At 40.8% G+C, this 127,926-nt stretch overlaps 1 protein-coding gene across 7 annotated transcripts; it reads right to left on the bottom strand.

Moving 5' to 3' along the window:
- Positions 1-20,341: 20,341 nt before the first annotated feature.
- On the bottom strand, positions 20,342-120,757 carry suclg2 (succinate-CoA ligase GDP-forming subunit beta). 7 transcript variants are annotated; one of them, XR_014800237.1, is made up of 13 exons: positions 120,631-120,757; positions 101,658-101,799; positions 79,654-79,753; positions 78,498-78,588; positions 76,779-76,931; positions 74,594-74,683; positions 72,613-72,709; positions 68,031-68,192; positions 66,412-66,554; positions 61,417-61,605; positions 58,977-59,037; positions 57,292-57,382; positions 30,444-30,533 (listed from the first exon to the last, which is right to left on the bottom strand). XR_014800237.1 is itself a non-coding variant. In XM_084927768.1 (11 exons), exons 1-11 carry the CDS (start codon positions 120,712-120,714, stop codon positions 21,109-21,111), a joined length of 1,296 nt encoding a protein of 431 aa, XP_084783894.1. In that variant the 5' UTR covers positions 120,715-120,757; the 3' UTR covers positions 20,342-21,108. The 7 variants fall into 7 exon arrangements, 2 of the variants coding, with proteins under 2 accessions (XP_084783894.1, XP_084783895.1); XR_014800240.1 differs by lacking the exon at positions 58,977-59,037; XR_014800241.1 differs by lacking the exon at positions 57,292-57,382 and having other exon boundaries at positions 30,466-30,533.
- Between the last annotated feature and the right edge of the window lie 7,169 nt (positions 120,758-127,926).

Below are 127,926 nucleotides of genomic sequence, written 5' to 3'. Positions count from 1 at the left end.
TAATCACATTCCTTTAAACCAAACAGACGTTTACACTAGCTCTCAGGTGCGTACCTGTTAATTGCCAGCTGCAACTTTGCCCACCTGGTGAGCTGCCACGGGACACAGACAGACTGAAGTAGGAAATGAGGAAGGGGCGGAAAAGAATGAGGGATGTTTTAATGGAACAAACAGACGGTCATAACTGGCTATGAGAAGCGTGGCCAAAGAAAGCCCGATGACTTAACTCAGCCTTCACAGTACAGCACTCTCAACACTCCTAATTCCTTTGTTAATTCACTTTCACTCATCGCTGAGCTTAGTTTGCAGTCCTTCACCCTCCCTGTAAACACTCACTGTTTTGTTGCTCTGCCATCCTGGGCTACTGTGGTGATTGTCATTATGCTGGCTCAGCAGTGCAGTTCCCCCGAAGAGAAGAGCAGTCATGCTGGAGGAGGATTTTAAATTTCACACCCGTACTGTGGGAGGGAATGGGACATGGGGGGCCTTTGGACAAGGTGCTAATTGAGAAGACGATATACCACCTATGTGTGTTCCAAGGCGAGCATTCATCCAAAAAGCTGATGCAGGGGCTTCAGACGGGGCTGTGAAGGGAGGCGTTGGCCCACTGCTTTCCTCGCCTGTAAGGATGCTGAGAAAAGCCATTCTGAATTGGACCCCAGATATGCTACAAAATCTCTCTTAATTGCACTTGAATGTGGAAAACATCCAGCTTAGTGGTATTTCATGTCTGCGTGGGTGTAATACACCACGGCCTTCCAAAAGCACGACTGGTTTTTACTGCACGGGCATTTTAAGCGTAGCTATTCCGCTGTTTTCAAAACGTAGAGCGATACGGGCAGCTTAAGCAGCGAGCTCTGCCAGGGGTTGGGCACTCGATGGCGGAGGGCCCAATTCCAATGTCCGCCTGGCGATTGGTGCTGTCAGATACACTGGTCAGGGGAAATCAGAGCAAAGCCGAAGACTTCTCCTCCAGTCATCAATCACCTGCCTGTAGCCAGCGCGCGAGCCAATCTGCCCAGGCCTCGGGCCAGAGGATTCATCAGAGGGGACAACGCTTGACATCCAGAAAAATGAGCTCAACCCTCCACACGTCAGGACAAATCGGGGCCCAATGTCACTGACTTGCTCAGCACGAGAGGTCTACATTCAAAAGGGATAAAAGAAAGAGAAAGCGTGTGTACGCTCACTATCCTCTTCAATTTGTCTTCAAATTATGACAGCTGGCCCCCAAAGTCTTCATTCTATTTCTACAGCAAGGAAACGTAGCTACACCGCACATGCGAATATAGGTGTGCCCGTCCCTCATTCAGCCTCACACAGGCGCTCCTCCGGGTTGAGGAGATGAAGAGGAGAGTCATCAGGCTGAAAATGATTAATGCTCCTTTTGGTCCCTTCTGGCATCTGGAGCACATCTGCCCCTCTGGGACCATGACAGCTATGGCACCTGCTTCGGGGATTAAATGCCCTTTGCCCCCTCTCTCGAGGCGTGCAGGTAAGGGATCCATCGCACCACCTCATCAACAACGCCGCCCCCCAAATTGCAAAAAAAAGAAAGAAGAAAAAAGCTAAAAACAAAAACGCAGTCTAGGCCCACCCTGGAGCTCAGCACATTAAGCGGGGGTGATATTTATGATGTGGAAATGGCCTGCTATTTATTCCGCATACAGAGGAAGTGGAGATGAATCATTGTAGTCCCTCAGACCACTCTTTCTCTCTCCTTCTCTCTCCCCAACTCTTTTTTCCACAAATCCTGTGAACTTGTCTCCTGCTCCATCTGTTGGGGTTTCGTGTTCTTTCTTTTTTTTTTCCTCCAAATTTGAAATTATTAGCTGTGCATTTAAAATTCTCGAACTCTGTTTTACCATCGCTGCACATTTAGTCTCACAACAGACTGACCTGACTCCCAAATGGCCAAAATAAAAAAAAGGTGGGCTGCCATAGTCCAAATAACACAGTCATGAGGTTAGAAGGAGAAGACATCCACATAAAAGCAAATAAAACTTTTTTATTGTCCAACTTTATCTCATATGTCCAAAAATAATAATTAAAAATTCACAATTTTCACAATTAAAGTCTTTAGATGGGTCGAACATGCCCCCAAAACAACCAAGCATGTCTAAATCTTTCTGCTTCTTTGTACCTACACACAGGGAATCAAACATACTCTGCACAGTTTCACAAAAGGCTTGTGAAATGTTGCCCTAATTAAAGTTCAAGGAATGCAAAAAACAAATTCTAATTAACAATGATGATGATGAATTAACTGCTGGTGTGACCCGCACAGCAGGTTAGCACCAACATGAAGAAATATGAATTTGTCCACTGAAAAGCATAGATATATATCATAAAGTATAATCAACATAAAGTGCACAACTAACTCAACTTTAAAGACCACGACAACAATTTAAAAAAAATGAATTTCTCCTATAATTTCAAACGTTTCTGGGAATAAAAATGAGCAACGTTACTACACAATGCCGGGGCGTAGCTGCACAATAAAAGATCATTTTGCATTAACAGTGTGGTGCCAGTCAAGAAAGGGAAAATGAAAATTGATTTTGATAGAAGCAGAAACAGTAATAACTAATAATGCAGCGCGAGATCACCCTCCACTCTTTTCCAGGAAGTTGAAATCCTGAAATCCTCGTGTAATTTACAACATATGATCATATTTTGCACACATTCACTGCAGGCCATTTGTGGCTATAAATAGATTTAAAAAGAAAAGATGCAAAACATAATGCATAAGCCCACAGGATACACGGGACACCAGTGACACATCAATATCCCAATACCACATCAGGGGGATCTGTGACCACTTTGGAGAGTGTTTTTTAGCCTGGCTGACACACACATAAACACACACACACACACTACCCAGTTGGCTAAGAGAAAAAGAGAAACGCCAAGAGGAGGAGTGTGTGAGAGCGTGACAGCGGATCAATAGTTGTGTTTGTGGCGGCACTCCCACAGGAGTGAAGCAGTATATGAAAAGCCACTGCTGATGGCTGAAGGTCCTCTCAGAACATTCCCTGTGTGTTTAGCCCACAGCCAAGGTTAACCCCAGCACAAAGACACCACAAAACCTCAGCCTGCCTCCCCGGGGCGACATACACTCACACAGGCGAGGGCCCACAGGAGCCTTTCTTCTTTTCCTGTGTGTATGTGTGTGAGAGACAGTGTGTGTGTGCGTGTCATGGCAACAAAACGGCGAATCCTCGAATACAGTGACACAGCCACGGGCACGAATAGAAGCTACTGCGTCATGTATCGCGCATCGCCATTAATTTGTTTTACGACGCAGCTGTAATTAAATTAAAGATGATTTCTTGTTTAATGATATTCTTGCAGTGAAAACAATGCGGAGCGAGATCGCACAAGATGACAGACACATTAGCACATTTCCATACAGGGTTAATATTCCTGTTGTGGATAAAGTAATGAATTTCACTGAAGGCACACAGTAATTGTGAGCTAAAGCAGAGTTAACCTCGGTGATTTATCCAGACTTAATTTCCATCTTAACACCTCTTTATTGCTTTTACTAGCATTAAACAGCCCCTTTGAGAGAGAGGCAATAACTGTGGGGCCATAACACTGCTAAATCATGCATTTAAAGCAGTACAATGTGTATATGGAAGTTTCACTGCACCCTGGGTGACAAGAAAACTACTCATGCTCAGACAAATAAATGTAACATCGCTTTCTCTAGCTGAAGCTAGACAAGGGAAAAAAAAAACCCAGTTCCCTCTCCGAAGGCTCATTTTCCTCCTAAATTATATCTTTCTCACCAGATTTTCCACAGACAAAGGATTCACGTTGTTGTTGATTACAGAGATGGAGGAAAATAGGAAGCTTGTCATGCTCTCTGCAGTAATCATAGGATACTCTGTCAAGCAGCTCTCAAGGTGTCTGCATTCCTTCTCTTCAGCCGGCCTCCTCCCCGTACGGGCCGTAACTAGCTGTGATGAGCCTCGACAGGCCGTCACTGCCACAGAGGACTGATGGAATACTAATTAGCGTGCCACCACTTGAATTATTCATGCATCTTAATTAGGGGAGAGATTTCCCATTAGGCTTTTAGATGTGACTGAAGAGTTTGGCCGCTGTTTTGAGCGAGAGTTGGCGGGTGTGTAAATAGACAAGCGCCCGCAAAACCATAGGGCGCCACGTTTCGTGCATATGTAGGTGTGTGCCTCTTTAATGAAAGACGAACATCCATCACACACACACACACCCCGAAAAAAACATTACAGTTCAAGGTTAGAAAATGTTGTCTAAGAGGTCATTTACAACTAGATAAAAAAAAAAAACTGTTCCCAAAATGCCAAACAGCCACAACTTTTCAAGGAATAATTAATAGCAGCTGCTTCTCTGCGAGGCTGCACAGAAAACACACACGTCCTGATGCCCTGCTTTAGGGTTCACCAACTAACTAATGTTCTAGAGCTAAAACAGCAGAGCAGCAACCAGTGCATGATATTTCTCCTCATCTCTGTGCTTTTCTTTTATGCTGAGGCACCAAGTGCTAGCCGGTTCGAGCCAAAGCCACATCCATCTGCTGCAGTTTAGCAGGGAAATTAGGCACTCAATGTAGCATATTTGTTTAAGTAATTGGAAAGTAATTAATAACCTGAAAATATAATAATGTGCTCAGTGGCAGCTCTTCTCCTGCAAGCCATTCCGGGGGATTGTAGCGTTTGAAGCCAAGTACGTGCGTGCGTGCATCTTGTCAGCATATTACACTGCAGCTGCTTTGTGAGCTTCTACTGAGATAAACAGGAATGACAGTAGAAAAAGGGGAGAGGGGGAGAAATTAAACATTGATTCATAGGTGAGGAACTGACGAGGTGCTCCACAAGACATCACGCTGCAGGGTGCTCACTGGGAGCCCATTTGGTTGTAGACACTGCGGCACTGGCTTCCATGACTGCAAAACGAGCACGGCGGGGAAATCGGAGCCCAAGGATTAGGCCGACATTAAACCCAGTCTCTAATTATGCTGTTCAGAGATTGTTTTTAATAAATATTTGATGAAATGTCATCTGCTGCTCTGAGGTGGTGGGAGGTGGTGGTGGGTTTGCGGAGGTGAGAATAGGGCTCAGCTTTCACATTTGCACACATACAGCGTGCGTATGTGTGTGTGTCTGTGTGCACTTGTTTTCTCAAAGACAGACATTTACCTTTGCTTAACCAGCTGAATAAATGGGACTAATGATTTTAACCTCACCTTGTTAAGAAGCAGCATTATTTAAAGGCACAGCCATTTTTAAGGTAATTTAATAGAAAGAAAAATGTTGTGTTCATAAATATACTTTGATCAGTGTGTAATTACATCATCCAACAAACTGGTGCATTATCCCAAATTTAGAATTAATCTATTAAGAGTCCATTAAAACGACATAGGAGCAGGTGCTGGTTTATGGAAGCTGCCATGTTGTCCCACCAGCTTGAGAAGAAGAAGAGAATATGTGTTGATGCATTTTCAGTCATCCAGGAAAGTAAATCTCCAAAAGTTGATTCTGTTCATCTGGACGTAGCGTTTTGTGGGAGAAACATTTCGTCACTCATCCAAGTGACTTCTTCAGTCTCAGCTGACTGCAGGTTTCTCCAATCTTATAAACAGTACATTTGCATAATGACTGAAACCAGCCCACTGAGGGAATAATGGGCTGGGAGGTCAGTTCCTTAATCTTAATTATGCAAATTCTCATCACCATTGATCAACAACCACTGACCAAAACCCACTGATCAGTGGCCATGAGTACCATTCAAAGAGAGTTGGGGAATGGCTGCAATCACAGCATTGTAAGATGGTGAAAGACGTACCCTTAGACCCCCCTCCTCGATTCAGAGATGGTCTTTCCCTTTTCACGTAAATGGCCTCCTTGACTCCGCACTCAAACCAGCGTTCCTCCCTGTCCAGGATGTGTACATCCTCATCTCTTTCAAGGACTGACGAAACGTTTCTCCCACAAAACGCTACGTCCAGATGAACAGAATCAACTTTTGGAGAAGAGAATATGTAGTCATTTGTGTATTGTGGAGACACATTTTAATTCGTGTCTGCACCTGATGATGAAGCATCACACCTATGTGTCATTATAAGAGAAGGGCAGAGATGAAGGAAAGTGACAACACAACCGCGTCTGGATAAAATGTTACCCTCTTCCTACAAGCCTCATCTCCTGAACTGAAGTCAGGGCTCTAACACATAAAAACGTGGATAAAAGCGCGTAATTATGCTGATATTGTAACAATTACTTACTATTAGCACTTAAGACATGTGACCTTCCCATCTCTGGACAGCTGACAACAAGCAAGCTAAATAACAACAACAGCTGGATAAAAGCTAACATGTATGCCAGCTAACGTCAGGCTCGAGTGTCCTAAAATCATACTTTCCCTGACAAACAATTTGATTACCCTCTCACATTATATGAGAGTTTATTTTCCAAGTCCAGCAATGTTAGACCTCCTTCAAAGATGATTTTACTAACATTAGCTAACACCAGCTAACATAGGCAACTACCATCACCAAAAACAGCAGCAGTTACTAACAACAAGCACTTATGTCATTGGAATATCACAAAGTAGCACAAAAGTGGATATGTTATTTAGCAAATCTATAGTTATGGCTAAAAATGTATATTGCTGTAACCACAGATTTCTATTTTATGTTAAACAGTGTACCTCAAAGAGAGTTGTTTTAGGCTAGCTTGACAATGATTGCAATGACCTGAGTGACAGAAAATCTGCAGCACTGACATGCAGCTGCAGAGAACTTACAGAAATAATGTGATAAAAACATGTAAACACTGAGCAGAACACAAAAGAAATGTTTCCAACATCCATGAACTGAAAAGCTAATGCTCCTTTGAGAGCAAATAGCCTAGCCAGTATTAGCATGGTATTATTGGACGGACTATATAAACACTTTTTCCACTCAATTAGATGCTTCTGTTACTTTTTCCACACATACGCACACACGCCTCTCCCTGAGTGGCGGCCCGAGCAGCTGCTGCGTTGGGCTTTTTGGGGTCGTTGCCTACATTATTGAGCTCCTCCATGGAGTTTGCCAGGTGTCCTTGAAAGTGTGCATCAAGGGCAATGGATCCAGGTGGAGAAAGACAGGAGGGATCTCCCAGCTCACAGCCACTGCTTTGTAGCTCCACCAAGACGGTAAATTGACAGCTGTTTCACTGTTTGAAAGGGCTGTTTTGAAATTCCCATTTTCCATCTCTGTTGAGCCACAGTGAAATGACTCATGAAGAACAGTGGGTGATGCAGAAACATTGAGCCATTGCTATGTGGTCTTGTTGTTTATTGTATCAACCTAATGTTATTATATTAGAATATTTCGATTTTCTATCAGATAATAAAGTTGTGAAATTGACAATCAACTGTTCTGGGTGTTTTATGACACTCACAAAAAAAACGACACCAACAAAACTAGACTACATAATAATATTTCTCCCTCTCTTCTGTCTCCTCCTTTCCCATCCCTTCATTTACTCACCGTCAGTATAAAAAGTTTTGTTTTAAAAGTGTGTGCTGAGCTGCACTCTTTCATTTGTCACACTTAGCACATGAATTCAACTTAAACATCGTATGTAAAAATAACCTTAGACCCTTCTTTTACTGTCTCATAAGGCTTTCCAGTGAATCCCTATGCATGAACCATGAAACAATGAATTAGAGAAATAAAATGAATTGATTTTTTAATGAATGATACATTCAATTATTATGTATTCAAAAAAATATTCCACATATTTCCAATTTTGATTAATACATGACACGTTTAATACATCATTTTATAGTGTATTTATTTGGCACCCTTGGTACTCCATAAAAGGCAGGCAATATTTTTACAGTACAATGGTGTTCAAATCCCGTACACAATGAGTAGTTGGTTGGTTGATAGTCTCTCTGGCTGAGTTTCCCTGACATGAATTTAGTGTAGTCCTCAACTAATTTAATATTTCAGTTCTTCCTGAGTATACAGAGTGTAAAATATGGAACAGTGGTGAACCTTCCCACAAGTGGCCGGTCAACCAAAATTACCCCAAGAGAGCAATGACAACTAACCCAAGAAGTCACAAAAGAACGAAAAACGCCAGAACAACATCCAAAGAACTGCAAGCCTCACTTGCCTCAGTTAAGGTTCATGACTCCACCATAAGAATGAGACAGGGCAAAAATGGCCAGAGGTCCAGGGCGAAAACCACTCCTGAGCAAAAGGAACATAAAGACTCATCTCAGTTTTGCCAGAAAACTTGATGATCCCCAAGACTTTTGGGTTGCTGTGGTAAATGGAACCATAAATTCTGCTGTCTACCAAACATCATGAAGGTGAAAGTCCAGCCATCTGTTTGTGACCTCAAGCTGACTGATCTCACTTGGGTTCTGCAGCAGGACAATGATCCAAAACACGCCAGCAGGTTCACGTCTTTTTCATACAGGGCCATGTAGGTTTGAATTTTCTTTTGTCCTTAATAATAAACACTTTCAATTAGAAACATCATTTTGTGTTTACTTGTGTTACCTTTGTCTAATATTCATGTTTAACGATCTGAAACATTTAAGTTGACAAATATGCAAAAAATAGGAAATCAGGAAGGGGGAAACCACTTTTTCACAGCACTATGTGATGGGATTCATGTGACAGGCTTGCGACCTGTCCAGGATGCTTGTCACCCTCTGACAGCTGGGATAGACTGCAGCCCCCTCTGTGACCCTGAATTGGAAAAGGATAACAAAATAGATGAAATGATTACTAGTAAAATGATTATCCACCACAGTTTACACAAGTATAGCCATAATCGTTTACTGTAATGTTGCCATGTTCTTAAATTTGAATGAATTGAATTTTTCAGTATAACCTACTTGCCACCACACGAGTTGATGCTGTTCACTGGAGCACTGCATCAATGGCACTGGCCACCCCTCATAGTGCACTAAAATCTATTGAGAAACAAATTTCTATCCCAACGATCATCATCATACCTCAGTCAATTTACAAATGACTTGTTTAAATGTTTAAATTATACTTATGAATTGTACCAGTATTTTATCTCATGTTGAAACTGACCATAATAGTCCTATGATATAACGTTTGAACGGAATGCTAATAATCTGCAGCTGCTCCAGTGATATCCTGTTGTAAGAACTGACTGTATGATATATAAAAACTGACAGAATCACTTTATCATTTAAACAAGTTTTCCTGTCAAAGTTTGACTTGAAATCAGAACTGCAGACAGTTGAATGTAATTTGCCTCAAAGTCTCTTCTCCTTAGTGCTGTGGTCCATCAATATCTTCTAACTTGAAAAACACTGTGCACCACTCAGCGCTATTGTAGCGGTGCACCGGCATATAGGTACGCAAGTGAATCTGGTAGATTTAAGACTACTTCAACCAATAACACAAACAACATCTCCAATTCACAAATGGGCTTTAAATTTCAATATCTTTCTGATTCAGTAATAAAGCTAAATGACTTTTTTTTGATGGACCGGATCTGTCTCTCACCCTATGAGGCTAGGATAGGCTTCAGCCACCATGTAACCCTGAACCATAGACAGTAAAAAACATAGATGTGTCTTCCAGGTCAGAACAATTAAGCCACTATTAGTGCCTTAAACCTGCAGAGTCTGAAGGGCACCAGATAGCGATAGCTGTGGCCACAAAAAGTTTTCTGGTCCTATAGAAGTTTAGTGGCTTTCTGTCTTGACCTGTGTAAACACTTGCATGCTGAGCTTATCAGCTCAGTCACTCATTTAGGGTAATATTGAATAAAAAATAAACCACACAAAGTCTTCAGCCAAAGAGTGGGTGGCTTCACAAACACATTGCTTTTCTTTTTTACAACCATGATGGCGACAGTAGAAACCTTCTGGAGGCTTCAAAACCACTGTGTGATGTCTAAATAGCTACATCCATCTTTTAATGCTGTTTATGCCCTGAACTAGATAAGAGGTTAAAAACAATGATAAATGAATGGCTGGATGCCTGTTATTTTTGTTAATCACTTTTGTTAACAGTTAAACACTTTCATAACAGTAACATTTTTACAGAAACTTTTTAAAGCTGTGACTTGCTGGTTTTTAATTTTTATTATTTAAACCGCTATTTAGCTTTTTTCCCCTATTTTTAAAAAAGTACAAGCACATAGATTGTAATAAGTGAACATAATGTCGCACTAATTAGCTTTGTTGCTCATGCTAATTAGTCATGAGAAGCTGTTGTGCTAAAGGATGCTGCAGTGAAAGATGGGATGTTTTAAGAGGCTTTGACGGACCCAGAAAACATTTGATTTGTAGAACTACTACAACCCTAGGTCTTACTGAAACAAATCTTATTTACAAAAAATATATATTCCATGACTCCTAACTGTTCATGCATTCTAGCATTAGCCTCCTCGGGACAGGTACCTGTACAATGACACTCATATCTATAATTCTCTCTAATATTATTTCCCTTGAAAAACAAAAAGTCCAGAAGCTAAAGGGCAGGTTCCAAGGAGCTATCTGATTTGGTGTGAAATCAATCACATCAATCCAAACAAGTTCATCCATGACAGCAGAGCAGATAAATATGCAGACTTTACTATGAAGCCGTACCCTGAGGCTGAAGTGGAGGCAGCGCAGGTAACTGCAGTCTCAGCAAGAGGGAGTTATACCAGCGAAATACAATGTGTGTGTGAGGATGGATGAGTTTCTGTTTATACCGACCTTGGTGGCTTTGTAGCTTGATGTGCGTCCCTACGTACACACACACAAACACACAGAGATGGTGAAATGATCCAGTGCAAACACACAGAGCTAGCACATGAAAAAGAAACGATATTTCCATGTGTCTGTGCCACCTGACCTTGTCGGCTCACCAGGACTCATTACAGAGGAAAGCAGCAGTGGAATGGGTGGCAATGAAAAGCAGACATGACCCTCAGATTGTTGGAGCCAACATGAAAGCACTCCACTCGTAGGAAGAGGGAGGGGGAGGAGAGGAAGGGGTTGGTACTGCAAGAGTGAGCAAAGGGAGCTGTCCACAAACTGGAATGGGAACTGGTCTAGTTTGCATAATTTAAGGTTAATGAGGAAACAACAGCAGATGAAACCACCCTCATTTTCCCCCCCGTTTAGCTTTGCTGGACCTGGGTGATTTTCATTAAAAAGGCATTTGAAGCAGTGCTTTAATCTTCTTCCTCTTTGGGTCGTTCCCTTTAGGAGTCGCTGCAGCGGATCACTTGCCTCCATTTCACACAATCACTAACATCCTCCATCACACCAACCCTGTGCATGTCCTCCTTCACTTCCATGAATTTTCTCTGTGGTCTTCTGTTTTCCTCCTGCCTGGCAGCTCCATATTCAACATCCTTTTCATAAAATATCTGCCTTCGCTCCTGTGCACATGCCCAAACTGTGTCAACCTGCACTATCTGTCTGATGTATTCATTTCTAATCTTGTCCAATGAAAATCTAAGCATCTTCAGCTCTGCCACCTACAGCTAAACCTCCTGTCTTTTTGTCAGTGTCAAGATCTCCAAACATATATCTTAGCATGTCTCACCATCTCGTAAACCTTCCCGTTCACTCTTGTTGCTATCCTGTCAAAAATCACCCCTAAGACTAATCTCCACCCACTCCACCCTGCCTGCACTTTGCCTTGGATGGTTAAACCTTGATATTTAATCGTATCCACCTTCTATCCACCATCCACACATATATTCAGTCTTGCTTCTACTGACTTTCCCTCCTCTTGTCTCCAGTGCATACCTTTACCTGTCCAGGCTCTGTTCCACCTACTTCACATACTCTTTCTTGAAGGTTACCCCTACTCTATTTCTCTTATCTACACCCTGGTAGAACAGGTTGAATCTACCTCTGATGCTGCTGGCTTTGCTTCCCTTCCTCCTGGTCTCCTGCACACAAAATATATTTACCTTATTTTTTCTCCATCACATCAGCCAACTCTCCACCTTTACCAGTCAGTCAATTTTATATTTAATCCCAACAATTTAGTCCCAACTCTCAGTTTCAGATTCTTGCCTTTTCTTCTCTCTCGATACCTGCTAACACACCATCCCCTTTTCTCTTCCTTTGTCTTCAGCCAACAGGAAGAGAAGCATAGATTCCACCTGCACCCTGTTGGCCAACATTACAGGAAGTGGTTGTCAACCCGGGTCCTGACCAATCTGGTATGGAAAACTACACATTTGTGTTTTTTTTGCTGGTTGCCCTTTGCGGTGCCACCCTCTCCATTTATCTGCGATTGGGACTGGCACAAGGAAAATACTGTCTTGTGGCATCTCATGGCTGGGTTGAAGCAGTGCTTTAATGATCTGCATCGTCATCATATTTTTATTTTATTTTATATTTGATCACATACACAAATAAATATGGAAAACATAAATAAAGACAATACGTTTTTGCTTGAAGACATTTCACCTCTCATCTGAGAAGCTTTGGATGAGAGGTGAAACGTCTTCAAGCAACTTAAAGAAGTCCAGACACTTTTCTTTCCAAGCTCCTTAGACTATGATGACCTGGATGAACCTTCACAGACACAATAAGTTTTTATCTACCAGAAAAGATTCAGTGATAGCAGATAAATTAAAAAAAAGTGCCCTCTTAATAAAAAAAAAAAAGGCACAAATGTAACACAAGTAGCCCTTAATATAGCTTAAATACAAAATTAATAAATAGACTAATGATGAAATTATTATGTGCATTACTGGTAATTTACCAAATAGCAAGGATAGTGTGAAGCTGTGTGTTTCTTTGAATCCTGTGCTAACTACACAACCTTGACTCCTAATGAGTGTTTTGAGGCAGAGGCAGCCTTTGGCCCTCTATCTCTCAGTTATCCTTACAGGGGTAATTGAACAGAGGGACACATTGTTCTCCTCATCCCCAGCCACGTCCTCCCTACCCCTCCCATGTGTCTAATCACACCTCCATTTGCATGGAGAACACTGGGTATCAGCCTCAATAACGGCGCACTGCCTTGAAAGATGAGTTTTTAATCTGGGAGAGGAGATGAGTTTTTGACCTGCACCTGTTTGTTTCCGTAGTTTCTTTTTCCCGTCGAACAAAAGTGACCCGCAGGTAAATTTGCAGAGGCAGGATAGCTGCTCGCCTCCCTAAGTACTGTCACTGTGCATTTATTAATATCTCCATATCTGACATGGCGGAGAAAATGGTTCTTGGCGATAAAGGGCACTTGTCGTGGTGGGTGAGACTGCCTAACAGGCAATCAGATGGGCTGACAGCGAGTGTCAGCCGGCGCGTGTGTGCATGTTTGTGTGCAGGCAATGAAGAGGGCTGCAGTCTACGGGAGAGGGGTGGGTATTTATTCTTCTCCCATTGCCCTCTATTGACCCATGTAATAGAGAATTTTACAAGGGGAAGTGTTTGAAAGATTCTTTGGATGTAGGTAATGTGTTCATCTATGGAAAGTAGGCTCCGCTTTCTTTCCTAAACTACGTCTTTTTCTCACACACATTGTTGCACATGATTTGCAGATTCACAGGAGGAAATATCCTGACCTTTTTTCAAAGGTTTTGATTGATTGACAGATGACTAATATACTGAGTAGTATATTGATGTCTTGGCGTTTTAATTTTTGTGGCACAGATGCCAGGTGCTAGAAATATCCCATGGAGATTTCGGTCTGTACTGATGTGATAGCATCGCACAGTTGCTGCAGATTTGTTGGCTGCACATCCATGATGAGAATCTTTCATTCCACCAAAGGTTAAAGCACCTTTTACACAAGGATCTGGTGATTGTAGAGGCAGTTAAAATACAGAGGAATTATTAAGTTAATTAATTATTAAGAGAATTATCAAGTTCAAGAAACCAGTTTGTGATGTGGTGTATTATCCATTGATGGATGGATGGATGGATGGATGGATGGATGGATGGACGCTTGGCCGGATGATTCTGGCCCTTCAATCCAACTGTCTGAAATGAAAACTGATTAGATTCAGTAACGTTTTACGAGTGATACCCAGAGTGGTCTTCTGCTGCTGCAGCCAGTCCACTTCAAGGTTCAATGTGTTGCATGTTCAGAGATGCTCTTCTGCATACCTTGCTTGTAAAGTGATTGTTCGAGTTAATCTTGCCTTCCTATCAGCTCGGAGGCATCTGGCCATTCTCCTCTGGACACTGACAACAAGAAATTATTTTTACCCAGAGAACTGCTTTTCAATTGATATTTTCTCTCTAGAGATAGTTCTTTCCTTTATTACTCTGTCTGTAACTACCATACTTTTAGAACTGCACGTCTTAGTGGAGAGATCGCTTTTGTGCCTTCAGGGCTATTTATATATAAGTTGATACTCCCTGGTGGGCTTAATGGGCGTTTGTGTTTACTGGTTACCCTGGTGAAAAAAAAATCACAAAAATCTAGTTTCTGAAATATATCAACACATTTCAAATCCTTACTTAGTACTTTTCTTAATACTTGTCTTGTCCCATATTATTACCTGTTAAGGTTTGCTTTGTAATAAACAAATAATGCCCTCCTACATAATAAACTTCTGTGTAAAGACAGAACCAAGAGTGTGTACCTCCTGCACAGCTCTAGTAAGCACCATCTTGACCAAATGCCATTAATATGTTTACGATCGAGGCTTTTAATCCCAAACTGCTCCACAGAGGCTGGTAAGCAGTCAAGAAAAGAAGAAGATGGCTGTGCTCTACAGTTTGAGCTCCCACTAATGAATGCGCAGTCCAGCGTGAATGCAGCGAGCCTGTGTACTCAGCAAAACTGCAGCAGGTAAACAAAGGTGAGGCAAAGATTACAATTAGTCAGCGGATTCATATCATGCTAATCGCTACCATATGATTTAAATACTCCAGGCTGACGTGCATTAAACCGTCACGAGTTTACCTTTTTACAGAAAGCAATTCACCCGCAACCCTGAGCACAAACAAACCTTCAAGCACATTTCCCTACACAAATGCCTCATCAAATCTTCCCACAGTGAATAAACACACACACATACAAACACAGGTGCAAATATGCACCAATTTGATGTTCCTGTGGATTTTGACACACATCCACAGAGCAAACATAACAATAAACACAATCAGACCTATTCAGGCTTCCGCTGCATCCTCCACAAGGCACATCTAGCACACTTACTAAACCTCATCACCTTATTTACCGTTTCTCTTCATAGCTGGATTTGTGAGAGCGGCCTTCATTTTGCTGGTACTGCTCTGCTTTATATCGTTGCCAAAATCACAGGTGACGGGCCACTTTTCTTTTCAGCGCGCGTTGTGGGCAGAATCATTTGATGGTGATAACGCTCGACACACACACGAACACACACATTTCATATATTCAGCCTGAGCATGAGACGGCAAAGCTAACGTTACACCTATTAACCGCCAAAGTCACCTTCGCCCTGAGGGGTTTGTGCAAACACACTGCAACCAGCACGATGAACGGAGACAGATCACGTCACTGGGTGTGTACTTAATGTTCATCAGCATACACACCTTCAGCCATATGAAGACAGATAAGGAAAATGCAAGAAGTGCAGTAAAGAACGGCCTCAAAGCATGGCATTGTGGGAAAACTGAGCGCCTGAGAGTGTTAGGTGAGCGCCTGCTTAGCGCTCCACCAGGAGAACTTGGGAGCAATCTGAAACTGTTGCCTCTGTTTTAATTAAGCGGTGGAAGCTTTTTCAGAGTTCAACCAAATGAGCTTTTAACTACACCCACTGCAGGAGTAGATTTATTTTCCACACTGACACACACTTTTCTGATGCTGGCTTGTTGATGACAGCATCGTAGGACGCTTACCAAAAAATGAGGATGCGTTGAGGGGAAGGTTTATAAGTCAGAATAGAGATAAGAAAAAGAAAGCAAGTTTATGTAGCACCGATTCTCTGCCTCCCTTTGTCTGTTCCTCCTGTTTGGATTGCACTCTGTAACTACAGAAGCTTCGAGGACCTTGTTAAGCCATCAGTCAGCACGTAGGTATGATGGTGATGTGGCTTTCCTTCTAGCTTTGCCTGTGTTGACATCTCACCTCAAAGTGCTACAAAATAATGTATTTGGACATCTGTTAACCCACCGTTGTTCTCCATGCTGTCCTTCATGGCACTCTGTGCGTAGCAGCATGGATTCTGCTCAGCACTATTGATTTGATCTGATCACTGTATGCTGCATTGCGAGTGACACAGAAAACACTTTGAAGTCTCATTTGAGATGCCGGAGTTTCCAGACTGAGTGCATCTTTGCAACTCTGATCAGGACTGCAGTTTAAAGCATGTGCAAAAATGGTTGGGAAGGGATTTTATATGTTTTTGAAACAGTGAGATTAACAAATGTAGAGGGAAGGATGAAAGAATGAAGGTGCTGAGGTAGAACCACCTGGAACCGTTTTTTGCACCAACTTCAGTTAATAACTAATTCAATTTTGTAGGCAGTAAAATACAAAATACTGTCAAGCGAGTTCAGTTTTCATGTGCAGCAGCCTGACTGTGCTTGCAGCTGATGCCTTGGACACAGTTATTCACCACACGGTCCCGCCTGCACACATGCTTCTTTTAATATTCTCATCTTTCAGGCCATTGGTGGTGGTGTAATTGTGTGTGGGTTATTTCCTTGACTCATTTTGGGCCTTTTAGTAGCAACTGAACATTGCTTAAATGCCACAGCCTACCTGAGTATTATTACTGACCATGTCAATCCTTCTAGCAGGATAACACATTGAGTCACAAAGCTCAAATCATTTCAAACTGATGTCTTGAACAGTGCAGTGACTTCACTGAACTCAAATGGCCTCCACAGTTACCAGAGCTCAGTCTATCAGAGCACCTTTGGGATCTGGAGGACCCGTGTGATTCCAGGGAGTGTATTTCTAATTACGTAATTCCCCCCCACTGCTCCCCTATATCAGAACTTAGGGTTCAACCACAAGCAGAATTTCATGTCATATGCCCATCCTGAACTGACGTAAAGAGGATGACATACCTCTGGATGGAGAACAAAGCAAAACAAAAAACGATAGATGAAGATGGGAGGAGTAAGAATGAAGGTAAAATTAGAGAGGACAAAGACTGAATAGATAAACAAAGAAGAAGGGAGAGAAGTAATGTTCACCTACAGACAATTTAAAATCTCCTATTAACCTAACCTCAAGTACGTCTTTGGACTGGAGGGAAGCTGGAGCGCCCAGAGAGAACCCACACAGAAAGGCCCCAGCCTGGACTTTGAACCCAGGACTTTCTTGCTGTGTGGGAACAGTGCTAACCACGGCCCCACTGCACTACCTGGAAGTAATAAGGTTGATTAGAAATGTAAAAAAAGAAAAGGGAACCAAAGGAGAAAGTCAACAAAGACAGAGGGCAGTAGGTTTTAAGCAAAACTATTATAAATCAGGTTAGAGGGTCAGATGACAAAAAACTGAGGGAGCAAATTGGTGTTTGATGGATGGAAAGGAAGTTTAAAATGCTTTGGTCCAAATCAACAGGAAACATCCCCCCGAAAATTATCTCGCGTGTTCAAACTTTGGAAACTGAAAGAGATGCAGAAATTGTATTGATTGTGGAAGCAGCTGGGAGACAGGCTGAAAACAAGAGATTGTCATGGAAAGAGGAGTGTTGCTTATTGCAACTTTTTAAATCTGCCTCCTCTTCGCTCAATTTCTCGAGACAGCCAAGGTAATTTAAATCGATTCTAAGTCCTTCCATTACAGACACACTGACAACAGTTTGGAGAGAGGGGAAATGGATTTTTCTGCTCATCTGTGAGCCAAGGCCAAATCTGAGGACTTCTACAGCGGCGCTGTAACAAAGCACGCTGCTGCCAGCCAAGGCTCCTCCTTCACTTGACGTTTTTACCTTGCTGTATTGCTTTTGCTCCATAAAATCTGTCGACAGCTATTTTTTTATGATTTCAGGGTTTTGGTAAGACAATAATGGCCGTGGAGAGGGCGAGGCCCGACCTTCCATCTCACTTGGCATTTCCATGACCGAGAAAAGGAAAACAATGTTTGTGTGTTTGTATGATCCCACAGAGCAGAGCTACCTTGGCGGTTTTTAGAGCTTATGCATAAACATGTGTTCACAGCACTTACAGGAACTGATATAACAATCAATTGACACACACACACACAGGCTCATTGTCCTCATCTATCCACCGCTTGGTCGACAGATTCACAGGCAGAAAATTGTAAATATTGAGCAACCCCTTGTCCCTGAAAAATGAAGTACAATAGCCGGAGGCAATTCATCCCACTATTGCTTTTTTATGAACTAATATGTTCATAGTTGCCGCTTCCAAATTACTCAATAAATATCCAATACTTCCTCAGAGACGGCCTTGACCCTGTTGTCTGAAAGAACGCTTTTCACGAGTGGACGCTTTTCCCCCAACACGCTTAAACACTGAAAGCAGCTTCGGTAAAGTGGCAATTACCATCCTGACATCAATTCAGAAAGCACATAACAAACCTGCCCTGTTTTGAGAAAGCAAACTGGACAATTACAGAGGCAAATAAAGCCAGCCACCGACAGCGGGAAAATAAAACTCCCGCGGCATAATAATTCAGCTTAATTAAAGGAGCAGCCCATCCAAAGGGTCATTTACAACAACACCCCCGTGTCTCCCACCTCCGGAGGTATTAGCAGAGTTAAAAGCAGCGGGCTACACAATAGAAGTCGTCAGACTGACCTCCAAAGCTTCTTTCCCCCCTCATCTATATTTATATGAAGGAGCGGCACTAATTTTGCCCAGTAAATCAGTGTGCACATTCCGTTGTGACCTCCAGCTTGACACTGAATTAAACAATATCAGGGCTCAAGAAGCCCGCTTTAACAAGCCTTAAATTCCTCCGTCCAATCCATCAGCGGGGATATTTCTGACACACGGAGGGAAGAGCATGAAATAAGGCAATTATTGAACCCTTCAGCCCATTTTTACGGCTTGGCTGGCTGGCACGATGCAGCACAGAGCCTCAGAGCTCCAAGTTTGTGCTGTGAGATGACTCTTAGCGATAGGGATGCTAAGAATTAATACAGTGAAAAGAAATTTCAGTAGTTAGGCAACATCTTTTTTTTGTTTCTAAATATAGCCTGTCAATAAACATGTCACAAAGACTTGTAGCTATGGCAGCAGTTTCCAAGAGGCCCTTCTGGAGTCCTCCTGACTTTGCCCAAGAAAAAAAAAAAGCGCTGTAGAGAAAAGCTTCAGTTTGAGTCACACTTGGTGTTCTTCTCCGGTGCAGGCAAGACGAGAAAAGTGCTCTCTGCGTGCGTCTTTCGTGGAGGTGGCAGTCGATCCTGTGAGCCCTCTCAGATTGCCTGACAGATAATCCATCACACAGTCAGTGTGTCTGACAGGAAGAGGTCTCAGTCAACTTTCTGTAGCGCTCACACGGGCCCTATGAAGGACAATCACTCTTTTCAAGTCTCTCCTGGGACGACGTACACTTGAGTTTCATTAGAAGACTGCAGGTGGATGATTTGAGGAGTTTAAGTGTACGTGTACACTGATGTGCAGACAAAAAGCAAGAAAGAAGGCAGGGTTGTTCAAAAAGAAAATGGCAAAGAAACAAAAAAAAGATTTAAATGATATCATGTAGACTATATTTTTGGATACACATGAGGGCGTTTCTAGTGACTTTAGTTTTACAGTTACCATGGAATCAACAGTTTCTGAGCTCTGTCAAAATCCTGATTTATTGAACAACTGAAGAATGGAAAAATAATAAGCGTAACATTTATACATTCTAAACGTAAAATTCTAAACATTTAAGAAAGAAGACCTGAAAACATATGGTAGAAATCTTAAGAAACTAAATATCTTTAGACAACTGACACTTCAACACAAAGATGAGCTTTGGCCTCTGGATAGCTTAACCCCTTAATCCCTACTGTGTCATATTTGATACATGAGTTCTTGAGATGTCTACATCTGTGTCATCCTCCTGAAAAGAAAAAGGGAGCTCTATCACAAGAATGAAAAAACCTGCTTATATTAAAACTTTTCACTATAAATTACATCGAATTCTCTTTTTTTCCCGTTGGAAAAAAAAAAGACTTGCCCATTGAAGAAGCAACTTGATTTACTTGGAAAAACATTTGCACATTTGCAAAATATGTGCTCATGCAGTTAATAGTGTTAAGAAAACTGCAAACTGCTGAGGATCTGCTCTCCCCACTGACATCACATTTATTCTGGGAGTGTACTTCCTTCAGAGATACCTGGGAAATTCAGCAGAATTTCTTTTTCCGCCTTACTTTCCACCTTCTGCCAGTTTTTCCTCCATCAGGATACTCCGATATGGGCCGGACAAATTCAACACACTAAAGTGTAGTTTTTAAAACATTTTTTGTTTAATGTCACAAATTGCATTTTCTCATTGTATTTCAGACATCCTGTCAACATCCATTCATGATTATAAAAAAGTACAATTCTTTGTTTTTAATTATTCATTTTCTCGACACCTGTGATGCCTCATTAGCTTTCACTGGACAGGCACAGATTAGAGCAGATAATGGACGTCTCATAGTAGCACTTTATAAATAAGACATGATGCACAAATTCAGAGTGAGTACACCATCTACTTCATTTGAAACACAGACCAGGCTTGGTAACCAACGTGGACGAAGTAAGAAAGTGTTTACTGCTTCCATTCATCTCCGTTTCAGCAAGTACCACTGAATGATATCACAGCTTATGAATGGTGTGCGATAACATGGCAACAACTCAGTGGATGCCAGGGCTGGATGTGAAGATGGAAAATGTCTTTCCCACTTCATATTTTGCTGAAAAATAAAGACAAGAAAGCTAATGGAATGGACAAAGTGTTGGGTGTCCTTTCAATATGTTAGCCTGAATATGTCAGTGGTTCTTCCTAACTAATGCACATTTTAATGATTAAAGAAACTGCAGCTGATCTGATCTGCAGAGAGGAAACCAGTGTAATGGCAGAATCCTGTAAGTGCTTGTGATCTGGATCTCAGTTGGCAATCAAAGTGAGAAATGCACGCAAAGGCTCAAGGTTTTGGAGGTCTGCATGTGGAAGAAAAGGCTGATGGTGCTGTGCTGAGGCTGGAATGAGACGTCCTGCAGGATTCTCTATTTCTTGATAGCTGCCACCGCTTTCTTGGCGGCATCATCCAGGTCATCTGCTGCCAAGATGGGCAGGCCGCTCTCGGTCAGAATCCTTTTAGCCTCGTGGACGTTGGTCCCTGGAAAGGGGCAAAAAAAGGGAAGAAAAACAGTGTTACAACAGGCGACAACCAACATTACAAAAATGGCTAAACAAGGGTGAACCTGATCTGCCATCTGCACGGATGTTAAAAACCACACTGTGTGAAAGACGAAGAGTTCCTCTGGAGGAATCAATCCACACAGACAGATGGAGTCATGGGTCAATGGTGGCACATGCAACTGCTGATCCGAACGTCGTAGAGTGTGAACAACGGGCAAAAGGGCAATTTGTGTGCGTGTGTGTGTGTGTGTCAGCTCCCCCGGCTGTAGCGAGGTCAGGGGTAGCAGGTGCTGGGTGATACGGTGATGCCTGTGCCCCCAGTAGGCCCACAACCAACCAGAGAGAGAGAAAGAGGAAGACACCCGGAGATACTCTGTGCAACCCCGAGGCTCTACGCACTGAGCTGGCTGCCTCCCAGCACTGCACACCGCTCGGCCAAATGCAAGCCTGACAAGCCTGTCACAACACAGGGCAGGGGGCGCCTCAGCGGACGGAGGGACGCAGGAAGGGGAGTGGATGAGAGCAAGAAAGAGGGAGTGAATGAGGTGGTGGTGCTGGTGGGGCAGCAGAGCAAAAGGTCAAATGAAGCAAAATTGGCCCCTCGCAGCTAAAAACAACAAAAGCCAGCTGTTTATGTGGCATTTACTGTTTCGACACATGAAGAACAAAAACTGAATTTGTCTGATGTGCCATCAAAGACTCAGCACGCTGGTGGAACATTTAATTATCTTCTTTTCCCCCGAACTACTTACATTTGTTTGTTTTTCTTAATCAGATTTCAGATCTCATTTATTACATTTTGAGTGGACGCACCTCTCTGTGTCCGCGCTGAACACTTCAACTGACGATCACTCCCGTCTGATCTTTTCTTACTTCAAATTCAAACCAATGAAAAACTCAAGTTATGCTGTGTTATTCAGACAAACAACACATTTGAAAAAGTCTCTAAAAAAGGTTCTGGAAAAACACTTTATAGTGACTTTACACGTTACGTTTACTGTATATGGACAAAGGGTGTGTTGAGATTCTCTGTATATTAGTGTCTCCCTGTATTCGCTCGGGTGTTAAACGAGTCGCTGTGCGAGTGTTTGTGCATGCTCAGACGCTCACAGGTTGACCTTCGCTCTCGTGGCTGCCGTGTAATTAAGACTGCATGATATGTGAATTCTCCGGAGGCCCGGCCACCCTGATCAATAGACCTTTCATGAGGAATTCTATTACCAGTGCCACTTAACGCCTAATATTTCATCTCTTTTGTCCAGCCGTATAATAAGTCATTCCAAACACATTTCTGCAGGCTCGCACTCCAAACAATCAATTTGGCAATGCAATTAATTAGAATAAGACCAGGAAGAGCTCTTGCTCTGCTGCATAAACAGGGGATCGGATGTCTCAAGTCGTTTTCACATCAAACAGCGGATATTCTCCGTGTGACTGTGTGCGTCTCAATTCGGACACGCAGCGAGAAGAGCGGTGCAGTACTGTATGCTTTACATTCAACAGGCTAATCCGCAAACTTCACTGAGCTTGATGGATCTATGCTTCTGTACTGACAGGTTTATCTGTCACAAGATTAAAACAAAGCTGCAGCACAACAAAGTTCAAATGACACAAGATAAAACTGACGAAAGTGGAAGCAGCCATATGGGCCCCCAGCAAATACATAATGCAGCAGGTATTCTGAAAGACAAATATGCCTATGGAAAGTGTATACAGGAACAAAAAGTAAACATGCATTTTTTTCTCCCCAAGCTGATACATATTCATAACCAGCAGGAGTATTCAGTGTATTATTTAGATTGTGCAGCATCTGTGTGTTACTCAGGTCATGTGTGGTGGAAGAATCACACGTCGTGTTGGAGTCGTCCATTTGTGGGAGTCTTTTTCTGCACAAATATGGGTGAGAGCTGACTGCAGTTCCACTCTGAGCAGTAGGGAGCACTGATAGCTCACGGCAGCAGCATCAGCAAGGGCTGAGCTCAGCTGGATACAGAATTACTAAGGCACGTGTGGAGTATATGTGTGTGAGTGTAGGGTATAACTGGAGAATGGGGATATGTGTGTGTTCACCTGCAGCCACTAGGTGCTGCCAGAGACCTACTCACAGTCTGGAGAGGGCATCAACGCACACAGTCAGCATGCACAAATAACCAAAGCAAGATGATTGTTTTAAATGACTTTCTATATGATTAAATATAAGAAATGAACATTAGAGAAGGCAAAAATATAGATTTCTGCAGAAATTCATCACAACACGTATTCTCCAGACCTCGATCATCAGTCCAACTGACCTGTTAATTACTGAGAAATGTCACAGAATACTAATTTGCTAGTCTGAACTTTTTTCTTTATTAACAATCAACTCCTGAAAATTCAATCAAACTTTAATTCACTTTTCGAAAGTGCTCAATCCAATCAAAAACTGACAAACCCCCCCAAATTTAATTAGGTTCAATTCAACTTTATTTATATAGCACCAAATCATAACCACAGTGGCCTCCAGGCGCTTTATAATGTAATTTAAAGACCTTAGAGTAATACAGAGAAAACCCCAACAACCAGACAACCCCTCAGAGGAAGAAGGTTGTGACAGTGGGAAGGAAAAACTCCCTTTTAACAGGAAGAAACCTGGCAGAACCAGGCTCAGGGAGGGGCGGCCATCTGCCACGACTAGGTTGGGCTAAGGGGAGAAAGACCACACCAATGAGTGCGGAGGAAAGCCTGAGATTAATAATAACTAACGACTAAATACAGAGTAGCTTATGAACACACGCAGTGAAAGGAGGCGAGTGAAGAAAAAAAACCCACACTCATCATGGGAATCCCCCAGCAGCCTAGGCCTATTGCAGAGTAACTTAAGGAGGATTCAGGGTCACCTGATCCAGCCCTCCCTATATGTTTGATCAAAAGGGAAAGTTTTAAGCCTAAAATTAACACTAGAGGCTGTCTGTCTCCATAACCCAAACTGGGAGCTGATTCCACAGAAGAGAGGCCTGAAAACTGAACACTCTGCCTCCCATTCTGCTTGTAAATATCCTAGAAACTGCAAATAAACTTTAGTCTGAGACTAAAGTGCTCTAATGGGGCAAAGTGGTACTGTGAGGTCTTTAATATAAGATGGGACCTGATTATTCAAGACCTTGTACGTGAAGAGAAGGATTTTAAGTTAGATTCAGCATTTAACAAAGAAAACAACATAAGAGCATTCAGCAGGTGGCAAGCATCACAACACAATATTTTCACATCTATATGGCAATTAACTAGCGTACCTGTGACTACTGTGAAAAATGACGCTTTAACATGTGACTTACAGGCCACTAGGCTTCAGTGGGATAATAAGGGTTGGGGCTGTACCAAAGATTTGTGCTGGAGGAGCTTTCTTGATGCTGCAAATCCTACATTTGTGAGCAGCTCTGTCCTAACAAGCTGTGCTTAGCGTTGCTGTCATCTGAGAGAAGGACACGTTGCTGGAGGGTCACACATACAAAGAAAGTCTGAAGCTGTAAAGGTTCCTTATATGTCAAGGACACGATAAAGACTGTTTCCTTAGCAGGAGAAGATAAGGGAACCAAAAAGATGCAGAGCTTGATAAATGAACTCTTTCGCCTGCTGTTGGTAAAATCTTTGCCACAACAAAAAAGGGAAACCCCTTCACCTTCTCTCACAGTCAAGCCAACCGGTTAATTAATCATGTGGTGACTGAGTGATTGTCAGTGTAAGGCTGTGTGTGTCTGGATATTTCTTTTCCCCTTTAAATATCACAATTGTCATTAATACGTGGCAATTAGACGGGCAGCTTCTGCAAGACTGTCCACTGACAGTTTTTCTTCAGGTTTCCTGAGTTGGTGGCTTGTCTGCACTGCTGGTGAGTTATGGTTTGCTTCACACTAGAAAGTGATTAGTTCCCCACGTAATAATCTCCTGGCTGTCAATGAGAGCTTTTGATGTGTCACACTAACATAATTCCCACCATCTGTCAGCTGTCTGAAGGTACTGGGGTACGCTGTGAAAGAAGTTCTTAAAGGACTTATTTATTTATTTAAATTAGACACAAGCTCAGTACAAATAAGACAAATACTTATGTATAGGGATGGGTATTGATAAGATTTTCACGATTCCGATTCCATTTTCGATTCTGTTTAACGATTCGATTCTTTATCGATTCTCTTATCGATTCTTTTTAAAAAAAGGAGAACACTAAGGTCGAACAGCTTAGAACTTTGTTTTATATCTTCTCTTTGAACAAGATAGAAATTTAGGAGTAACATGGCCTTACAAACCCGACAGTGAGATTTTAAGAGATCCAGCCTACGGCTCTTCAATGGGGTGTCACAGGGTCCCCAGGAAAAAAAATTGTAAATGTAAAATAATAAAATAAATATTCTTCTGTAGCAATAACAAAGTATAACATAAATTATTCAGTAGCAATTACACAAGAATATCCAGTAATGTCCCTGCCTACAATTAAACACATTCACTTACCGAAAATCGGGGCATCTGCTGTGGCAAATGGGTTCAAGCCTTTTACCACAAACTTAGTCACTGCTCGGTGACATTCGTCTATCCTGGCCTGAAAGGAGACGCTACCGGTAGACTGCAGCGAGAACTGCCAGCATCTGAGCCAGACTCTGTCTGTCTCTCTCATCATGGTGACCTAAATGCACAGTAATGGCAGGTTTTGTAATAAGGCAGATCGCGCTAACATAATATGCACTGTTGTTGATTGTTTACCTGCCGCATTAACGGGAGAGGACGTGCAAACGTTACCGCTGCTGCTGGGTTGAGATTCATGAGTCCGGAGCGGAATTAAAAACACGACATTCATTTAAGGTTATCGCGTGTCTTTTGCATATTCGTAGTGTTTCCTCCCTTAAATGAAATATCTACTTTGCAAGTAGCCCCGTTGTCATCTGTTCTCGTAAAGTATAACCAAACTTTTGAGCGTTTGAGCCGCTTAGGTACCGTGTTTCCTGCCAGGTAAATGACGCTCCGCAACGTGGTGACGTCATTCGGGACGACTGGAATCGATAAGGGAATCGTTTGCAAAAATGGCAAACAATTCCAAGGAATTGAAACAGTGGGAACCGGTTCTCAACAAGAACCGGGTTTCGATACCCATCCCTACTTATGTATGTAAACTGTATGTATGTAATTGCAGTTGTCAGGAAATCTCATGGCAAACCAAAAGTTAACATTTTAGTCTGTTTTTGTTTCGTGCCACTGTCCTAACGTACATTATAATCTGTATCATTAACTTTTTGTGTTGGGAATCTGCATAAATGTCACAATGCTACAGTCCAGTAACTCACTTAGTAAAAGCAGTTTAAAACAAAGAAGGGCGCTCTGCCTCAAGACCAGCCAGATGAACCACAGGCAGCTGATATATACACCCTCCCCCCAAAAGAAACCTACTTAACTGACTGCATGTTGTCATACTCACTCGACTCTTAACCCAGCCCCAACCAGACAGTCTATATCAGGGGTCGGCAACCCTGGGCACGTGTGCCACAGTTGGCACCTGAAGGGTTAACTGATGGCACAACCATAGCTGGACTGGCCATCGGGCATACCGGGCATTTGCTCGGGACCCGAGGCGGCCGCCGGTCCGAGTGTCAGGTGAACTGAACTTCAGGTAAGAAGTTATGACCTGCAGTCTATCGTTATTTTTTTGCCAGGGGGGCCAGGTGGGGCATTAACAGGGAAAGGGGGGCACAAAGAAATACTTTATTATTCTCATTTAAAATGTCTGGCTGTTATTAAATAATCATCTGAAGCTTACAACCACAGTTTTTATCTGATGTAAAATGTATAGAAATCATACATATACCAACAAGACAGTGTACATCACTGTCACAACAGCGTTTGTTTTCATTCAAAGGCTTTATGGCTTTAATACCTGGTGGGCCGGTCTCTAGTCAAAATGCCCGGGCTGATTTTTTGTCCCAGTCCAGCCGTTGGCATGACACGCAGTGAATTAATCTGAGAAGGTGCATCAAAAAATAAATGGCCGCGCCAGCGGTGCTTTCAGGTGTTTGGACCAATGTTTTATTTTCTGATCAAACCAGAAATCTTTAATGAGCAGCTGGATTTGTCTCACATTAACTGGCTGAGTTGATGCCAGTTAATGCAACATCGAAGTAGCTGGAATCCACAGCTGTGCGTGTTCATGGAGCTGCATTTTCACCTGCCCGACATCACTACCTGACAAGTTTAACTGTCTTCAGAACATTGCAGAGGCCTTATTGACAGTATTTGGCTGTACATATCTGTGTGAGCAGATTTTCTCTCACACGAAGTGTCCTCAGGTAGCCGTCTGAATGCTGGACACTCGGAGACCTGTGTCTCTGAGTGGGAGACCAGAGATCACATTAACGTGTATGTCTCTGTATTAACAGACATGCCATATTGGCTTAGTTTATTTTTCTTATCATTGTTGTGAGGAGACCATAAATAGCATTTGTATTTTCTGTTGTACAGTTCATTTGCTGTTATGGATAAAAAGTGTCTTTTTATTTTTTTTGTTTCAAAATAGCTGATAACTATTCACTGATAGCTGCCAACATCTGTAAACAAATATAATTCTATAAAGTGGTTCTATATATTGTGTAACTGTTCATATAGAGCGTTATTAAATTTATTGCTAATGCAATCATATGGCACACTGACTTCTGAGGAAATTTTAAATGACACTTGCCATCAGAAAGGTTGCCAACCACTGGTCTACATGATTAAAACAAACATAAACACATTACATTTTTTATTCAGTTTTTTTGTATTATCTGTTATTTAAGAGCAGCTTACTGCAGCATCAGATTTCATGTTTTCATCAGTGCTAACTCTAACAGAGAGTATCTTAGTATCTTAACACTGTGTTCCCTATTTGCATACTTGTATAACGTGCATGACATTTATTCTCATGATTTAATCAATTCTTGTCAGATTCTTTGTGAGAGGCAAATAGCGAGATTTACACTATGTGAGGGTAAGTTAATAGCTATTTTTAAAAAGCACTACAAAAATAAAAAAATGTGTAATATATGTGAAATCAAAGACAGAAACCCCCCCAAATCAACCAGTGTGTGAATGTATATTACTCTATATTTATGTATGTGGATATGCATATAGCTGCAGCAGCTATTTTAGCTATAATGATGCTGTCAGGACTGATGTTGAAATCTCATCCATTGACACAGGGCCTCAAATCCTGTTTCAACTATATATGAGGAAAAGCTCAAGCAGAACATGCTCCACTCTTTGACAGAGAGTTGGGGGACACCTCAGAACAGAGTTAAATGAATGTAGTCACCTTTTTTCTGGATGCCAAAGGTTTTTTAAGAGGCAGACAAACCTGCAGAGAAACACAGGATGACCATGCGCACACTGTAGCCAAAGAGGGCAGTACAGCAGCTCCTTAGGTATCGCTTCCTTTCTATACCTTCAATAACGACAGTGTGTCTGCGTGTTCTCTGCTCAGTTTTCACCAGATGAGTCTAAGTGCTAGCGATGATAATTACAGACTGTTTTAGATCAACTCAATCAGCCCACATCAAACACTTCATGCATACTCTATCAACTAACACAACTCTATCAGGAACTAGACCACATGGCCTCTCTTCCCCACATATGGGAGCACATAATTCTCCGCCAGTGCAATCAACCCTGGCTCTTTAGGGCCTTTCCAATTAAAAGTGTGCCTGTTAATCCATTCTGATCCTGTTGAAGAACGCTGGGCCGTTTTCACTGCCCGGCAGACAGCCTAGCAAGCTGAGCTGATTGATTCAGAGCCAATCCTCTCCACAAGACTGCAGCCCAGGATGTAATGACCCACAACTAAGGCTTGGATTAGGCCTCGGTCAGGGTGACGTGTTTGGACCATCCGGCATCCACCAGAAGTGACTTTCTGGACTGTCTGAGAGTCATGTTGAATTATGGCTACTATCAGAAATGTGTGGTGGATAATTAAGGATCCGTGCAGATTGCCAGTCTAGTTCGTTCTGTAGTTGTGTTTTCTAAAGAGACAAATGTGCATCTTGAACTTGGAGTGTTTGAACTTCAGTCAACAATATTATTTTTGGTTCAGACCGAAAGTTTTTTCAGCCATGGGGTAGATTTACATACCTGCATGACATTTTTATTCGACTTTAGGGGAAAGTAGTGGAAATGACAGTTAAGAGTAAAATTCTCACACTACATTGTGCTCTGAACAACCCAGCCCTCACTACTGCACAGCACCTCGACACACAGTTGGCTTCTAGAAACAGCTTACACGCCCTGACCTACAAATAGCAGATTGTGTGCAGACATACAGCATGAAATGCTAAGCGCTAACACACACACACACACACTCTCCTGCTCTGTGCTCTGGACACACCACTCAGCAGGATCTTGACAATTAAGCTAACCACCAACTGGCCCTATGCCTCTGAGTCACCACTGCCATTCCCCACACACACACACACTCGGGCAAACACACACAGCTGAGCAGGTTTTATTAGCATATAGAGGTGAAAGGTGAGACAATCAGTGCCGTCTCTACAGTTATTCTGGCTGCTGCTAATGACAGGTGCAGCAGAATGTGACATCTATGAGAAATGCACTGCTGTTCTTTCTGGGACAGTGGGCCACAATGAAGATGGATATGCTCCTGAGAGTACAGCAGCAATAATACAATGGCTCCAAAGTTTAAAACTAGGTGGGGAATGAGTTTCTTTGTACCTTTGAAATTGAAAATATTCATAAAATGATACTGCAAGCTATATTCTCAGTCCATATAAACTCAAACCAGCTGTACCCTGAGCAAAGGAGACTTTAGGTACAGTTCAAGAAAAATAAAACTTACTGACACATATATGTAAAAGCAAGACAAAAAGAACTTGTGTTTACATGATGATGATGTTACTCATGCGCCAGGTCAAGGTGAACAACTGTGACGAGCGACACAGCTGTGAACCTAGTTGCATGTAATAGCGTATTAACCCCCAATCATTAAATGCTCATTAATGTGAAATTCTTTCGCTGGAGGCTAGATGTGCCTAAGAGAAATGATGCAGTCTGTTTGGTTTAACTGGAAGTGCCAACTGCCGATGACTTACTAAAAGTGTCAGAGAGGCAAAACAAAAACTTTTGTGCATGTGTTCCAGTGTTGGTGAGTGTCAAGTGCTGTTTTACCTTCCAGCCTGACCACCAGCGGCACTTTGAGCTCCAGCTCTCGGCAAGCTTTGGTGATGCCATTGGCAATGATGGCACAATTAACAATGCCCCCAAAGATGTTGACCAGGATGGCTTCAACCTGTGAAAGAAGACAATAGACAAAAAAAGAATTAACCCAACAATAAACAGCAAGTGAAATGAAATAAGATAAAGGCAAGTTTCAGCTGTACCATCTTTGTGCAATAGCAAGAAACAACATTTAAACAAACAGCAGAGCATGTCTTGTTGGGAATCCTAGCAGCTTCATTCAGACATGTACTAAATAAGACATTCAATTATATCATTAAATTATAATTAATTTAATATTAATTTAATATATAATTATAATTTAAATTATAATATCTTACTTATAAAGACAAAATAGAAATAATCTGGTCCTTAGCTGGTTTTAAAATGAGGTAACTCCAACCTCAGATAACAAAACATGACACATTACTGCGTGTGAGTGTTTCTTTATCAAAAACTGAGCTAAAATGCAAAAGCAGTACATGAAAAACCAAGAATTCCCTTATTGCTTCTATAGAAATAAAGAGAGTAAGTAGCTGCCAGGTCCTGCTAATTAAATGCACTTGATTAACTGATAATTAGTGAGTGTGAGCGCCTCTGAACAAGCAGAAGCTTTGGCAGTTTGCTGGTCCAGAGCAGCAAAGGTGTGTACAATGCTGAGGACAAAGAGATGTCAGCTGTGATCTTACAGACCACTGTTGCTGTCCATCAATGGGTTATAAAGGGTTATACAGCCATTTGCGAACAATTTTTAGTCCATCATTCCACACCGAGAAAGATTATTCACAAGTGGAAAACGATCAAGACAGCAGCCAATCTTTCCAGGAGTGGATGTCCCAGCAAATTCACTGCAAGATCAGGCTGTGCAGCGATCAGAGAAAGTGCAACAAAACCCAAGAGCGACATCTCAGACTCTACAAGCTGTTAAATGTTAAAGTTCACGACAGTACAATTAGAAAAAGCCTCTTCTCACAAACCACAAATTTTGGAACAATGAACCTCATTGAAACAATGTGTATGCACAAGTTTATGCACGAACTATGCATACACACATTTCAATGACGAAGGTCTGGCTGTCTTTGAAACTCTAAACAAGTTTTTTTCAAAGCTGAATAAAAATACTGCTAGTGCTGCAATTACTACTTTTACTAATACTAAGCCTGTTGGTTTAACATGACTGTGTTTCACTAACAGATGCACGGTGTAAAGAACACATAAGCTGGTGTGCACATTTCATGAATCTGAAAATAATTTTGCATATGGACTTTTTTGTGCAGGGTAAGAATGTCCATGCAAACACTATTGAAAGAGACTAATGTCCTTTGGATAGATTGTTTGGTGAAACCCAAACATAGCGTATAAGCACAAACACCTCATACCAACTGTCATAACTAGGGGTGGGTTTTGATAATCGATTTATCGATTAAAATCGATTCTGGCTTGGATAACGTGATATCGATTCATTAAAATCCTGAATCGATTTTTTTAATATTAATTTATATTGCCCGAAACGCCAGAATCTCAGGTTAAACCTCACAAAATTTCAAGAACCACCAAACAGCTAAAACAGTAAATGAGAGAAGGTACACGGATTCTGCACAAAGATGTAAACACAAAGCGCGGACCCGCAGATCAGAATCAGTGAGATGTCGCCTTTCTCACCCGACGGCACGGACACGGTCGGGGCTGAAAGCCGACAGCTCGCTGATTCCGATGTTTCGGCGGGTCCGCGCTTTGTGTTTACGCCCTTTTTGCGGTGATTCTAAAGATGTTAGTTTTATCTCTCCAAACATTATTGACTGAACCAGCAGCAAAAGAAGATCCAAACTAAGCTTCACATAAACATCGTCATGAATTCACTCTGACTTTTGCTGTTTTGCTCCCACCACACTTCATGCACAGCTCTCTCTCTCTCTCGTTTTCTCTGTATAATTCAAGAACAGTTTCCCGTCTAAAAATCTGTTTTCTGCATTATTCGCTTGCTTGTTACGCACAAGTGTACCGTTCTTACAGCGCTGTCGGCCGCTGTTTTTTTCCCTTTTACTTACTTCCGAAAAGAAAGCCTCATCTCTGCTGTTCAATAGGCTACTGAACAAATTTCAACTTTTTAAAATTATGCAAAATGCAAAACGCTTAGCTGTGCCTCTAATAAAACCGCTGTAACTTCAGAGGTAATGTTCATATGTTGATTAATGGTTTTCTTTCGTTTTTGATGTACTGCAGAATATTTTTATAAAATCCCAGGCCAGGAAAATCATCTTCATGTTTTTCTGTGTTTTATCTTCAGCTACTTTGACACAAAGGCATCTGCTGTGATGCTCACACCTTTGATAAAGTCTTGCGAGTGTCAGCTTCCTTTTTATAGATACAAAAATATGTAAATGTACTGATCTGAATTATAATATTTCTGACTGTCTGAGGCAAAATTTCCCAGATTTAAATCGAATCGAATCGTGGATCGAATCGATTCGGGACCTTGTGAATCGGAATCGAATCGATTCTAGAAATCAGTGACGATACCCAGCCCTAGTCATAACAATGGTGATGGTTTGGGTTTGATTCACAGCCACAGGGCCTGGGAACCTTGCAGCCTTCGAGTCGACCATGAACTCCTCTGTATACCAAAGTACTCGAGAGTCAAACATGAGACAGTCTGTCTGACAACCATCATTGATCCCAACCACAGCAACAAATCTACAACTGAATAACTAAAACAGGAAAGAATTAAGGAGGTGCGTTGACTCAAAGTTCAGACCTCAACCTGACTGAAAAACTGCAGTGGGACCTTAAGAGAGCTGTGCATAAGCAAACACTCTGAACTGAAGTAATGTTGCAAAGAAGAGGGGATGAAATTCCTCAACAATGATGTGACAAACTGGTAAAGTCTTGCTTTTTGATTAATAAAAATGTCCTACGTGGAGTACACAGTATTGTACGCAACATGGCCAATCCTTTCAGTGTCTCAGGGGTAATTTATCACGATTATTTTTCTTGCTGGTAAGTTTTCATTGGGGTGAAGACTTTACTGTAAAGTTGTAGGGCAAAGTGAAAAAGGCAAACTCACGCAGAGACATACAAAGTGTATCTTTGCACTCTGCTGGGAGTGAAAGGTGGAAGAAGTGTGAAGTTCACACTTTGTCAGGTGTGCATAAAAACACATTTTGTTCCACAAAGGAGCAGCTTTGTCTGTTCTGTTAGCACGGGCAGACTAAGACTGCGAGACAGTGTCAAAAGTGTGTCTCATGACAAAAGGCTGTTCTGTTTGGCTGTTTAGGGCACGATACAGCAGTGTGTGTTTCTGAACTAGGATAATCTTGTTTGAGCCTCTGTGGAAAGTGTTATGTAAATGATATATGGATATATATGTTGTACCTTTATAGAAAAGTGTCCAGTTTGTGCATTACAACACATCAGTGACCTGTCAGGATGCTGTCAGGTTATTGGAAAGTGACTTAACATCCCATCATCTTTACCAGAGCACAGCTGCCCTAAAATATCGATGAAGACACGCTCAACTTTCTTACAAAACAAGCACAAAAGTGATATCACCAAATAGAGAAGCATTGCAGCTTGTATGTGTGTGTGTTTGCATGTGTGTGTGATTACACACTGACAATCTAGCACTTGGTAATTACCCTAGCTAGCTCAGTGGAAAAGTAGACTGAGAGCACACAGGATTAATCCTCCATGTTTGTTTATAATCACTGCTAATCTGTTAGCAGCAATTTGGATGAGCAGCTTCTGGGTGTGTTTGTGTGCTTGTGTGTGCGTGACTGTTGTGCATGTGTATGTTGTCAGTGTGTGGTAATGATGTTTACAGGGAGAGAAGATCAAGGACTTGGATAGCTATCAATCAGAGTGTCGCCATGGCATTGTCCTCTATATGCTATCCAAATGAGCATCTCCGTACGAACAGCGGAGAATGACACAAGACCAGGAGAGCGCTCCCGAACAAACACAAACATAGGCAGGACTATAAAAACTCATTTACCACGCAAAGACACCGAGAAAGAGGCTCGATTAACACCGAGAGCCATTTTGTGCTGATTAAGTGCATCGCACAGGGAATTCGCCCTGAAATGCAAAAACAAACAAACAAGAGGAAGAGGCTGGGAATCGATCGTCTCAAACTTGAAAATAACGGTTTGATGTTTCAATAAAATGCAAAGGTGATCAAATGAAACACGGACTCCTGATTAGAGAGTAATGCTGTATGATGAGGAGCTTTATGGAAAATTATGGATGGGGTAGAGGCAGTTTGAATTATGTGTGCTGCAGTTTTTGACTCCAATGAAGTCACAATCCCAGTCTACGGGAAAGCTGACGATACACTCTAAACAATGATAACTGTGCCACTCAGCAGCTTTAGGTACTTCTAGTACTTCATCTCTCCCTGTTATAATATTCCCATCATTTAAACAGTAACAAACTAAATGCATTTTATTAAGATAATATTTACAAGCACACTTGCTCATCCTTTCCCAGAATTACAAACTGCTCAAAAATGGAAAGCACATTTTCACTTTTATAATCATTTTGTTTTCTCTTTTACTTCTATGAGTCTAATTTCATTATTGTAAATTAATCTTACAATTCTTTTATGTTACCCATATCTGCAAAATGCTGCAAAATAACCTCCAAATGCTAAAAAAGAAAAGACTGCTGCAACAAAGGCTGCGCTTTCTGCTTTAAGGCACGGCTTTGAAAGAAAAAAAATTCTGTAAAAAGGAAAGCTATTATATGTCATTACATATACGTATCCATATTTTTCTCATGTGAAATTGAAACGGAAAAGGAAGGAGAGGAGGGCGTTTTATTTCCGCATTTTTCTGTCTTTTTATTTATTTTATGTTCACTTTGCACCATGAATAGTTTCAAAAGTCAATATAATGTTAAAAAAATTCTACATATTGTAAAACATCTAAAGGAGAAGCTTTGAATTATCCCTGCTGTTCATTACTGTCTATGTTTACGACTGACATCACTGCACAATCATGAATCTGCTCCACCACACATTGTATGACCTGTGTGTTTGCAATAATGGGTCTACAGGGGAAGGACCACATATAGGTCAATGTGGAGGTGAAATACGGGTAAATTTACATACATTTTAAAGGAAACATATGCAATATATTAGCAATAACATTTACTCACTCGTTACCATTAAAGACAAAGACTCACTGGCAGCTGATGTGATGCAGAGTTCACCAAGTCCATGCTTGTCTATATTTTTTCCTCTTTTTTGCCATATACACTACATCCTGCCTTAGGGCACAAGTATGAAAGTGTGTGTTTTTACATTACCCCGTGCAGGTGTGGCAAACAACAGGCAACAACAACAACTGGATATTATCCACAGATAAAACATAATCAGCAGACAGATATAATGCTCGAGTCGATGCACGCACCCAATTTTTATCCTGACCGCCAGCAACGTACAATAGATGAAAAATAAATAAATAAAATGCAGCGCATAAACAGAGCTTTAAAGAAAGATCAAATGTGGAGAGAAAAAATGACCCGCTGAGGGAAGATAATCATTGGAGTTGTTTGTATTACCAGTGAGCAAACAATGCTCGTATCATCGGCCATGACTTCGCATGCACAGTGCAGTGCGTTAACAATGTATCGTATTTAATGTGACAGTTTTGTTGGAGTGCTCCTCGCGTTACACAGCTGACACTGAGCAACAGCAAAATGGGGCACCGATTTACGATAACAGTGCGTTTCTTTATTTCTGGTGGCTCAAGCTGCACATATTGTATCACAGTTGTTTAGTGTCGCAAACACACACACCCTCCATTATATGGAGTCCCACTTGGGGGCAGCAGAGATTTAGACGCCTTTTGGAGCTTCACTAGAGAAGCCTCTATTCTCACCCCATCCACAGCCCATTTTTCAACTCTGTCTCTGTGGGGATGAACCATATTTCTTCCATTCATGCATCTCCTATTGACACCCATGTATATTAATGATATATAAGGCATGATTTATGTTGCTGGCCACAAAAGTAAATGCAGTTTATAGAAATATGGATGTGGCGAGGAATAAGTTGCACTTTGCTGAAAGTTCGTTTTATTTTTTTCCCTTCTTCTCCCATTTCGTTTTATGACAATGTGTACATCCCAAAGGAGCACCTCGTACAAAGAGACAAATAAGCAGACATTTGATATAAATGTTCTTCAGCTGCTATATGTTCCAAGCAGAGATCGCAGATATACGTTAAATACAGAACCGTGCGGCAGGAGGGAACAAGGCAGCGACGGCAGTTCTAACTATTCATTTTTCTAAAGATATTCTGCCCTGGAATGAGTCACTTGGTTCCCAAATGTATAATATGGTGAGGTCAAGTGTACTGTTCCTTTGTGGTGGAATGAAAACGGCACATTAGGTATGAATTACTTTGCTTCTCCGCAGGTTAGTGAGCTGTGGGGTTAAAATGCAACAACAGGGGGAAACAAAAACAATGGGAGCCAAATTTAGTGCCAAGCCCATTTGTTTGATGTCCTGTACAATTAAACGACTAACTCCCCTGCACCACGTATCCTTTCAGCATCTCAGAAATCCAGATTTCAAGGTGTGAAATAGCGCTGTGCCCCTCAATCCACCTCAAACCTTCAACATCACATTTCTGTACTTCTGCAACAGACGGTAAAACGCTACAGTCTCTTTCCTTAAAGGCATTCATTTCAGGTGAGCAAAGTTGGCAGCGGGGTGGATTTCTTTCATCAGAGCTCAGCATAAAGGCATCAGGTATAATGTGCCAGCTCACTCTTTTAGAGGATCTTTGTGTGTTCTTTCAGGCAGAGTTGCAGCATGAGCTGTTGCCTTCTACCTGGGTGCTGCTGAAATGATTCAAATTTTAGAAAATAGGATCATTGCTGCCGGCATTCAGATACTCTGCCAAGGTTTTTTTTGCGTCAAAGTCAAAAAAAGGGGGGCCTTCACAGGAGAAACAGGCTTTTCTGCCTGCTATTATACACCCCACTAACTGCATTTAGGACAAGAAAGCTGTAACCACATGAGCATGGTGAATTGTCTGAGTTTTTTATGAAACATATGTTTAATACATGTCTGGGAAAAACCCCACTGTGTGTAATTATTATGGGCACAGATCTGGATCAGTATATACTGAAACATTCATCTGTACTGACTGAAAAATGAGGACAACTTTAGAAAGCACCATTCCATGTTGGGGATGTCTTGGTGCTCATTTCCATACACTGTTAAGTAGCAAACAAACATGATGTACTTTTCTCCTCCAAATTTTAGCCCAGAAGGGAATAAAGGCATTGTATTCCTTCTCATTCTGCGAGGCTCCTTGTCATGAGTTGTGCGTGCGTTGCTGAATTATCACTCAAATACACATTTTTATGCCCATACTGCTGTTAAGCACCGCTAATCTCTCAGCAGGATAGAAGAGGGAAAGAATCTTGTTCCCTTTGTTAGCAGGAAGCAAGATAGGAGTATAAAAAAAGGCAGGGATGGAGATGGGTGTGTGTCTCTCTGTGGCCTATTAAGGGCTATTGTTCTGTCTTATCTACTGAAGACAGCCTGTACTGTCACCGCCTGCTCTGGCAGGTCTTGTTTATTTGTTTTCGATCCACTGGGGGCCCAGTTCTTGGTCCTGGGGCCACAGGTTAACATGCACGGCTTCCAAATCAAGATAGGTCTGCTGGCTCTAGTAAAACATCTTGGAATGAAAGGAGGAGCAGTTGGCGAGAAACGATTATTCTGTTTCTGCCCGTGTTTGAAGTGGAAAGCATTAAATTGTCTTAGATGGGCACTGAATTGTTTTGGATTTCTTGGTATATGTTTAGTTTCTACACTCAAATAGCTTAAACTTTGTAAAAGAACAACTCAAAGAGAGCTGAAAACTAGATCTAGTTTCAAAAAACTAAAAAACAAAAAAGAAAAAAAAAAGTACCTTACTCAGTGAGGCAGAGCTAAAAAATACCAAATAAAATATTAAATTCTAATTTTGTCACAAAATGTGAATTAATTTTTTCACATATGGTCCATTTGTGCTCACTGGATTTCAGCTTCTCCAACATGATCTGCACATTTTCTTTTGCTTGTTTTTTCAATTTTAACAGAAAGACCATTTGGCATAGATGCAAAGTATTTGCCATTATGCAGTAAGACACATTTACACATTTCGTTAATGAACAGCCTTCACTTGTCTGCACTGTACTCACAACCATTGTACTCAAAAGACCTTCACCATCAGCACAATCAACAAAGTCATCATCCATTTCAAAGAATGTGTTTTCACCATGCCTATAAAAAAGAAAACTTGGTTCCTGGAGCCTGGAGGAGGTTTTCCTCACTGACCGTAAACCCAAGCAACTTCTTTGTAAAAAAATTTGGATCTGCCAAGATAATTTAACTCTGGCCATGTGTATAACTTGTTGGGGGGGGGAGACTCCACATCATCAAAACATCATCAGACTCTGCTGGTGGGGTTTATGTCATCTGAATATGATACAAGTCGCATCACTGATGGCAGGTTGTTGTAGTTTTCGCACCTGCAGTGAAATTTTATGTCTGATGCCAAGGTCTTCATTTCAACCATAATCTCTTTATGCATCTGGATTACTTTGCTCTCCCCCAAATATGCTTGCAATTGGCATTGATTGAGCCATACTGTATCAGCAAGTTGAGTTGAGAAAAACTTTAAAAGTACTGCAGAAGAGCACTTTAAAAATGGAAAGAAAGACCGGCTACTTGGATGCAAAATATAAAGAAATGAGGAGTGACTTGAGCCTGTTCACAGTATTCTAGCATGCTTTCTTTTCCTTCTTTTTAGCCTTGTTTGAGATACTGAGATGGGTAAATTGCTTATAAATTCCATATTAGAGCCTAATCTCACGAATGGCAGCAGGGTCATTTACTTTATTTTGACGTTTAAAGAAAAACATCTGAAAGGTCCAGGTTCAGCAGCTGGGTTCCAAAATGCTGATAAAAAGGTCCAAAAACTAGGAATTAATTCATTCAATACATCCGAATACTGCTATGTATTTCCCTCTTGATGCTATCAGAGTGTTTCATTCATTCAGTGAGTGGTCCAGTGAACAACACCAAGAGGAGCAATGAGCATCCAAACTCCTGACAGCACCTACTGAATTAAATTCAGCATTTTTAAAAATCAAGGAGCTCCATCATGTAATACTGTCATCTCTGGGAAACCCAACTCTTCTACAAGCTTTGCATTAAATGACCACTTCACAGAATCAAACACCCCACACGGCAATTTTATGGAACATTTGCTATTATGACCACTGATTCTGTCAAACGGAGTATCTATTTTACGATGCAAATCTATTCTTAGAGACGATACAGAACAGGAAAGAGAGAATGACATAAAGACAGACTGAGGAAAAAAGAAGGTCTTAAAGTCAGAGAGTGAGGTGAAGTGAAACAGATGGAAGACGGGAGATGGAGAAGAAAAGAGACAGAAAGAACTGATGGGAAGTGGTGCAGGCCCTGACTTCTATTGAAGGCTAGGATTGGCCCTGGCAAGGAGGGATAAGAGGGAAATAATTATCCGGCCTGCTGAAGCATGACAGCCCCTTCTTGGGACTGCAGAGAGACAGACTGAGCATTATGTCAAAGATTGGCCATGTCACTGGCAGAGACACCTTTTGACAGACAGTGGCATCTGAAGTTTCAGCTGATGGTAAAAACCTACTGCAACAGGCAGCTGGATACCTGTCTGATGGATGGGGTTACATCTGGAGGACATAAGGATGTAATCACTAAACTAAGTTTACTAACAACACATACTCCTTTATGTTCCTGTTTCTGTGCCACTTTAAAAGCTGTGCAATGATTACATGCTTTCAGAGTGACTGTATTTAACCCAACTTTAACCATCTACTGAACAGCAGTTTAACAGATAGTCATAGTTTTTATTATTGGCATCAATTCTCTTTTCTGAAAACAAATCATCCTGAGAGCAACGCGACGGAGCACTATTTCAGAGCCTTAACTCGAGTATGCATCGAAATGTCTTGCACGGATTCATCCACATCTTTGAGTCTTCTCACATATGTCCTGGCCAAGAGTCTTTTATGAGCACTCAGCCACCTCCAACCTAGAGCCCCCTGGGATTCCTTTTTTTTTCCTGCAGGCGAAAGAATAGAAACCAATCAAGGAAAAGATGGCTTTGCTTCCAGCCAAAATCAGTTTGTGTGAAGGTATGGGTAGGTACAGAAAGGGAGAGGGAAATGAGGAAAAAACCAAACTGAGGTCTGGCGTAACCTGTGTGACCACAGAATGGATCCTGAAAACGGCCTTTAACATATCTTGTTTCTCATTGCTCTTCTGATCTTATTCTCACAAACTTTTGCACTGCTTTGGAATCAGTCATTGCACTCTGTGGTTTTGTCAAAGTAATGCAATGAGTATGTACACAAAAATCTCTGGCTGAATAAAGAAAAAAAGAGTAGGAGGTGAATATACATTACAATTTCTGGGCCACTAATAGCTATGATTTGGATGTAATGACTGATTGGACCAAGTGGGATCAAATCTGTTCCAGTGTAGGCCAGTTGGTGTCGACAGTCGGGAGATAAAAATCATACAGCATGTGGAGTTTAATGATTGTAATCATTTGCCTTCTGATCCAATCACTGCCAGGCATTCCCATTAAGATTAGTTTAAACATGTTCGACAGGTGTGAGAGGCACAAATAATGCTAATTAACCAAAACTGTCTAATATGCCAAGCAAACACAAAAACTGTGCAATGTGTCGTGACTGAGAGGATTATTTTAGAGGGGCTCCACCGCCCCACAATTAAGGATTTTCTTAGATTTTTCCTCAGCAAAGTAGAAAAAACAAGTAAAGCATTTTTTCATGAAACTCATTTTGTGATTTGCTAACATTTTGTGACAAGTTTCTCTTCTTGTGGGACTTTTGGGGATCCCTGGTGACACGTCTTTACCACTTTTTCTACTCTGTCATTCAGGATGTGATTCTTTCTCTCTTATCTCTCTCTGTTGTTAAATATAAGAATCAAACACATTTAACTGTAGGCCGACCAATGTGAACACCACAGCAGATCTTACTATTAACCATCTCATTTCTTGGGGTTAAATGACTGGATCAACGTACAGTACTGCGCAAAGCTCTTGAGCGGCCCCTAATTTCTTTATATTTTCCTTCCAAGGAACCAGACAGTCTTACACTTTTTAAAAGTTCTCAAAGCTTTATGGAGGTCTCCAAATTCTTTCTTTGCATATTGTACTTGACCATTTTCAGAGGGATGTTTTTTGTTTTTCACCAATCTGTGAACCATTCAAGCATAAAAAATGAATCTAAATCAAGGGAACCGGTGTTTTGTCTACACATACCAGACGATTTAGCAAAGAACCAATCTGAAATTGTATCTTTGGACACTTTGTTACTAAAAGCCTGTTGCAAGAACACGTAATTTGTTCCCTTTTTTTTTTTTTTAGATGAATCTATGACAGACAGCAAAAATAACAGGTATAAAATAGCAATTTTGTACCAATAACATGCTAGCTATTAGACCTGAGAGATGCATCTGGCCATTCAGTTGATCCGTCTACTTTTCAATGAAGCCTCATCAGAAAAGGTCTGAGTTGAACGGTGACTGTAAAGAAGCCATTAAGAAAAGGCTGAGGTATGAGAGGTACAACAGTGAGTGTGAGGGAGTTAGCTGCAAACACTGGTTCATGGCTGCATTTCAGCCAGTGGTGTTGGTGATCCTGTCAAAATCGATGGATTTATGAATACAGAAATACACCGTCAATTTTTCAGCAACCATGCAATACTATCTGGAAAGCTTCCACTTGTACAATTGCTGATATATTAACTTGCTTCTGCCTTACATAATGTATTTATATGTAAGCTTGCACATGTTTTAATAAATGGCTGTACAAGGAACAAGGAATACTGTAAAACTACTAGTGCAACTGTGTACAATCCAAGTACTTCTGGATATACTACTTATGTCCATGTCCTTTTTTGTCTAAGACAGCGGTCCCCAACCTTTTTTGCGCCACGGACCGGTTTATGCCCGACAATATTTTCACGGACCGGCCTTTAAGGTGTCGCGGGTAAATACAACAAAATAAAACGAGTACCGGTACCGAAAAAAAAGAAGATTTATTCATAACACACGTGTAAAGACCCAGGAAAACCGAGTTAACGATAAAAACGATAACAAAATAACGCTGAAAACCGATAAAAACCCTGAAAACCATACATTTCACACCTGAGCCTCAAGTCTCGCGGCCCGGTACCAAACGACTCACGGACCGGTACCGGTCCGAGGCCCGGGGTTGGGGACCGCTGGTCTAAGAGACAGTCAGTTAATAAGTAATAGTGACCAAAGGCCAAGTGTCCACCGAGCTCCAGGAAACATCACTTCAATAAGAAGAGATATTATTCCATAATTTATTTCAATATTTTTGCACTTTACACGACTGAATATTTAAATATAAATATGCTACACATGTAGCTGTTGTTCGTGTCATGTTGCAATTGTCTGTTTGTCTATTCTGTTTCCACTGAGACCAAAGAAAAATTCAAGCCTAATTCCTTGCACATGTACACAAACTTGACCAATACATTCTGATTCTAAAGACAAAAAGCAAAAACAAAGGCTAGATCAAGAGTTTCCTGGATGCAGTTAGGTGATGGTTATCACCTGTACCAACATTTAAGAAGCTTTAAAAAAGATGTCACTGTGTAACTGAAGCTTTATTCTTATTCTTAGCTACTAAACCATCAGAATGATTATATGACCCTTTCACCTCCCCCCAGATTTACAAGCAGAATGAATGTCTAGTATTCATGGAAATCAAATTTCAAATTTAAGAGAGACTCTCACAACTTATCAGACACAAAAAGTTATAAAGAAAAACCCCTGTATTTTCTATGAAATACATCCCAACAACACACTGTCAACTCATTCAGCTGTCATTTACATTATTATGATTCACATACACAAAAATAAGCTTTCATCTTGACACAGTTTGAGTATAAGACCAAACATTTCAGTGCCTTAGGCCAAACAGAATATGTTTGTGAAGTTGTATTTGGTAAAGTATTTAATCTTATCCACGCTGCTGTGTTACAGAGTCAACTCTAGCATTTTATTTGAGTACATGGGTATAATAGAGTGGGGAAAATTATGAATAACTGCTCCCACAACAACACCTATAACTTTGATAATGTACACATTTTATGAATAGTGTCACAGAGTTTATGTGTATTTGTCTTTAAATGAACTTCAAGTACATGAAAACCCAGAAGGTGCCTCTGAAGGTCAGCTTTACAAAATATACTTCCTCTTTGTCATGCAGATAGGAGCAGGGAGCTGATGTTGCTGGCTTAGAGGTGCGGAGGGGGAAAAACTTTGTTGTTGAAAGCTATGAAGGACAGGTTAAGATACTGTGAAAGCACTGGATAGTTCTAATGAAGCAGGAGTTGAGCAATAAGCATGTTACTCCACATTCTTTTACGCTGCCAGTTAATCCTTTTAAACAACCGAGAAGGATGAAAGTCTCACTTATGAATCTCCGGTGCAAAAACCACCACAGCAGACCTTGTAAAGAAGCACATTTTTTTGTAAAAAGCCAGGATAGCATTTTGAAGAACCTTAAAATGTGAACGGACATTAAACATAAGCACAGTTTTAAAATGTTCACGCGTTTAGACGTGACTTTATCTGGAACACATTTTGGGCTAGAGGAGCTTGATTAGACTAGAAATGCATACTTAGTTTCTGAATGCGTTTCAACAAATTCATATGGTGGGCCAATGTTACATTAAAGGGACGAGTACTCAAATCATCACAGCGAACAGACAAATCTGATCCGAGGGGCACTAAGGTCATGCTAGGGTCGTCATGATACTAAAATTTCAAGCTTGATAATGACGACTCAATATTACTTTTGATTCCTCAGAGGCAAAACAATCATTTAAAAAGTTGGAACAATACAAACAAAAGCATCAGTAACAGCACTATTTTTAAGTTGACTGATGTTGAGATCTGGAGGTCTTGGCATTTTGAGACCGCAGGCTGGGTTTGTGGTTATTGGGTAATAGTTAGCACCTATTGAGTGGGTATCACAAATGTTAACCTGGCCAAGTTAACATTTATGATAATTATTCAATACTTCAATCTTGTTTAAACGAAAGCTTTAAGTTATTCTCAGAGACCAGTAAAGTGTTATTTAGTGTTATGAATGTCAGAGGAGGGGCTGTGTGCCTGCAAGTCTGCAGGTGTTGTGTGAAGTTGTGGGTCAGCTGGAGGAGGCAAAAATGGTGTCGTTAGTACTGATACTGCTACAAACGAGTATCTCATCTGATAGTAATTTTTTGCATTGATTGGTGTCAGAGTATCGACTGATTCTGGGTCAGCTGTATAAGTATTTATTTCATTCCACAAAATTTCTCTTCTTCTTAGACCTTGACAACCTCACAGCAGCAGAGGCTGGAGCAGCACTGCATGTAGGCTGAGAGTAGAAATGACCCCATTGGCAGCAAAAGTCATTCACTACAGGCCCTAAAGCTTACTGCGGTGAGTGAAAGCAATCCAGAAGGCATTTTTAACAGCAATGTTTGGGAGACTTTTTAGAGCCATCTATGAAAATATGTCACACTCAGGGGGAGAAAAAAAACATGAATTTGGAAACGATGGTAGACACGAGATTTAATAACAGTAAAATGAAGGGATTTGATAATAAGTTATGAAGGTCCTAAGACCATGTTCCACTTTCTATACAGTTACCATACAAATTGCAAACTCTTCCAGGCTATAGGTTTCAGGACCTTGAACAACCTTTTCATTCCAATCCTAATGTTGACATAATCAGGATTAAAATCCTTTTATATATTTGTGCACACTGAAGGTTACACGGGAAGAGAAAAAGGAAAGAACAGTTACGAGGCAACAGAGATGCCATGCATGACGCAAGGCGAGGAGAGACCGACCTCTGTGGTGAGCGGGAGGTTTGTCAGATGTCAGTGAGGGATGTAGAACTCATCTCCTGCTGTTCACCTCAGGGTATCAGAGAGCCCCCGAACTGACACATGCACACGTACACACTGTAAACCTATCAGCAGGCGCATCAACATGCACACACAAACCATTTTGGTGTGAATTAGACTCAACAATTGGAGCCAGTGTAGGGCAGGCATATTATTCATCCCCGGAGGGTGTCGTGCTACTGCTGACAGGCAGACATAAATATTCCTCAACCCCTTGAACAAGGGTTAATGGCTGTCCATCACGCAGCAACGACACATACAAAGCTACACGGGCCTGATGCACACACACACAGTGTAACCACTTTCACTGGAATAGCAAGGTCATTTGGAGATTTAAAAAAAACAAACCTAAACAACAACTTGGAAGACAAGAAAGCAAATGATGAAAGCAGGAATATTATTCTTATTCTTTGCCAGACACATAGATTGGTATACATCACTGACCTTTACTCGTGAAATATGTATAGAAATTTGCATAAGTGCATAGACATATGGTAGGATGGATACTTTTTTGCAAAGTCAGGCTGAAGCTTTAAAAAGTTGAGTACTGGTGTGTGTCTGTTGTGCTCTACTCTGCTCAGAGCAAGAATTATTTTATTAAACTGAAGAAATGCATAATAGTTTGGGGGAATGGCATACATAATCACCTAAGAGACTGGGTACAACAAACCAGCAGTTGAATATAAAAGAGCCAACATTTCCCGCTTTGTTCCTAATGCTGCACGGCCAATCAGAATTAATTTATTCTAATGTATGCACACAGAAGGTCAATTATCCAAATGATTCCAGTTCAGATAGCACCTGATCTTGGGAGCCAATGAGCCATCGAGAGGGCAGATGGGTGTGCTTTGCAAGGCAAATCATCGCCCAAACTCTCATTTTTAGTCACCTCCCCACCATTTACGTGTCCGACAGAGCAGGCCTGACTGCTCGCTTTCAGTGAAGTGCATTCCACTATAAACAACTTAACAAGAAAGTAACAGAGCAGATGACTTCTAAGTAAACATTGGTGTAAACAAATAGTTAACACTAATGCTCAAAAATGCTCAACAGGTAATCCTGGTGTGGAAGTTAGCCGGACAACTCGGAGGACAGTCAGTTAAACAGAACAAAGGCCTTTATTTAGCGTTAACAGAACAAGACCATACAAGCCACATCTCCACGGCTCTACACTGTTCGTACATACATGTGCCGTGGTCAGGCAGTCGCCGGCGCCAGCCCGTTACAATGGTGCGGTCTCTCTAAACAGATGAACGGAGAGCAGCATGGTCAGCTGTGATGGCTGCCGCTGCACTCACACTAGGAGATTCTCCAACTACTACAATAATAGGACGACATCCCCTAGTGGTGCTATACCATTACATTTTACATATTGAGGATATATTGTGGTGGACCCGAGGAACATCTATGGAGTGTAAAACTACTTTGGAGGGGCTCTCATATTTTGGTTATAAGTTGCTTCTGTTATTAGGGACTCCTGTAGTTAACTGCTCTGCTGTGTAGCTGGGTGGCGCTTACACACACGCACACACACTGAGCACAGGAGAGAAGAGTGATTGTAAATGAGACCAAACACAGAAGAATCTTCAGGTTAAAAGACTGTAAGCTTGGTTTGCTGTAATAATTTCCAAGACTCTGCATAGTTAGAAAATACAGAAACAAATTCTTTTTTTTAAAGTGGAATAACTGCTCTTAAACAAGCTGACAGGGAAGGGAAAAAGATTTTTACAGAACTTCTCTAGTGTTCATTCAGGACTTCACATTCCTCCCCCTCACAATTAAGTGGCACTGCAACTACAATTTTCACCTTAACGCATCTTACAAGTACTACACCAACGCAGCACAAGTTTTCTAAGAATACATAAGCACAAACCGTACCTAAGCTGTGAGAGAATGAAAGGGCAGCCAATTAAGCAAGGGGCAGGTGAATATGGTGTAGAGTGAGAATTTACTATATGAAATCCGCTACATGCACCAAAAGGATGGCATATTAGATCCCTAGAACATACTTAGAGAGAACAGTATAGTAGTTGCACTGACGTCAAAAGTTCATATGTCCTATTATAAATGCCAAAATCGAGAGAAAAGCTTAATGAAAAGCAAGCCTCTGCATACAGTACAGAACTCCTTCCAACAAACCCACTTATTCATTTATCATTCTTGTCAATGACCAAATCACAGCAGCTAATGAATGGAGATGACGATTTCTCTACGGCACTCAGCCCCAGCTAAATGAGTAATTCAGAAATTGATAGAATAGACCCAATTTGCTCTCTATTCCAGCTTTCTCTCCTTCCCAACCCCTGTGGATGCAACAAGGTCTGGGAAAGTGGGTGCTAAATTGCCAGGAACATCCAAACCTGGTCGAAACAGATGGGCACAATCAGGGTTTAATTTACAGGAAGCCAGACACAGATACACACACTGATTGGGCATGTTAGCAACCCCAGCTCATGCCTTTTATTCTCCTGCACTGAGAACTCTTACATAAAAATTTCCCATGTCCTGAAGTCTCATCAAATAGAGATGTGGCCTGTTCACATATGCAAATGCAAAGGATTTCTCGTGTGTCTTAGAGAAAGGGAGGGGGGAGGGGGTGGGGGCAACCAATGGCTTTATGGCTGACATTTTGCCATGCATACTTTGATGGAGTTCAGGAGAACGGTGCAGCATATCAATTAGCCATTAATGGTTTGCTCAGGTATTAAAGGGATCAGAGAAACCAATAAAAGCCTGGGGAGAAAAGGAAGATGCAGAGTAGATTTCAGATCGATGAAAGTCTTGTCTGGGGGCCTTGTGAATAACAGGAAGGCCATATAATGTGACCTTTGAACTTCAAGTGCAAGCTAATGTGTCGCAGGTTTGGGAGCAAACAAGAAATTGATTACAAAGATCTATTTTATTTTCACAGTCATCAACTTCATATATTCATATTTATACACGCAGTATTGTTATGCCTGTGTGTGTTTAAATGCCTTATTAGAGCAGGTAGTTGTACTGCCCTCTACTGGAAGAGAATACAATTGTTCTGCCCGTTACTCGCCCCGATCGCTTAGAGTACTAATCAGGTGGAACCAGATAATCTTCCACTGCACACCTGATCATTTCTCACGGCACACCTGTGTGTGACATGGCACAGTGGTTGGGAAACACTAAACTAGAGCAATGATGCTGGAGAAGACTAGCTGTGACCTGTGCTGTTAGACCAGCAGAAGGAGAATGATCTGAAGAATGAAGCTAGGTCTGATTTCTATTCAGTTTCAATGTTCACCTTATAAAGTGCTTGCAGCTGAAATGATGAGGGACAAAATCCGTGCTGCTTGTTATGTGAAAAATCTGAAAGTTATTTGAAACAAATATGTGGCTGAATGAGACAAACACAGTGAAAATGTTCTGAAGTCTCAGTGTTCCCCTGTGTGTTGACACAGACTGTGTGCACACAAAAGACTCACTACCAGTTATCCATTTATTTATTTATTTTTGTTTTGTTTTTGGCATTTCATTAGATAACATCAAAATAGTGTTGCCATTTTTGTTATTTGTGTGCTGTAATTTTTTATGAAAAAACTAAAAACAAAAAACACCTCTTAATCTTTTGAGTTTGGTATATAGCGGGGCGGTGTGGACACCCAAGTTTGTGAATGCAATAAGTCAAGAACGAGGAAACGCAGAATTTTCAAATCAATGACATGGCTGCATCTACTGAAAATCTCTGTAAATCTCATAATTAATTATACTTGTGGCAAACAAACAAACAAGACAAAACAAAACAAAAAAACAGTTGAAAGTTGATCTCAATACTCTTTCTGCAAAGTGCTCCACTTGTAGGTTGCTTTGCTTTCATCCTTCTGTCCAGTTCATCCTACATAAACTTGTCTGTTTAAATATGGAAACCGTGCCGCTCGTCTATCATTTCAAGACCAACATCTAGTTCTTTCATTTGAATGTTTTGGGCTATCTTGCTGACCTGATATTCTGTCTTCCCTCCTGCAGTGTTGGCCTAATAATGAAACAGAGGTTGTTGTACTATTTGATATTGGGGTAGTTGTGTTTTAACTCTGTGGTATATGCCAACTTATCCTGATTGTATCCTGTCCCCTCACTCAAAGCTGGGAAAGACTCCACAAGCCTGTTTAAAAGCAGTGTAAGAATGACATGTTTAATGTTGTGACCTCTTACCTGGAGGTGCTAACGCTAGTTGATGTGCAATAATCACAAAACAGGGCTGTCACAGACTCAAAATGAAGCTGAATAAAGGAAAGCCTTAATATTATACTGCTGATAAATGATGTTCTAGTTGCATTAGTTGATGGAGATGCTAGACAAGCCATCAACAGGCATTGAAACTGGGAGTTTGAATAGCAATATCAAACTTTCAAGATAATCTATTACAATCTAATAACTAGATTACAATATCTGTTGTTATGTATCTTTTAGGCTTAAAGGAAAAAAAAATCATGCAAGGACTGAAAGTTCCAGAGCACCTGCCTAAATTGTTCTTGTGATGAGAGTGCTTTGTTCAACACACTTTCCACTGACTCAGTCTAGTTCACTGCAATTACTCCATCTCACACTGGTGTGTTTATTTAAATATAAGCCTTATTCATTATAGCTTATAATACTCGGTAAGGATTAACTGTTGGTGTTATGAACAAATGCCAGATAAGCAAAAGTAAACCTGTACCTTTAAGGAAACACAGTTAAGGTGTGATTAGATTTTAGTTACCATCCACTACTCTTAAGCATGTTCACTGCTGTGTCACAGCTTAGTAATGATGGGTTACTCATGTCCTACCATTCACTATGGGCTACTGCAAATACGCTGTGTCCACTTTGACTAGCATTGCAGATCTAGTCACTCCTATAGCAAACACACTAGTAATGGTAAATGGCCTGTATTTGTATAGCGCTTTACTAGTTCCTAAGGACCCCAAAGCGCTTCACACAACCAGTCATCCACCCATGAATGAAATAGTCAAAGTGAGGTTTTTTTTTCTTGGTCCCACATCTCTTTCGTTCTGCCACCCACTCTAGTAAAACTCCATTTAATTCATTTTTTGCCACTCCATAAATCCTACCACCAGCACTATTAAAATCACCAGCGCATTCCCCACTCCTGCCGTCAGCCAACCAGTGCGTGAGGCGCCACGCTCACCTCCTGTCCCCACCGCTGCAGATAGTCTTTCACTTTCTTAAGAATAAACAGGAACACTCCCATCTTACCACTCTATCAACCCACTGTCCCATATACCAGTCAACCACAGATGGTTCCCACTAGCCTGTATGTGTGTGTGTGTATGTGTGGCACAAAGTGAATGGAAGTCTTCTTCGGGAAGATGAGCTCCAGTGATTACAGGCTGCGACAGTTTTCTAATTATTCTGTCAAACATCAATCCTGCGGGCTGATGCAGGCCGTCCTGTGGCCTGATGGACAATGTAATCACTGCTAGAACTCCTCTCCCAGCCCCACTCCTCCACCCATTTTACCACCCTCTACACACTACATACACATTCCCTCCTTTTCTTCTCATCCTTTGCGCTTTCTCACTTTCCATTTGGTTGCTCTTTTCACGCCGACTCGCTTTTACTCATTTTCTCCCAGTACTCCTCACTATGCTTGCTACAATAAATAAACAAAGAATGAGAGTCATACGGCTGTTAAAATGACAATCTGTTGTAGGTAAGGAAACAAGCACACAACAAAAGCCTAATGAAAAAAAAAATATCAGTGGATCAATAGCGAGTGCATCCCTTTGGGATTCAGATAATTATATTTTTCAATGGCATTTGATTCAATTCATTTAAAACCAGGTATGTTAGTGCTTTGTACCCTCTCGTTTAATGCTAACCAAAAATACACAGTACAAGGTCCATTAGTATTTGTACAATGACGCAATTTTTGTAGTTTTCTCTCTGCACACCAGCACAGAGGATTTCAAACAGTCAAGATGTGACTGAAATATAGACTGATTCAAGGGGTTTAACTAACACACTGCATTAACAGTTTATGAATACAATCAGTGTGGTGTAGTGTGCCATTTTCAGAGGCTCAAAAGTATTTGGACAGACTAACCGTTTTAAATATGAGGTATGTTTGTAACAACAAATCATTTGCAGTCATTTTATTTTATTTTAATTACTGTACAGTACTCTGTTTTTGGTAACTACTGTTCATGATGTAAATGTAAAAAACTGTATGTTTCTGTTCTGTGTCCTGTTTGTTTGTGTATGTGTTTTTCTTGCTGCTGTTACAACCAATTTTCCCCTTGTGGGACAATTAAAGGATTATTCTATTCTATTCTATTCTATTCTATTCTATTCTATTCTATTAATGAGCACCTGTAGTCTAGAGCCCATGAACATCACCAAATCCCATTTTTACTCCAGTGAGATGCTCTTCCAGTCTGTTACTGCAGCCACTTTCAGGTGCTGCTTATTTGTGGGTCACTCTGGCTTTAGTTTCCTCTGTAGTAACTGAAATATTTGATCTGTTGGGTTGAGATCAAGTGACTGACTTTGTCATGAAGAACATCACTTTTTTTGTTGCCTTGAGCAGCTCTCTGATTGCTTTTGTGGTATGCTTTTGCTCTTGCTCTTGACGAAGGCGGTCGCACTTTTCTCCTCTCCTCTCCCTTATCTTCCCTGCTTAGCCTCTTATGTCCTTGTCTAGTCTCGTGTTTTTTGTATTACTTTTCCCTGGAACATTCTCTCACAGTCTGTTCTCTAAAACCTAAAAGAGGAATTATGGATTTGATCAACTGGTCCCTAAATGCAATTGACACCCCTTTCTCAACGAGAAGTTTGGGCTCGGGTAAGCCTGAGTGCTGAAGATATCTACCTATTCGGAACCATGGTAACAGGGTTCTTGCTGATCGGAGCTGGCTTGGCCCTGACTTATCGAAGAATTAAGAAAGTGGAACCGGCTGTTCAAACCCCCACAAGGCTGCCCGCTGGGATTGAAACGATGGGACAAGGCGTGAGTTTCTCAAAATGGGCTCATTGAGTGCAGACTGGATTACATCTTGGAGGGGCTCGCTCGGAATAACATCTCTGAGCGCAAATTGGATCACATCTTGGGGAGGCTCACTGCGGCCGTGAGTTCTCAGAATCGGCTCTTTGAGCACAAGAATGACAACATCACAGAGCGCAAGTTTGATAACATCATGGAGAAGCTTGCGGCTCTCCAACGGGAGATTGAGAGACCAGTGTTGGGCTGTTAAAACAGCTTTGAAATTCGTATGAGCTGTTCGCACTAAAGTAAAAAGCACCATCACTTCATGCGGATACCCTTTCGGCGCCAACTGCGGTCGAAAGTCTGGAACCGAACAAAAACACCCTGATAACGACTGTGTTTTGACTGTTCCCTCCCATTCCATGCAAGGCCACCTGGGTTGGCTGGAAGACTGTTTACTTAGCCTAGCAGGGCGAAGGACACTGTCTCAGCTGAACTCTGGACACGCACACACATACATATACACTGATATGCACACACTCATCCCCCCTCCCTTTCCAAACGCCTTCGATGCTTGTTCCCTCCTGGGAACACGGCGGGTCTGAGCCCGCGCTGGAATGGTAGCGCTGGGCAGGATGGCTGCTGTGTTTGCGTCGGATTACTCCTCACCCCCCACCCGACCCTGTGGCTTGTCACGTGTTCCATAATGTTGTGCTGTGGACATTTGTGCTTTTTTGTGCAGAGGAGTTTTTTTGTTTCCCAGGAGCTCAGCATGAGTAGAGGTCTCTTTTTTTCCTCTTGTACTTTCCCATTGTAGTGTATATTTCAGTGTTTTTTTCTGTAACGCTACAGATCTCCGACCTGTATCCCCATGTGATGTCTGTGTTGTGTGTGTAAGGTCGGGTGGGGGTCCTATTTAACTGCAGGGCAACCTGCATGTGGCGAATAAAGCCTTGATTGATTGATTGATTGATTGCTTTAGATCATTATTACGCAGTAAGCAAGCAGTTGGTTCTCCTCATCAATGTCTTGGATGTGTAAATAAAGAAACTCTTTTTGTAATTCATCATCCAACTATGCTGGTATATCAATATAAACAATATACATGATATATTGTAAACTCCTGCCACTACATTTAAATTACAAAGTGAGCTCTGAGTGCAGGCCTACTCCCTGCCGTATGAGCATGCAGTGGCCTGGGTCTCAGTCCGTTGCAACCCTTGCTCCTTGCATCCACTATGACAGCAATGGCAAACATGCTCAGCTTGAGGAACTTTAAAACCCAGTGAGTGAATCAGCAAAGTCACGGAGGAAATTCTATAAAAATGTAGAATCAGCACTTAAAAATGTGTGAATGTGACATCGTATAAGAAATGAAACCCTAGCTGCCAGTAGACTTCACCAGGTGGTAATGGTAAAGTTGAGCCCCGAACACAAACTACAGAAATGAAATTATTTCAAACAATCTCAAAGAAATAAAAACATTTTTTTCCCATGCCTTCACAGTACTTTTCCATTTTCCCTGTGAAAATCTCTTGTCCATCTGTATCTTCCTCTGGCAGTAGCAGATAGTGACTGAGATAATAATGGAGGAGAGCCGTGTTCAACACTGCCTCTGCTGCTTGGTGAACAAGGCAGACTGCCACAGCAGCAGACAGTCATGTCAGCTTGGACAGAGTACCAGGAATTGAACTGGATCATGCAATCTGATAGCAAATTCTTCCAACCAGCTGTCACTTATGGGGAACGCAGGGACAATAAAATCTGGATAAGGGAAATGTGCCGCAGTGCGTACTAGCAAAATAGCGATTAAGGGTTTAATATATGAGATTTTAAACATTAATAAAACCGCACACAACAATTTGCTGTGTAAACATGTAGAAGTGTAATGTCCTCTGAAGAAAATGAAATCTGTCAGAGTTTATCTGATCGGAGTTTTGATAGGCGGGCCGGCCACAAGAATGGAGCGAAATGAAACTGTGAGTGACTTCACATACAGCACTGTGAAATCCAGATAGCAGAGTACCAGTCTGTTTTTAAACAACAACAACAACAACAATAATAATGAAGTATTTTAGTTATAGAAGAGGGAGTAATAAAGTCAAAAGCAAAACAAAAAAACAGCATCACCTGCTGAGCAAATACTAATAGCATCAGTATTGGCCTGACAGTCATTATCATCATTTGGTGGTTACCCAGTTATTGATCTAACTCACATGCACTTGTTTAATTTCATTGGTGAGGGTGATGTACGCTTTTGTTTAGGCCTGATGCTCTCGCTCTTATGCATCAACCAGCGCTTCTAAACAGGGATGGAAATCCAGAACAGAGTTTAAATTATCCTTTAAAATAATATTCCTAGAAACTTTGTGTTATTTGACAGCTGCACAAAGCAAAACAATGACATTAAAGTCCCATATGAGTCAAACTCAGCAAATGTGTGATAAAGAATCAGACCTATAGCAGAATTGTTTAGGTATTGGTATCAAAAACTATTATCCATGTCAATATCCTTTAATGTAACTTTACCTTAAAATTAATACAGGAAGTATAGAAAAAGACCATTTTTCTTCTCATGTGTGCAGATCCAGTACGCCTAATGCTAGTGTGTGCTAGTGTGTGCGCCTCTACGGGTTTTCAGTCTTCACACAGATATAAGGCCATCTATCCTGACCCGGAGCATGGAGACAAAACACGAGAGGCGATTTCTCTGGAGATATGACGAGCCAAGCGTTTTATGGGAGCCTCATCGTCTTTCCATTACGCTTGATAATAAAGAAGTGTGTGGATCAGACAAGAGGCTCGTATCAAATCAGGCCTGGAAAAGCCAATTACTGTGACAATAATCTCTCGCTGTACTGCTGCCGGCATGTCTCGCCATACAAAGCAGCAACTACCTGAAACATGACGAGCAGGGGCGCTGAGAAGAGACAGGACATCTAAACAGATAGTGTATTCAGGAACGGTTTATGAAGCGACAGCATCTGTGAGAAGACGCCGCATTTTAAGCGCAAACGCTTTGGGATTTTCAGAATTTGGGTGGCTTTCTCTTTGAAACAGCAAGCATTAGCACAATCCTACTCTTATTTACTTACAGTGTGGACAAAGAAGCTAAAACAGTTGTCCTTTAATGTTGCTCATTCTGAGGACATTATAGAGGTGCATGGCACAAAGGAGCTAGAGGAAAGGAGATGATGTTTTAACCCGTGACCCTATCAAAGCTCACGAGGCATCAACAGCAGAGAGGGCAGAGGGAGGGGAGGTATTTAGAGCAAGTCTGACTAAAATCAGAAGGTTAATGTGAGTTATTCAGAGCCTAGGGCCTTGTTAGAATAAACGCAATCCCCAAGAATGAAATCTACAGGCAAACACACCACATGCATACACAAAAAGTGGTGCAGATTAAATATGTTCAGATAAATATCACAACAGCAAAAGAAATAACCTAACATATTCTTAAACTAAGCGTTGATATTTCATGCAGTTTCAGTATTTTTAGTCTGCTGTGTATGGAGGTGCTGCCTCAGCCCCAGCCGCAGTGAAAATCCAGCACAGAAAGAAGCAGCGTGACCAGAAAAGACAGTTAAGTTCACATATTTCTGGAAGCTGGCACAATTTTTCGCAGTGTACCAAAACATATTCAAGTTTCAATTTCATGATGAATAAGTGCTTAAAGTGCAGAATCTCAGCTCTCATTCATGCGACTGAACAAAAATATTGTGTGATAATATTGTGTTCAGTTGCAGAATCCTATAACACAGCAGCCTGCAGGAGCTGGAAAATGTAAACTGAATGAAATTTCAGAGTTTGTTCAACAAAGCATCTGCATATACATGCTGCTATTAAAATATTAGCCCTTTTTAAAGTACATGCATCTCCTTGAGTGATGAGTGATGCATCTTACAGTGACTCATACTGCAGTTAATGAGGTGCACTTTGGTCACCTCTAGCCAAAAAGAGCTAGCTAGCTGCCATGTTTACTCGTCAAACTTTCGGCAGCTTTCACTGAAATTAACCTGCGCACCACCGACCTCCACCTTGATAGCATGAGAGGGTACAGTGTTTGTGGTGTCAATACATGGCTCACCGAGCACGATTGATCTCATCGACTGAGTGTTCGAGTGGCCACATATAATCCACCCCCTCCCGCGCCCGTGTGCACACATACGCGCCAGAGGAGCATGAAATGAGGGAGTCGCATTTCTGCAGCAATGTCTCTCAGAGCTGCACAGGGAAAAGTCTGTGATGGTCATACTCTCTCAAGTCTTGGAACATGGACAGATGGAAGGATGGGAACTGGAGGCAAAGGGTGGAGTGATGACAGCAGATGGTTTGGATGGAAGAAATCTTCATTTACTCAACACTCAGAAGAGGAGAACACTGGCTAGCAACAGCATGCCACATTTAATTTGAGGCATTACCATGGGTGACTATGTTGAAACCCTGTGTGGTGTGTAAACACAACTAAACTGCTGCATTCACGCTGTGATATGCAGGGATAAAAAGCATCAGGGTTTAAACTGGCACGACAACAGGTTTAAGTTTGAAGCCTTTTAATTATTCTCTGAGTTTTTTGTAGCCAATAGTTAGATGTAAAATACATGCAGATAGATGCAATGACCAATACGATACAGAGTTCTAACAAGGATCTGCCCAATCGTGATAATCACTGTCGAAATGATTAAACTTTACAAAACTAAAAATGTATTTCCACTTCCTTTATCATCAGGTGAAAAGGAGCAGACGTAAAGCCGCTTTCAAAGAAGCAAATGAAAATAAATGAAGAGCGTCTTTGGTATGCCCTTCCTCTGAGTGCTTGACTTCACAAGGTTGCTCAATCACATGCAGCTCACCTCCCTGTGGCATCCAAAGGCCCTATCTGATCGCTGACTGGCTCCCCCTGGCCCCGTGGTGTGAACCAGGTGCTGTGATGACAAAATGCTCCTGGCAGCAATAAGAGAACAGAGAGAGCAGAGCTCAATTAGCTCAAGCTCCAATCCCAGATCCTCTATTGATTTCCCTCGGATGAGGAATGGCAGACAGGAGAAAGCTCAATCAGACATACCCATGGGACCTGTCTCCCTCTTTGTCTTTTCGTCTCTGTGTGCATGTGTGCACGAGTGTGTGTGTCTCAATAGGGGACAAATTGGTGCCAAGTCAAGGTGCTGGGATGAGGTGAATACATTAGCGATCCACGGCCTTCTTGCATACATGATGGTTAGGTTAATAGTGTTGTCTGCTGATGGTGCTGTGGAAAATGACATGAGTCTTTAAAAGCACGCTGTGCCGTTCCAACCCAGATCAAGTGGAGAAGACGACAGCTCCCTGACGGGCAAATCAATCTGACAACTCATCAGTTCCATTGTACATGTCTGGACAGTTCGAGCCCACAAATTAAGCACAGAAATAAGAGAGAGAGTATACAATAGTTAGTCTAAGAGCACTGTTTGTTCTTCACTTATGGCTTAAACATCCCTTTTCTGTGGGGGAAAGCATATATTTTTGTGCTTATTCATCATGCCTGTACATTTGACTTTTTCATTCTCAGTTCACATCTCATTGACCTGTCTCAACATTCACCCACTCAATACTGCTTTCAAGAGAGCACGCTTGTGCGTGTCACAGATCTATTTTACTCTCGTTCAATCTGCATTAAAGCCACTCACGGAGCAGCTGTAAATTATCCTTGCTAGGAGCGAGGTGCTTCACATTTCACAGTTAAGGCTAAAAATGACACAGAATTACATGCAGAAAAAGTTCGTTTCACCCCTCCCTCTCTCTTCAGCACCAAGGTGTGCAAAATTTCTCTCTCTCTTTCCAGCTTTTTCTTGCTTTTCTCTCTCTCTGCCCTCATTCGTGCTCTCAGTCCTCCTTCAGCCAATTGGTAAATGACACTTAAAAGTTAAGACTCTTTCCACTTCAGACAGCAACAGAAAGTGACCAAAGCTGGGCAGCATTTGACCCACATCAAACCCAGGTGGAGAGGAGGGTCAAACCACACAGACAGACCTGTGGTGTTTGTTTAACCTGCATCAACGTGCCGACAGAGGATATGCATTTGTAACTCAGGCTCAAGTCCAAATAGGTCAAGTACTTCTGGCATGGTGTGCTTATACGATCTACTACAACATACTCGCTTTCTGAGAACTTCTGTGATTCTGGTTAAGATAAGAAACTAGTACAGAGTTGTCATGATACTACATTTTTAAACTTGATACTGACCAGAAAATGATTGATAGTTGATACTCTTTCTGATACCATGAGGTGAAAAAAGCAAAGGGAAAAGGCACTTTTTAAAAATAAAGATTAGAACAATACAAAAACTGAACTCTAAGATATCCACATATGAAGTATTTGTGCAAAAAAACAAACAAAAAAAACCCACCCTGACAAAAGGCAAAAATTTCTATGCTTCTGGTGACTGGACACCATATTTTTTGTACTGGTCAAGAGTGTCGGGTTACTCAAAAAAGTAATGTATCACACTTGACTCATTAGCTTTCATAAAAGTGACACAGGATATTACTTAATTACTCACCAGAGAAAGTAATTTGTTACATTGTTTCCATGTTACTCTGACAAATGACCTGAGACGCACTCTGTAATAAAAAAGTACAAGTTAACATAAATTTTTGGCTACAGTTCCACACACCAACATAAATCCCAATCCTAATGAGGACACACATACGAGCTTTCTTTTAGTTTTTACGTAAGTAAGCAAAACTAAAAACACCAAGTAAAGATTAGAACTAGCTGAAAGAAACTTTAAAGGCACAGTGATCCTACTGTAGAAACATGTACAGGTGGAAATTTAGGGTTGATATTCAGGGTCAGGCTGCTGGGCCCTTTAACGTCAGTCTGAGTTTTTGGCTAGCTTTGTGTTAGCATGCTGGCTGTGCAGTAGTTTCTGTTTCTGGATGCAGTTCGCATTTCATCATCATACTCTTGTTCTTTCATGCAACACATATAAAAGTAAAGCACATATTGTAGTTGCTAGTAGACTTTTCTCAACTTCGTTCTGGGAATTTAGGAAAAACATTAAACTTTATACACATAAATACTTGCGTTATCCTGTTAACTGCCTTAGAGTTAAAGACAGGCAGAACTTATGCTGTTTGTTTCCTAGCTTCCTCACTAATGTTATAGTTTAATAGTTAGCCACTGCCAACAACTGCTACCTAAATAATAACTTAGCATGTGGCTAATATGGCTAGTAATAATAGTTAAATGGCTAATATTAACGTGTTTCCGGGCGTATTAACATTTTACTGTTAATCTCAGTGTTACGGGATCTTTACTGGGCTCTCAAAATTCCTCATCTGTTCCGAGCCTGAACTGCTTCAAAACCCTAATAGAGAAAATTAAGAAAATATAGTTAGGCTGGTTATAAGCATTCAGTTTAATTGTAGTTATGCCTAAGTGAAGGTGGAAGTTAAATCTACTGCTTTCATCCAACACACTGCAAAGAGATATAAGACACCATCTGCAATTCTCTCATGTTACAACTGCAGCACAGATAGAGTTTACAAATGTAAAGCTAACAGCCAAACCTAAACATGCACAAGCTGAAAACAGAAACAGAGCTCTTCCAACACTGGTATTGATTCACACACACACACACACACACACACACACACACACACACACACACAAAATGTATATATCTCTATAAACCAAAACAAGCATGAATCCATATGCCATCTCGCGTCTCTACCAATCAACACTTCAACACACCAGCTGCTGTGTGTGACATGTATTCACTTGGTTTCATGGGTGCACTCATTAAAACTATTGGGAAAAATGTGATAAAAAACAGAAATAATAGAAGAACATCTGCTTCTTCCTGACTTCTCTTGTTAGAAGTCATGTTAAAAATTGTGAAACACCAAAAGTTAATTCGGAAGCTGAACTTAAAATACTGCCGTGAGGTAAGGTCTCATCAAGTATGTTCACCCATGCTGCCTCAGCCTGTACATGTGTATTTTATAAAGCTGCACAAAGGGGTTTTGAACTTTTGCCCTCAATCTTGGGAGCTCAGAATGGAAAGCACTGAAATTTATACGCATATGCATTCAAAAACTATATGTTCAAATAGAAAAGAAAAGGTGAATACATTTCACAGACTATCGCCAGGGTCAGTGTACTCTAAGGTTAGCCTATAATGGAAGCTTCTTACATTGCTGCACTGATTTTAAATGAGCTGGAGACGAAAAGGTCCTCAAAGACGCACACAGAACCTAACCCTATATCCATCACTACGGGACTTAAATGCACTATAAGCAAATCTGCAGGAAAACACAATATGAGATGGAGGCTTTCTCAAATGATGGCAAGCCAACCCAATGACCTACGCAACCAGTGACTGGAAAACAGAGAGCCACAGCTCCCTCGGAGCGCACAAACTGTCTGCCTGTCTCGAGCAGTGCTCACTCTTCCTGCAGCTTGGCCTCAATATAGCTGCCCCAGTGCGTTGACTGGACTAAGCATGCGTCCCTTTATGTCTGGCCCCCTATTTAGTACTTGTGTAATACTCTGCACACTGGGAATGAACCCCATTACTGAGGTAGCTTGTTATATTCTTTCTCTCCTTTTCTCACCAGCTCGCATTGCTTGTGTTTATAACACAGGGGACCAGAATCTCCCAAAGGCCTTCGGCTCCAGGCGGAAAGGTGATTTCTTTCCTACTAAAATAACGCAGCATGGGACTCTAATATCGCAGGTGACTGTTGTGATTAAAAGTTGTTTGGCTCCCATGAGGACTACATGTGTGTGCGTCTGTATGATGTAGCTGTGCCACGACACAAGCATTTATTTGCACCTATTTGCATTTCTTAACAGTGACAGGAAGAGCTGTGTGGTTTTCATTGCAAACTGTGTTGTAACACCCTTAGGAAACAGCCCTGTAACACAGAGCTCTTTTCCTTCTTTTCAGTGAGGAAAGGATGATGGGCTTTTCACGACACATTTCTCTGGCTCACCTGGCTTGGACCTGAGCCCTCTTTCCTTTTCTCTGTCTGCATACATGTGGAGCACACTGGACACGGGTACAGACATCTCCATACAGGGATGAGAAACAGTGCCTGGGCACCTGCAGGATTTAACTAGCAGGCATGAAACTGAAGGAAGCTCTTCACATTGACTTTAACAGGATTTAGTGAGATGAAAGTCTGCTGGGAAGAAAGAAGAAGCACAAAGAAGGAGAGATAAAAGGTGGAGAAGGAGAAGCAGAAAACACAAGAAGAACTAGTGAAATGACAGACTAGCAGGAGCAGACAGGAAATGCCTTGGTGTACATCAGCACATAAGTAGTGGTGTATAACACCAGTAAAGACTGTTTCACAGATAACATAAGACAGAGCTGGAGAGGTAGTAATAGTGGTGTGTTCCCTGTAGAGGGTGAGATGGGGCTTAGAGCCGGCAGGGCTCGGGAGTGTCACTGCAACAACGAGGTAAGTGGTTAAAGGGGAACCACAGGTGAGTTAAAGCAGAGTCACTGAGCTGGAAAGAGGTAAAATTGTGTGTAGTTTTCTTTGAGGGCAATGGGGGGGCTGGAGCGACACACATAATAATCCCACACAAGAGAGCGAGAGGGAGGGAGAGAGCAAGTGAGAATGGAGGGAGAGCTCTCTGAGGGAGAAACTCGAAATTACGTACACACAGGTGAGTCTCAGCATTTCAAACTGCCTTCACACTCACACACGCGCACACACACACACACAGAGAGACACACACACACACACACACCAGTGCGAGCTAAAAGATGTTTCACGATCGGCAGTGTGATTATGCAACGCCAAAAAATGAATATGTACACGACTCTTGTTTTTGCCTCAGAGGCGGGTCCCCCCGGCTGACTAATGCTAATGTGCCCGTCTGTGCCTCTTTCACCTCATAGCGTGCCTGCTTCACCTCAAACAACGCAGAGACGTGACAAACTACTGCAGTATGCAACAAGCCTAAAGGTAACAATGTACAAAGAAGAAAAAAGAAAATCTGTCATAAGACGCAGAAACAAACACTGCCTGTATGTTTAAGGTCACAATATAGGAATAGCTGTTTTCATTATTATCATATCTGATACATAAATGTGTAATTTCCCAGTTTTATATTATTTACAACTTTAAACACATTATACTTTTGTTCTTCTTTATCGCCATCTCTTTGAACACACGCAGAAACAACTGAGTGGGCGGCAGAACCCTGACAGCTCGCTTACTCTGAAAATTTAACTCTCCTTCGAGCAACACCACAACACCACCTTATTCTGGAAGGGGAAGACGTTATCTACACCGAAAGCCAGTTCATTTTTAAAGTCGGACTGCTTTGGATTCTGTAGTTTTCATAAATTGTAAAATGGAAATGGGGAACTGTCGGTCAAGAAACAGAAAGAACCTCAGTATTCATCCCCAGGATCACTGCGCTGTCTCTCTGCTGCCGACTTCGGTTTGCATTACAGTAAATTTGGAACGAAAGGCTGATCTGTGAACACATGACATGCACAAACTCAGTGTAATGTTAACCAAGCTTCCCACACACACTCATGAGTCAGCACGACATGTTGATTTACCGACAGGCTGCCGTACGTGCTTATTTTCTCATTCATCTGAAAACACAGAGTTTGCCGTAGTCGCAGATAAGATCAGGGCTTTAGATGTTTCGCATTGTAATAAACCTTTGAAAAGGGCTCCTTTATGCACTCGCAGTGAGACGCATGAATATGGGAATGAAAGGTTAAAGTATTACGAAAACGCTCGGCCTACTTGAATAGAATATTAATTACGTAACGGCGACACAATAAATCACAAAACAAGCCGCCTTGACAATTAGTAGGTTGATATAATGGCGGCCCTGATACGGGCATCTAGCCACAACAAGAGTGTGTTTTAGGAAAATGTCATCATTCACTCTAGCCTATAAAAATTATAGAAAACAGCCTTAAGCCTGGAGAACAAAATGGATGTTGAGTTGGACAAAACATCCATCTGCCACCTTCTTTACGGCACAGGCGCAAGGCAATAACGAGGTTATTTGGCTGTTGGTATTTGCTGCCTGCTCCTGTGCCTACAGGTGATGTGAGGGAAACCTTAATAAATTCAGCCATTCTGTCATCAAACTGTTCCACACGTGGATGTGAAGAAAGTGGAGCTATTTATTTTAGCATGGGAGATAAATATGTTCCTGTTAAAAAAGCCGGGGGCCTAAATTCAAACAAACCTTATTGGTCTAGTAGACGCAGCTGAGCTACATAACATCTCACATAGTTAACGCGAACACGCACGTGCACACACTTGGGTAGGGGGGGGGGGGGGGGGGGGGGGGGGGGGGGGGGGGGGGGGTGTAGGGTGGGTGACATACAGCTCTATGATTCGCTTATTTTTCTCGCATTAATTTCATTCCGACTTTCTTTCTCGTCTTGTTCCCACTTCTCATGCGGTATCCCTCCATTTTATCTGTTTTCTCTTCCCCTTTCATTCACAACATAATAATTTGAAGGTAATGAATGCTTTAAGGGTAGATTCTGGGGAAGTGAGCAAACAAGAAAAGGAAGCCTTTGTCATCTCATGCTCCATCTCTGCTATTCAGTGCCAGCGGTACACTCGCGTCGCATCCAGTCCTCTCAGCACAATGAGCCTGAGACATCAAAGCGGAGATTGAGAGGGAGAGAGCACAAGGAAGACAGAGGGGAGGGAGGGAGACAAAAGCGGAAAAAGCAACTGAGGAAGAAAGCCAGAAAGAAGAGACGGACCCCAAAAATACCTGTTTTTCCCCTTCTTTTTTCTTTCTGTTATTACAGTGTAATATTTCCTGCTGAATGGGCTTCTATCATTTTTTCTTCGCAGGACATAAACCATTTTAATCTCGGCACTCAAAAGTTGCAGTGGTTCCTAATAAAAAACACATTTTCACATATGCAACAGAACATTTCGGGCCTTCCTCACAGCAGCTACCAAACTCATTTTATTCAGTGCCAGTGGAAGTAAGCTTTCCTATAAGGCACTCTATCAACACTATTATGCGAAAGCAGCGAAAGTTTTGTTTTTTTAAATCAGTAGAAAAATAATGATGTGAAATGCAAGTAGACCAGGCTGTCTGAGACTCTAAACTTTGAATAAATACTAAACAAAGGGCTGCGCATTTGAAGGAAATAAGCACTGAAGCCTTGATGTTTAAGGCAAATAAGGAAAAACAGAATTTACTGACGCTCCGAGTCGATCAATTTTGTCTCGGCACCTCATCCCATCCACGTTTACCCAGGGTGTGATTTTACTGTTACTTACTGCTCATATATCTTTTAAAGATTTGGGAGTAGTAATTTGTGGGGAGGAAAAAAGAAGAAACCAAATGCAAATGAGCAGCATGCTCTTATTGTGAAATGATTAACATTCCCTCCACAGATCAGAGCAGGTTTCTCAGCTCCCCTGGTTGAAATGCTAATGGTGCTTCCAACCCAGTTTAATGTCAATCCTCCTCTATTTTTTTCCCTGTTAGGGAGGAGCTTCCCGTCTCTGTTTCCATACACAGCAGCAGGAGGGACAGGCAGCAGGTCTACTCCCCCATCTGGATTTGGGGAATCAACCCAAGGCAAAAAAAAAGAGAAAGAGGAACAGGAGGAGTGTTTGATGGTGAGGGGGCCAGTGGATACAGACTAAAACCTGATCTCGCCTTTGAAGATATCCAACTTGTTTTAAAAGGGTATAATAATAATAAAAATGTGGCTCCCTCAGGGGAAGAGAGCAGCAAATCTCCCCTGTTGATTGCATTTCTTTTTTAACCACCATATTCATTTTTATTTTTCTCCACAGTCTGCCGGGCTGATTTTGTGAGACCAAAATCGATCACACAGTGGATTTTTCGAGTCAGGCAATGTATCACCTGCTGGAGTGTTAAGGTTAGCAAGTTTTTAACATTCATCAACAAAAGGTGTGCAACACTGCTACCATGAAAAATCCTACTTCAGTGTTTCGAATGAGCTTTAGATGAAATAAAGCTTTCTGGTATGTGTAATATATACAGAATATCTATTTTAAGACTAGACTATGTATCACATGCCATACAGCGTACTGTAGCTGCATTGTTTAGTAACCTGTCCTGGAAAGCCATTTGAGGAAATTCCAGCTGGCAAGATAGCTTTTTAAACTAGATGCGAAGCTAATTCTTCAAAAATATTTACTGCCAAGTCAAGTCAGCATGTGCTTTTTTTAAAGAAAGATTTTTTTTAAAAAGTGAGCTGAGGACTGAATTTCAATCTAATTCTACTCTGTATTCAACACAACCAAGTAGAGACGCTCCAGAGAGCGAACCCGTGATCATTCCTGGGATACAGGAGTGACAGCAGTGAGGGATTTAGCGATGTGATAACTGTCAACACACAATCAGCACTGCGGTATCGTTACAAGGCTTACGTTGTTTAGCTTGGAATTATTAGCTTTCCGAACATGGAGCAGAATCACTTGTAAAACACCCCGAGCTGCCACTCAGTCACAGCCGCGAGAATTTCTGTCGCATGCTTTTCATTTAAAGTTTTATATGTGCATTAAATCCGAGCTGCATATGCGCCCGTTATTGCGTGTTCACAGCGCACGCGGTTGCACGTCTTAGCCTTTCTTTACAAGCGCAGTTACTGCAGAATACAGAGCGCCAATTTATCAAGCCACAGTAACTGAAATGATGGCATATAATCACACAGCCTCTCAGAGTCTGTTTTCCTAAGTTAAACATGGGCATATGCCAAGGTCCCCAGACTAATGAGTTGCACTGACAAAGCTCTAACCAGACAGATAGAGCTTTATGAATGTACTGTGACAAAATACATGACTGCAATATCAAACGCAATTCAACAGGTGGTAAAATTGCTTTTTCTTCCAAGCTGTGCTTTAAAAATCAGTAACCAATTTAGCTTATGTACTCAACTGTTACAGTCAAGCTGTTCGAGAAGCAGGCAAGCGACCTCTTTGTTAACAGTTTGTTCCTACCTTTGGGTCGGCAGTGAGCAGCTTAAAAGCCTCGTACACCTGTTTCTCTTTGACTCCACCACCCAGGTCCAGGAAGTTTGCTGGCTTTCCTCCATGCAGGTCAATGATGTCACACGTGGCCATGGCCAAACCAGCTCCATTCACTGTTACGACAATGTAATGTAATAATTAGGCACTCGTTTTTATGCACTTTCACATATTTGTGTTAACGATAATTTAGACTAAAGCAGCGGTCCCCAACCCCCGGGCCTCGGACCGGTACCGGTCCGTGAGTCGTTTGGTACCGGTCCGCGAGAGTTGAGGCTCAGGTGTGAAATGTATGGTTTTGAGGGTTTTTATCGGTTTTCAGCGTTATTTTGTTATCCTTTTTATCGTTAACTCGGTTTTCCTGGGTCTTTTCACGTGTGTTATGAATAAATCTTCTTTTTTTCGGTACCGGTACTAGTTTTATTTTGTTGTATTTATCCGCGACACCTTAAAGGCCGGTCCGTGAAAATATTGTCGAGCATAAACCGGTCCGTGGTGCAAAAAAGGTTGGGGACCGCTGGACTAAAGTATAACAATTTGAACATTAAGTAAAGGCTAATATTCGGATATTGAAACAGACGTGCCTGAGAACAAAGTGCGATACATGCAGACACGAGTTAATTAAAGTAACATTACTGACACTGAAGGAAAAATGGCATGAACTATAATAACCCGCAAAGGAATTCAGTGCTAAGTCATCCACTAAATACGAGCAAATAGCTGGAAAAAAATGCCACACTTAAAAAGTGAATCTGCTGGAAATCTTCTAATCAGAAACATTCAAGTCAAGCAACACAGAGAAAATTTGATTACAACTCAGCTCCCGACTTCAGAGAAGAGAGTGTTGATTAGAAGAGGTTGTGCTATGCTTTTGGACTGTGGACTATGTCATCATTTAGCCAACTGCCTGTGCCTCTGCCCTGCTGAGTTGCGCAGGAGCCAAGTGCACAAAAATGTCCTACATAATTTGGTTTAGCCAAGCTGAACTTGTGTCCTGGCAAGCTCCCCAACCGAGGTCTCAATAAAAGGGAAATTCGCTTTAACAGCTGTCACTTTGGTGGCTTATGGAGCTCTCAAGGAAGCTGCGGGGCCTTAAAAGCTGTTGTTACTTTAGGAGAGCCTGGGAGCTGGGGATGCAGAATGGGGTTTGTGTGCAGAATGGAGGAGAAGTGTTAACAGACAACTAATGTGTTTATGAGGCTACGGGGTAAGAAGTGAGAGCACCTGTTAGTGCAGTTGTACACTGTAAAAGCTTTGATTTATGACAAGAGAGGGGGCCTTTAATGAGAATGCTAACAATCTGGCTCACAGGAGACTTTCTGGGTGGATTATAGCTAATTAGAACGCATTGGTTACGGCAGCAATCCTTGTGGAGTCTTCAGAAAGCTGCTTGTAATGTGGACTGGAGGAGAGCACAGACTGCCGTTAGTTTGACTAAAGTTTTAACTGTGTCCGAGCTTTTCGCTTACTCGACTTAAGAGACACATTAAAGCCACATGGCAGGAGGGGTAGGCTTTTGGGAGAACTCCTTTATTGGGTGGTGTATGTGCAGGCAGGTGTGTCGGGTCTGATGGAGAGATTCGCTTCCTTACCAAAGCAGGCAATGTTCCCATCCATTCCGATATATTTAAGGTCCCACTTTGCTGCCGCCATCTCCGTGGGGTCGGCCTCCGTCATGTCATCCATGGCAAACACGTTTTTCTGACGGAACTCAGCGTTGTCATCAAAGTTGATCTTAGCATCAAAGCAAACCACTACGGTAAGGGGTGGAAAAGACAGCAAGGGGGGGGGGAAATAGAACAAGTGAGAAAGAGGAAACAGAATCCAGATATTAAAAAAAAAACTACCTAATTACCATTTCTAAAACCTGAAAGTAATGAACTCCAGGGTGTCCCCTCAGTCTGCTGGTCTTAATTATTTCAGGCTCACTAAGGTATGTGGTTTTGACACTGCCTCTAAGGAAAAGACTATTATAGCAAATGGACATTTCCATTATACATCAAAGAGTGTGTATTTCAAAGACTCTACACTCTTAAAGCCACCTGAAAATACCGCACACTAATAATGTAACAAATTAGTAGAAGCGCTTACACTTAAATAGTGACTAACTGAAAGGGAAAACTGGACATTCAAAAGAAATACAGTTATTCGCCGTCTTGGTGAGAATTTGAAAAGTCACGTCTATTTGCTAAATTTGTAGCTGGAGCCAGAAGTCAGTTAGCTCAGCTTATTATTAAAACCAGGAAAGTAGGAGGAAAGGTAACAAATACACCCCTATATTGAAGCTCAATAACAATTAATACAAAACCTAAAGTATAAAAATGACATCCAAATGGAGGACCACGTCTCCTAGTTCCAGTTTTTGCTTTGCTAACCAGCTGCTTGTGCTGACTTTATATTCTCCAGTCCAGTTTTCAGTCTCAGGCCTCACAGTATTTTCTACACTTGGCTTTAAAATGAACTATGGTAATGTTCTATAGCACCTTCAATATTAACTATTCCACTTAATGGCTAATTACATTTAAACATTCAGGCAATCCTGATGCGAAACTGAGGAAAGGAAGGAAAATATTGAAATGTGCAAATATACTTTATGAGTGCAACATGAACAACATACATGGACACAAGACACATGGAGCAGGCAGACTCTCCTGGGACTGGGGAGTCGGCAAGCTGCGTCCTCCAGGTGAAGTGTTTTCCTCACTACACAATTCCTTTTGTTCTGTTTTGACACATCCATTATTGCAGTCTATCTACAAAATGTATTCAGCTATTACCAAACGAGACAAAAAAAATACAAATTTTCCACCCTTGAGAAATTTTCCTTCTCTAAACACGTCTGTCGAAAGCCTGCAAGAAAATAGCTGTGCTCCCTTGCGACGTGTGAACAAATCGAAGCAAAGAATGAGCTGATGTTAATGTGAAGCCCTTCTACAAAGCCTGCTTCAATCACAACACCTGCTTCTTCCTTCTTTTAAAAAAAGAAAAATCATACCCCTCGTAAAAATTCAGTTTTTTTAAGGACTCATTTTCTGCATTAATATTCATAACGAATCACACAAAAACATTGTCGTATGAGTGTTTGATAACTTTGAGCAAGTATCTTTTTTTTTTGAGGAAACTAAGGATCAAAGAAGTAATGCATCTTCAGCACGCTGTAATAGTGTATGACACATCACACTCAATCTGTGTTCAGCTCCAAAGACAAGACAATCACTCTTATTTCTTTGAGAGAAAAATAAAAACAAAAACCAAAGTTTGGCAGCGTCACAAGCGCTGGAATAATGCTTTGTGACTTCCTATAACAGCCTTCTCATCTGAATGACGAGCACTTGAATTGTTTTCCTGCTAACCTCCATTTTTGTCACTAGGGGAAATCAAGGTGACTGAAATTTACCCATATCTCTGTTCTTCTGTGTGACTGGAAGTGCTTGCTTCCAACAGGGATTACGCCATACGGGAAAAATACATCGACAAATTATAGAAGCAGAAACTTTACTCTTACATTACTCTTACTGGACACAACAGTTTGCTAGTGCCTGCTACAAATGAGAGGAGGACAGAAATGTGAACTGCTCTTGGTGACTTTCAAATAAAGTAAGGGGCCGTGAAATGGTATTTTACTTTAAAATTGAACGATCCTGGTAGATATTGGATCCAATTGTATTCTACTGTGCAAAAATCTTGAGTCATGTCTTTATCTTTTTCCTCCAAGAAGACAGACTTTCTTGTAATTTTTAAAAATTTGTTTTGATCAGTAGTGCTCCAGGCTTTCTGAAGGCCTTTCAAAGTTTTTCATTAAACCATTAAAAGCTGCCTTTTCTCTCGTTTTCTGTCTAGTCCTTGTACCTGACCATTTTCAGAGGAATTTTTGTTTTGTTAAGCCCTTTAACACTGACCTATGATACATTCAAGTATATGAAAAAAAAAAGTTACTCGACTCAAGGATGAACTACTGTTGTGGATTCACATAACTTGTATGCGAGTATCTTGGCATTATTAAGGAAACTGGATACATGAAGGACAAAAGAAGTAGCAAGCCTAAAAATGAAAATGAACAGACTTGAGATCCATCCACTCTTCATTGAATCAAAAATTCTTAATGAAGGGAAACGGGGTAGAAAAGGCCAAATACCACTGGGCTGAAAATTAGTGGCTGCAGGGCTGACGGAGTGATGAAAGCGCATTTGAAATTTTTGGTTCAACCCGTCTGGAGGAAGTCAGGAAAAAACATACAACAGTGAGTGTCTGGAGCCATTTGTAAAACACAGTGGAGGCTGTGTCATGTTTTTGGCTGTATTTCATTCAATTCAAATTTTGATCCATCAAGCAATACCATCAGTAAACTATCTGACTGGCAGCACTTTCATTTTTTTTAACATTACGATCCCGAACAAACTGTCAATGCAGTAAAAATATACCTGGATAGAGAAAACACACAGTGAAACACCATCACTCAGACACAACAGTCACTGTCCCCGGAGTCCAATCAGCAACATTGCTGAACTGAACAGGCAGCCAACATCCAAAGAAGAGCTTTGAATGTCCTTCAAGAAGCTTTGAGATCTATTTCTGAGAATTACTTCAGGAAATGCCAACAAAGGTTTGCTTAGAGAGTTCAGGCTGTGCTCAAGATAAAGTTGGTCTTACCAAATGTTGAGTTTTAAGCTCAGTAGAATTTTATTAACTCTCTCTTTGCCTTATATATTGTATTTCCATGGATGTTTGCGTGTTTCAGTAAATCACTGCACCCCTTTTTCCATTGTCCTAGCAAAATATAAAGAAATAAGGGGGGACTTAAGACTGTACTTCTAAATTACTAATCTAAGACACTTTTCAATGATTGAAATATCCCATCTTTTTATTAACTACTTCTGCAGCAGCACAAAGTCAGACATGTTGATCAAGGCCAACACCTTAATCATTGCTTGTTTCTTAGAAAATTTAGCATTACTATTTTACAGTTCCTCATTTGGCTCATGTGTCTCATCTGATCATTTATACACGAAGTACAAAGAGTTAAGAGACAATATTTATTGCTTGACGACACAATAAATTTATCTTGAATATAATTACTGAAAGTTAATTTCAATAGACTGAGCGTGTAATAGGCTAAGCTTCACTCCAATAAACATTGTCGAGTGAAGATGATAATTGCTCAACCTTTTAATAATCTCCCTTTCATCCATTCAGAGACACTTACAGACATATTCCAAGTTAAGTACTTTTGGCTGAGCACATGCATTTGGAATAAGGCCAGTTTACAACGACACAATTATAGAAAATAATTCCTTTGAGAATAGAACAAGTGAACAGTATGATAAATTAAATAATTGTTGTTTGTTTTTGTGGTTTTTAAAGTGCTTTAGGGGCATTCCCCAATGCAAAGTTTTTAACTTGGGAACTACCATTTCTTCCTATTATTTTGGACATCTTAACATTTATAGTTGATATATTTATAAATATAAACAGCATTATTTGTTGTTAGCTTTCCTAAAATGATTTGCTGGGATTACACAGAACATCTTGTGCGCATGCAAAATATGAAATAAATATGAAAATAATAAATATGAAATAAACGCTGATCAATTCAAAAACTACAAACGGTCATGCAAAGTTACCTATGTCAATATATTTTTAATTATGATACTTTACTTTATTTCATTAATGCTCCACTCAGAGCCCATAAGATTTTCACAGAACATCTCAAAGTGGTTAATCTTCGCCGACCATAAATTAAAAGGCTGCATCTGAAGCTGCCGCTGCTGCTATTTGTAGTCCCTCATTACTTGCTGATGATAGATTATATGCCTTCAGTTAATCATCAGCAACTAGGAAACATCAACAAACATGAACATGCTGTGAATATGGAAAGCTCTGCTCCCTGAAGCCATTTGGATTTTGATCCAGACAAAGTCATGCTGACAAGAAGCTGATGTCAGTGTGTTGCAATTACAGTACACTTCACATTCTGAAATGCATTTAGACCAGAGGAGCGAAGTGCTGCCTCTGTCTCGCAGTCGGTGATTAATATGTGGCAGCATCGTGATGCTGAGTTCTGCGTTTAAAATGTTTAATAGAAATTACAGACAGCAGGACGGCACACATCCAAAGACACACATGAAACACACAAACATACAGACAAGTATGTTTTTAAAAAATGATACAAAGTACCTTGTCCTTCGGGAGTCTCTCCGAGAGGATTGACTTCAACTTGAGTGGCGTCGACTTTCAGGAACAGATCATAGAGCCTCTTAATCTGATCTGCTGCCTGTGAGGTCCACAGAGGACAGTAATTACCTGATGGTTCGGCTCTGAGTAGTCAGCCCTGACAAGGCTGCTCAGCCTCCCACACAGGCTACATAAAACATGGCAAATCACCTTCAACATCACCGTGTCTTTTTATGGCATTAATGTGTAAGGAAGGCAAAGTTAAATTACCTGGTGTTAGCACACCTTTCACTTGATTACACATATCGATGCATACCTGTTTTTCTAATGTGCCTTTTGCATTTAAAACAACTGATATTTACAATGTGGACAACAAATGTTGTCAGTGAGAATACGGGATATTAAAAACTACTGTACTTAAACATTATCAATGAAATCCTCCTTTTAAAAGGAACCTCTTTTTAATTCTCTATAGTTTTGCTTCTTTAGTGACAAAGCCAGTCTGACAGTGCAGACAGACGCGCAAAAAATTGTATCTGCACAAAGCTCCCGTCATCACACAGCTCCTTCAAAACAGTAAAGGTATTTTAGAAATGCTGTAATTATCTCTGAATTAAACAGCTTGGCAACTGACAAACAGCAACCACGGAGAAGCGCACTAACAATGCACACAATTAACCAATAATTTTCTATTTCTCCCTGTTTAAAATCAATTTCCTTTCAGTATCCAGCAAAAACAGGCCATAAAAAAGGATGCAATAAAAATGTCATCAAATCAAGTTTGCTTCACAAAGGCAGATTTGATTTTTTTGTAATTTATGTATTTCATTATTCTATGTGCTAGAATTTGAGTTATCTGATTTCTCATGCCAGTCAGAGCTTGTGCAAAAGAAAACAAATTAAGCCCTTTTTATACTGGACAAACATCTGACTTTTCTCTACAGCGGGAAAGGGTACAGCTGCATTTATTATCGGTCAAATGACTCTAGTCTGCTTGACGGCGTTTCTGGGTATTTATCGGCTCTGCCTTCAATCTGCAGTGATGGAAACACGACTTGCAGATTTTCTGTCCTTTTCCAGCACAAAGCTGTGACGTCGGCTTACATTCTTGACATGGCATGCAAGGCTGAAAGTCTGTCTGCTGAGTGGCTTTAGGCCCTCACTGTGAAGCCTTTCATAGCTCACAGACACTGTAAACACACCTGTCACCTCCCTGGCAAGGTGCTGTTAACCCACAAACACAATTCAGCCTTTTTTTATACTGTATATGGGCAACAGCCTGCATGGATTTGCTAACAATAGCAATCACACAAACCAGAAGTTAACTGTTTTTTCCAGTGCTCGTGACGGGAAATGTGAAACACATAGAAAATCTGAATAAAAATCAAAACGTGTGGCTTTGTGTAAATTTGCCCAGAAATAAATACTTGAAATTTTGCCATAAAAATAGGGTTTAAGACTAAGAGGCAAAAAAAAAAAAAAAAAAGAAAGATCTAAAGTAATCTTAACCGAGCACACATTTTTATTCAGACTGTGAGCTTGGCCTACTGCTGTGCTGTTCTTCCTCAGCTTTATTTTCAGAGCAAATGCCTGAACATGACTCAAAACTTTGGGGAGAGGTGAGAAAATGTTTGTTTCGCTGTCCTCAAAATCATAACTGGCCCACTGAGATTAGTTTTAGTGGCTAACGCATGATTCACTCACAAAATCAGTGTGTGCCATGTTCTACCAAATAATGATATCGTTAGTACTGTAAGCTCCCTAAGCCTGGCACAGTGCTGTGCCTCACTGCCAAGTATGACAACAAACCACCTGGCAAGTCAGCATAGTATAATGACACTTCACAACTTGCCTCTGGAAAACTAATAATAGCCAAAGTATGGCCTATTTATGAATGGGCAAGCATCTGCCTGCCTACATATATATGAATGTCAGAATCACTGATCCTTCTTTGTGACTTTAAAGCCTTCCATGGGCCCATTACCTGTCTCTGCAGAGCTCCTTTGAAACCCAAATTAGCTGCCATGCGAAGTGCCTGGTCGTCTCTCACACCTTCAAAGATATCTATGGCTTCCTGGTAGATTTGTAGAGAATATGCAAGACAGAGGAAGACAAACAAATGAAGACAAGAAGTAAACATTAGGCTATATCCTAAATAAACTATGCAATATATTTCTGATAATTATACACAGAATGGACCAACTCTCTAACAGCAATAGGCTGTCTATGAAGATGATCACAACACCTCCCAAAAATATATCTAAAAGTGCTCATCACACTCATCAGCTAATGTTTGTTGGCTCAACTTTTTATAAATGCTTATGATTATCTTATTAATGAGTGCTTATTTGTAGTAGCTGAAGCAGTCCCTGAGGTACTAGTGGAGCATCTGCACATATACGAACTGTTCCTTTCCTAAACCATGTCATTCATTTTCCTTTTTAGACCACAAAATACGTAAACTGTACAAAAGCAGAATCAGACACCAGAGTTATAGCTTGCACAAAGCAGGAGTACAGTAACATGGCGTAACATAATAAAATTTCAGGGAGCATATCCATCACCAAGACCAATGCCAGTTTGCAAAGTTAAAGAAAGTGATCCAGATCTATCCTTTTAGATCCTTTACCCACATTCCACTGGGTTTTTATAACATGCAGGTAATTTATGCATAATGCATCGACTGATCTGTGGGAAGTTCTGGGCATGTGTGTTTATTAGGATTGGGTAATTGGCTCCATATTCAAATCGTTCTATCCTCCCCCTTTAGCACTGCTGATGACTGATAGCATCATTGTTGGCAGAGGAGGTTATCCATCCTCCATAAAGCAGAGTGTGTGAGCCCAAAAAAGCACATGGTTCAGAGAGAAACGGTGGCTGATTAGAAGCTGAACATATATAAATAAGACTTGCTGGCTCTTTACTTATTTACCTCAGACCTACAGTTTTTTTCCATTTAAAATATCTCACCTGTTTCTTCTGCACTCTTCACCAACTATTCCTATGCACGTTCTTCACTGACAGAAACCCCCGCGGGGAAACAAAAAGTTAAGGAGACCATATATAAAGACACTGCAGTCAAATTAAGCTCCAGGATAAAGGAGGACAAAAAGTCAGCCTGGCAGCCTAATATATCCTCCTGTTTTCTCTCCTTTGATGATGATGGATCAGTGTCACTGCTCCGCAGACTCATCCATTTCAAAGCAGTGCAAAAGTCCAGGCATGAACCTGTGTGCACGCTCCTGTGGAGGCACGTCTGTGTTCCAAGTGCTGGTTAGATGTGGAAGTGCAAAATCAAACTGTAGTGAAGCAGATTCAGTTTATTATGAATCTCATAGTAATGATAATTTCATGTATCAATGTGGAAATTAGGTTTTTATTTTTAAAAAAATCAACTTGAATGGTGCTCACTTTGACACCATCATCCTTCAGCAAAACCCAAGTGTTTGCATTTCATCTGGGAGGAAACATGACTTCAGCAGCCTAATCTTCACTGCCCATCTCCTAGTTACAACATCATTACTGCTTCACCTATTGGTGACATCTCATCCATCTGTACAGACCGTCTGTAGCACCAAACACAGCTGGACAATAACTATTTTAATCATTTTGTTTGATAGTAAAACCCCGCATTTCTCATTTAGACTCTAAAGTCTTTGGTGAAGTTAATGTAACGTAATTGTCTCAGCTTGATGTTTCACACCGCACATTAGCCAAATAAGATACACGTATATAACCTTTGGAGGTAGCCATCTGTAAACGCTTCAAGGTTACATCTGTTAACGACGATGAGGCCGTGCTGTCGAGAAGCTGTAAATAAAATCTCATTAATGGCAAAGAAAACATCGAAGGCTGTGTGTGTTTGCACATGTTAAGCTCCAGTGTCAGCTTCTGCTGTGTGTGTGCGAACAGATCTCAGCTTCCATCTGGAAACTCGGTATGATTTCAACACCCCCCCCACAAAAACCTTTATCAGTTTTAAAGTAAGATGGTGAGGGGATTATAAAGAGCTCCACTGTGCCAGTAAAGAACAAGCATCATGGTAAGATGTCTAATTCAAGGAAGTTAAATTTTGGACTGCTCTCAAGTTTTTTTCCCCCCTCTTTCTTATTCTTGTAGCTGGTAATCACTGACAACTTAGAAATGACTGAAAAGCAGAAATGTTATACCTTAAAGATGAGTTCTGGGGTGCTGGCAGCCACCTCCTCGATATCCATACCTCCCTGAGGGCTTCCTACCATGACAGGACCATTGAAGGAGCGGTCCATTAGGATGGCAAAATATGTCTCCCTGGTAATATCCAGGGCCTCAGCAACCATCACCTGCACATTGCAAAGCAAAAACAGAGGGGCTGGATAGAAGAAGGTAGCTATGTTACTGATCTGACATCACTAAGAAAACATTATTATTAAGGGGGAAAAAAGGGAAAAAAGTCATTTGTGTTCCCCTTTATTCCGACCAGTATTTACAAAAACTCCGAAAATGTTTTACGTTTAACTTTATCTTTTAAAAGTAACGCATTTACAACTAGCTGTACAAAACAAGAAAATAAGCAGAGTGCAGAGATTGTGCCAATCTACGTGCAACAGCTCTGAGGAAATGTCATCTGTTATGAATAAAAGAAACAGAGGCAAATAGAAAGGAATTGTGTGTTCATTCAGAAAGAGAGGCAGGAGGAAGCAAGCAAGAAGCCCATTTGAAAAAAAGACTTGACAGGAAACTATCAGTTCTGTGGTGGTTAATGGGGCGCAGGTTTGGTAGAAGGGGTGTTTGTTTGAACATGCACAGCCCTTATGTTCTGCTTCCACCTTATCGCCCAGTGAATGAGGATAGATCGGCTTTTCTGCGCTCCGTGTTAACGGACAGCGCTCCTATCTTCTTGTCCGAAAGTTGTTTTCCCCATTCACTCAAACAACCTTTTAAGTTGCCTGTCATTTGACTTATACCAGTTTCTTCTCTCAAACTAAACATATTCTTTTCTCCACAGTCTATTTCTATCTTTCTCTGCCTCGCTCATCTGTCCCGCCTCGTTTCCTCATCTCTCATTCAGAGCTATGAGAGTGAAAATCCACACAGATACACGAGTGCTGCCCCTTATCTGTGTTGTAGGACGGGTTGAGCGTTGGTGTGTGCTCCCATTGGAAGGTTGACAGCTGAGCTCTGGCTGTCATCGGAAACGCCGGGTTCTGACTACACCGTTATTGTACTCGAGCCGTTAGGCGGCTCTTTGCCACGTCAGATTTCTGTGCTGTGTGAGATTTTCTTGGTAAGACAATGATTATAGATGTCCAATTGGTTTTCACTTCTCTTCTCACTCAGATCTAATCCAGGTTTTGGCCATATGTTTGTGTCTTTTATCCGCCTTTGCCTTCTGCCTCAGACAGCGAGTTAACTCTGAGCTTGTTGAATTTTCTGTAGCCGCCGTCAATAAAAATGATGTGTGATGCTCATTTGATTCAACGTAAACTTTACAGGGGAAACAGAAACAGAGATGAGGAGAGACAAAGAGGAAGGCAGCAGGACACACAAACAAGCCACAGACTGAGACGGCTTCATCACCTGGAAAACGTCTGTTTTCAGGGGGTACGACATGCAGCATGCGAGCAGAGAAAATAGTATTCCTGCTTGTTAGTGGCGCACAGAAACAGTTGTTTACCAGACACTTTAAATTCACAGTGGGTTCTGTTCAATTTATGCAATGAGCCATAACACCAGCTAGTGCAACCCAACAGTAAACATCAGGGGCTAGCTACTATTAAAACTGAGCACAAAACAACAACAACAAAACTGATATTAATATGACAGAAATTAATTACTGGACTCAAAATGACTTGAAATGAGGTAAAAAAAGGGAAGAAAATATAGTGAGGGTCTCTGCAGTGGCTCACCGTTTTCACTTTCACTCCCTCTTTTGGTGTCTGCTTAGTAGTCAGGTTGAAACCCAGCATCTTATTGGCCAGCTCACCAACGACAGCAGGGCTAAAGGACAGAGGTTGTAGGTCAAACAATATCACTTCTTTGAAATAAATCTTTATCATGAAGCCAAAAAATAAAAAAAGACTTCTAAAATAAAGGTGGAAAAAGCAGGAGGGGTCTACAGATGAAAGCGCATTTCTTCCCCTCTCAATAACTTTGTTCGGTTGAAAAGAAATATGTCTCAGCACTTTCTCGGTATTAGTCCAAAATATTCTGATGAAGGACAGCTTTTGGGTACACGTGCACATTGCTGTGAATCAAACTCCACATTTTCTCTCCATTTAAAAGCGGCACGCATGCTGAGGCTGCTTCTGTTAGCCTGCTCTGCTTTTGCAAGTGAATACAAATGAAGCTCGGGGTTGTACTCATCCTTTGATAGATGAGAGGAAGGTGAACTGTGCACTCATGTCACTGTCTGGGGACGATGAACTTCACTGTATCTCACTTTGAAAAAGTTTCCGGCCTTTCCGAACCCCGAAGTAGGGTGATGATGATACATGCTTGGGACAATTGTCATAAATCACCTTTCTGCCTTTGCGGTGGCAGCAAGTTGTAGCTACCTTTACTAAGAAGACAGCATTTTTCTTATTTATTTATGTATTTTATACGGGGGAAACTTGGTGGAGGGAAATGCAGTTCCTGAGCAAAGTAAAGCTCTTTTAAGATTTGTTTAGCCTTTTGAAAAATGCATAAGATTTCAGAGTGAGCCCTCATTGAAGAAATACATCCATCACACTTCGCAACTCTGAGCAGGAACAAAATAGTAGCACAAAACCCAATAAACCCGAGCGGGGAAACTGAAAATGGGGTGGGTAATGCTTCAGTCGACCTTAAAGCCCCTTTTTCAACATTTAATTGAGGGTAGTTGTTCGAAAACGAGACAGTGGAAGAAAGAAAAATGTTTATTTGCAGCCCGAGTAATCCTGACTGTGTCTTTGTGCCTAGGGAGCATCTTCAGAAAGCTCTTTGAGCCTCCTCGCTGTAAAAGCCGCTGTTGTTGGAGAAAATAACATCAATCTATTTCCTACAGTAACTCACAGTGTGAAATGCACGTAGGGGCATACTTACTCCTTCGTTAAGTGCACTCCACCTTTAAGGCCGCTGTCGAACACACCCTTGCCTCTGCCCCCGGCCAGAATCTGAGCTTTCAGCACGATCTCTTTGGCATCTGAACAACAGAGTGAGACAGACAGAGAGAGAGAGAGGGAACGAGACAAAAGGAGGAGAAGAGATAGTCAGACGGAGCACTTAAGATATAAGCTCATGCCCTTGAACGCACCCTTGAGCCTGTCAATTATTTGTCCATATGATTGAAGGAAGGAAGGAGGGAGGAAGAAAACAGAAGGCTGGCTAACATTCCTTAGCAGAGTGATCATCTGCAAGACTTTGACTTTAGTTTATACTAAGGTCCTGTTGTAATGCATCACAAAGTTAACTCTATTAAGTCTACAGACAGCCGGATGGTGGAAAATAAATATCTTTTGTAACCTAATGTTATTCTACTTGGCTCAGACAGTGATGTGTCTTAACCTTCCCACCAACCCAACAGGACTCATGGACAACATCATTTCATATACATTTCAGATAAGACTTCCTTAAACACCAATTATAGTGCATTCCAGATCTAAGGGCTCCCAATGAGACATTCATCTGTTTATAGTCCAGTAAAGAACATACCAGTTTTATCAATGGACCCTTAAGTCTAATTAATGTTTTTTTAAAGAAAAAGTACAGGTGGTTTAACTTGTCAACAGCATAAATGCATCTTTTAAAGTTTTTTGGGGGGCATTTTAACCTTTATTTGATAGTACAGCAGTGAAAACAGACAGAAAAGTGGGAAGACAGAGGAGAGAGAAGGAGACACAGGTCAGCTTGAACCTGGGCTGCTGCACTATAGCCTTGTGGCATATGATCACCTGTTCACTCACTGAGGTAAACTGGATCTCTTAAATGCATTTTTTAAATAAATAAAAAGCAAAGGAAAATAAAAACCTCTGACCTGATGCTGGTGTTAGCTTAAAGGTCAAAGAAATACTAAACTAATTTAAAAAAAAAAAAAAAACATCTGCCTCAGCTGCTGAAAATGGTAAATACGAACAATATGAAGGGACATTAGCAGGAACACAACCTGGATGAAAAAGCAGTGTTATACTTACAAAGCATTTTTGTCACTTAGCTCCATGCTTAATCATAATGTCAATAAAGCTCCTTTCAGCTGCTCTCTTATTCAAAAAGGGGTCGCCACAGCTGGTAGCTTCACATTTGATTTAGCAGATATTTATTTATTTAACATTAGACGCCCTTCCTGATAAAACCTCCCTGGAATTTGTGTCTCCTGCTGGGATTTTAACCAGGGAGCTTCTGCTGTTGGGCGGAAGTATAAAGCACTACACAATGTAGAGCCACTAACTGCGATCTCAGTACTGATCAAAATAACTGTGATGATCATTTTGGAGTTATCAGAGTATTAGTAGAACTACTTTCCCAAAGAAGTCAAAATTCTGGTGGCTTTGCTAAACAGTACAGGAGAGCTTCTGAAGAACAGAAATGTCTACAAATTTCAGGTGATTGAATTTCAAAAGACATATAAGCTAAAGTGGTGGACACACTGACAGAAGATTACCATTTCTGGGGTGATTGCCATTATAATAAATTTAAGAATTAAAAGATCCACATAAGGAAGAAGGAAAATAAAAACTTGGTAAAGCATTGGAAGTCTTGGAAGTTTGGAAACATGACCTTGCCCTAATTACTTAACCACCCAGCATCCCCTTCGCTGTCACTGCCACCTTCCAAGCAGTCGCATCAGGAGGTGGTCTCTGAGCTCTCTCTTCCGCATCTTACCCACAATCCCGCACTATTCAAATGGATCAGAGACACTTGATGAAAGATGGTCTACAGTTAGGTTATTATTATCTAGGTGGGGAGAGTTCAACCTTTGACAGGTGGCTGCCAGCACGTTGGGAAGTGGGTGAAGGGGGCGTTGAAACGTGGTTAAGAAGACACCTTGACCTTGGCTCCTCCCTTGATGGCATTTAAAAAAAATAAAAACTCTTGACGTCTAAGGGAAGGGTGGAATAGATCGAGGACCTGGTGAAGCTGGAGGGGCTAAAAATGTTTTCCATGTTCACTGTTGCTGTAGTTTAAAAAGAAAAGGAGAACCAAAAAAAAAAAAAAAAAAAAAAAAAAAGAAAGGGGGGGGACCCAGGGAATACAGGCTCGGACAGGGTGACAGGGATTAAACTAACACTGCATTAGTGAGGCCCGTTCTGCGAGGACAGTTAAAGGCTGAGGGGAGAGTTGAAGCGGAAGCATGAAGAGATGGAGAGAGAATGAAAGGTGAGCTCGTATGCAAAAGGATTTGAGAGCAGTTATAAATGAATAAATATGTTAATAAAAAACTGCTACTGCACAAAATTAAAAAGAGTTCAAAGCAAGATGAGAAAGCATGTCCTGCGGGCATGTGCAGCGGAGAGGGACAGCACAGAGGAAATGACTTTTGCTTTAAAAAGAAGAAATAATATATAGAAAAAAGAAGCAAGTTAAAGAACAAGGATGTGGCCCAGCAGGGAGGTTGCATCATTGAGGTGTGAAGAAAGGTAAAGAACTAAGATAAGACGTCATAGCAAGTACACTAAAATATATAGTAGAAGAAGAAGAAGAAAAGGGTGTGTGACATGTTAAGGAAGGTAATGGTGTGAGAACAAGGCATGTGTTCATTCTTGCTGCACTAGTAAGTGAAGCCAATCTGCACACAATAAGATATACAAGCAATTTCAGCATTTATGAATAGCCACAGAAGCTGTAATGTGCTGATAATGAGAGAAAACTTTAGAGGAAAAACAGAAGAAGCAGATATAATGTGATAAACTGTGAGTATTACCAATCACAAAGACAGCATGATTAAAAAGGACGCACTTGCCTCTTCCCATCTCCCTCGGTCTCTCTCTCACACACACACACACACACACACCATGTAGAATCTTACAAATAATGCTGTTTAACACTGAAACATCAATCTCAGTTGAAATGCATGGAAATTATAACAATGTCCTTAAAGATCAGAGTGAAAGAGCAGTGTGACCATTAGCTGGTAGTATGGCAGACAAGAGATGGCTTCTAACACTGAGAGAAAAAGGTTGGTCCATAATGAGAGCAGTGTGAGGACAGGATGGAAAAGGAGTAATAAAATGTAAAACAAATCTGAAACAAGTCAAAGTTTTCTTATGTCAAACTGTAAAGAAAAAGCAGAAACAAGGGCACGTGTCTGAAGTTAATCAATAAAGACACCAGCAAGCGCTGCTGATGAGTCACCGCTCAAGATGTTCACACAGTGGGAAAAAATGCAATATTTAGCTCTAAACATCTGAAAGGTGACACAGGTGGGTGTTTTATCACAGGAAGATTTTCTATGTTCTGATTACGTTGCTTTGTTGTACGTTTTCTTTACAGTACTGGCTAAGTGAATAATCTCTTTCTGTTATCCAGCCACAATAATTAAAAAAATACCTCCTCAGACTGATATTAGTTTGCTTATCAGCTGAACGAGAATCCTCTTCTTAGTCGGAGGGAGACAGTGTTTCATAATCAGCTAACTGCTTCCATTTGTATCATGCATGGCCCTCTGTGAAGAAATGGAGCTAGATTTTCATCTTCATTTATTTTCCATTTCTTGGGGACACACGGAAGGAGATTAACATTGCACAACATCGTATGCAATTTGAGTAATGCGGTCATCATCCTCAGGCTTTACTTATTTCCCAGTAATGAGAGCAAATCAACTCCCAGTCCGCTTGCCAGTGAAGGCAGCTGGCAAAGAGGACGTTACTTCTGCAGTTTGTGTCTCTTTCACCCCGTTCTTTCTGTGCACTTTGAAAGGCTATTCTCTTCCCCCACCCTCCTCCCTCTGCATGTAGCTCATGAGCGGCCAACAGCACAGTTAGCTTTGGTCTGATATTTAATTAAGCCTTCGAGGCTGCGCCATGAGGGGGAATGCTGCCTGGTAAGGGACAGATGCGGGCTATGCGCCAATCCGGAGAGAGTAAGATGAGGCTACCATCTGCAAGGAGAGAGAAAAAGATCAGGGTGGCCCTCCCCGACACTCGTGTGCTGTAATGAAAGTAATGCGGCGGCTAAATGGGGAAGACTAATCAAACTCTTGGGAGTAAGGAGAAAACAAACACAAGCCACGAACAGCTACAATCAAACACAGCCAGTCTGAGTCTCAGCCTTCCTATGGATAAAAACCATCAACACCAGAGGAAAGACAGTAAATAAAAAAAATAAAAAGAAACGCAGTCAAACCCTCAACATCTGTGCTCGATTATGATGCCAGACAGTGCTGATTGCTGTCGAACAGGTGGAATCTGTTCTTTAGAAGAAAAAAAAAAAAAAGAGGCCGGAAATGTCAGTCTACAGGATCATTAAAACAAGTAGCGTAGGCACAATTATACTTTCCCAGTATAGAGCTATTTTACGATAAGTAGGAGAAAAAAACAAAACAATCTGCACCTCCATTTGCATCCATCTAGAAGCACATAGTGTACCTTTAAATAACTTCAATTATGCTGTCAGCTGCATATTGATGTCAAGAAAGCTAGTGACTCTGTCGACTCTAGTTTATGAGTCACTTTGCCGCAGTGATTTTTGGCTGTGTCACAACTATGTATCAGTAATATTGTGAAAATGGACTCATAATCTACTACAGCGCCATAGGCAACACAGGAAACTAATGATCCGAAACAAAGAAACCATCTAATAAGCTTCACTAATTGTTTAAGCACAACAGTGAATATGTGCGCCGGGTTTTTACCTTTCATGTGTATTAAAAGGCAAATTTAGGGCCAGCGCTTAGTTCTGTAAAATGCTTAGTGTAATAGCCTTATCAACACATTTTATTTTAATTACACTTAGGCACCATTAGGGCAAGTGCACAGAGCGGGTCATGTTTAATGACTGCTTGTATAATGATTTCATTTACGACTCCCATTTCCAGAAATGCTGGAATGCGATGTAAAATGTAAATAAAAAGAAAAGGAAATCATTTGTGAATCATTTAAAGCCTAAATTTAATTTAAAAACAACAACACAGAGACAAATCATCAAACTTTTTTTTGTTTTTTTAAGCTGTGCTCATAAATAACTTGTTAACGGCAAAAGATTTTTATAAACTGGTCGGCATGCATCCATCCATCCCTGCTTATCCCATTCAGGGCTGGGATACACCCGGGGCAGCCTGTCTCTTACAGGGCTAACACTTTAAAATCAGCACGCTAGTCAAATAACAATGAAATTTCCCAGTTTCAGTATTCGACAATTTTTCTTTGCGCCATCAAATTTCTAATCGAATACAGTAAAATCATTGTTTTTAACAAAGGAATACAGATTTTTAGAAGATGGGGCTGTAAGAGCAGCAGATAAAGCTGACATTATCTTGGAAAAAGTTCCGCTTTCTCTAAACTTTTACCTTTTTTTCCCCCAATTCTACCAGACTGTGAAAAGGTCAGACATTAAATGGTTTTCTATTCATGCAGCGATGGCAAGTGAACCAAAAGGAGAGACAGGAAAATAAAATCTCTCTGTTTTGCATCTACCTTGACATATAATGGTCTTGAAATTCTTTAAGCAGAATATGTTGCCTGTTCAGTTGAGGTTGAAAAGTCAACCAACATTTATAAATCATAAGCGCGCTTGGCAAAAGCCCTCTTGCTACTGGCACGTCAGTTCAACCAGATATATGGGCCTAACAAGACTCTAACAAACAGATTTGAACACCAAAATAGCCAAAGACTGCAACATTTATCCTCTTTGTTTGCTACAACTAAATAAATAATTATCATGTCACTGTCTTGTCTGGTTAAGCCCAGTGTCCATGTGTCTCTGCATCTAATGATGTATCTCGGTGCTACTCAGTGGAAAAAGAATATCAGTTTCCCTGACCAACAATGGCACCTCTTTGTGACACTCCTCAAGTCACGGCTTGCATGACAGCTGAGTCCTCATTAGAGAACAAGTCCACCTGAATTTCAGACACAGGACAGCACCTCTAATGACAACTTGAGATGCCCCTGGTCTCCTCTCAGTCTTTTTTTTTTTTTTTAATTGCCATGCAAGCAGAAGGGTGATCATAATGATAATGGTGTTGTGGAGCAATGGGTGCTAAATGACCATGGAGATATCTGCAGGGCGAATCATTCGTCTCGGAGCGAAAACCAGTGTGAAGACATTTACTTGTATCGAGGCTCATCGGGAAACAGTTAACAAAAAAAAAAAAAAAAAATCAACTGGTTAAAGACAAGATCGCCAGAAAAAAAAGAAAAAGAGTAAAAAAATAAAAAATAAAAAAGTTTAACTAGCTGAGAGGCCCTTTTATTGACTGATACAATTTCTTCACTTCAGCATTAACAACTGCAGAGAAAAACTCGAAAATCTACAGACATCTGCTGCTGCATTAGTGGGCAGGAGGAACGCAATGCCAATTCCACTGATGACTAATGAAACGTACCTAATGGCTGGAGCTCACTACAACGAAGCACAGCCGAGTTTGCACATTTTACTCCACAATTTCTGTATCTGCTCGAACTACTTTCAACTCCGGCATGACCAGGTGCCCCATGTTTACCCGATGTGCCCTGACAACAAACGATAGGCGGCACGCTCACTTCTACTGGCACATTAGTATCATCCTAATACGATAGAGAAGACGTGTGAAGAATAATTCCACATCTCACCCACAACATGAAAAGGTTGTGGTGCGTAATGAGGAGGTGGAAACACTAAGCTGCTTACAGAAATCAGCTCTTTGAGAGACAGGCTGCTTTACCCTGCAAAGCCTATTTACAGCTGTTAAGACAATTTCAGATGCATTGCTTTTTTTCCCCTTTTTAAAACCAACGCAAGACCTAAGAGCCAGCTAATGTAATGGATAACAACAGGTCCCTAATGTGCATCTGCTTGTTTATTTTGGAACGCTCATATTGTGCTTGAAAATTCTCGACATTTTTATGCACATGTGTCTTCACAGCTATCATGCTGCCTACGGGTGGTTTTCTGCTTCGTCTCCAAGTCGGCAGGTCGCTGTGTCTGTGTTAATAACCTTTTGTTTCACACCCGCCCCCCCCTGCACCCCTCCCCACCCCCACTTTCTCTCCTCATTGCGTGCTATGCGTGTTATCTTGGCAGGTAGTGAAAAACTGCAGGCTAACATCTGTCTTCCTGTGTGACAGAGCAGCACTATGGAGGGGCGAGAGCTGTTCAGTCCATCAGCAGGAGCCCTGCAGTGAGTGAGACGGTGAGACGCAGATATCTGCAGTTGGCTCCAGCTAACAACCTGCTTTTGTTTACTTATCCCCTCCGATGTGATTAAACTGGCAAATGGGTACCATCTATGATGATTTTACAGAAGGTCTGGGCACATTTTGAGGGGGTGTTTAGGAAATACTAAAAATAGGAGGAGCTGCGAGTAGGAGTGAGCAACAACAGCCTGAAGTAAGGGACAAATGAAAAAGAAAACTCATATGGGAAAGAAAAATAAACAAATGTACAGTAAAAAAAAAAAAAAAAGTTGCTTTATTTGCACTGTACGTCTCAAAACACTCAAAACACACTCATACTATAATACACTTACGACTTAAATATGAATAAAGTCAACACATATTGTAGAAGAAAAGAAACAAGACACTTTCACACGTATATAATATATAACATATATAACTGGATAGTTCTATTTAGAAAGAAATAAGGAGAGACAACAAAAAGAAGCAAAGACATTACAAGGCTGAAAAGAGTGACTAAAGAAGAAGAAGGCAACAGCGCACTGTGTGGTTTCAATACATAAGAAACTCCAATGCTGTTTTGACTTCACAATCACAATTTAAGAGCTATGTAACTCATCCCATTTAGAAGTTCTAAATGGGATGAACCAGTATTGTCTCTACACATAACAGACAATTTAGCAAAGAACCCATTTTAAATTGTATCTTTAGGCACTTAAGCCTCTTGCCAAAACACAATTTGTTCTCATTTTATTATTTGAATCTAGGAAAACTGCCAAAGATAACAGTCTGACAGGCATAAAATATTTTTGGAACAGCACGGTGATTTCCAAAGTGCTATTACCCAAACATGTGGCACATCTCAGCATGGTGTGCAGTGCGTTCTTAAAAAATATTGAGGAAACTGGACAAGTGGAAGACAAAGGATGAATTGTATCTGAAAGACTTGCCCTTAACCCTCATCAGAAATGGTCTCAGTGGTAGGATGGCAATCAAGAAGTTATTCTTGAGGGAAATTGGAGAAAAGGCTGAGGCATGCCAAATTACAGCTAACAGCTACAAATTTGTCAGTTTCTTATCATTTGGGCACAAATATTTCATATTAGTCTCTTAGCAGCTGCAGCCAATGACCTGACGGATTCTCCAATCATGTTTTTACTGCAAACTATACACTACACTGTGCAGTCAACACAAAGACCGAGTACTACTAAGTATGCACTGTTGGTCAGCAAACATAAAATATCCAAAAGATAGTGGTGTGTTCAAAAGAATGTCTATCTGGAAGCCACAGACTCAAGACATGAACCACTTAAACAGCTCTTTCATATATAGGCTTATATGTCAAAAATGAGGTAGTGAGCTAGCAAATACATCTTCCCCCGTGTGTTTGTTCTCCGCACAGTGATCCACAAGCTCACCCATCTGAATGGTTGACACCAAACAGACCCAATCTCAGCACAGCTCCACTCACCACATAATGTTTACACTGGAAACAGTAGAGGTGGAAATGACAAAGACTCTGATGGAAATTGCTGGCAGCGAGAGCACAAAGATGGCAGCGACACAAGTGCAAAATTCAGAGGCTCAGGCTGCATATTCTCATGAAGTGCGAGAACCCGTTGTAACATCAAGTGGCTTGATAGATGAGCAGCTGCTTCGGTGTCCTCTGTCCAGCAGACCAACGAGGAGAGGACGCAACGAGGGCTCCAGCTGGTCTACACAGTCACACAGACCAACTTCTGAGAGGGTCGTCTCATCTCTCAATACTTCAGACAAAGACAGAAGAAAAAGAGCTGTGGTTGAGCCAACACTACTCAACGCTAACTGCTACTGTCAGCGCTTTTCACCAGAGACTCTGCCTCATTTTCTGAAGGGGGAAGATGAAAGTGGTCTTAAAAGGCGCTTGAAATGTTGAAGTGCATGAAGCAGCTCCAGTGGGGACAGTGTGAATGAGAAGGGAGGAGGTGCACAGCGAGGAGAGGTCTGGCCATTTTCCGTGTTTTAACCATGTTTGACAGTAAAATATTTGTCTGTCCCTCGCTGAAAAGGAAGAAGGGCCCCATGCGCACACGATGTGTACAGTACTTTTCCCCCTGTTTTCAACCCTCTATTGAAGTGCAAGATATGTCCCAACATTTGTCACTGATAGAATGGGAGAGTTATCACGCACAGAGCTGAGTATAATAGAATTTCATGACAAAAGACCCAGGTCTTACACAGCACTGCTATCCAAATCAAGGTAGGCAAAAATTGGATCTGAACTGGAGAGAACACGCACACGCACACACACACACACACACACACTCAAAAAGGGAAAGCAACAGAGAGAAAATATCACTGCGTTGCTTCTTACAAATTCACTGCTCAATGAATCATGGAATAGCCTTAATAAAACATGCAATTTAGGCTGAGTATTATTCAGATAATGGCTCTATAACTGCACAAGTTTTGGGACACAAAGGCATAAAAGAGCTCAAGTGAACTGAAGCATGAGTAACGCTAATGTGCCATATAAATACTCAAAGCCCACGACAAGGTTTCAACATATTTCTGATTGTCAAGTCCTACAATACATATATGATACCAAGTCAATCAAAGCTCACGTTTGTACAGTGGGTTAGATTCAATTACATGCATAGCAGTTTGTTCATCAATTCAATTTTCACCATTTTTGCTTAATGTATATTTATGGATATAAAATCTGTTAGTTCACATTCTGTTTCATGCAGGTCAGGTGTAGTAGCTGCCAAGCAAAAGCTTTCAAGAAGTCAGCAATATGTGCAGATTTCTATTCATTTCTCTGGTTGAAATCCAAAAAAGGAAGAAAAAAAAAACACAGTTGAATGAAAAATGAATGCGAGTGCCAATCCAAGTTTGAATTAAAGAAAAGATAATGAAATGTATTTCACTTCATTTGAATGCATCTCATGTAACCTAATTTTAAACTACTTAAGATGTAGAATTCATTTCATTTAGTATAATTTCCACTAATTCAATTCAACGACAAGCTAAGATGCAGTGTTGGATATATTATTATGGTTGTGTCAATGCAAGACAGTTGCCTTTATACAAAAGAGCAAACTGTCTTTCCTCCATCCACACCCTTTCGATCTGTGGTGCTGAATCCAAAATGTTTCCACTCATAACTTCTCAGGGTGATTCTCCATTCAGGCCTTTACTTCATCCTCTGACTGCATGACATTTGCATCCAGTATTTACTGCTCTTTAAACAAATGCCGTCTTCCCTCTATCCGTGCAATGTTTCCTCTGCCACTACAGTAGCTGCCTTAGAGGCTTAAAGTCAAGAATGTTCACTTTAATTCTTCAAGCTTTTCTTTTCATAAAATTGTAAACCATATTTACTCTAATCACACCTTTGGTGATCATGGCCAAAGTACTCAATTTTGACTCATCCAGACCTTGCTTACAAATATTGCTTCATATAGTGCCATTTACAGCAGATGTTCATTTCTGAGACGAGTTGGCAGGTTGGGTTTCCCTCTGATGACTGTTAAATGTACCTATTTGTGCAAGAAACACTGCTACTTAAGTAAATAACATACTGAAAAAGAAAGACCTCATTTCCAACCTGCCAGGCTTTGCTGACTAAAGCAGTAATTTTTAACACTTAGAAAAGTCGGTGCTCCATTTTCTGACTTTTGCAAACAAAAATACTGACTTTCATCAGTGGAGTCTGCTATAATGTAACATTTACTGCCTCACTGAAGAGAAAAAAAAAAAAAAAGCTGTGTAATGGCACTAGTTTGACAGACTAGTATTTCTAGCCAAAAGCTACCTAGTTTAACCACTGAATCGAGTAATTAGTCATATCCCCAGCTACACTACAAAGTACCATAGCGGAGCATTAAGCCTGGTGAAATGTCAGGAAGGTGTGAAGTTTTGGAAAAAAATAGAAACCACACGAGCCTGATCTGTTTGCTTCATTTTTAGATCCTCAGTGTGAACAGCACACGGCTGCCGAGTGTTACCACCAAGTCTGACGAGTCATACAATTTATCAGCTATGAAGGTGTGATCAGCTGAATAAGAAATCTTGACCTTCACAACAAAGTTCTAGCCAGTCAGTTTAGCCCCAATGACTTTATGCAGTTCTGGCACTTTATAATTGAACAGTAACTGAACTTTTACACATACAATAATTGCTGTTAAATTATTTTTCACTAAGATTCAACCAACACACATTTTTACTTGCATTATTCATTAGGAAAAAAACAAATCTGATGTAATAGGAAATTTTAAGAATGCCTCATGCTCACTCTTTTGTATTAATCCAATGCAACGGTGTCCCATGTTCATTAAGAAATAAAGCTACAATAAAACAAGATGTTCAAGCAGCTATAATGATCGACAAACACCCCAATTATTTAATATTAAATAAAAATAAGAACAAAAAAATAAACAGAGAAAGCACAGCACAGGCCACTCTAGACAGATCGGAGGGGAGCGTGAGGGAGGACTCAGGTGAGGTGCGTCATGGTTGGATAAGGAACTCCTCAAAACGACTTGTGGTGATGCCCATGGTGGAAAAGTGCATTTTCATGACAGATGGCACTGGCTAGGCCGTGTGTGGAGTTGGTGTAGAGGCATATGGTACCCTCTAGATGATCTCATACAGCAGCGCCAGGCTCGGTCGGAGGTGTAAATGTTTCTCTGCACCCTGCCAGAGGAAGTGGAACCATTCGCATCACCAGCAAAAGTGTATGTGTGTGTTATGTCATACCCTTGTAAGACTGGCAGTTTAGCCTTTCCCACATATATTTTGGCATCTACACAAAAGCGGTGCTTTGCCTAAAGCGGTGCTTTACCTCTGTCAAATATACTCTTGTTGAATTTCCACATTTTGCTGAATTATGAAGAAAGACAAATATAAATAATACACCTGCAAGCAACAATTACAGGAGCCAGGTAGTTCAGAAATGGAAAGAACTGATTTATTTTTTTGTTCCAATTTTGTTGAAGAAAACTTGAAAAAGAAAATGCTAAACTTGCTGTGCAGGAAATCACCTAAGCACTCACAAAGTACTCAGTCGACCCTGAAAATCCAGATTCCACGAAAAATGGATGAAAAACAAAATGCTCATTCATGCTGTTATTCTCCCAATGTTGAACGGATGGAGCATGTACTAAAAATCAAATGCATATCTGATACAAAAAAAGAGACAGTTCAAAACCAGTCACACAAAACTAGGATGGTTGCAGTGATTATATCAGAAACTGGCTGCTGGAGCAACATTATACATACAAACACCAATCATCTAAACAAGCATATAACCTACATTTAATTCATTTACTGCATCTGATAGAAGCACAGTTTCTGAATTCACTACACTAAGCATATTTCATATGAAGAGTACAGAAAGTGTTGGTTCAACATACCGTAAATATAGGTTGAGCTTTGATGAGGTTATGCTGCGTATGGAAACTTGAGATACGGAGATGTGGCGGTTAAGGTTTGGTTAGAGCATGACAGTCTGATGAAAGCTTTAAGGTTTAAAGATCATTCAAGTAAGGAGTGAACTGGAAATACAGCGGGACACTTTTTTTTATTTTTTCCCATGACCGAATTATGATCATGTTGTCATGCATGTGATAAAAATATAGTATTTTATATATACTACTGTAGGGCTGTGCGATATGACCAAAATCTCATATCCCGATATAAAACATCTATCGTCCCGATAACGATATAAATCACAAAAATTTAACTTTTTCTGTAAATTCTGTGAATCTTGGGCAGCTCGACTTGCGTGAAGTGTTTTCAGTTGGGCGTCATGTAGCTGGAGTCGAGTGTTTTAACCGATGCATGAAACTATACATTTTTAGACATAAGTTGTAACGGCCGCTGTTTTCTTTGTGAGTATTTATTACACGGCATGCTGCGGGGAAAAGCCTGTTCTAACGTTTGAGTCCAAGGTTTATTTTTTAGCACCTGACGGCTCTTTTTTACTTCTCATCCGTAAATACTCTGCATCTTTCACGTGATTCAGTTTATTTTGAAAAGTCTCAACAGGATCTTGAGCTTTATTGTGAAAGGTTTATATGGAAAATAAACAAGCGGACACGCGATGGTTTTACCGTCGTTGTTGCTAACGACAACACATAAAAACAGGCGCTTGTCCGTCCGTAGTGTGGTTATATTACATATAAGAGAAATAGAGAACTTTAAGAAATTAATATAGCCACTACAGTGACCATCAAAACGATGAAAAAAAATATTGCCGTAAACAGTTTATTTTGCGACACCACGAAACAAACGATAGCGTAAAATGAAACGATAGACGTTTTTATATCGTTATCCAATATATATCGTTACATCGAACAGCCCTATACTACTGTGTAAAAGTCTTGAGTCACAGCTCATTTCTTTATATTTCACTTGTAAGGAACCAACATATTGGCTCCTTTTTCACTAATTATCAGTCCAGTTCTTGTATCTGACTATTTCAGAGAGATGCTTTTCTCTGTTTGTTAAGCCATCAACACTGATTTATCAGCATAAAATTAAAAAAGGTACTTAACTCGAGAGACTAACCAGTGTTGCATCTACATATAACTCACAACCAAGGAGGGAACCAATTACAAATGGTAGCTTTAGGCATTTTGATACTAGCAGCCTATCACAAAAAAAATTTGTTCCCATTTTGTTCCCATTTGCCATGAATCTAGAAAAAAAAAAAAAAAGCCAAAAACAGCACAGTTTGACAAGCATAAAAACAGTACCAGCACCAACAAGGTGATTCCCAAAGAACAATTTAAAAAAAATATCTTCCTAACAAAATACTTTTTAAAAATGAGGGGTGGCTTAAGACTTTTGCAAATTTCCACATCTGACAGAATTTTTGGCTTTTACAGCCCCTGTAACTATTGTATGCAGCCGTAATTAGGTTGTTATTTAGCTGTTATTTATATTGGGTTTTTTGTTCACTTCAAAGTTCAACAAAATGTATGGAAGCTAGTTTTATTGATACAATACGCACAAAAAACAATATGAGCTTCTTTCCCTTGAGTACAATAGATCCTAACCAACAAAAGAGCCTCTTTCACTTCTAAGAACATAAACCACTATATATAGAATAACCCCCTCCCATCCACACACACACACACACACACACACACGTTTTTATTCTGAGATTGACGTCTATGTCATCCGACAATCTGAGTGCTTTTAAAGTACCTCAACTTCAGAGGGGGAAAAAGTGGAAACCAATATAAATGTGTTTGTGAGCTGGGAACATCCCATAGAGCTCTCGTTCCCTCTCCTATCCAGCAACATCACAAAATATACAAGAATAACCAAATTTGCAAAACTGCATAAACACACACATAAACCTGCCTCATCAAAGGGTTGGCTAATGTCAAGGTAGCTTGCTATTATTCAGTAAGCCAACATATCAAACCAACCATCCTTTTAATAAGCACACATGAGATTTGACAGCCATGCATAAAAACTGTTTACACTGAATATTCATAGCAGTGGGAAAAAAAATAAATTAAAATATTTCCTTCCTCTGTTAATTGTCATTCTGGCAGTGAGGCTGTGCTAAGCACAAAGAGAGGAAGAGAGCAGCAGAGGGAGACTGAGGTGAGCGAGGAGTACGAAAAGATTAAAGTATAAAACTGAAAACAAGAAAGGGAAAAATGAAGGATGCAGAGAATATGACTGCAGCACAATTTCTGAAAGGAAAGTCAGGAAGATGACAATGCTAAAAGAGAACACTTTACCATCTGATATAAGCTGTACATATACACAAGTATATGTTGCTCCCATTCATCACACAGGCTCAACATGCGGTTAAGATAAGAATCCAGACCGATGTTTTTTCCCATCACTGCTCTGTCAATGAATGAGTTCTGTGGGAGGCAGAGGAAATGGCAGACATGAAGGGCTCTCGTACCAAGAAAAGAGAGGGAAAATGTGGTTTTGATTTAGAATTCAGACTGAAAATCCATCAAGATTTGCTCTGCAGATGCATCTGTCAGGCGGGTGGCGACACACAAAGTGGACTGCATAATCATATTCTCTTTGGCAGTAGCAGGGCACAGGTATGTGTGTTTGTATATTTGTGTGCATGGCCGTGCAAATCTGCTTCGAAGGCAAACACAAAATCTATATTCATTACTGCAGTTACTATGACATCTCAAACAAAGCATTTGTGAAAGTTTTAGGCCTTAGCAGATAAGAAAGAGCGCTTTCAAAAATGCACTAAAAAGTTATTTCTTTAAACTGTCTTTATAAAGTTCAGTATGCAGAACAAAAAATAGCAATGGTGTTTATATTAAGTAGGATTGCTTGCTTTTAAGACGGCACCGGTCCTTCTAGTTAGGTTTTAATTTCACTAAAACCACTTTGCCCTGTTTGGCATGGACACAGGATATCTGGGGTGCGCTGTTTCTGGCATAGGATGTTGCCCAAAGATCTTTTAGGTCCAGTGAACTGCTGGGTTGTGGCTCCTAGATAGGAATCATCTCTGGCCTGCACTGTAAATTTTGGATTAAAGGTGGCTCTGATGAGTTTGAAAGCTGGGTCAACACCTTGGGCTTTGTACACAATTGTGAGCCTGTGACACTCTGAGGCAGGCCACGCTGTCCTACTTGGGGTCCCTATGGAAAGTGTCATTGCTATAGTGTGCTGTGCTTTGTCTGCACAATGCTTAGGTAAGCAGTATGTGTCAAACTAACATCCACATGAATGCCAGGGCGCAAAGTTTCCCAGGAGAACATTCCATTGTAACAAGATCGTGTTATGCACTTTATCTGAATAAACTCAAGGAGATATAAAATAAAACTGGTCTGCAGCTGATCGGTTATATAGCAAGGATAGTGTACAAAAAGATCTCTGTCCAATATAGGCAAAACGTACCAAATTTCACACGGAACATACAAGCAAAACTGCTTGAGAACAGCAGAGCTAAGATCCTGCAGGAATTCAACTTTAAGCAGTTCCACGGTGACATGGTGGTGGCTGACAAGCAAAAAAACGTTAGCTGTGATAGATGTGGTAATCCCAAGAAGGAGCATGAGAACATGGAGAAGTACCAGGAGCTGAAGGAACAAAAAGAACAGATGTGGAAGGTGGAAGCTCAAAGTGATCCCTGTGGGAATACGAGCATCAGGTTGCTGTAAGCCCAAGCAGGGGGTCGCTCCAGGCACAGCATCTGAGACGATGCAGTCTTCAAATGACAGGATTGATTTCCTACTTGCATATTAAAAATTTTGGGTTATGGTGATGAAAATCTACCTAAAGAAAACAATCTGTTCCAAATCAGGCATTATCAGGCAATATGGTACAAACTCTAACTTTCATTTAAAGTATTTACATATTAAGCTTAGATTAAGAAATACTTAGATGGAAAAGTGTAATTTGTAGATGTAAACTGTAATCTGTACATGCATATACACACAAAAAATACAAAAATTAGTAGCTTGTGAATGTGAATAGTGGATGTGGGTCACTGGTTTTAGACCGACAGCAGCAGTTAGTGTGGTAACCTTTTCAGTGTCCCAGTGGACCAGCCATCACAAAAGCTCCCTGCAGGACTCACCCAGTACAACACTAAAGAAATCAAACTCTACTTTCTATGAGCCATTACCTGGTAGCGAATCACCCATCTGACGCAATGCAAACTCTCCCCTAAGAGTGTCATTCAAGTTAAAGCAAATTAAAAGTCTGCTCCAGATACATGTTTTTAATGCTTTGATAGAGAAGGATAAAATCTGTTTGTCCTCAGCAGCAATAGAACAAATCAGTCTGTGCCCACCTTACCAGAGCTGGACCACTCCACAGTCCATGAGAGGAATGAGAGTTTTTTTTTTTCCTGTGTAACATTGCTGTGACTGAACTGCCAATTTAACCACTTCATGGTTAAGAGAGGAGAGCAGAGAGGAGTGTACTAGTTGGTGTGAATGTTTGAGTGTTTGTGTGCTCATAGAAGCAAGCCTACTCCGTGAATGTCATTCATCTGTGCCCGTGCTTCAATGTTTGATGAGTTCATTCAATTGTGTGTACACCAGGGGTTCACAGCAGGACATCGCCTCAATACCGAAATCCGTGTGAGTCACTCTGATCAGCTCAGATACCCCAAACATCCATATCTTTTGTAGAGAGCCATACCATGTGTCCTCTACAGTGGAGAGCCATGAAATAGATCTTCATCCTAGGCTGGCTCCATTCCCTGCCTTCCCATCACACCCTCAGACACAAAGCTTGGCACAGCCTCGGCTTGTATATCAGCACCACAAATCTCAACTAAAGACTATTAATCTCTGTCTTTTTTACTTTCTAACACATTTATGTATGACCTAAAATGGCCCAGACAAAGTCAGTGTGTGTCTGATGAAATGAACCATATGTGGATGCTCACTTGCATGCTTTATTAGCGAGCCAGCAGTAGTCAAAGGGCACAAAAAGTGCAAGACACACACAGATAAGGACCAACCAAAGCCCAGTGCATGAATAGAGATATTAGGGCAAAGCTGCTCTGAGGGACTATGGGAAGCAAGGGATTGGTTAACCAAGCTGACTTGAAATTACTGCAAAAACTTGGGTTAACATATTTGTTGTCAGGGACACTGGAAATGCATTAGTAACATAAAAAAGGTCCCAGTCAGCTGCGGGAGCTGTAATTTGAATGTGTTCCTACCAATTTTCAGCTCATAATTTTGTGACCGCTCATGCGATTTGTTTATAATATGATAAGAAATAAGATCAATAAAACTACATGAAATTGAGAACTGGTGACTGTGGAGGCCACAATGCTAAACTGATACTAAGAGTCCACCAAGATAATTTCCCAAACCCATTTCCCCACTATTAGCACTTTAATTGATGATGGCAGGATGGAAATTGTATATGCCATATGACCACAATCCAAATGTAATTTGTAAATGGACTGATTCTTATATAGCGCTTTTCTACTCTCCTGGAGCGCTCAAAGCGCTTTATACAACATGTCACATTAACCTACTCACACCAGCATTTTCTTCTATGCGTTAAGTCAGGGGTGGGAGAACTCCAGGCCTCAAGGGCCGGTGTCCTGCAGGTTTTAGATGTGTCCTTGATCCAACACAGCTGATTTAAATGGCTAAATTACCTCCTCAACATGTCTTGTAGTTCTCCAGAGGCCTGATAATGAACTAATCACTTGATTCAGGTGTGTTGACCCAGGGTGAGATCTAAAACCTGCAGGACATCAACCCTTGAGGCCTGGAGTTGCCCACCCCTGCTTTAAGTGCTCTCTAACTAACATTGGCACACATTCATACTCAGATGGATGCATCAGAGGGCAACTTGGGGTTAGTATCTTGCCCAAGGATGTTTGGCATCAAACCACCAACCTTCAAATCAGTAGATGACCTGCTCTACCTCCTGAGCTGCTGCCACGCCCAAATGCTGCAGCAGATATCAAGAATCAAGCCAGGCAATGTTTTTTCCAATCTTCTCTCTAACTTTAATGAGTCAGTGCAGGTCATCTTCATGTTCTTAGCTGACAAGAGTGCCACCCGGTGTGGTCTTCTGCTGCTGTAGCCCATCTTCTTCAAGGTTCTATAATGTTTTTCTTTCAGAGACGGTCTTCTGCATACCTTGGTTCTAACTAGAGATAGCACGATACCACTTTTTTATGTCCGATACCGATACCGATATCATAAATTTGGATATCTGCCGATACCGATATGAATCCAATATAGTGTGTTTTTTAATCAATAAAACTTTTTTAATATCTTGCTGCTTTTTGTATAAGTTCATACTCAAGTTAAAAAAAAAAAACAAAAAAAACTAAAGCTATTCTGTTATACCTGTATGCAAAAAATACACTGCACCCAAAATATTTCATCATATAATCATATATAATATGATATAATCTAATAAACTTAAACCTACCCCATCCTCCCTATTCTGGTATTTTAAAGAGTAAGCAACCTAACTAATAGGGTTCTAAAACTCCCAGCAAAAAAAAAAATAGGGAACCACCCTCCACCTCGTGATGCTTAATCGACATAATCAACTTTAATTTGATGCGGTGTTAAAAAAAAATGCACAGAAATCAATTATTTTTCAAGAATAATTAAATAGAGTCAACATCTTTCTTCTACAGAATTGCAGACTGCACAGATGGTACCTTCCCAAAGGAAAAAGTACTATAGCTTACTAGGGTATATTAGACTTAATAGTTACTATATACAGTAATGGACTTCTATACATTTGACATCAGATTAAAACTTTGGGTGTAAGATTCAGATAATTATTTATTAAAAGCTAGACATTTTAAATGAGAATAAGAAAGAAAAGTATGTCTTTGTGCCCCCTTTTCCCTGTTAATGCCCAATCGCCCCCCTGGCTAAACTTTGCTAGATCCGCCCCTGCACAGTTACCAGCCGTCAGCTGCGTAGAAAAAGGATCCTGGTGTAGAAAGTAATATTAAATAAATTTTAACAACAGCTTATCAAGCTTAAAAGTGCTGCTGTTGTTCAGCCGCTGGTTTCCTCTTTCTGGTGCAAAGTGGGCCAAAAACAAACAAGAGAGACGGACTCGCGACAGAAAAGCCGATCAGCTGATCATTGATCAGTTTCATGATTGAAGTAGCAGCAGGAGAGGGAGAGAGAGAGAAGAGGCAGTCGCTCCATATATCGGTTGTTAAGCTTAACGCGGGAATGCTTTACAAACATTCAGAGATGAACTTACACACTTGCTTTACTTCTCTCTGGGATAACTTCCTCGGAGATGAAATGCTGGATTGCTAGCGAGGCTACAAATACACACAGCCGCTCTATCACGTGAGCACACTGCTCCGACATGCTACGGTTATGAGCTGAGTTACGCCGTGTAGCAAGTTTTGTGAGGTGCTTTTTTGATATTTAATGGATCGGATTACATTTTTTATTTCCCTCCGATATCCGATCCAGTAATTTACGTCAGTATCGGACCGATACCGATACGTAATATCGGATCGGTCCATCTCTAGTTCTAACCAGTGATTCTTTGTTTCCTTCCTGTCAGCTCGAAGCACTCTGGTCATTCTCCTCTGACTGCTGACATGAACAAGTCATTTTTCTCCAGAGAAATGCTGCTCACTGGATATTTCTTCTTTTAAAGACCATTCTCTATGAAATGCAAGAGATGGTTGTGCGGAAAAATCCCAGTAGCTCAGCAGTTCCTGAAATACGCGGACCAGCCCATTAACTAATGTGGCACTTACAACCATGCCACATTGAAACTCACTTAAATCACCTTTCAGTATTTGCATGACAAAGAAAACCTGAATATGTGAATGGTTGGTGAGTGCATGTACTGTCAATGGACAAATGCTGTCTGAATTGAGAGCACGCAAGCCTTTAAGGCTGTCTGACGGTTTCATTAGACTGTCCATTCCACTGTTGTGCTGTAATTTAGGTGGTAGTGTGGAATGTAAACTAATGGCAGAGCTAGCAACAGAGTGTACCCCAAGTTGTTCCTGATGGCAGGTGAACGCTGCCATTTGTGTTTTAATGTGTTTGTTAATGAGTGAACAAGAAAAACATGGCCTTAAAATTCAGGTATGTGTAAAATAAGCTATGTAAGTGCAGAAAAATTACATTTTACCCTTCGAACTTTTCTGTCCAAGTTTTCTGACTCTCCATTTCATCCCCTACCAAGCAATATATTCTAGATACTGTCATGAAAATATATATTCTCTTCCCCCTATTCAGTTTATCTTTGCCAGCATCTTAACCAGGGCCACTGAAAGCAGCGCCCCAGGCGCTTGAGCCCAAAGGCAGCAGTAAGAGTGGTACCTCACTGGCTGACAACCAACCTGGAGGCACTATCAGAAAGCTGCTGCTGTAGCTAGAGAGGACACTGAATAAAATATAAAGCTGGGGGTGGAAATACACACTATACGTGTTGGACAATTTGGTGTGTGAAAGGAAAGTAGAACAGGGAAGGTAGAGGACAGATGTAGGTTCACACACATATGTATGTGTGCTTAACACTGTGCTTACAATGCATCTGTGAAAATTTGTACCACAAGTACAAAAACAGAAAAATCACAATTTTGGCCACTACCTTACGTAGCATTGTATGACTGTGTGAGGCAGCAAGTTGAATTTTATACAACACACACACACACCCAAACATAAAAGCTTGACACTTATATATGAAACTTAATATGAGAGGTTGCGAAACAAATTAGTATGGATGAATGCCGTGATGAAAAACTGAGCAGGCACTACCACAAAAACACAAGCTCCCACACGTACGCAAACAGCAAAGATGGAATTTAACATGATAAAACTTCGACCCTTGTTAAATTGCAAACACAGCCATTTGCACATTCGGTAGCAGGGCCAAAGAGCCATGCGGCACAAATAGGACCGTTAAGGTTTTACTGGGTACAGCAATACAATTACCGTTTACCATTATACTAACTCATTAAAACTACAGTAAGAGAATAATTAGGAATTAGCTTATGCCTCACTACATCTGTGTTTAAAAGAGAGCTACAAATGCAATACAGTCAAGTGCAGTTGCTGAATCTATACTGCATGAAAATAATTGGAAATAACACAATTCTGACCACTATAACACAGACTCACCAGTTTATTTGAGACTGACCTTAAACCTGCTTTTCATTAAATGTGAAAAACTGTGACAGATCCCAAATAATCATTGAACACACAGCTTCAAGTAATGTATCAGTGAAATCCACGAATGAGCACTGGTACAAACCAATATTAAACAACAACGTATTGCAGCTGCTGACATAAGTGAATCACATGTCTCTGTGTATGTGTGTCCTCTACTTACTGAGTCTCTTTGCAGCCTCCAGTGCCTCAGAAGCTGTGTCAGCCACATAGAAGCGCTGGACAGCTACGCCACTCTCTTGCATCAGCTTCTTGCTCTGGTACTCCTGTAGATTCAGCCATCTCCTCGGACTCAACCAGGTGCACTAGATGAAAGATCGAGGTAGAAAGAGTAAAAGTGTAAATGAAACAAAGTTAATAGTGCAAATAGGTATCCATTTCAAAGGCTCCCACCACATCTAACAATGGCAGTTTTTTCCCTCACCTTAACACCACCAAGCCTGTCTACTCTGCTGTGTTTTCTTTACATTAAACAATACCAAAACATGTCTAACAACACATAGCATGTATAGGATATATCTTCTACTCCTCTCCTCACTACCCTCCTCCTCTCCAACTATCTTACGCTCTCTTTTCCTGTCATGAGGCAGGCATTTGGGCTTAAACTGCAGGACAGCTAAGGAGCCGTTTGCTCCATCAGCAAGACACTGGTCCTGTCAGCTCCAGCTGTTGTTGCTGTTAAAAAGAAATTGGCTTTTTAATGCGACAGTGAGACATAGACTGTGTTAGAGTTAGAATCCCTCTGCACCAGCAGGCTTGTATGTGAGCCTGGATGCAAATGTTTTCACAGCAAAGGTCTTTGGGGAGTCATTAAGAAGAGAAACTCCATTAAAGTAAAGGAAAAACAAGAACTATGAACTAAATCACGGCCGGCACAGAAAGTATGCTTCAGTATTTCTATTTGTCTACCCGGTAAAGATTAAACTTACATCAGGATAACATTAGGACTGCAACACAATATGTTATTGCTGACTCAGTCGAGTTAAACTGAGATGGGATGCTGTTAGACAATACATTAGTTATTCAGGGACACCTGCATGAGCATAAGAGCCACATAAGTAATCTAAAATGTAGAAGACAATGATCACTTGTGACACTGTAAAACAGTCTATAATCCACAGCTTTTGTGTACTATTGAAACTCTGTTAGTAACAGACTGTCAAAAGATCAATGCAACAATGTCAAATGCTACAAACCAGGAACTGTGCTTAAGGAAGCATTGTCGATTTCTCGATGACTCATGGCAAGAAAAAAAAAAAAAAAAAAAAAACCACAATGCCATTTTGTCTAAAGTTTATGACATAAGTCTGATCTAACAAATTATTTATAGACTTTTTTATAAACAGACTAAGGATTTTTGTTGTGGTTAAAAAAAAAACATGACAGAATTATGTTCTTCTGCGTATTAAGTCCTGTTTAACTATTTCGACCTCTTCAGATTATGGTAAAAATGTTTGCAAGCAAGAAAACATGTTTATATGTTTTTTGCCCACACTTGCAAACAGCGTGAAACCCGTGCGCAGTGAATGAATAATGTAGTTTGAATTCAAGAGGAATAAAGACAGAGGAACAGAAACTACATTTTTGAAAGCTTCTTACAGTAGGGACCAAACAGGCAACAATAGCAGCCATTTTTTGTTCACTTGAGCGCACGCACATGGACTGTGTCCGCATTTTTAGGCTGCAATTTGATTCAGCGGTTCATGGGGCGTGAAAAGGCCACTCTGTGTTTTTTAAAGTCATCAGTCACTCCATCATTCACGAAGGGGGAACACACAAGAGTGAGGGAATTGAAATAGAGAGATGTTCTTTCAACCATTTACTGATAGAGGAAGTAAAATGTAACCCTGACTAACACTTAATGGTTATTAGTGATTAAAGGATAATGATCTTGACATGGTCCCTTAAATAGGCAATAGCCAAGTTAAACCTTTTCAATCTACAATCATCGGTGGACCTCGACTGAAAACAAAACTGCAAGACCAGTAATCCACAATTCGTGCCAAAACCAATCCTTTCTGTGCCACAGCACACTATTAGCATGCTTTCTCCATTCCAGCTCTTGTGAGAGCCTGTCGAGAGACTTCATTACAGCCAAAATAGGTTGTTTTCTTGGAGAGCAGCGCACACTGATATATACTGGCCTACACTAAACAGGGGCATGTGCAGGTCACCTCTGCAGTACTGTTTGTAATACTACACTATTTATATGTTTTAGCTATTACAGCTTGTACTGTACACATATATGCTTCCAAGTCTATTGCCCATATCCCTCTAATGCAGCACATTCTGATAATGTCATTCTTTCACAGTGCGTGGATGGGGTTCAAAGGAAGGGCAGGAAATTAACTGTACTGTGTGGTATTGGCCAAAAACTTGGCTGACGTGTATGACTTTAAAACTTTACTCTTTTTTTCTGCCTGTCGCTCACTCCTTTATGTCCACTTTAGCGGAAAATCTCACACAGCCTTAACAAACCAACCTGCAAAACACGTTTCCTCTGTTTTGCCGACTCACTTGACTGCTGTCAGGTACCTGCAGGGCCCTCTCTCTTAAAACATCCACTTCCGTTGCCACCCAACTGTTTGCCCCAGGAGGATCAGCTCTGCTGCCTAAATGAATAACTCCATCTGTCAATCTTTTACTCTATAATGGGCTTAAAAGAAAGTGGCAAATGGGACCCTTCCCAGGGCCAGGTTAAACACCTTAATAGGAAGTATCATCAGATCACATCAACACGTATTAACCAGACAGCTAAATGCTTTGATCCGAGTGACCTAAGACGCATCACAGTATGGTCAGATGGTATGTATACAGATACTTGCAAAGTATCCAAGCTCTTATGCTCATCAGTAATGCCAGTGTGTAGTCAACCTCAACTACACAAGTGCAAGTTTGTGCATGAAACAATTTCATGTATTAGTCTGCAGTGTATTATTGCAACTTGAGTTTTCATTTTTACAGAGGTTAAGAGTCATCCACAAATACATCAGCATCATAAAACAGCATACTAATTGTTTGAGTGTCTGTACCAGTGACTATTTTCATTAACAGTTACCATGTCAATTACTTTTTGTCCACTTAATCTGAAAAACGAAAATAAAAAACCCAAAGCGTCAGTGTTTATTCTCCTCCACAGGAGGCATCTTCAACTATCTTTGACTTATGCATATATTATTAGAAACACTGTTGTGGTCTAGAAAAACTACTTAGGAAAGTTAAATAAATTCAAACTAATAAGGCTTCACTGTCACCCACAGAAAGGGTGAGCGAGGGTGAAGAAGATATCCAGACTTCCTAAAATAACAACCCCTGCATACTGGGAAAGTCAGGTAGGGATTGAGGTGGCCCTCCAGGCACTGACAGTTACCTTGGGCAAAACACCAGTGAATGGAAAGAAACCTGAGGCACATTTTACTGTGTCGCAGATCCACAGACAAATAGTCTCTATCAAAGATGTGCTCTTACTACTGCTGATAACAATATAAAAATGGGAGACAAATTAATGTAAAAATCCACATAGTGAAGTAACGTAGGATGGTGTTGAGCAAACATGCACACCCATAACGAGGTCACTGTGCCTTGGCATAAAATCCTCAAGTAAGGGCTGCTGATTAATGCTGAAGTCTTATTTAAAATTTTGCAGGTCAATATTTAAATCATGTTTATTTGATGCTTATTTAGTTGCCGAATCTGGAAAATTGAGGTCATCAATATAACCCTGGTTCTCTGAGTAACATGGGTGAGAACCAAAAGAAATGCTATGAAAGTGAACATAAGTAATTCATGGAAATTTTGCACTGGATTTTCTTGAACTTTAAATATAACACCAAGTTTGGGTGTTGGGGAGCAACAAAAATGTACCACTGTAAAAGAAGTGTGATGGATTTACAACACAAGGATACACAACAGCGTGACTGCAAAGGAAATGCTGCACAACAATCTTTATCACAGTGTTGCAATTACCGTTTCTTAATTATTGTTTTCATTTCATTTTCAATTTACTTTGTTTTAATTAAAAAAGAAACATCAATTAACTGCCCAACCTACGCTACTACTACTTCTTTTTTTTTCTTTTTTTAAATATTTAAACAGAGAGGACGGTACATTCGATCACTGACAGATCTTAAAGTACAGGAACATTTTAGTTAACTGTCATTCAGTAAGGCTAATATTTATGCAAGGCTATTGCATAAACTCTGGTATTTCAAAGTTGAGTAACAGGAAAACAGTAAGGCTTAAAGAAAAGTGTCAAATGGGAATTACAGTATTGCAAAACCTTTTATACTAGCCAGTTCCCCAGATGCTGCAACTCAGAATACAGATATACTTACCACCTTAACAATAGATACTGTGAACCATATAAAGATATCACTACTTTAAAATTCCTTTCAGACTAATCATTGAAACAGTTATGGTTTCAGCTATTTCTAATCCTGCACTCAGACATGAAAGTCATGATACTGCTGACATCTTGAAAGGAAGAGAAATAATCTGAGTACTGCATGGCTGCCCTGGGAAAAAAAACAAAAAAGCTGCAAGTGTTGGATGACAGTATGGCAGTAAGGCAGGGAGGCAAGCAGGCAGCTGGCCTGCAGTCCCTCGAGACACACTCTCTATAGTAATTATCAGCAGCAGCACTCTAGAGACGATCCTACACAGTCCTTCAGCCTAACTACTGCTCTACTTATTCTTAATGCACACACAAAGATGACAAGAATAGACACAAGGTTTGCTGTGCACAATGGTGACTAGACTAGACACTGGCACAAACAAAGTTGTATGCAATGGGCCCAAGATGGGATAAAGTATTCAGAGCAAACCTCTCTACATACAAAAGCACTCAAGATCTCTCATATGGATGCATCTAAGTGAAGGAAGTGGGGCACACTGGAGAAAGAGAGGTGGAGTGGTGACAATGATAAATAATGATCTCTATATTAATATATGAAGGTAAGGTAAGAGGAGGCAGAAGAAAAAAAAACTGAAGGAACAATTTCCTCTGTAAATCAAAAAGTAAAAATGTCCCCTTTCTTATTCCAGCCATACTTTCAAAGAACTTGGCCCACTGACAAACCATCGCAGGCCCACACAAATTGTCTCCGGTTTTCCCTTCAGGACAGGAACACGCAAATGACCAGGAGGTAGGAATGACCCCAAACTAACCACAAAGTCATACAGTATTAATGCCATACCACTCTATTATTAGCTCAACCTTGTCTTCTTTATACCTGTGCAACTGCATTTTAGATTTGATGCAAAAGCACGGAAAAATAACTTAACTATAAAATTTAAATTAGGCAGAGGAAAGGGAAGCTGAAGTTAAACTGAGTAAGCATTTATTCTGAGAAAGATTTTGCTTTTGGCATGCTTGCAGCAAGAGTCCTGACATTCAGCGAGTGATCAGAAAATGTCACAGCAATACACTGTAGAAAAGATGGATCCTAACAGGGCTTTTTATTTAATGCTAAAAGCAAACATCAAACATTTAGCCATATCTTGATGGGTTGTCTGCTTACTTACTTGATCAACATTTAAATTTTCTTCCCTTTAACACAGTAAAGTAAAACTCCAAAGTATTGGTGCACAAGGTTATTGCTGTAAACTGCGAATAAGATTTGTCTAGAAAAGTACGGTAAAAGAGAGGAGGTTTACACACACTTATGTTCTGATGGAATTGCAAAAATAGAAAAATCTCAAAATCAAAAAATATGCCTTAAGTGAGTCGGTGCTCAGTGTACTGTGGTTATATTAGATTTGAAAGACATGAAGTGTAATTAAACAAATAGATGATACACATTCACGTGTATGTGCCAAAGAGCCTTGAGAACTACAAAAAAAAAAAAAAAAAAGAAAAAACAAACTTACATGGTCCTTTGCTCCATAAGTATCTGCAAAAACGATTCACATCAAAGGCACCTTATTAGATAGTTAACATAAATGAAAGAATTGCAAATAGGTAAACAAATCTAAAGACCACAGTTCATACGCTGAATTCCCTGCACTAAATTCTGATGAGATTTACACGCAAAAAACAAACAAGCGAACAAGAATAGTTGCAACACTGAAATGAGCAGAATACAGGGAGTGCAGAATTATTAGGCAAATGAGTATTTTGTCCACACCATCCTCTGCATGCATGTTGTCTTACTCCAAGCTGTATAGGCTCGAAAGCCTACTACCAATTAAGCATATTAGGTGATGTGCATCTCTGTAATGAGAAGGGGTGTGGTCTAATGACATCAACACCGTATATCAGGTGTGCATAATTATTAGGCAACGTCCTTTCCTTTGGCAAAATGAGTCAAAAGAAGGACTTGACAGGCTCAGAAAAGTCAAAAATAGTGAGATATCTTGCAGAGGGATGCAGCAGTCTCAAAATTGCAAAGCTTCTGAAGCGTGATCATCGAACAATCAAGCGTTTCATTCAAAATAGTCAACAGGGTCGCAAGAAGCGTGTGGAAAAACCAAGGCGCAAAATAACTGCCCATGAACTGAGAAAAGTCAAGCGTGCAGCTGCCAAGATGCCACTTGCCACCAGTTTGGCCATATTTCAGAGCTGCAACATCACTGGAGTGCCCAAAAGCACAAGGTGTGCAATACTCAGAGACATGGCCAAGGTAAGAAAGGCTGAAAGACGACCACCACTGAACAAGACACACAAGCTGAAACGTCAAGACTGGGCCAAGAAATATCTCAAGACTGATTTTTCTAAGGTTTTATGGACTGATGAAATGAGAGTGAGTCTTGATGGGCCAGATGGATGGGCCCGTGGCTGGATTGGTAAAGGGCAGAGAGCTCCAGTCCGACTCAGACGCCAGCAAGGTGGAGGTGGAGTACTGGTTTGGGCTGGTATCATCAAAGATGAGCTTGTGGGGCCTTTTCGGGTTGAGGATGGAGTCAAGCTCAACTCCCAGTCCTACTGCCAGTTTCTGGAAGACACCTTCTTCAAGCAGTGGTACAGGAAGAAGTCTGCATCCTTCAAGAAAAACATGATTTCCATGCAGGACAATGCTCCATCACACGCGTCCAAGTACTCCACAGCGTGGCTGGCAAGAAAGGGTATAAAAGAAGAAAAACTAATGACATGGCCTCCTTGTTCACCTGATCTGAACCCCATTGAGAACCTGTGGTCCATCATCAAATGTGAGATTTACAAGGAGGGAAAACAGTACACCTCTCTGAACAGTGTCTGGGAGGCTGTGGTTGCTGCTGCACGCAATGTTGATGGTGAACAGATCAAAACACTGACAGAATCCATGGATGGCAGGCTTTTGAGTGTCCTTGCAAAGAAAGGTGGCTATATTGGTCGCTGATTTGTTTTTGTTTTGTTTTTGAATGTCAGAAATGTATATTTGTGAATGTGGAGATGTTATATTGGTTTCACTGGTAAAAATAAATAACTGAAATGGGTATATATTTGTTTTTTGTTAAGTTGCCTAATAATTATGCACAGTAATAGTCACCTGCACACACAGATATCCCCCTAAAATAGCTAAAACTAAAAACAAACTAAAAACTACTTCCAAAAACATTCAGCTTTGATATTAATGAGTTTTTTGGGTTCATTGAGAACATGGTTGTTGTTCAATAATAAAATTATTCCTCAAAAATACAACTTGCCTAATAATTCTGCACTCCCTGTAGACATGCATGCACTCTCTTTCCAGAACACTCACTGGTTGTGACCTCGCACAAAGAGGCACAGGGAGGACAGATAGTGCTATGGCAGCAGATGCATCAGATTGCCAAGTCCTTGTCGCAGCTGTACTGATCCACCAGTGGTGTTGAAGGACAAAATCTTGGTATGTACAACACTAGTCCCAAAACACCTCTCTGGCTGGACCATATGGTTATCAGCGCGGCATCGTGCAACATCAGGACTTCTCTTCCTCCTAAGAGGCACAGAATTGTGCAGTCTCATGCTTAGTTGAGAGCAGGATGCACAATGTCAAACAACACTTGTTGTGAGAAGTGTCACCACAGTTAGGGTATGTCTGATCTTGGCACTTTGCAAAGTCATTTCAAGACATGCCACTACTTTGTCATTTGCCCTTCTGTTAAACTTAAGGAGTCAATATCCTAAGGCTAATTTAGAGCAGTTGTCTTTATCACTATGAGAGTAGAACAATGTCAAAAAGTCACCATCTGACAGAGCAGTTCCAGCTCCCTTGAAAATTTATTGGAGCCATAAGCCTTAATTTACAGGGGAAGGTTACAAAGCAGGCAATCACCTCTGATCAGGCCCATAAACAGCCGAGAGTCAATGCTGCACTGCTCGTCAATCTGTTACTCAAAAATTCAAGGGGTTGACACGGCGGGTCAAACAACACATTTGTTTCTTGGAAGTAAGTCTAGACAGGATCCAGCGAATAGTGAGTGAAGATGTGATTCTGCCTTGGCAGGTGTTAACAGTACAGGAACATTATCTCTCAACACAAGCGATTTATCTTACAAGAGACTTCAGCACCCCGTCCCACGTTATCTTTTGGCAATGTAATGAAATTCATGTATCCTCGTAGTAATTACATCATACATATGTACTCACAAAATATTAAATGGCATATTTAAAACGATTCATTTGCTTATTGAAAAATCAAATTAAGAGTGGTTCTGACTCCATTGTTTATAATGCTCCCCACACTGCTGCACATGTAGCAGTGGTGCACAGTTAAGCAGTGTCTTCACCTTATGTTAATATTTTTTCAAAGAGGTTGCTGGAAAGTTCATAAAAATGACCAGTTACCCTTATCTATATAACTAAGATGTTGTATGCAAAGTATAATTTTGTTAGGTACATCTCTTCAACTGCTCATTAACACAAATTAGCTTATCACATGGAACCAATTCATTGCATTTAGGCATCCAGACATGGTCAAGAACCTGCTTTGGTTCAGTGCGAGCATCAGTATAAGGAAAAAGCTGATTTAAGTGACTATGAATGTTCCACAGTTGTTGGTGCTAGACAGGCTGGTGTAACTATTTCAGAATCTGCTGATCTACTGGGGTATTTCCCCACAACCATCACTAGTGTTTACAGAGGTCTGAATGGCCTGTAAAAGAAAATGTTGATGCCCGAGATCACAGGAGATCGAATCCTTCAAGCTGATAGGATGGCTCAAATAACCACTTGTTACAACTGTGGTGTGCAGAAGAGCATCTCTGAATGCTCAACACATCAAACTTGAAGCATAGGGCTATAAAAGCAGAAGACCACACACACCAAGTGCGAGCTAAAAACATAAAACTGAGGTACAGTTCACATAGGACTGTGTGAACTGCACTTGGTTTGTACAGCCGATCTGAGTATTGCTGCTGGATTGATGCCGCGAAGACAGCTATGAGTCCAAAACGGGGTCCAAACCCAGTACTAACAGGGTGTAACTAACAAAGTGTCCAGTGATGCATAAAGAAAATCATCTGATAAATCAATTTCACTATTTCCCCCCCAAAAAACTCTAGTTTCCAGCTTGCCCTATTATAACATTTATTCAAACAAGCTCAGCAGCTTTCCAAAAATATTACCTTTGTAACAGTTATATTAAAACCATTCTTAAAAACAGACAAACAAAGCGGTAATAAAACTCAGTACTTTATGGAAACTGTTATATAGAAATGTGAGCAATATGAGAACCTAATGGTATCTATTGTTACACTAGTGATGAAGTGACTTTGTGAAGAGGGTGCACTGAAGCAGGAGACGTACTTTAACAGGAGCCACTGTTAGTCATCACCTTTCAGAACTCAATAAAAAGAAATAAAAACAAATAACCTTACATTAGCTCACTGAATTATTTACTTAGTAAGTTTATACATTATATATACACAGATAAATCTCTTACATACACTGTGAAGAGCTACATTAAGGCAGTAAACAGCTGCACTGAGTCAGAAATGCACCTTGAACAAGACACCATCCCACTTACAAAAAGCCCATCATCAATCAAAAGCCCTGATGGCAGGACAAAGTGAGTTCCATTACAGGAAATTTTCAATAAGTCAACCCTGGATTGATCCTTACTAGTTTCTATGCAAAAATAAAGAAAGGCTATTGACAACATTAGAGAGACTAAGGCAATTTTAAGCAGGCATATTCATGAGGACACTGCAAATCTGTATCGATGCAACCTGCGTGACACTCCTGTAAGAGCTCTAAAGTTTGCAACAGTCCAATCAGGATGTTTCAAAGGGGCTTTTGAAATATTTAAGCATTATGAAAGACCTCTTTGTTGTTCTTTTAATGACTGCTGAGAATTCCTAACTTGCCAAATTCTGAAATGGCCTGCTGTGTTTATTTTATTCTCCATTTTCAGAAAAAAGCAGACTTTTTTTTATTAGAGATGCATCGATCAATCCATGATTTAAATCAACCGATTTCCAGCATTCTCAGTACAGACCAATGACCAGCCAAACAGCCTCCCAGATGTTTGATTACAAGCTGGTCTATAGTTGTGCGCACATTTAAATCCACAAGCTAACATGTCTTCACCATGGAAACTCTTCACTGTGAGGACATAAATTCAAGTACAGAGGGACGAGTCTGAAAAACATTTATAAAGACAAACGTAGTCCGATGCTTAACTCCTCTGCATCACCTGAACGTGGACATTTTAAAGAAGCTAACAAAGGAAAAGTAGCTAAAGCTAAACTCAATCTAAACCTCAGAAGTCAGCAGCCTCAGCATGAGCAAAGGACCAAAGCAGGTATAAGGAAAATTATGGAGAGAGATTTATAGAGTTAAAAAGAAAACGGGGTCGATATCTTACCTCTGAAAAAATGATGTAAGAAACTGACATTGGTTTTGTTATATAAATCTGTTGCACCTGATTTAGTCTTGTAAAGTCAAATACGTCAGGTGAAGATGAATGTACAGCAGCTCACTTTCAGTTAAGTATTTATGCCGGTTTCTAATATCAGAGCACTTTATTTTCAGATGAGTAAGTGAGAAAAGATCCTTAAACTTATAGTAGTTTGGGAAAAGTTGTGAAGTTTAATAATGTCATACAATTATTAAAATGGAGTTATGCAAAAGTGAATTTTTGTTTGTATATGCTGTCAGTTGCAGCAAACTGCCATAGGTGCACTGCTACACCTAGAATCTATTACAGTGAAAACAAAGAATTATGTTTTTATTTCCAGTAGGAAGAAAGCTCTGCAGCTGGAAACGTGAATCTGCTGGTCCCCCTCCTTATTACACGAAAGTATGTCTGCAATGAACTGCCAAAATATCTAGTGGATTTTAACTACACATATACAATGTTTTACCTTCACCTCCTGACTTTTCATATAAAGCACCATTATGAGATTTACATTTGACAGCTATTGAATTCACGCTCCCTTAAGGATGAGCTGTGATATCTCAGGGAGCCACTGATAAGTTGGACATTTATGAACATATACATCACCATTACCAATGTGCCAATCACCCCCAGCTGTACTTTGATATTCTGAAATAATTAACAGATGTTAGCATGCTAATGTGCTTGAATACGAAGACAGAAAAACATAACTGGATGCTGCTATGGTAAAACCATAATTGCCAACAGGCCAATGTAAATGAAAGACAGGAGTCAAACACCAGCATGTCCTGTACATCAAACACAAACCAAACAGCAGATCTACTTCTCCCACACTGTCACCATGATTCATGGGGAAAAGAAAGACAGACACAATGACATTCAGAGCTGTAATTATTTTAAAGATCCAATTAAAGATAGGACAAAGGACACTTTGTATCCATTAGTTTTCCCAATAGGTAGCACTAAACTTCCATCCCTGATGACATCTGGAACTCAACATTTAAAGTATAATGAGCGTCAAAAACAATGGTCTGTGCCTTTAAAATCATTCTTATTAGTTCAAATGCTGAAGCACATCTTCATCCAGTTCCCCAGACATGTATTAAGCCCAGTCCTGGATTAAATTTTTAAAAATATCGACTGAAGAAAAGACCTTGAACTAGGCTTAATACATGTCTGGGAAACAGGTCCTCAAAGCAAGACCAGCAGTTTTATGGCACATTAAACATATTCTGAAGTTTTCCTAATTTGTAAGGCTGTCAAACCAGCAAACACTAGAAAATGAAAGGTCAGCATCAATAAAATAAAGATAAAATACATTCCTCAGTGCCAAGTCCACGTGCAAGCTCTGTAAAAAGAACAACAGATTGTTTTATCAAACAGCATCTGTAATTGCAAAAAGGATTCAGTTTCATCTAGTGCATGAATGCACTGCTGCCACATGCTCAAACCTAAGCACATATAATGCACAGGCAGACAAAAGGGGAGCTCTGATGAAAATCTAATAACATTTTTCTCATCAAAAAAACATTTCTTTGGTTTTAGCTACACCAGGTCACAGTCATTAGGGACTGGCCAACAATATTCCAGAACATTTACAATTAGTCTTCAGCACATTTAACAACGAAACCAAAAATCCTGTTCAGATTGTATTAGTGGGCACATTGGCAAACAGACTAGCATTAAATTTCATGTTGTATTGTTGTATGTTCACCAGTATGATAATGATGAAGCAGTAATCTCAGTTAACGTGGTTTTATTAACCAACACAGCAGCAGAGAACTTGCATGCTTGGATTCAATAACGGAATGGCGCCTATACCACTCAAAACATACACACACCTACACGGAGGTACGGCAAGCGGATTAGGACAAAATACCAAACTAACAGCAGGTTATCTACAGTTGCGTTTCAAAGACGTGCGGAATATATTGTCTTTGAAGATGCTAAACTTAAAATGGGTGAATCTCCAATTCGGGTCTTACCGGGGTTTTCAACTATGAAAGCCCATTTCCGCCACTAAAAAAACAAAACAAACAAACAAAAAAAAGTATCCATAACTTGAAATTTCGACTTATTAACTCGAAATTTCGATTTAGCTCTGCCAATCAGTAATCTACGTGAATGAGGTCACTTTCTTGTTACCCGGAAGCATATGGCACAGAGTAACATGCACTCAAAACTGGATCGCAACAAATTGGCGCTTTCGCGAGTACGTTTGCTGATAGTAACGCCATGTGATTCAGCTAATAACACAAGGATTTCATCATTTTTGAAGCCACGCTGAAAATACTCAGCAATCTGTGCATTCATGACTGGATGTAATACCGGTAGCTTAGCTGTAGCATTTGTACCTGAGGGCTTCAGCTTCCGGGTAACAAGGAAATGACGTCATTCACGTAGATCACTGATTGGCAGCGCTAACTCGAGATTTCGAGTTATTAACTCAAAGTTTTGAGAAAAGTAACTCGAAATTTCGAGTTATGGATCCTTATTTTTATTTTTTTTTAGTGGTGGAAACGGGCTTCCATATTCAGCTGTTGATTTTTTAGACTTTTTTTTTGCATGATCTGGTTTTGTCTTCTAAATAGAAACTAATCAGTGTTTTTTGTTTATTTTTACAAATTCCATGCTACAGCTTCAGAGTGATAACTTTGTTTTTCTTTAAGGAAGACTAGTAGAATAGAATAGAAAGTAAAATAAATGCCCAATTTGCATATATGCCTGGGGGAATAACGAAATACCAATATATTCTATTCTACTTTAGCCTACATAGAATATAAGAAATAAGCATATTGATATCAGATATGCTTTGTATATCTGTTAAACCTGGTTTCAGGCTTATCTAGACACTTTACAGACAATATCACTAACTTGAGGACTGGAGCGGCATGCACTTAAAGCAGCTGCAGCTTATCACACACTCGGTGAAAAGTGGCACCTACTTCTCACAACAAGAGCTGACAAGGCCAGATTTTTAAATGAGGTTTGGTTGGCACACCGCTCTCCCCACTCATGCCCTCCCATGCACATCTTTTTTGTTATTATGTACAGAAACAATTATTTTTCAGGACAACAGTGTGTTTCAATACTGATCCATTAGACCGTATACAAGGACATTCTTCTTTAATGTATCACAATAGAGTTAAGCATTTTTGAGCAATTTTGGCAGCACGCTGACATGTTATTATTGGCTGTTAAGTCCCATTCTTTCTGCACAAAAATGAGTCCTTACTCTCACCTATTACAAACCTATGCACTTGTTCCAAACTGCGAATCACAGTCACCGAATATCACATATTATTAAGTGGTATTCCCAGATGTCTGGTGAGGTTAAAATCCTCATTATTTGTCATGGCCAGTCCCTAACCCTTTGAAATGACACTGCCTAATTAGTTAAGACAAATGACTGCAGACTTAATTAACCAGAATGCTCCTTAAGGGGCATTATCAAATGTTTAAGAAATTAACAGATTGCCAGTTCATCAATTCTATGTAATTGATTTGTTCCCATTCAGGTTATGAACTCATCTCTTTTCCCCATCCATTCAGCTAACCTTCCAAGGAAAAATTAAAAGAGGAAATTTATAGTGTCCACTCGCACGAGCACATGCCGAATCACATTGAGCAGTCCTCTGTGTGACTATCAGAGTCACTGCTATACTGATCGCACAGTGTTACTCTGTTAATGAGGTGGCACTTGGCTACTTCGTTGCATCTCATAAATACAAACTGTCTTGCGATAAGACAAGCGCTGCGTAGTAAGCTGTGCTAGAGGTGACATAAAATAAGAGAGATGGACGACGCAAAGAAGCTGTGTTCACAAACATGCCAGTATGAATCACAGCCATGCTTTCCATTTAAAGCAGCACGAGTATGCCTCATGAAGCTTTAGTGGACTAATTCAAAGAGCCTTATCTGCTCTAATTAATATAGTGCTTGAGTGTTCGTGGCACAAGTGCCTCTCTCTACCCCTCAACTGTGGCAGTGCATCTATAGATTTGGATGAAAGCATGAATGGGTTATTTAGTTTATCAAAAAATAAATAAATAAATAAAATTGCAGGTTACATAACTCCCTTTAAAAAGTTATGCATGTTAAAGCGTTTCAAACGATTGGCCTATTCATTCTGTTGTAATAAATTAAAAAAAGTGGTAAATTAAATTTGGGTCTGGTTATTGCACAAAAGATGCGCTGTTGCTCTTATTACTGCTAGCAGCCACTTATAGCTTTTTTTGCCCTTGCCTTTTAAAAAGGTCACACAGACCATTTCAGTAAGGAGAGAGAAATGACATCTGCCTGTTACAGAGCCGGGGATAGAACAGCGGAGCAGAGATAGAGACGGAAGCAGTAGAGCATGGCTCCAGGATTTAGATCAGTGAGATTTGCATCATTGGCAGGTCTTTAGGCAGGGCAGGTCTAATCTCCTGCAGACAGGCTTAAGAAAGGAAAACCTGACGGTTGTGTCTCTACAGATAGGGATTTCAGTAATTAGCATAGTTAATATGAGGAGGGAGTCAAATTCAAAGGTGTCAGGTCTAAAGGGAAGATAATGCAGTAAATAAGGAGAAGTTAATACAAGGATGCGCAACTGTGGCAAAGTTCAGTCCCATATATCTGTGAACTTTGCCACAGGCACAAACCTTCAGTCACAGCTCATGAATTGCAAAAGCCTTCCCCTTGTGCTTTAATAGCCACGCACTGCTTTTAGCTGATGGCTTAATTATCTTGTTCATCAATAAGTTCAGATTAATATGCCGTCACCACTTTAAAAATGATCATGGCATGCATGCCAAGGTTAAGCAGGCGAGATGGTCGATATCTAGGCAAAACTGTGCAAAGAGTACTACAGCATACTTCTTACAAGTGGCAGCAGCCATTGTGCTCTGTAACACAGTCTCTTCACTCACGCAGTGCTAGTGGAATCACCGCCTTTATGGCACAGAGAGATCAGCCAGTCAGCCGGACCCCGTCAGAATTTTCAATGAATCGGATCCCTATGACTTGCACGAAGGGTAGTTCCAGGAAAACTCAATCTTTGAAGGTCTCATTTCACAGATGATAGAGAAGCTGAACATGATCTTCAATATACTGCACTTTTAATGAATTACGCCTGTCAGCCATCACTAACATTGTTTTCTCAAGTAATTTTCAGCATTACTCCCACTTCTCCCTCATTATCTACACAGGAACAACAGCATAAGTTAAGCTGATAGGAGCGCATTTACTCATTGAAGAGGCTGGCAACATTTCCTAATGACTGCAGCCGCTCTAAATTATTGAAAAAGCCTAAGCACCTCACCAGCTACAGAAATGGCTATTAACCTTGGCGAACGATATTCAAATCCAGTTAGAGCCAACTTCGTCCTCCAGTATCCCTTGCGGGGAGGAAATGTAAATGTGTTCTTGCTGAGACAGATGGGGGAGCCTCCCGTCGTTTGAAGTTCCAGCAAAAGAAGCCGTTGCAAGCAGAGGGCTCCCCACCCTGTTCTGTAAAATATTCAGGACTGAGTCTCATTGAGACACCTTTCTTCCCAGTGTACCCCTTCAAACCACGCTGGGCTTCAACACAGTTGGGGTATTACCAAGCACGCTTGCCACACAAAAAATAAAAACTTAGCAAAGGTTTACAAATTCATCCCTGTGCAGCGACAGTGAAAAACAACCCGAGGATTATCTCGGTGTACAGACAAGAATTCAGGAGATTTGATTTATGAGAGAGAGAGAAAGAGAGAGAGGGAGAGAGAGAGAGAGTGTGTGAGAGAGAAAAAAAAATAACAACAACATCTCACTCCTCCTTTAAGGAGTATCTTGGAGCCTAACCATCTGAATATTGCAATGTCCTGTGCATTGTTGGTGACAAATCATTGCAAATTGAATTCCACAGCTTAGCTGACATACTGTCAAAGCTGATTTGATTCTATTGTAGCGATACCTGACTGTTAATCTGTTCAGGCCCTGATACTGTGCTACACACCAGAGAAAATCCCCGATCATTACTCTTATCACCTGGCCCGAACGAGAGAAAGAGAGAGACAGAAGCGAAAGAAGTGAAAGAAGCAGAAGACGAGCAGGTAAAGAGCCAGTAAACATGAGATAAAAACTTTTGTTAGAGTTTACTTTTTAAAGGAACAGTTCAGGCCAGGTCTCAGGCCTCCACTGACATATCTAAATTTTACCTTATGCAGATAGGCTGGTAATTGATGCAGGTTCCCCAATTTCAGAGATATTTCATATAGTTGGTGCTGTAAGTGCTAAAAAAGAAATACACTTCTTTTTCCACCCCCGGCTAGCAAGATAGCCAGTTGGAAAAACAGGAGTTGGAAAGGCCAGATTTTAAACGCCAAATGACCTTTCAAAATAAGAGCGAAGTTGTCGTCCACTAGCAAACTGACAGTAGCTTTCTTAGATGGATGAAAAATATATATTTTTAAATAAATAAAAAACACTTATATTTGATATATAATAATAGCAGATTTAGTAATCCTGTAGAGCATTTTTTCTAATGCTGGAGGAAAAAAATTATAATAATTGCAGCCTTTACAGGGGCTCCCATTCCCTGCTCTAAGGAATGTGTTGGTGGAAAATGAGGAAAGAAATAATGGAAATGTTTCATGCAATTTGTTGCCTTGGTTGGGACATTGTTTTTATTTAGGTAATAACATTAACCAAAGGTTTTCAATCATGAAAAAAAACAACACAGACACAGACACATGGCTAAATAGAAGGCACAGTGTGAACAGCACATTATCAAAGCAGCATCCAATCCAAGATGTTCTGGCAAGGTAAGCTGTAGGTTGCCCACATTTTGGAAGGACTCAGAAAATAATGCAGCTATGTGCAATAGCCACATGAAGAAAAGGGGGGGGGGGGGAGGCCTGACGCACAGATATATGCAGGTTTATAATCGGAGTCAAGTGTGGGCCATTACTTGGCCTCTCTATACTTTAGTAATGGTTGCAGAGAAGCAAGCAACTAGTTTTACACAAGACATAACAAAAACATAACAAAAAGAAAACCTCCATGCGTTTCTGACAATACTTTGTAATAAGTCATAATATTAAAGCTGAAAAGCAATAATGAATTCTGATACTGAGATGTAGCATGTAATTATGTCTAATAGCTTTAGTATTAGGAGCTTACCAAGCTAATCTGGACAAATTTGGATAAAAGAAGAAGTTCAATTTACATATTTTCTTTTCTATCAGCATAAAGCACAATTATTTTTCAGTCAATCACCTTTCCTCCAAGTACAATAGCTATATAAAAACAATACTCTACCACACTGCACATGAAATCTGTTTGATGATAAGTTTCCATCCATTTGAATCCATCTGGGAGTAAATATGAAAGGTAAACACAGCATGAGATGTCCCTGCTTTGTCCACCCACTATGGTGATTTGTACTAATGTTCCAAATACCTATGCAAGCACCTCAACCTGAAAGACCAGTTCTCAGATACCGACTGCGCAGAAAAGCATCAAACTGACAGTACAGCATATCATGCTAATTTATTCATCTGTTCGTCCTGGAGCTTTGAATTTTATTATGAAAGCACAACTCTGTGTGACTGGGTTTGTTTGTTAGTCAATACAGTGCAGGGGGGGTGGGGATTTATGTCTTGCAGCTCTGGCAGCATGTTTAAGACTCTTTGCAATTACCAGACCAAATGCTTTGTTTGCTAAATGAGAAACTATGCAACTGTAAGCATTTGCCACTGTGTACTTAGACAACTCTAATCAGGCGAATTCTGCTGGCTGCTGTTGCCAGCTCACATACACATGCTGGAAGCTCAAAGTGCAAGGGTTAACCTCGGGTCTTATCTGAAATGGGGCCAGGCTGGAGGTTTTGTTCACTATGACTTTTACTCATCAGAGGTCACACAGCCCACTGTAGAAGTGCTGAACCTAAGCATGCAAAATAACTTACTGACGAGAAGACCCTTGCAGTTCAATTAGAGAAATTAAAAATATCGTAAACGCACAAACTTACAGACTCACAGTTATAGTGACAGACAGTGTACACGAGTAACATTCACATGCAGGAGCGCATTAGAAAAGCTTTACTCAAACAAGCTCTTTCCGAATAACTATCATTTGTTAGAGCAGCGCGTATATTTAACAGCCTCCATGATTAGAGCTACTGCAGGACTTGAAGACGGCATTGTTACGTCACCTGTGAACTGTCACACTGTTCAACTTTGATCTGTCAAACCTCTGTCCGCTCACACATGCTAACTTGCTAACGCTAACCCTAGCCGTGAGACGCTGACAGCGACGAAGCCACCCAGCCCGAGCAGCAGACCGTAACATCAGCAAGAGAAGCTGTAACGCTACCTTCGCTTTATCAAGAAGTATGTGCTTTGAAGTAGCTATCCTCAGTCCTTTCGCGACAGCCTGGGATGCCATGGAAGCCGCCATGTTGACACGCAAGTCCAACGGGGGATGACGCTGAAAGCGTGTGAGCGATCATAGGTCAAGAATCAGAGGTGGGCGGTGCTTCTAAAAGACTCATGTGTGCACGTTTAGCAGGCATGGACATTGTTGGCGCTTAGTCTAAACTACAGGGACAGAGGTGAGAACAGAGCAGACTAAAAATCTAACGATCTAGCAATTTCTCTTTGTCTAAAATCAAATCCTTCAAGGTGCCTTATATTGTAAAGTTAGGAGTATTACTAGTCCTAACTTGTGACTTCTCTATTCTCTATTACCCAACAATCAGATGATCCTCTATGAGCAAGCACTTGGTGACAGTGGGAAGGAAAAACTCCCTTCTAACAGGAAGAAATGTCCAGCCTGGTATGTGTCCCTTAGTGGACACTGTGCAAGATGGGCATCGCTGTTTTGAGCAATCTAGATCTTACTGAGGTCTTAATGAGGTCATCTAAGCATTAGACCAAATACTGTAACTGAGCAATATGTGGGGTAAAACCAAAGATTGTAAAACTTGTTGTTATTAAGTTTTAATGTTCATTTTCTCCCTTACACTTTACATAAGTAATACATGTTAGCGTGTGCAGTGTTACAACTGCCACACAGGACCCTGAGTTTCTGTCCTCAGAATATCTCTGGGAATTTGTGTTTTTTAACCAACTGAAGAGGAGTTTAGATTCTATTATTAAACTCATGTTACACATGCAGGTTTTTTCTTTTCTTTTTTTCCTTTTTTTCTAATGTAATGAGCTTTGAATCTTAGGCTACGTTCACATTGCAGGTCTTAATGCTCAGTTCACACTGTCATAGCATGATCGCATGTGGGTCGCATTGGGTCAAAAAAGTCGGATTTGATGCCCTTTCGATCTGTTCTAATTTAACACTTTTATGTGGTAAATTAGATATGATTTAAAATAGTTATGTTACTAATGTGTGATGAACAATCACAACTGAAAATCATAATAAACCATATTATTAAAAACAGCGATACGAGTTAATTTTCCACTAATGTTAAGAATCAAAGGACATAAGAAAAGGGCACAAACAAACTAAAAATTTTTACTGCATATGTATAACTTGGATTTATAATGTGCTGACTCACATAAGGTAGTGCGTACAGTCTTTGTTTTTCGTTTGGGGTTGATTGATTGGATGGATGGGGAGGATGTGTGTGTGTATTAGTTTCAGTCTCATTGCTGGAAATGCATCCATTCGTTTTCTTAACTGGGGATCAACTCCACAATTAATGTAACATGTTTGGCTTTGCACTGTGGGAGGAAAACCCACACAAGCAGACTGGACATGAATTGCAGGAAGAATTTGTACAGGTTCATCGATAAGCACTCATGGACATAATTTGTTTATCTAGTGGGTGGGGAAGGTTGCAGAGTAAGTTGTAAGTTTCAAGTTTTTTGGGGGCCTTAATAGAAATAATATTATTTGCTGCTTATTAATGTGTCTGCAAACAGCATGTACAAGCAGTACTTGAAAATCAAGGTTAATGAGTTCTGGCAGTATTGCAAAAAAAAAAAAAAAAAAGCTGCTGCTGGTGTAAAATGTGATGGATTCATACGGCGTGCACAGATTTTGGTGGGAGGAAATATGTCTTTTATGTTATAATTATTATTTTAATTTGAGAAAACTGACCCTTTATGTTGCCTTTGCAGCTATTAAGCTCTACAAAATAATTTGACAGTAGTATCGAATTGAATATTTAAATCGCCCATTTTAATCATTCAATTTCCATGTGGTGAGCAGACACTAAAAGGCCCGTCATGGATGTTGAATGCGGGAGCTGCTCCGGCTCCATCCACAGTGTGACCTTGCGAGCAGGACAAACAATCACTGCACTCAGCTGAAAGGTATTGGTAGGGAGTCGAGCGAGAGAGAGCGTGGGATGTGTGAGCTGATCTTGTCTGAATAGCTAAATAGCCCACTCACATAGTTCTCCAGAGCCCTCATTACACGCCGCATCTTGAAAGGGCAGAGAGGGCAAACCGATCATAAAGAGCAGTGATTATGACAGGAGGAGAGAGAGAGAGGGAGAGTTGGATGAGATACTCACTTAGAAACCATCAGTGTCAGCAGGCTAGAGAGGACATGACAGAGGGGAGGAGATGATGATGAACAGCTACAACCAAAGGATCTTTTTTTTTTCTTTTTTCTGGAGACCTTTTATGGTCAATAAGTAAGTTGAAATGATAAACCCCTGAAAAACTTTGAAAGAAGAAAAATTTGCAAATGTGAGCCACTTTGATGTCAACGGGGAGAGAATTTGCCTCATGTTTATTTGATTTTTTTTTTTTGCTCTTAACCTCCCCCAGCTTGTGGGTGAGAGCTTTTTGGAAGTCAGTGATCCATATTTCACACATTGAAAATATTCAACCTTAGCACAGTAACTGCACAAATGAAGTGAAAATTGCTGCACCAGCATAATATCTGGGTGTGTCAACAAATCCTACCGAATGTATAAAAAGTCCACCCAGTGTCTTTGTGTCAGTGAAGAGTGGTGTGTGTAACTTAAGTATTAAAAAAAACAAAATCACTGAGAGTGGGAGCCCAGCAGAATGACTAAAAGATGATTCACGTGAGCATTTTAAAGCATTTTGTTTCTTTTTTTCTCTCTCTCACCAGGGACATTTTCTTCTCTCCAAGGAACTGATATTCAAACAGGACTGTCAGAATATCAATGGCCCTAACTAATACAATTCAGCTTTTTTTAAAAATTTGAGATGTTGTCCTGTCGCTCAGAACAAAAACTGTGTTTTTGTCTGCACTCGGAGCAATCATGTCTTTTTAATCCCAGAATACAAAGCAGCTATTGTTGCTTTGTATTCTTTTCAAAACTACCTAAACTTTCTAACACAAATTGAATGTGTCTTCAATGGGCAGTTCACAAAGTACAACGATATCTACATATGTGAATACACAACTAGAAGTACGTGCTGATTTTCAAGTCAGTGATACTTTTTAAATGCACTAGAAGAGCAGGGTATTTGCTGTTTGTGCCTCATTTCTTTGACTAAAACAAAAGTTAATTTAAAAAAACATTTTAATCATACATAAAATTCTTAAAATGTTTCACTAGGATTCAGGTGAATCGTGAGGTAGGATGTGTGCTGCACTGTTACCTCACAGCAAGAAGGTCTGGGGCCCTTCGGTGTGGAGCTTGCATGTTCTCCCCCCTGTCTGTGTGGGTTCTCTCTGAGTAATCTAGCTTTCTCCCACAGTCCAAAGACATGCAATTAGTGGCTTTAGGATAACTAGTCACTCTAAATTAACACTAAGTGTTAGCTCTGTGAAAGATTAGCAACCTGCCCACCGTGTACCTCATCTTTTTCCCTTCCACTTACTCTGATTTGGATAAATGGAAGAAAATGGCTGAATGTTTTATAGCACAAAACACTCTGACTAAAGCAGCTTGTGTTCATTTCAGATACATAACACATCTACCCACAACAAAGCCAGCCCCACCCCCCACTCCAGCCCAGCCTCACATCTACTTCATAGCTGATCAGGTGAGAAATCAGCTCAAAAGGACGAAGGCAAGGAAGGCAGCAGGTCCGGGTGGAATCTGCTCCAGACTGCTCAGGGACTGTGCAGACCAGCTCTGTCAGGTGGCTCTGTACATCTTCAACCTGAGCCTGAGCCTGGAGAAGGTTCCTGAACTGTGGAAGACTTCCTGTGTGGTTCCAGTGCCAAAAATCGCACACCCCAGGGAGCCCAACCACTTCAGGCCTGTTGCCTTGACTTCTCATCTGATGAAGACCATGGAAAGGCTCATCCTGCACCACCTCAGTGATGGACCCCCTGCAGTTCACCTACCATTCTGGAATGGGGGTGGATGACGCTGTCATCTACCTGTTACACCGATCCCTCTCTCACCTAGAGCAGGCGGGGAGCACTGTGAGGATCATGTTTTTTGACTTCTCCAGTGCTTTCAACACCATCCAACCTGCACTACTGAGAGGGAAGCTGGAGGGAGCTGGAGTAGGCAAACAGCTGACTGCATGGACCATCGACTACCTTACCAACAGACCACAGTATGTGAGGCCCCATGACTTTGTGTCCGAGGTGGTAATCTGCAGCACGGGGGCACCACAGGGCACGGTTCTCTCACCTTTCCTGTTCAGCCTTTACACTTCAGACTTCTGTTATAATTCGGACGATTGTCATCTACAGAAGTTCTCAGATGATACAGCCATCATTGGATGCGTATCAGACGGGAATGATCAGGAATACAGGGGGGTCATCAGTGACTTTGTTGGCTGGTGTGAGACCAACGTACTCCAAATCAACGCCGGCAAGACAAAGGAGATGATCATAAACTCCAGGAGGAAGTCACCCCCCTAAAACACCGGTGAACATCCAAGGGAAAGTGTCTGTGAAGGTTCTCAGTCATCCAGGTCATCGTAGTCAAAGGAGCTTGCAAAGAAAAGCGTCTGGACTTCTGTAAGTTACTTGAAGACGTTTCACCTCTCATCCGAGAAGCTTCTTCAGTTCTAAGGTCAAATGGTGGAGAGTCCCAGATATAAACCTAGTGGGAGTATCCCCCCACAGAGGGACAAAAGGACCCCCTGATGATCCTCTAATCGCCTGAGCCAAGGTGTGAAACTGGGTGTGGGTCCCAATCAGCCAGAGTTTCGGGTGTGTTCATTGTGAAACCTGGCCCCACCTTATCATGCGAATTCCTGAGGTCAGATGGCCCAGGATGTGAGTGGGCGTTAAGGCGTCTGGGAAGGGATCTCAAAACTGGATTATAGATGGCAGAGAGTTGGTGTCGTAAACCCCCGCCTCTGTTCAAAGATGGTCGCTCACAGTGGACATAGATGGCTTCTTTCACTCCTCTTTCAAACCATCTGTCCTCTCTGTCCAAAATGTGAACATTGGCATCCTCGAAAGAGTGTCCTTTATCCTTAAGATGCAGATGGACAGCTGAGTCTTGTCCTGTGGAGGTGGCTCTTCTGTGTTGTGCCATGCGCTTGTGAAGTGGCTGTTTGGTCTCTCCAATGTAGAGGTCTGGGCATTCCTCGCTGCACTGTACAGCATACACCACATTGTTAAGTCTGTGTTTTGGCGTTTTGTCTTTCGGGTGAACCAGTTTTTGTCTGAGCGTGTTGCTGGGTTTGAAATGCACCGGGATGTCATGCTTGGAGAAAACTCTCCTAAGTTTTTCTGATACACCAGCTACATAGGGGATGACAATGTTGTTGCGTCTGTCCTTCTTATCCTCCCTCGCTGGTGTCTGGTCTTCTTTTCTGTGCCTCTTTGCTGACTTTAAGAACGCCCATTTAGGATAGCCGCACGTTTTGAGTGCTTCCTTTACATGTGTGTGTTCCTAGGGAAGACATTGAGATAGTGGACTCTTATAAGTACCTGGGTGTTCACCTCAACAATAAACTGGACTGGACTACAAATACAGACATCCTGTATAAGAAGGGCCAGAGTCGACTCCACCTGCTGAGGAGACTGAGGTCCTTCGGAGTCTGCAGGACTCTGTTAACCCTTTAAGACCTACCATAGAACCAAGTCCGCCAGAGCTTATATTATATTTTTACATGTTGTAGTGCCATTTTTGGGAGCATTTCAAGTTGATATACATCAATACAACCATTATAGCCCAAATTTTAATAATATGCATGCATTAAGTGCATAGTAATTACATAACTTGCAAAAAAGTGCAATAAACTACAAAAAAATTGAAAATCGTTTTTGTTTTTTTAGCATATATTTCTAGTTAGAGAAATTTAAGAGGCTTATCCCTCAAAACTGTAAATACAAAAAAGTTGCACAAAATAGTCTCCCACCACAGGAAATTTATTTTAAGTGTCTTCATAGTTTTATTTTTGAAATCCACCAATTTTTATATACTGCAGGAAAAACAAAAATAAATTTTATAATGCAAATTTGCAAAAAAACAGCATATGCATCAAAATAAACTATTTCCAGCAGTGCAATATGAGTCCTAAGCATCCCAGAAACGACACAGAAAGTCATAAAGTCAAACATAATTTTTAAAAACACAAATATAGGCTCATAAGGCCCTGATGGTAAAAAAAACTACATTTCCGCAAAATGGCGTCACTTCCGGTTTCGGGCAGGTCATGGCAGACATGCGATAGTTCGCGGTGATGGACGTAGGAAGTGTTACAAACAGCTGATTGGATCGGCAAAGCGTGTTTCTGGAATATTATGTTTTTATTGCTGCAAGTGCTTTTTATGCAGTTTTTGCAAAGCTATATGTGGAAGGAAACCGTGACCTAGGACAAGCTGATGGCATAAGATGTAAGTACAACTCCTCCGGTTTCATATGCAAAAAAAAAATTATTACGCTAGCTTATGTGGTTGCAGTGCTACCGGGATTTAAAAATAGTTACCCAAAATGGAGCGTGCCCGCTCTGACCGGCTTTAAAGGACTAAGGACATTCTATGACACTGTGGTAGCATCTGCCCTTTCCTATGCAGTGGCCTGTTGGGGGATTGGAGTGGACAGGGACAGGAGCAGGATTGACAAACTGGTGCGGAGGTCTAGCTCCGTGCTGGGATGTCCCCTGGAGTCTGTGGAGGTGGTTGGCGAGAGGAGGATGTTAGTAAAGCTGAGATCCATCATGAACAACCCACATCACCCACTGCATGAGTATGTGAGTGGGCTGAGCAGCTCCTTTAGTCAGAGACTGAAACACCCTCACTGCAGGAAGGAGCGCTTTCGCAGATCATTCATCCCAACAGCAGTTAGACTCTATAACTCCTCAATCACGATGTCATAAGTCACTGGACACTGTGAACATTGTTGAAAACTCGTTCGATTTGGGCAAGAGAAGTAAGCAGACTGAGTCCAGGTAGGTGCCAAAAATAGTGATCTTTATTTACACACTTGCGCAGAGTGTGGGAAGAAACTTGCAACAACAATCTTACAATCTTCCTCGAGCAGACCGCTCCCCATCCTTATATTACCCTGATGACATCACAGCTAGATCTTACTGGAAATGATAACAGTTCCAAAGTTCTCCTTATATAGGCATCCAATACTACTTTCGAGACAAACAAGTGTGTGATATGTTGTGCAGTTTTGTGAGACTGTGTGTCCAACCGAGAGATTGTCCTGAGACGACCTCCCTGTTCTTAGTACGTGCGGGAGTGAACGTGCGTACTTTCCATGACTCTCTATGTGCATGTTGGTGTAGGCCTGAATATGTGTGT

Source organism: Perissodus microlepis, chromosome 5 (assembly GCF_051167445.1).
Source record: "Perissodus microlepis isolate ML-2025 ecotype Zambia chromosome 5, ASM5116744v1, whole genome shotgun sequence".
NCBI classification, from domain to species: domain Eukaryota; kingdom Metazoa; phylum Chordata; class Actinopteri; order Cichliformes; family Cichlidae; genus Perissodus; species Perissodus microlepis.
The sequence above is the reverse complement of the archived record's forward strand: the minus strand, read 5'-3'. Positions and strand labels throughout refer to the sequence as shown.

Bases quoted from the DNA above. Each gene is read 5' to 3' on its own strand.
- suclg2 (XM_084927768.1), bottom strand. From the start codon at position 120,714: ATGGCGGCTTCCATGGCATCCCAGGCTGTCGCGAAAGGACTGAGGATA. The intron at 68,193-72,612 runs GTACTTTGTATC...CCCTTACCGTAG, and splicing joins AGAGACTCCCGAAGGACAAG to TGGTTTGCTTTGATGCTAAG. The intron at 66,555-68,030 runs GTAAGGAAGCGA...TTGTCGTAACAG, and splicing joins TGGGAACATTGCCTGCTTTG to TGAATGGAGCTGGTTTGGCC.